We start from the raw sequence: 114,830 nt of genomic DNA on the forward strand, positions 1-114,830 counted from the left end.
ACCTCACACGTTTTGATAAGGCGTCGCACGTCTGCATTTAACCCTGGCCAGTACCAGTTTAGTAGGATCCTCTTCGCCGTCTTGTGCACCCCTGCATGGGCCAGTGTGTGCGTCTCTCAAATCACCCGGTTCCGGTCTGCCCGGGGGCATTGGGTACACCATCGAGGGCGGCTGTTCGCTGCTATCCTGACTTCCAGGACTCCGTTAGCCGACAACCTCATGGCTTCCCGTCTTCTGTGTAGAATCCGGAGCTCATTACTCCCCAGAGTTAACTCTTCCTCTGGTAATTTCTGGTCATTTTGTATGGCCCAGTACATTCTAGCCACGGCTTGGGTTCCTTCCACTTGGCTCTGCACCAACTGGCAAAAGTTTCGCTCACCGGGTAGCTTGATGGCCGCCACCGTGTTGGATTCTCCCTTCAGCATAACTTGCTTGCTCGGACCCCATCCCTTTTTTCTATCCTGGTGCACTGCCGGCAGTCTTCTGAGCAGGCTTGCCGGCTCAGTCCGTCAGCATTCCCGTGTTTGATTTCTGGTCGGTGTTCCAACTGATATGTGAACTCCGACAGGACCTCCAACCACCGGGCCACCTGAGCCGATGGTTCCCTTCTTCGACACAGCCATCTCAGGGAAGCATGGTACGTCCGGAGTATGAAGTGCTGCCCGTACAGGTAAGGCCGGAAGTGCTTGACGGCCTTTACCACCGTCAGGAGTTCCTTACGGGTCACACAATAGTTTTGCTCTGCTGGGCTAAGTGTTTTACTGTAGTAGGCTACTACCGTCTCCCTACCATTCTGGTTCTGAGACAACACAGCCCCCACCCCCACATTGCTGGCGTCGGTATCTAGGATATACTCATTCTTAGGATTGGGATAGCCCAAGACGGGCGCCGTGATCAAGCCACGTTGGAGTGCCTCGAACGCTGCTTGTTCTACGTTGCCCCACTGCCATGATTTCCCTTTTTCTGTCAAAACAATGAGTGGCTTGGCGTTACTGGCGTAGTCCTTTAAATATTGCCGATAATATCCGGTGGTTTCCAAGAATGCTTGTAATTCCTTCACATTTTGTGGGACTCACCATTCTGCCACTACCTTGACCTTATCCAGATCTGCAGACACCCCTTCCGGGCTCACTACATGGCCGAGGTATCTCACCTTCTCCTGGAGGAGCTCGCACTTGGAGGGTTTTAGTTTCAGCCTGGCAGTTGTCAGTCTCTGGAAGACTTCCTCCAAGCGGGCTTCGTGTAGGTGAGTCTCGAAGTCGGGGGCGATGACGATAATGTCATCCAGGTAGAGCAAGAGAGTTTTCCAGTGGAGTCCTTGCAGTACCGATTCCATCATTCTCTGAAAAGTAGCGGGGGCCGACGTCAGTCCGAACGGCAACACTTTCCACTTCCATAGTCCACTCCGCATTGCGAAAGCAGATCTTTCCTGGGCCTCCTGGTCCAAAGGCACTTGCCAGTACCCACTGGTCAGGTCTAGCGTGCTAAAGAATCGACTTCCTGCCAGGGCATCCAAGCTCTCGTCGATTCTTGGGATCGGAAAGGCATCCTGTTGTGTTATGGCATTCAGTTGCCTGTAGTCAATGCAGAACCTCCACCCGCCATCCTTTTTCCGTACCATCACCACTGGAGAGCTCCACGCCCCACTGGCAGGCTCGATCAGGCCCTTTTCTAACAATTCAGTCACCTGTCTGTCTGCCTCTGCGAGGGGTCCAAACCTGTGAGGAGGTTGTGTAATGGGTCTGGCTCCTTCTATCAGTGGTATACTATGTTTCACCAGATTAGTTCGCCCTTCATCACCCTCGTATTTACTGAATACGTTCTGGTATTTAGCCAGCAGGGCGGCTAATTTCAGTCTTTCCTGGTCGTGTGAACAACCTCGGATGGCCTGATTGTAGAGTTTGACCAGATGCTCAGGCACTGTTCTCCCGGCGTGTACAGCCGCACACCCTACTCCGGCCACCTCGGTGCCAAAGTTTTCCTGGTCCGACCAGAGCTCAGCCTGCACATCCTCTGCCCTGATGGCGGTGTACGAGCCTATTACCTGCCCAGCCGCCAACTCGATGGGTTGATTACCCGGGTTCAGGCATTGTACGGCCACATCACCCTGGTCTCCGGGTTGATTCAGGCTACGCGCCACGGGAAGGTGCGGGTCGGAGCCCTTTATTATGCCTACGGGTACATAATTTCTGGCCGAGATTCTCCCCGCCACCCTTATCTCAGACAATGGTAGAATAGTGACCTTTGGACACCATTAACCTGCCGTATTTATCGGTGCAGGTGAGCTTTCTGTCCCCGATGGAGATGACTGGTTGGTCGAATTTCATATTGCATCAGTGCGAGATCAAAAAGGGCATTCTCAGAATAGCATCCTCGCTGATCTGACTCACAATGGAATTCTCCTCAATCGGCACATCGCGGATTCTCCCGGTTAGTTGGATTAGCCCGTAGAATTAGAGCTTACTTCCGTCCGCCATAAGTCCATACCGGTCATTTTCCTCCAGTTGTGCTTTTACCCTCTCCGGCATCCTGTCAAATATTTTCTTAGACATCAGGTTTGTGTTGCAGCCAATGTCTATGAGAAAAAGCAGGTCTTGTCTCTCCATCTTCCCTGGCAGGAAGTAACTGGACTTATGGGGCTTTTTCAAGGCCCCAATCCTTGGTAACTTCCCCATTCCGCAGGCGTCGTTATATGCTTCTTCGGAATATCTTTCTCGTGGCAGACCCCGAGACCTGTCCGCTGGTGGACTCTCTTCGAGCTGGTCTGCCAGGCTTTCCTCGAGAGTAGCTGGCCTTGTGCTCTCCCCGTACCGGCCTGTCGGACCCGACACCGGACTTAGGCGTTGGCCTGGGTCTCCACTCCAAAGAGGGCCGACTTGGTTTGGCTCTCGTCCTTCCTCCAACACCGATCCCTGGGGGTGGTAGGCTCGATCCCAGCCCCCCATTCTTGGATCTGCGACCCCCTGGTCTCTGGAAGTGCTCCACCATGGCTGGTTCCTCTTCCGCTCCCGATCTGGAGAGTATGGATCTCTGGAGAAGCTCAGCTCCGGGTGAGCTGGCTCTCGCTCTCGATCTACCCTGTCCAAATCTCTAAGAAGGATCAGCGCCGGCTGGGCCTTCTTGCCCCGACCTAGGTTGTTCTAGTTCCTGGAAGTGTTCAACCGAGGCTAAATTCCCTCTCCTTCCCGATCTGCGCTTAGGTCTCCCAAGAGCTCCAGTCGATGCTGGATCGGCTCCCTGTCCCGACCTTCGTGGCCCAGATCTCTTGGAGTAGTTAATTCCGGTTGCACTCTTCTCTGGACTTCCGACATTTTCCGAAGTCTCTCTTAGTCTAGCCCGCCTTTGGATTTGGTGGACATAACACCTCTGGGCCTGTCGGGTCGCCTGTGGCGACTCCCGAGGATCCACCTCCGTATCTCCTTCGTCTTTGTCTAGACCTTCTAGGCTCTGGTACGGGTTATAGGTGTGAACCATCCCCACCGGAGGCCTCCGGGCGAGAGCCATCGAGTTTGCGAAGTGGAGCCAGCTTTCTGGGTCCACCTCCGCCTTCCTTCAGCCTGTCTCCCTCAGTTTTCTGCGATTATGAATTCTTGGCGCCCTATTGCAGCCAGAAGGTTGCCCTACTGTTGCGGGCGGTAGGCGTTTCCCTGGTTCGGTTCCTGGGTGGCGGGGCTACTGGTCTGTGTCTTGAGGCAGTTCCTCCTCCAGTGACCTGCCTGATTACACCCCCAGCACTTCATCACTTTTTTCTCCCGTATCACCTGCTGTGGAAAACTCCGTGGCTGGTCGATTTATTTTTTCAAATCAGCCATCTCTCTCTTTAGGTCTTCCATCGTTGTCAGGAGTGCTCCTAGTGGGTCAGGGGCAGTTCGGGCCACTACGGCCTGCTCTACAAACGCCTGCTCTTTCGTGGCTTGCTCGAATCTTTCTGGCTGAACTACCCTTATTCCGGATCTCATCGGATGGTTCTGCCGAGTGGTCATATCGGGCCGTATCTGCAAGTACTCATTTCCCGCTCTCACGGCTGTCTCCAGGTTGGGGGTGGGTACTGCCAAGAGGTGTCTTTGTAGGTATATGTACCTAATGACCCACAGAAAGTGTCCACCGCCATCTCCTTTTTCATGCGATCGGATAGCTCCTCGAACGCAATACTCGTGAGCCTTTCTATTCGAGTAGCATGCTCAAACAGCGTAGTGTGAGGTTCTTTCCTCAGGCTTTGTAGCTCAGATCTCGCTTCCTTGGGGGTCATGCCGAACCTTGCTCGGAGGGTGTTAAATACCGCCTGCAGTGTCTGCCCATGTCCACATTCCTTGGCCTGCTCTTTCAGCCTTCCTCGAATGTGTAGTAGGGCGGATCTGGCTCCCCAGTCATTTGCGATAGCCACATCATTGAACTGCTTTATAAAGGCCTCTACATCACTGTTCCCATCATATTCAGGAGCCTTGAATGTCTCCCTGGGTACCAGGGGTTCCTGATTCCTCTGCATCTCTTGGTTAATAATCATTCTCTCCAACGCATTCGTCAGTCACTCTAGACCATCTAGTCCTTCCCTTTGGGGGACTCCCGGTCGTTCCGCGCTGCGAGTGCGTCTGGCCATGATTGTGCCTTGTTAGTCCTCTTTGTGGGTTTATTCAATCCCACTGCTGCCACCAGTGTAAAGGTCTGGCCCCGGTAGCTGAGCCAGCCTTACTTTCCTAACAAGCCGGTGCAGCCTGAACTCTGGGCCTTCCCCTCGTCGGCCTGCCTGACACACCTAGTGGTCTGATCAGGCCGCGGCTGGTTGCCCCAATTTCAGGCTCACTTGGAACGCTAACACAGCCTGCTTTCTGAGACCCTATCTTGGCTATTCTAGGTCCCGGGCTAGCTTACTGTAGGGCCTGATCTCTAATGCTATCGCATTTCTGATCAGGTCCAGTTGTAGCGTAGCCAACCCCTAGCCTTCCTTAGGTATCTCCCAAGCAGTCCTTACTTGAAGCTAGATCAGTTCTGGTAGAATGGTCCTGACTAAGCCACCCAGGCAGGCATAAACGTGATCAGTCTGTGTGAGTGAATTTAGTCTATTTATTATATATAATCATGAATACATGTAACACAGTGTCAAACAGCATCAAGCTCGCAATAATTATCCCAATGAGGTGGCTTGCGCCTCCTCCTTATATATGGGTCTTACTCCGCCCACTTACATAATGATTACATAACACCTAATTGTGTTGCGGCAGGCCTGTGAGGCAGGCCTAGATATGCAGTGTTACATAATAGGGTATAATAGAAAAGCACACATAAGGTTGTAATAAAGAACATTGATATCTAAGGATAAGAGCATAGTTAATACGTTTGTCCAGTCCTCCACAATATCATACATTCATAAGCTATTATCACTTGAATCTTGAAAACGGTTTCTGTTTTGGCAGCATATGTTTTGTTTTTATCGAAATACTTCATGTGCCAAGTTTCTCCATTATGATTTATGCATATGTAATATAATTTTTAATATAATGGAACAGTTGTTATTTGCCCAAATATATCATTTGCTGGGTTTATGCATCTGTAATACAATAGTTTTTATGACTAACATGGTCCATGAAAATCTATTTTACATCTACTTATCACTTATTATATCCAATGATATACAGCCGATGGGGGCTGTATGATGTGCGCAGTTATCCTATTGCAGTGCAATAGGATAACTGCAATGGTAGCTGTAATGTACTGGATGTGGGTGTTATTATATACAACAAGCAGCAATAATGAATGGAAAAGATGTTTATATTTTCCCCCTGCAATAGGAGAAATGCAATATTGGCCAATATTAGAAGTAAAATGCACTGATATTCTTAGAATAATCAATGTTATTAATATAGTAATAATAGAAAACCGATGCACAATTTTGTTTACATTTCAAAACGTCATAGGTAGCAATATCGAGAAATTGTGGTATTTATATAGATTTTTAGAAAATTTATTTAAAAAGTGTTTGGTCATGACAAACAGCAATAATGAAAGAAAAATATTATACGTTGATATCTCTCCCTTGCAATAGGAGAAATGCAATGTTGGCCAATATCAGAAGTAAAGTGCACTGATATTATTAGAATAACCAATATTGTTAATATAGTAATACAGCAATAATAGAAAACCTATGAGCGTTCACGCGTCTGGAAGATTTCTGCAAACTGCAGCAAAATAAAAGCTGCTATAAAAGTGTTATAAAGCTGTAGGCCTAATTTACTGTAATGTATGTAATTCAACAACAATAAAGAAATATGTTTATTATAACTTTGTAATATACTATTATAATAAATGCAAAATTAAAAGTAAAATGGCAAGCTACTGTGTACTATACACAATTTGAAAGTTGGTTGCGTTGAATGTAGAATGGTTTTGATAAGCGATCTTTAACAGAAAGCGAGTATGAGCATTCACACGTCTAAAACTGTAGCAAAATAAAAAATGTTCTCGTCATAAAGGGGCGTTGTAGTTCGACCCTAGCTTGTACATAAAGTGTAAAGAATTTTGGTTAACGCTTTAAATAATGAAACCTTCGGTGATTGGAAAAAAAACACAGGCTGGTAAACTGTGTACCACAATTTTGTACCTGTAAATCGGTCTACGCCTCAAACGGTCTACATTTATTACAGAAACCTTCGAATAAATTCGATTACAAGTAAAAAATGCCATAGACTGATAAAATGAGCACAGGTTTCTCGTGAAATGCGCACTGCTAAATAGTTCTACTATCTGTCGCACGGCTTTATTGGCGTTTCAATTTTCGGTCCTAACTTTTATTAAACCGAGCTTTTCAAGCGTTTTGTGGCAATTTTCGTCCAAATTAACCTGTCTATTTGTGTATAATCCGATCAGATGGGTAAGTTTTAAGATAATACCGACGGTTTACAAAAACTTGGTAACATATTTAAATATGTTTAAATGTGTTTTGTATTGTTATTATACTTTAACGACTTTACAAAACGATGCTTAAATTTGTTGATGACATTTCTAGACAAGGGTTCGTCTCATTGTTGATGAATAATTTTCGTAAGTTGTGTGCACATGCATTTATCATAAAAACTCCCACACTTCGCTTCGCTCATTTGGTCGTGGGATTAATTCAGTTCGCTTCGTATGACCGAATCGACAAAAGGTAAGACCGCTCTATAAGGTAGACAAATACACACACAAACAAATATACAGACAGATTTTTTGCCGTTTATATAGTAGATTTAGATTTAATACAACAACCAAGATATCAGGTCTTGTAAAACGTGTGATGCCAAATCATGCCAGATCATTATAAAACTGCTCCCACTGGCTTACCAAATGCATTTTAAGTAATATCTCAACAAACTAGGAATTTTCTTTCCGAATTTAAATTATTTTCAAGCTAATACAGGTCGAAGTCTTTTTTACGCATTTGTGAATATGACTCCTGACTATCTTTAATAGATTTTTAAGTGCTTTAGCTAGTTTTAATACATTTTGGACCAGTTTTGTTCTAGTTTTGTTTTAGTTTTTTGAGATTTTTCTCAAACTAGAAAAATATGTGAGGGTCAAAATTGGTCCAAAATGTTTAAAACTAGCTAAAATTGTCAGGAGTCATATTCAAACATGCTTGAAAAAACTTCAACTTGTATTAGTTTGAAACTAATGTAAATTTACAAAAAATTATCCTGGTTTGTTGAGATATTACTTTAAATGCATCTGGTGAGCCATTGGAAGCAATTTTATGACTATCTGGCATGATTTTAGCCATCATGCAGCCTCACGCAATTCTTCACATGTCACGCGTTTTACTAAACCCGCCAAAATATGAAAGAAGGAGAGATATTCACAAAATATTTATATTTACAGTAAAGAATCCATACAACGTAGTAGTGGTACTGGTAACAAGTACAAGTGGTATTGATGCAAGCACAGACCTGCCAACCCAAGAGTGGGGCAGTGCGTGAGAATTGGTTTTGGGGCAATTGATGTATCAATGATAGTATATATAAAATTGTGGAAATTGGGGCAAAAATCTCACGCATTTCTCACACATTTTCATTTTTTCTTTGGGGTGATTGTGTGAGTCTCACGCGCAATGCATGAGAGTAGGCAGGTCTGTGCAAGCAATGATATACAACCCCCCCCCTTTAATCAGTGGTGGGTTATGTCATTGATGTAAGGGAGAATCGCCTACTGCCCATTGTGCAGCTGTAGATGCGACAAGATTGTTGCTAGTGCACATTGACTCAACACAGTTTTAATGAGTCACAACCCTGATAATCGTATCAACTAGCAACTACAAAAATCAAAAGATGGCAGTACTGTAACTGCAATCGGCTTATTTGTACTCAGAGTTGTGCTCTCTTGAAAAAATAACATTTTTCGCGAAAGTTTTTCGACCAAAATAGTCTTCAATTTTGACTAATACATGTAGTATGCGAATTTGACAAATAGCATGTCGACAACAACGGTTTCAAACCTTAGTTTTTCGACTAAATTTCATTTTCCGTTTCCAGATACTCCAACAATAACTTACATGCTACTGTCAAGAGAGAAATTTGTTTCAAATAAAAGAATATTTAAAATTGAATTAATATATGAATATAATAATAGTTTTGTTTCTTTGTTATAATAATTGTTGTAATGATTATTTCATACTTAAATAGTAATATAAAATGATTTTAGGTCATTTACCCCCTGGTCACATACCCCCTAGGCTATGTACCACCCAGGTCAATTACCCCCAGGTCAATTACCCCCCCCCATAACACACAATACAGTTTAACTTAAATCAGTCAAGTTTGGGTTTAAATCACATGAACGACTTGCTAATTTGTCATGGTTTAATTAGTAGTTAATAATTAATAATTAAAAGGACACTTAAAAATAAATGCATTTATTTACAAACTAATCACGAAATTGTATTTTAATACAAATAGACCATTATTTACATGTATTTGCAAAACATGTACATGAATGGACATTTAGTTTTAAATCTTAATTTACATAACATTTACATTTAAATCTTCTCCACATGATGTTACTTTGTATTCTTCAGAAATGACAATTTCCTCAGAGGTCTGGGGAACTGGGTGTGGGTTGCTTGCATGCTGGCGATATCTGCGTATTCCTCTGCGTATAGTGCGAATGGCTGGGATATGTGTAGAAGCTTCTGTAGAAGACGTGTAGTGCACGTCTTTTAACTGACTGACACAGTTCCAGAGTCTCTGAACGACCAGTAGAAACGATGTGTGTGTGTTCGTTAGTCATCCCAATAACTTCTTCACCCTTCAGTTTCAATTTAGCTTTGCAAAGTTTTAGCATTCCGTCTCATTTCACACTCATATGACACAAATCCATTTGCTAAATATTTCTGCTTCACATATACGAATCCTTCATACACTAACTTCGAACCACCTTTAGTACTAGTAATGAGCTCCATGATAAATTTTATGATACTAGTGGTACAATACATTTTTCAACTTGTATATCCATGCTTTAACTGTTTTAGTTCTTTGCAAGTTCTGCTTCAAAGAATCCAACCAAGGATCAAGGGTATTGAGCACCTTTGATATGTACTTTGAGCAGCTCTATTATGCAACCCATTCTTGGTTGACATCTGTACTCATGGAATCAAAAAACAATTGTCTAAATATCTTACAAGTTAAATTTCAACATACCTAATTTATGATCAAGGGTATTGCACTTAAAATTAGTGCTTAGTGGAAACTCTTCAAAGATATCATGGGAAGGGGGTAATTGGCCTGGGGGTAATTGACCTGGGGGTATATAGCCTAGGGGGGTATGTGACCAGGGGGTAAATGACCGGGGGTATATGGCCGGAGGGGGGGGGGGGTAAGTGACCAGGGGGTAAGTGTCCTGATACCATATAAAATGTATTGTTTTTGAGAGTTTCCTTTGAGTGAAATACTACAATGGTTCTATGGTTCTATGTGTAATAGTTAGCCTCTGGACCTTGAGTTCAACTTCTCCCAAGACAAATTTTGACCGCAGACAAAGTGGCACTTCTGCCCCCACAAAAATCAAACCGTTGCAATAAAGCAAAATTGAGCCAACAAATCAATCAATGGGGATGGGTACTGCTATAATTTTCCTTGAAATCAGTTTGACAGTATCACACTGTTGCCGATAATGAACCCAAGTATCAATGCTCACAACAAGTAGTGTTAGGATTGTGAGATCTACAATTGTCTGCAGATAATTATCTTATAATCGACAATAACACACCAGTAGTTTGTTTCTACGGATCTGTGAACTCTATTTTCGTTAAAGGTCAAAATAACAATTATACTGTCAAGACTCATTACCTCAAGCAAAAATAACAATATGCTGTGTATCCTATCTTGTTATGGCCCTTTTCTAGGTTAAATGAGTACGTATCTGTTAGGCGTGTAGCAGTAGCTCTTTCTGTAAACAGGGGTGGCTTTATGGCTTCCTGGCTTGCCACATCTTTTTTGGGTGAATCGTGTTTGTTGAGTCTATCCTCGGCAAGCTGGTTGCTGCTGGCTCCTTGGCTATCTTGGGCTTATGTTAATCCTCCTATCTTGGCTCTTCTTTGCGGCACCCCTTTGCCGTCTGGCTCGCTGCCAGCTTCTCCTCGCTCCTGCCTGGCTCGCTGCCAGCTTCTCCTCGCTCCTGCCTGGCTCGCTGCCAGCTTCTCCTCGCTCCTGCCTGGCTCGCTGCCAGCTTCTCCTCGCTCCTGCCTGGCTCGCTGCCAGCTTCTCCTCGCTCCTGCCTGGCTCGCTGCCAGCTTCTCCTGCTCTTCTCTTGATTTTGCCCCTCTTTTATACTTGACCTTGAGCCATTGTCGCATGTCATTGGTTGGTTGTGTTTTACTTGCGGTCTTTACGTAAGCTTTTGTGTAATTTCTATTTCAGATTCCTTGCGGTGAGCTAAAATTCCTTACTGTGGTTGGGATTCCATGATGACAAGCGAACGAGAAGTGAAAAATATTCTAAGTCCGGTAACAAATTGTACAAAACTGGCCATAACTCAAAAACGAACAGTGGCAGCATTATAAAATTAATTTTACAGTAATTCTCGTCCTAAGACGCTACTAGCTAGTTAATTTATATGAAGTAAGAGAAACTATTATCATATTATGCCATTCTTTTTACAATCATTTCGTCAATATTTTCTCATAAAATACAATATCTGCGTTAATGAATAATTATGCTATAGTTTTCTACTGCTCTACAATACAACATTTTCTAGACTATAATGATGTTATAAACTATAACTAAATGTACTAAATAAAGTGTTGTAAATGATTCTTTCACTGATGGCTGGTTGCTGATCTGGTGCACGCCGGCTGCTTCTTCGCTCCAACAAGTCATAAATTTGGCTGGCTCCTGTAATATTGGCGATATACCTCCATTTTTGCCTGATACTCTGTAGAGTTGTTTGCTTCACTGAATATCCATTAATAATTGTTGTAGCCAGTTAGTCTTTTTCATATTAAGTGGTGTTGATCAATAATAATCGTGATTTAGTAACAATTTTATGCTGTTTTTCATTCATTATTCAAGCTCTTCATTATAATGGTCAGACAACTCCCAATCCAACTGATGTCCCTTATAATTGCTTTGCATAGGCTGTAATGGTTGGACAACTCCCATGCTTGATAGCTCCAGCAGCATAGCAATTGCCATAAATTTCATGTCTGCTTATTGATGCATCACAGTGCTTGCTGCAATGTTTTGCAGCAGTTGTGGTATTAAGTGATCCCACAATTTACTATTTCTTTTGACTTTTGGTCATCTATTGCTTCAAACCCTGACACTACCTATACTGTACTATTCTAGTCATCATTATCTCCCCTGCCATTGGCAAATACCGGCAAATGGCGCACCAGTCTGTAATAGTAAACACCAATTAAGGTCGCTAGATGTCAGAGACGTGATCGATCGTGTTATTTGACGGAGCTTATGCCCGAAACGCTAGTATTCATCGCTACTACTAAGGTTCAATTGCTAGCTGTTTCAGTGTTTTGTGAAGTTGATCATATAACGCGAATCTGATCTTTGAAGAAATTTACATTTCGGATAGTCAATCAGGCATGTACTAAATCATTAACAATTTAACGTAATTGATACAACCGTACAAAGTTGTTGTCGTAAGTACTTTTGTCGACTACTGGCTTTACGCTTTGGTTGAATCAGTTCGAGACATTAGTTTTGCGTCGCCTGAATTTACTTACTGTTGTATTATCAATACAAAGAAGTAGTCTTTTAAAAGCGCTTATAAGACAATAAACTGAATGGGTGTATACTGTATATATTTGATTATATTGTATTGGGGACGAGCTTCTTAGCGTAAATGCTCTATCAGCATACCTGCCAACTCTCACGCTTTGGGCGTGAGACTCACGCAATCACCCCAAAGAAAAAATGAAAATGCGTGAGATTTTTGCCCCAATTTCCATAATTTTATATATACTATCATTGATACATCAATTGCCCCAAAACCAATTCTCACGCATTGCCCCACTCTTGGGTTGGCAGGTCTGTCTATCAGTCTATCTTTTAAGCTTTTAATAAAATATGCAAAACGGATAGTTTAGTGGATAATTTCAACGTGTATGTAAAATATTGGTTTAATTGGCTCACAGCATAAAATAACTTGACTCACAAGTATAGACCCGTAGATTTGGTTGTTTGTCGATTGCGCCTTTTAGCGAGCATCGCTCTTGCGCAATCAAAAACTTTTATGAATCCCCAAAATTTTGGTAATAGTGTGGTTTACTGGTCGGAGTAAAAAACAATAACATTACATTTATTTGGTTTGATTGTTAACTATTATTTACGTTTACTCCAGACTGTTTAAGTTTAATGGTTGACAGACCTGCCAATCCAAGAGTGGGGCAATGCGTGAGATTTGGTTTTGGGGCAATTGATGTATCAATGATAGTATATATAAAATTATGGAAATTGGGGCAAAAATCTCACGCATGTTTATTTTTTCTTTGGGTGATTGCGTGAGTCTCACGCCCAATGCGTGAGAGTTGGCAGGTATGATGGTTGAGGACATTCAGGCCTGCCAACACAACACTGGGGCAATGCTTCAGATTTGGTTTTGGGGCAATTGATGTATCAATGATAGTATATATAAAGTTGTGGAAATTGGGGCAAAAATCTCACCCATTTCTCATTATTTTTTTCTTTGGTATGATTGCTGTTGAGTTATACTTTGGTGTTGTCATCTGTAATTTCTTATAGTTAGATGTCAATAAAATATGCAGGTTCTGCGAGATAATATTTGGTGTTTAAATCTACATGTACAATATTGGCTGTATATCGAGTTGAACAGAAAAACAAGAAGTTGATGATAATAATGATTGTAACAATGAATATGATTGGCCGAAGCCGAAACTATTAGCAAGTAAAATGTAATGTAAGAATAGTACATGCATACAAAAATGTAGTAGATAGAATATAGTTAATTACTAATTTAGTTACGTGACATCGGTCCAGATTGATACCTAACAATTGCGTGAGTCTCACGCCCAATGCGCGAGCAGGCCTGCCAACCCAAGAGTGGGGCAATGCTTGAGATTTGATTTTGGGGCAATTGATGTATCAATAATAGCATATAGGAAATTGGAACAAAAATCTCACACATTTTCATTTTTTCTTTGGGGTGATTGCGTGAGTCTCGTGTCCAATGCGTGAGAGTTGGCAGGCCTGAGGACAATACTATTTATGTCAAAGTGTTGAATTTATAAATTTTCTGTACCTTGTAATTGCCAGCAAAAAACAAAGTTGCAAAATGTTGAACATGTCACAAATCATAACATTACACTGGCAGTAACACAAAAGCATTTTTGCCAACATATCAAACTATGAAAGCCAATGAGTTGGCCAATTGTTTAGGATTTTTTTGCTTTTCAGTCAAATCAGTTCTATTTCTTTAAGCTTTGTTAAAGTGCATTTTTTAAATGTATTGGAAATGAGCCGATACCCTTTTTTAATAATGTAAATACGAATCCTTGAAGTTTTACGGTCTTTTCTATTACTATTATTGCACAAACTAGCATGGATAGTTTAATCTAAAACATTTTAAGAGAGTGCTGAATAAATTCTGACAAGCCAACATATTGTACAGTTGAATCAAATAGATTATACTAAATAACCTCAGTTTTTTGGGTTCTGCATCATAGGTAATCATGAAGCATAATGATGTGTGTACTGGAAATACAGCATTTTCTTTTTGGAGATGCAATAAACACCAATAGGATCAAACCTCAAGTTACGAGTATAACCTGTTCTGTGATCAAGCTCGAATATTAATCAACTCGTCAGTCATTTGAGTTAATTCGATTTAAAATAATCGAAACTGAATTAATACATTCCGGACCTGAAAATATCTTGTTAATACTATAATTTGTCAAATAAAAATGTTTTTATTCCAGGAAATATTAATGTTTGTTCAACTGGTGTGACCTTTTATTCTCACTGATAATTATTTTAGCTTCTCACTCATGCAACCTGTTTCATTCAGGGGTCTTCAGTGATCAACCTAAATATTTGGATGTGACAGCTAGATTCTTATTTCCCAACTATGTATACAAAACATTCAACGATTATATTAATGTTAATTGCGCATGACAAGGCAATGGTCCGAATTATCTGAAAGCTTTATACCCATATATGAGATTTTTGAAATAACCCATAAGTTTAGTTTGACGAGTTGACATAAATCACCCCAGATTGTTTATAATGCAGTAATTCTTATGCTGTATTTTATAGCTAAGCATTAGCTAACTAAAATGACAAGATGAGTCACTTTAGATTGTGAAAAAGAATTTCTTTCGTGATAATTAAATGTTTTTGTAGTAGAAGGAGGCCATGTTCGTTGTTATTCACTTGAGATTCATAGCTCACTTGCTGTATGCTACAATTTCCAAAAATAATTGCTCAATATAAGTACCATTTTAAACAGTAGATTAAACCAAGCTAATAACATAGTGACCTTTCCGTAATAAATGTTAAGGAGAAGGTGAAAGAGCTAATTTTTTTGCCACAGGTTTAACCCTTTGGCTGGGGAAACGACCAAAATGTTGTTTATCGGTTCCGTGGGAAACGACTTTTCTGTCGCTTTCGGTAGACATTTATAAAGCTGTCGCCTAGTAACAATAAACAAAGGATATGAAGGCTAGTAAATCTTAAATATTATCGACAAGATGTTAGTCGATGAATTACAATGTGAAACGGTTATCTGAGAGGCGTTGCTTTGTGCTAAAAGCTGAATAAATCGCGACTCTTTTGAAAAAATGGAAGTTGGAAAAACCAGTCAATTTACGACTCGACATTCAAAATGAAAAAAGAATAATTTATTTGATCCTGGATCATTAGTGATCTTTTGTCTTATCAGTATGATAGTAATTCAGATGATGTTAGCGATGTAAACTCTGAAGACTTCGAATATACAGAGAAAAGTGATTGTTATGGTAGCTCGGACGATGACGATTGCTATTTGCGTTAGCTGCGCTGTGGCGTTGAACTCTGCCAAAATGAATGCTTCTAAGCATTTCATACGTAAACAATTGTACATAGTCGTAGCTTTTTTGTAGTAGTACATAAATAAACAAATATTTATGTACAAAAGATTTTGTTAATAAAAATAAATTTCAGTTTGAGCTATGTATGTTCATAGAATACCGATTTTATTGAATTTTCGAAAATATGTTACACAGTTTTTCCAATGTTTTTGTGGAGCTTTTACCTAGCCAAATGGTTAATAGACTGGAAAACAGCTTTGGTAGCTGTTTTAGATGATATTTATTTTCAGATGGATTAATCTTCACTTGCGGAAGCAAAGCTATGGTTGAGTAGTTTTAGAATGAGTTTTATTAAAAGCTTTCTGGCATGTAATACTTGTTAGGAGTTTCTTTTGGTTTTAAACTTGAAGTCTTGTTAGAAATATTCATAATATTTAGTTTTTGGGACTCTGTTGAGTCTTTGTAATTCTCTTATTATTATTAAATACCATTATTATTATTACTATTACCCTTATTATTATTACTATTACCCTTATTATTATTACTATTACCCTCGTTATTATTATTACTATTACCCTCATTATTATTACTATTACCCTTATTATTATTACTATTACCCTCATTATTATTATTATTACCCTCATTATTATTATTATTATTACCCTCATTATTATTATTACTATTACCCTTATTATTATTACTATTACCCTCATTTGCAGCAAATTGAAAAGTAATAACATACATGGTTACAAAATTTTGTCTTGTTGAAGTTGTTAAGTCGTACTGTTCAGGACTTGTTGAAGTTGTTAAGTAGTACTGTTCAGGACTTGTTGAAATTGTTAAGCAGTACTGTTCAGGACTTGTTGAAATTGTCAAGCAGTACTGTTCAGGACTTGTTGAAATTGTCAAGTAGTACTGTTCAGGACTTGTTGAAGTTGTTAAGTAATACTGTTCTGGACTTGTTGAAATTGTTAAGTAGTACTCTTCTGGACTTGTTGAAGTTTAGATTCTCTCATCATATTTGGTACACTTTTCAGTAGCCTACCATTGCTAATGTCTTCTCACATTGGTTCAACCAGATTAATGTACAGCCATCTCCAAAAGTATAAGACTGCTTACTATTACCTGAGGCATTTCTGAGGAATATATAACCGGTTGCAGTTTGTTGTAAAAAAAGGATACAGAAACTTGGTATGATTTAATGTTCTATCAATTTTTTTAGTACAACTCTTTGAAAAAATTACTCTGTTTCATTCCTAAGTGCTGTTACATATATTTTACTAAATGCTATTTTGAGAAGTGAGGGCTAAAGCTGTCAAAACTGACTGAGTTTATACTGCTAGGATAAGGAAGTTTCAAACATTTGAGAAAACCTCAAAGAAGTTACCGCAGTGACTTAAAAGAAATATTACTCTTTATTAACTAATAATAATATCTAAATAATTGTGTACTAGCTGGGCTGTTTGACAAAACTAGAAGGTCAGACATCTGATATAAGCGAGCTTCAGTCTTTTAGATATGCAGACATTATTCACTTAGGAAAAACAACTGTCAGGACAATTTACAATCATCTAACCACTGAAACTGGCTTGGATCATTTGTCAGTTTACAGATTGACTCTGTTCATGTTTGTGGCCGCTGTGTGCAATTAAACTAGTCTTCCTGTCATTACCGGCTAAAACATTTCCATCGAATTGTCAGCTGCTTGTGAGACTGTCCACCTGTTTAGTATATAGTTGCTGACTTTGGTACAGGCCCATCACAGAAGCATTTGGAGCCCCAAAAATCGATGACCTTTTATTGATTAGCTAGACAAGTCATAAATTGCTGCCACTTTTGCTTTGCTTGCTGGCACAAGCTTAGCTGTTTCCTGCTTCGATCGTTCTCCTGGGACCAAGTCTCTTATCACAAATCGGTTTTGAATTGATTTTTTTCTCGTTTACTTGGCTGAGTTTCCAGTCTTGTAAGCCCGTTATGTTCTGTCAGTAAATGATGTGTACTTCTGCGTAAAATTCATTAATCAACTAGTAAAGAAAGAGTGGGTCTTTGGGATAATGAGTATAAAGTAATTACATGTATATCAGCTGACTGACTACTGACTTCAGCTGCAGGCAATATGCTACACATCCGCTCAATATGTACGATGCTTTAGGGTTAATGTCCAACTTTCAGCTGTGAGCTGGCTCACAATGATGGCTAGATGTCATGGTCAGTCATTCACTTGCGAATTAAGTAGGTTTGATCACAATCTTAAAGCTGCAGTTAAGCTGTTAGCAGCTGTAGGTACTCTAAGCTGTAAAATGATCATCTGTCTGTGTACTCTATTATTTGATTAGAAATGTCTTTCTGGATGTTGGAAGAATTTTTAGCGGCATGATATTCAGCGCTCCTTGGTAGAGCAAGTTTATTTTTGTCGATGTTTTTCAATATATGATACATCATCTTTACTTTGAAAAACTATCACAAACCCATCCTTTTACAGTTTTAAATTTTTAAACGGCCTCAAACCATTTCCATTATAGTTTTAAACTCGTAAAGTGTCGATGTTTTGATCTAAAAACTTTTACCTAAAAAGGATCTAAACTATGGTGCTCGCAGTGTTTTTCGTTATCACCAATTTATCACCAATGTATGCCTGTCGTAATCGAAGTCTGAAATGTCACCGAAGTCACGAAATGAACGAAAAACACAGAGGTATTTGGCCGGAATTACCAGAATTTTCAAAGCTGTGCATGCACACCGAAATCGGCGACAAAACACTTTTAATTGGCTAAACAAATTATAAGCGAGCACAATTCTAGCAGCTTTCGCAATTTATATAGTCCGAGGCACAACGCAGCACGCAAGAAAAATCTTATCGCGATTCGTCATAGTAAATTCGATGCAATTGACTTGGTCGCGCTAAAGATAGCAACTCTTTCTACAACGGAACTTTCGTTGCTAAATAAAAATTGTTATTATTAAAAAAGAAACGATTCGTAGCCATTGTGTCCGAACGATAAAAAGCCAACAATAGCGCAATCTAATCAATTGCATCGTATGTACTATGTTGAATTGCACTGGTACTTTTATTGTTGTAATACGTGTCTTGAAATATACCAATAGCGAAGGCTGCTAAAATCGCACTCGCTAATAATTTGTTTAGCCAATTAAAAGTGTTTTGTCGACGATTTCATTGTACATGCGCAGCTCTGATGATTCTGTGAATTTCGGCCGAATAATTTTGTGTTTTTCGTTCGCTTCGTGATTTCGGTCAGAACAAATGAAAAAATTGGCATGTATGGCTGTCATGGCCTGTACTTTTACATGGAGACAAATTTAGCTTCAACAGAGCTCTGCCAAACATTGTAAACCTTTTGCATCAAAACAAGTATTCAATATTTTTTATATTCTCCAGCCGTGACGATTCTCTTATATTCCAGTCGTTAGTTAAAGTTTAGAGATTGTTTGTTAGAAGGTAGCTATTTATAGAAAGAATGGCAGCCATAAGAGCGACTTATGCGATAACAGATGTCTATCTAATCATCTAATCCGGTAAATAGACCTGCAGGCAGGTATGTTAAATACATGCTCTAAATACTGCTAGTGTGAGGCTATGCATTAATGCTGTCCTTGTGGGCTGTCAAATTAAAAGTCATCTAACAGGATGTTTTGTTCGGGTGTAAGGTGTTTGAGGAAATGGCACACTGATATTCTATCTAGGCCAGGGGTCTGCAACCTTTTCCACTCAAAGAGCTATTTGGACCCGTTTTTGACAGGAAAGAACGCAGCGGGAGCCACAAACCCTCTTTGATATTTTAAGTTAAAAAACAACTTCATGTAAAGTTTTTGTTTAGCTTTAATGCTTTTTTCCAATGTTTAGGCCATAAAACAAAAGTGTGGCATGTATAATGATTTAACTGCTGAGAAAACAAAGTTACACTTTTGCAAAGAACAATAAAATAGCTAATAATGACTTGAACGTAATGTGAAAATACTACTTTGTTTTTAAGGTTATTTTCAAAAAATTGCATCTTCTTGGTTGATTCAGTCCTTCTTTTAACAAAACGCCGAACTTAAATTCTAACTGCAGCCGACTGAGAATCATATCAGTATAAAAGAATCATTCTTAACGAATGATTCTTTTATATATTCTCTGCCAGTGAACGGCTTTACTTGTTTGATTATTTCTTGAGCGGCCACAAAACTAGCATATGTAGTTTAATTTCCGGACTTGCGCCACTTCTTGAAATGATTTGTGCTCAAATTAGCCTTAGGCATCAGTTAGCCTTAGGCATCAGTTAGCCTTAGGCATCAGTTAGCCTTAGGCATCAGTTAGCCTTAGGCATCAGTTAGCCTTAGGCATCAGTTAGCCTTAGGCATCAGTTAGCCTTAGGCATCAGTTAGCCTTAGGCATCAGTTAGCCTTAGGCATCAGTTAGCCTTAGGCATCAGTTAGCCTTAGGCATCAATTAGCCTTAGGCATCAGTTAGCCTTAGGCATCAGTTAGCCTTAGGCATCAGTTAGCCTTAGGCATCAGTTAGCCTTAGGCATCAGTTAGCCTTAGGCATCAGTTAGCCTTAGGCATCAGTTAGCCTTAGGCATCAGTTAGCCTTAGGAATCAGTTAGCCTTAGGCATCAGTTAGCCTTAGGCATCAGTTAGCCTTAGGCATCAATTAGCCTTAGGCATCAGTTAGCCTTAGGCATCAGTTAGCCTTAGGCATCAGTTAGCCTTAGGCATCAGTTAGCCTTAGGCATCAGTTAGCCTTAGGCATCAGTTCTGAAACTGCCTTTTTCTCTCATCTAGATATCTTTTTGCAGAGCCTGCGTGTTTATTCTGAAAGTGTCTTGTGACATTTGTTGTTCGCAAATTTATCCTTACATATTGAGCAAACTGGTCTCAGCAGTGAAAGGAAATGAATCAGCCCACGTTGGATTAAATGTTCTATTTTCTTCTTTCACTTCTTTTATTAGTATTCGCCATAGTTTGCCTACCCGCGGTAAAAAAATCAAAAAGTGTTGGGCCGGCTGGTGTAATTTTGGTGGTTTTATTGGTGCACAAATAATGGGGCATAACAAGCGACAATGTTTGATTTATCACCATAATTACAATTTTTTAAATTATATTACAAAATCTAGTGATAAAACTTCTATATTTTTATGAATTACTTGGCATATGGTGAAATAAGGAAAACATTCCAAAGTCAAAGGGAGCCTCAGCGAGGCGATGAAAGAGCCGCATGCGGCTCCGAAGCCGCGGGTTGCTGACCCCGATCTAGGATATAATTCTAGAGAGACGTTAGTTATTTGCAGTTAATAAGCTGTACTGTCGAGTTATCAGTTTTAAACCATAACTGTCACGTACAACTTTAATTGTATATTTTAGGGTAAATCTGCCACGCTGATTCCGATTTTGTACTCAAAATAAAGATTGGTCCAGTAACCTTCAAAGTCATTTAGGCTTTTAAGCGGTTCAATACCCGTTTCGAAAACAACACAATCGGCATTACAAGCTTCGCCCATAAATATGTGATGAAACCTAGCTTTTTCCGGAACGGAAGTTAGGAATGTTTAGTCCGATTTAGAATATTAGAGATGGGTGTCTTAAAACCCATTATTATTTAAATCCAGCCTTTAAAATAATTTCAGTTTTTTATGAAAGGTATATATATATATGAACTATTTAAAATTGCTCGTAGCTTGTTACATGATATTTAAATGGTATTACCTTTAAAGCGTATTTACCTTTCAGAAAAGGCTGAGACTATTTTGAAGGCTTAATTTAGAGAATAATGGGTTTTAAGACGCCCATCACTATCATTCTAGATCGGACTAAACATCCCCAACTTCCAGTTGTAAAAAGCTAGGCTACGTCGCATATTTATGAGCAGGGCTTCTTGTGGCGATTGTTTCATTTGCAGCAATGATATTGAATCGCTGTAAAAAGCCTTTAAAAACAAAAGTTTAGTGGACCAATCTTTATTTTGAGTACAAAATCGGAATCGGTGTGTCTGATTACCTATGAACAAACAATGAAAGCTGTTCATGAGTGGCAGTTATGCTTAAAGTTTGTTTTGCTACGATTACAGTAAAAGCTGATTCGGTAATGATACAATTAATAGGAACTGAGAAAATAAAATAAAAATTCCTGAAGATGTTGAATTGATAATAACAATTCATCCATAGAAGTGTGTGTGTGCGTGTGTGTGTATTAAAAAAGTTACTGTTCCAACGGAAGCCATCCATAAAAACTTTGAATACGATGATACTGGTACCTCTCGATACTGGTACCTCTTGATACTGGTACCTCTTGATGATACTGGTACCTCTTGATGATACTGGTACCTCTTGACGATACTGGTACCTCTCCATGTAGCCTGTCTTGACAAGCTGTTGTTTTTGCGTAGTTGTCCCCCGTCGAGCGGCGAGCAACAACAGCTTGTCACAAGACGTACTGCACCTGATGCATCAGCTGCACTTATAGGGAGTTGTTCTCTTCCGTCTACGCGGCTTGGCCGCGATGTTATGTCGGTCGCTCCATTAGTAATCATAACGGATTTCACGCAAAAATTTATGTAGAAAAAAAAACAAGATTACAACGTTTAACCAAAGACCAGTTTCTGTGATAAACCTTAGTAGAACTTGACAATAAAATAAACTCAAAATAAAATCCATAAGAACAAATAAAACTGACTGATGCAAAAATAGAAATAAAACTGACTGAGCGCACAAATAACAACATGTTTAGTCGCTGTTGTTGCCTAAGTTCTCCAAGTCTAATAAAGTTTACTGCAGATAGGGGTCACCAGTTAAACGTTCTTATCTTAATTTTTCTACATAAATTTTTGCGTGAAATCCGTTATGATTACCAATGGAGCGACCGACATAACATCGCGGCCAAGCCGCGTAGACGGAAGAGAACAACTCCTTATAAGTGCAGCTGATGCATCAGGTGCAGTACGTCTTGTGACAAGCTGATGTTGCTCGCCGCTCGACGGGGGGACAACTACGCAAAACAACAGCTTGTCAAGACAGGCTACTCTCCATGTAAAGATGGGATATCAGACTGTTTTTGTCTGACCGAATGAAGAGAGAATGTAGAGGCTATTCCTACTCAATAATACAATTGTTCGCATGGAAAGTGTTGACCTTGACCGGGATTTAGCAATGGAACCTTATGAAAAACTGATTTTGTGATTTGTGATTTATTTTCATCAACGAATATAGTTGAGCAAAATAAAAAAGCTGGAGGAGTGATGAAGCCCATAATACGCAATAGCATAGCTAGTCGGTGCGTTGGGCTTGTCGTCATCGGTTTTATTCGCATGTTAAAAAGATACAACCTGAGTTCTCTAGTGTTATCTAGATGAAATTATTTTGGTGGTTTTTTAGTAACATGAAATTAGTCTTATCAACATTTAAGGTGAGTTTGTTAGAAGTGCACCAGTTTTGAATAGCGAGAAGTTCGTTATTTAAACAATCTATGTGCTCGTTGATGTTAGAGGATTCGAAAAAGAGATTAGTGTCAGCTGCATAGAGCAAAGGTGTGAAAAAGTTGGTGACATGTGTTAAATCATTTATATATATTAAAAAAAGAGTTGGACCAAAGATGGAACCTTGAGGTATACCACATGTTAAATCTAGTATGGAAGATATAGTGTTACCAATGATAGTGTGTTGTTTACAGTCAGGTAGATAGCTTTTAATCCAGTTAATTGCGGTGATGTCAAAATTAAGATTGTGGAGTTTGGAGTACAATATCTATTGTGTCAAAGGCTTCACTAAAATCTAGAACGATGCCAAGAACACATTTACCATCGTTTAAGGATTTTAAAACATTAGTCAATTTAATTAGTGCATCCTTGGTGCTGCGCTTTTTCCTAAAACCATATTGCCCATCATTATGCAGTAAATTACCCTCAAGGTATTCCATAATCTGTTTACAGCTTTTTCAATCATCTTACTTAGCACTGGTAGCAAACTAATGGGTCTGTAATTAGAACAAATTTTGTTTGAGCTTTTTTTAAATAAGGGTTTTACTTTAGCGACTTTTATTTTACTTGATACTTGAGAAGTTGTTAAGCAGGTGTTTAAAATTTCAGCTATTACAGGAGCAATAGCCTCTGCCGCCGCTTCATTAACTAATTTTGATGGAATGTTATCAAATCCGGTTGCTTTGGCTGGATTAACCTTTTTTAGAAGTTTGGTTACATCATTTATGCTGACTTGCGATAATTTGAAAGTTAAACTTTTTGTTGCTATCCTTTGTGTTAGCTCTACTGGATTATGGTTAAACTTTTCAAAATTTTGTGCCAGGGACGGACCAATAGAAGTAAAATAGTTGTTAAAGGTGTTGGCTATATCAATCTCTGTAGTCAGTTCTTTTTCATTATGTATTATGTTTTTTGGGGCTGATGATGATGATTTAGTTTTGCCAATCCCATTGTTTAAAATTTGCCAGAGGTGTTTGGGCCCAGAAGCATTTTTTATTAGGGATTCAAAATAGTTAGATTTGGCATTGCGCAGTTCCATGGTTATTTGATTCCTTAACATTTTATATCCAGTTTTTAACTTTGAGTTAAGTGGTCAGTTGAGTGTTCAAGAGGAGAGGTAGTCTCGCTTTAAAATAAGCTTGTATATACGAGTCGAGATCTAAGGTTTTCTGTTAGTTTTGTGATTAGGTGATGAAAGGTTATTAATGAAAGGAACATGCTTGTTGCAAATTGTTTCAAAGATGTCTAAGAAAGTGTTATACTTTGTTTCAGTAGAGTTTGTTTCATATATTGAGCGCCAGTTGGTGTTAAAAAGATCAGAAATAAAAGCTTGTTTGTCATAGGTTTTGAAAGAGCGATGATACGAATGATTGTGATGATACGGAGAATTGTGGTCTGAAGTTGGTGGGGTGCAGAGCAATAAAAGTTGGCAAATGGTAGCTTATGTCAGTATGAATGATACCACTCTGTATGGAAAAATTGTCAAAGTTTATGATAATGTGGTCAAGACAGGCTTTTATGCGAGTAGGAATAGTGCATGACAGTATGGAGATAGTTGGACTGTGCTAAAATGTTATTATACAATCTACTCACCTGAGTAGAATTTAAAATGTCAATATTGATATCTCCTACCCTAGGACACTTATATTTCGCTAGTATTTAGTTTCGTGAGTAGCACACATAGTAAAATTTCGCTGCAACTTAATTTCGCGGCTCTGATGAGTGCGAAAATATAGTGGTGTGAAAATAAATTCAGTGGAAAAAACATTACATTCCTCAGGTTCAGTTCACTAATAAGAAAAAAATTCAATTTGGGAATAGTTCGTATTTGTAAACCACAGGTTGAAATGTGTGGGTGAGATCGACAATTCAATTTGATCACTTGCTGCCATTTGTTTCTTAGACTATCAATGACGTCTAGGTCCCTCCTGTCGTGACTTTCACACTCGAATCCCTAGAAGAAGAAAATAGATAGGTAACAACCAACTTCACAACCAAAACTGTATAACCCTTACGCTGCCATAAACGCATTTATGCGTATTCTAGGGGCCACTGACATAAACCCATTTTTGGACTTTCTCAGCAATTGTCTGGTAACCTGATTTTATTATTTGTTGACCACATAACCCACAGTCTTTAAGTGTTTTATGAAATTGGCTGTGTTGTCCGAAGAGTTCTCTATAAAATCAGCCTAAAACAACTAAGCAATTTTAAACTTTTGTTTGAGAATTTCTAATCTAAAAACGAACATTTTTCTGTGAGTTCATTAATTACCCCGCGCGAGTTATAAAACAGGTAATTAGTTGTTGATGACATAATAGCCAATTTAGATTTTAGTGATTATACAGATAATTAAAGTAGAACTTGAAAAATACTGCAGACATTTCATGAAGCAATATCGGCAATTTCGGTAAAATGGCTGGCACTAGGCCGGTAACAAATTTGTACATGGTTGGCAGTGAAAGAGATAATGTGGTTGAACCTAATGAGGGTTGATATTGTTTTTGGATGGTAATAAAATTCATCACTGCAATAATTATTCTTCAATTTTACGACTTCACCTACCAGACTTTCATCCTCATCAGTTACAAATTCGGTGGCTAAACTGATATTGCTTTGCCATGCTGCTCAGTTGGTGTATTAGCTATAATGAGTTTACCAGAAATTTCCCATTTATCCTAACCACAGACGAAAGTTGCCTGCATTTCTAATATTACGATTTTATTGTGGATATCAATGAACAAAGCTATTTAACTTCGCGTTTTCGCTCGTTGTTATGATAGTTTAGTTTCGCTCATTAAATTTTCGCGAGAGGATTACACCGCGAAAATGCGAAAGTTAGATGCCGCGAATACATAAGTGTCCTAGGGTAGTACAATCTGTTTTGTTCCGCCTTCATTTTCAAGAAATTTATGTAGCTCATCTAAGAATTCTAATTTGCTTGGGGATGGTTGTCGATAGATGATTAAGAGGGTGAGGCCAGTTTCAAGTTGAGGGAACATACCGCCGTTTAACGTTATCTGTAAGGCTTCCGAGCCTGTAAATTTTATTTCGCGGCGTTCAATGTTGTCAGCTATGCCATTGCGTATGAAGGCTCCAACTCCTCCAGCTCGGTTTGATCTCCGAACACTTGTAAAAGAATAGTTAGGTAGGTGAAAGTAAGGTGTTTCATTATCATAAATAAAAGTTTCAGTTAGACAAAACATCAAAGGGTTTAGGAATTAAAGAATTCATAGTGTCCGATTTCTGAAATTTCTTTCCTAGACTTTGTACATTAGCATTAAGGACGCAAATTGAGTCCAACATAATAGGGTCCAATTAGTGTTGGACCGGTATCTAATTTAGTGCCGGATCGGATATCCTTGCACATTTTTATCGGTTTTCCCGGTATCGGTATCCTCGGTATTTATCATCTTCGGTATCCTTTGCCAACTAAGAAAGTACGGTATTGTCGGTACTATTGTTCGGTATGTGGTTCTCAGTGTGTCTTTAAATGGTTTAAAGTTTAATGGTTTAAACTTTAATTCATAACTGTCTCGAACAACTTTCATCGTTGTGCAAAAAGTAGCCTGTGCAAAAAGCATTCTTTAGTCAGCAGTATATTGTTACGGCAAAGAGACCCCTTGTTTTAGAAAGCCAAAAAAGAAAAGAAAAATGGAAATATAATTTTCATGATAGATGTTTTTATTGTTTATTCTATTAAAAAATATAGTTATTGATACAAATGTTATGTATAATAAATAACAGATAGATAATGGCAAGGAGCTCTCTTTGTTAAATATACTGAAACAGTTTACAGAAATCTTGCTATCACATATTGTAATCAGGTAATGTAATCACATAATTATACGCAGTCCAATTAGAGTCCAGTCCCGTTAGAGTATTTATACATCCTCCCATCTGTGGAGAACTCCCAAACCTTCGAGGCTGGTGGCATTATCAATGTAACGTAATATAATAATAGATACAGTAAGCGTGGAAATTTTCGTTGAATTTGTTCGCCAATGCGTGCTGAGATTAGCATGTTCGTGACGAAGCGTTTTAAAAATCTCTCCGGATATCCGTATAACCATTTACCGGTAGCCTTTTACGGATAAATACCGATCATATCAAACCGGCCGCGGATACCTAGCTGTCACCGAAAATGATTGGTTTCCTCGGATACCGAGAATCCCTCGGTATCGGTAAGAGCGGATAACCCAATACCTGCCCAACACTAGGTCCAATTGATCAATCATGTAGTTTGCACATGTGATACTTGGATTCATAATATCTAGAGAGTTATCTAATCAATGACTTTCAAGGCATTGATTATTCTAGATGCTTAAGATCGTATTCACATTTGATGTGAATCAAGGGAGAATCACTAGTCTTTCTTAGGTATATATTCAGGTTGGTAGTCCAGGCAAACTTGTAGTTATGTTCTTTCTTGAATTTGCTGGTTTTGTAGAATAACTTGGCTTGGGCAGGGGTCAGGTAGTCGGTTGCATAGAGTTATCTCCCCCTAGAGTGAAAACTACACGAGCGTTTCCGGTGCCAACAAGGAGCGTTTAGGCCACGCCTCTTTTTTGTGCTAGTCAGTCGTCGTGATTGACTAGATCAATAACATCAGCCATGAGAAGGGTTAAACAAGGATCATGAATTCCAGTTGAGATAGTAATTAATGCTCATATTAAAGAAATGATGATTATAGTTTAAATTACTCTAATATATGCTTATTATTTAAAGCAATTCAATACCTACCAGGGATTGCTAAACATATTATGGAAATGTTTACTTTTTCATTTCCATAAACATAAATATTTCCATAATTTTAGGGAAATGGATATGGAAATTTTATTTTACAAGTATGGAAATGGTATGAAAATGGAAATAATATGGAAATGAATTATGGAAATGGAAATAATATGGAAATGAATTATGGAAATGGAATTAATATGGAAATGAATTATGGAACTTTTATGGAAATGGAAATAATATGGAAATGAATTATGGTAATGGAAATAATATGGAAATGGAAATAAAGTAGGGAAATGGAATTAATATGGAAATGAATTATGGAAATGGAAATAATATGGAAATGGAAATAATATGGAAATGAATTATGGAAATGGGATTAATATGGAAATGAATTATGGAAATGGAAATAATATGGAAATGGAAATAATATGGAAATGAATTATGGAAATGGAATTAATATGAAAATGAATTATGGAAATGGAAATAACATGGAAATGGAAATAACATGGAAATGGAAATAATATGGAAATGAATTATGGAAATGGAATTAATATGGAAATGAATTATGGAAATGGGATTAATATGGAAATGAATTATTGAAATGGAAATAATATGGAAATGAATTATGGAAATGGAATTAATATGGAAATGAATTATGGAAATGGAAATAACATGGAAATGGAAATAACATGGAAATGGAAATAATATGGAAATGAATTATGGAAATGGAATTAATATGGAAATGAATTATGGAAATGGAATTAATATAGAAATGAATTATGGAAATGGGATTAATATGGAAATGAATTATGGAAATGGGAATAATATAGAAATGGAAATGAATTATGGAAATGGAATTAATATGGAAATGAATTATGGAAATGGAAATAACATGGAAATGGAAATAACATGGAAATGGAAATAACATGGAAATGGAAATAATATGGAAATGAATTATGGAAATGGAATTAATATGGAAATGAATTATGGAAATGGAAATGATATGGAAACGGAAATAATATGGAAATGAATTATGGAAATGGAATTAATATGGAAATGAATTATGGAACTTTTATGGAAATGGAAATAATATGGAAATGAATTATGGAAATGTTATGGAAATAATATGGAAATGTAGAGAAATGTTATGGAAATAGAAATAATATGGAAATGAATTATGAAAATGGAAATTGTGACATACACGTAATCCCTGATACCTACATGACTTGCCAAGGCACTGAATAGATAGTGAGTGAAAGTGAAGGTAATGCAAGCAGTTACTCATAGATAAGATAGATAGTCATTCTGGGGTTGTATTACATAGGTGTGATGGGAAGCTAATCAAATGCCATCAACTATGAGCTGTACTACCCGGTGTTGCCCGAGTAATAAAAAAGTATGTGGACAGAAAATTTATTTTTATATAACATTTACTATTCTAACTTTTAAACTTCATATCATGAGAAAATATTTTTAAGCAGTTTAAATGAATTAAGAGGAAAAAGAAACAACTCTAAAGGTTTGCAAGCTCTTTCAAACAACTACAACTTTTAAATTTCATATCATGAAAGAAGTGTTTTATTGAAATAAAATAGGAAAAAAAACTGTAAATGTGTTTAAATGTAAAATAATTAGCAAGTAATGGCTAAATATAATCTGTTTAGCTATGATTACAATGGAAAATTATTTAATAAATAAGGTAATAAAAAGTCTATTTTATTTTTATATAATTATAGTTAGTAGAATTAAGTATAATTTATTTTTATTTAACATATAACAACATTTACTATTTTAACTTTCAAACTACATATTATGAAAAGTGTTTTGTGTAATTGAAATAAATGAAGAGAAGAGAGAAAATAAAAACAACTGTAAATGTTTTCAAGCTTTTTCAAACAACTACCACTTTTAAACTTCATATCATGAAAGAAGTTTTTTGTTAAAATAAATTAAGAAGAAAAATGAAACTGCAAACGTGTTTAAATGTAAAATAATTAGCAAGTAATGCTAAATATAATCTGTTTAGCTATGATTACAATAAAAAATTATTGTAATCATAGCTAATTTTTATTACTTTATTTAATAAATAAAGTAATAAAAAGTCTATTTTATTTTTAACTAATTATAATTTAGTATAATTAAGTATAATTTATTTTTATCTAACATATAACAACATTTGCCACTCTAACTTTCAAACTTTTTGCTTGCTTACATCAAGCAAAGATGTCCACTAACTAGTGGACATCTTTGCTTCAAGCTAGTCTATGTATTTGATTGATATGTATTGAAATCTAATATTACATGCAAGGGCTGTTTGTGAACTGAGGTGACAATGAATCACTCTATCACCATACAATGTCAATACTTTCAGTTGATGGCAGTCAATTAGCTTCCCATCACACCAATGTAATACAACCCCAGTATGACTATCTATCTTATCTATGAATAACCAATGATATACAGCCCCTCATGTGTGGGGGCTGTATATCATTGGAGTAACTGATTGCATTAAACTCACTTACTTAACACCATCTATTCAGTGCCTTTGCAATGCATGTAGGTATTGAATTGCTTTAAATAATAAGCATATATTAGAGTAATAAACTATAATCATCATTTCTTTAATATGAGCAATAATTACTATCTTAACTGGAAATTCCTGATCATTCTCATGACTGACGTTATTGTTCAGTCGATCACTACGATTGACTAGCACAAAAAAGGGGCGTGGCCTAAACGCTCCTTGTTGGCACCGGAAACGCTCGTGTTGTTGAATGCACAGTTATCACTCTAGGGGGAGATAACTCTATGGTTGGTTGATATAAATTAGTTGAATGTGTGGAACCAAGGCATGAAGTTGATTGATGGTTTTCTTTAAAAGCTTTCATGAATGAATTTCGTTTGTGTACATGGATAAATTTGACTGGAAAAAGAACTTCGCGGAAACGCGAAAAAGCATTGTGTTTCATAGAGTTAATAGGATTCATAAAGTTTCAATTAATACGACATTTAGCATGTGCTATCGAGAAAAGAGTATATACAGTGTATACAGTGTACACAGTGTACACTGTATATAGTAAGAGCTGTGAATTGTAAGAGCCGTAGACTGGTGTTTAGGCAACTGGATTACTAGACCGGCGGTTGCAATCTTCATGAGTTCAAATCCAGCAAATAGTGAAATTTTAGTTCCAAGATTTGAATAGCTATAGCTAGACATACCGTAGGACAGATAGACGACAAACTTTGAAAAACATGTACCGAGATGACTGAAGAACTGTACCGTAACTTTAGTATTATTGGTTTGTATCGACCAGTTTTTCTTTTATTTCTCATCACATTCACTCAATTCATGGTGAATAAATTTACCTAGATTTTTTCTCTTATTTTAGACAGCAAGGTCCATTTTGCAAAGGGAAAACAATAAAAATGTTTTATGCATAAAATAGAGTACAGTGAACCCTCGCCATACGATTTTAATTCGTTCCAGTCTTGGCATCGTAAGGCGAAAATTTCGTAGAGTGGTGTAGAAACTCATAGTAAATATCTAATGCAAACACCCCTGCTGAAGATCATCAAAATTTTATATACTTACTCTACATAATAAAATTTAGTAGCAAAATGATATGTTAACCTTAGTAACTATAGTTACCTACAGTTACTTTTGTGAATTTAGTGGTTTTGATCTGCGATAAAATGTAATATTACAATGTATTATGTGCAATACGTATCGTAGGGGGTTCTCATCTCCGAGACAAGTATGTAGCATAAACGTTGAATTTAACTTTAATGAATTCAGCTTACCAAAGATACTTAAAGCTACATGTATATATAGCTTTATAGCTATATATACATGTAGCTTATAGCTACATGTATATATAGTTTATATTAATATTTAGCTTTAGCATATATTTTACTAAACTTCAATGTTTTCATCGGCTAAAATTTTATTACCTATCTGCTTCCAGTTTCGCTTTTACAACAACTAATAACAAATAACGCTAAACTGAGAAAGAGCAAGCCTCGATTTTTTTTCACGCATTTTGGGAGGGGTTTCGGCGAATAGCATATTGGCATCTTCGTTATTGCGACATAGCACACCGACTGCTAAATTTAGATTTCAAGAGAACTTTTTGTTGATATCGAATGGCGACAAATGTTGTACGGCAAGGGCACAAAAATATAGTGTTTTATATTGAAGACGAAAAAATCGTATAACAAGGTCATCGTAACTCGAGGGCACACTGTAAAGCAAAAATGTAACTACCATAATAAGGGTAGTGTCTATTGGGCTGTCTGCATATCTGTCGAACAGGTTCAAGGTTATAATAAAAGTATAGCTTTTGATGATACTGCAACTCATGACATTCAGATCAGTAGACAGATCAGTAAAAGATCAATAGATAGACACTAACACCCACACTGAATACTGAACACTGAATAATTTCACAGCTACTATTTGTCTGCACTTTATCGCCACACCTGACTATTCTCATGGAAAAATAGACTGCTAGAGTACTAGTACACATATACATGTATATATATATATATATATATACATGTATATATATATACATGTATATATATACATGTATATATATACATGTATATATATATATATACATGTATATATATATACATAGTGGAGATAACCCTGTACAGCGTTTTCTCTCTCAAGCGCAACATGAGGGAAAGCGATACTTTGAAAGTTCAATACTTCAATAGATAGACACTAACACCCACACTGAATACTGAACACTGAATAATTTCACAGCTACTATTTGTCTGCACTTTATCGCCACACCTGACTATTCTCATGGAAAAATAGACTGCTAGAGTACTAGTACACATATACATATATATATATATATATATATATATATATATATATATATATATATATACATGTATATATATATACATGTATATATATACATGTATATATATATACATGTATATATATATACATATATATATATGTATATATATATATATACATGTATATATATATACATAGTGGAGATAACCCTGTACAGCGTTTTCTCTCTCAAGCGCAACATGAGGGAAAGCGATACTTTGAAAGTTAAACACGAGATACGTGCTATTTAATTTGAATTTAGTAACTCGCTCTGACGAGTTATTAAATTTGATTCAAAGTTCACACTGTATGTTATATGGAATTGTTTACGAGTACGAAGCAAAAGCTTTACAGAAATTGTTTTAAGTTATGTTACATTTATGTTATAGAAGATATACGTTTAAAGAGAGTCTAGTGTAGTTAGGTTTTAAAAGCGTCTACTGTAGTTGCTGTAGGTTTTAAAAGCGTCCACTGTAGTTAGGTTTTAAGAGCGTCTTCTGTAGTTACTGTAGGTTTTAAAAGCGTCTACTGTAATTAGGTTTCAAGAGCGTCTACTGTTGTTACTGTAGGTTTTAAGAGCGTCTACTGTAGTTAGGTTTTAAGAGCGTCTACTGTAGTTAGGTTTTAAGAGCGTCTACTGTAGTTAGGTTTTAAGAGCGTCTACTGTAGTTAGGTTTTAAGAGTGTCTACTGTAGTTAGGTTTTGAGAGCATCTACTGTAGTTAGGTTTTAAGAGCGTCTACTGTAGTTAGGTTTTAAGAGCGTCTACTGTAGTTAGGTTTTAAGAGCGTCTACTGTAGTTAGGTTTTAAGAGCGTCTACTGTAGTTAGGTTTTAAGAGTGTCTACTGTAGTTAGGTTTTGAGAGCATCTACTGTAGTTAGGTTTTAAGAGCGTCTACTGTAGTTAGGTTTTAAGAGCGTCTACTGTAGTTAGGTTTTAAGAGCGTCTACTGTAGTTAGGTTTTAAGAGCGTCTACTGTAATTACTGTAGGTTTAAAGAGCGTCTAGTGTAGTTACTGTAAGTTTTAATTAATTAGTCTCAGTCGTCACCCTTAACATCACATTAAAAATAAAGAGCTAGTGCATAATATCATCGGGAAAATATAGTATGGTTCTTGGAGTCTGAGGTACTTATCATAGAAATAATATATACATGGAGAACTAATGACACTGTTTCCTTTGTCATCTTCATTCGTTCTCTGGAGTTGTCCTACCTTCGCCTGCCACTAGCATCATTATCGTCACTTTCATAGTTGATAAATAAGCGGTAAGAGCACACAACAACGAATATGAGAATTGTGACGTCACAATTTTCGAAACTATGCCAGTAAACCTTTTCGCGATAGAGCTCTGGGGAAATCCTATAAACACCAACCAATGTCTGCCTCACCATGGCAAACAATAGCTCATTCGAAAGCCAAGACTCTGATGTATTGAAATATACAATAAAAAAATTATGTAATTTATGTGCTTTAAATAGCTCTTTAAATAGCTATGGCAAAATACTACAAGAAGAACAAGGTAACGTGAAAATAAAAATCCTGCTTGATTGCACTTGTGAAATGCTTAACCAGTAATTTCCTAGGCGGCCATGTTTGCCTGTCAAAGGGTGTAAATGATGATTCAGCAATACACACTGTCTTCGAATTTTTTATTAATTCTGCATTGCTATGTTGCTAAAAGTGACAGCATTACAATGACGATAAAATAGACTCGTAAGAACAATAGACATAGTTTTATTGAATGCGTGAAGTATATTTGTGAAAATATTTCGACGAATAAGGTTGCAGGAAAGTGTAAACAGACACCATCTCTCACAACTACATCACATTTGAGCCGTTTTGGAAAGGGAATCCAAACTACGGCGGTCTCGTGTGGCTGCGATTTTCTGTTCGTTTTTGAGCTTTTAAGAGCTTGTAATCACCTTTCCACATATTTTGCACCTACAACACAACAGAGTAAGACATGGTGAATCTTTTCATATCAAATAACGGTAATGTGAATTTTGTTGCAAGTCAACCTTTAACTCTGTATTGCTATGTTAAATCTGTATCGCTATGTTAACTCTGTATTGCTATGTTAACTTTGTATTGCTATGTTAACTCTGTATTGCTATGTTAACTCTGTATTGCTATGTTTATTCTGTATTGCTATGTTAACTCTGTATTGCTATGTTAACTCTGTATTGCTATGTTAACTTTGTATTGCTATGTTAACTCTGTATTGCTATGTTTATTCTGTATTGCTATGTTAACTCTGTATTGCTATGTTAACTCTGTATTGCTATGTTTATTCTGTATTGCTATGTTAACTCTGTATTGCTATGTTAACTCTGTATTGCTATGTTAACTCTGTATTGCTATGTTAACTCAGTATTGCTATGTTAATTCTGTATTGCTATGTTAATTCTGTATCGCTATGTTAATTCTGTATTGCTATGTTAGTAGTAATTACTATCATCTAGCGATTGCTATCTAGTGATTACTCTACCAACTGCCAGCTACTGTATCTATTGTAATGCAACCTGCAGTTTCCTTTTTTAAACTTGAATGCTTCGCACATAGTAGAACTTTTAATGTTTTGTATTCATATTGAAATATTCTTCCTTAACACGAAGTCATGGAGTTAAAATTCAGTAGATAGTTTTATTTACACCGGTCAATTGTACCAATTTAGTAAATTGTGTATTTAAAGAAGAAGCTCTTTTGCCTAACACTTCTATAATGTAAATTGGCGTCTGGTGTTGGTATCTGGTATGAGGTGTAATGGTTTTTATATGCTTTGTGTTTGAAATTTGATTCTTAGCTATTAGCTGAATTTTTTGGTGTGTAAGTCCACAATTAGAAACAAACTCTCGGTTTGATTGTCTCTACACTGACAATCAGCAGTTTTACCAACTTGTACTTGAACTGGTGAAAGGCATATAAAACGAGTGTTTTACAGTTTATATTTCTCAAAGTTTGTGTATGTCCAGCTATAGCTATTAAAATCTTGGATTGAAAGCTTGCTGCTTGCTGTGTTTGAACTCACGGTAATTAGAACTTCAATCTTTCAATCTACACGCTTAACCACTGAACTATATAGACCTTAAAAATGTGTTGCACTTATCATATAGTGTATACCGTATGCATATAGTGTATACCGTATGCATGTAGTGTATACCGTATGCATATAGTGTATACCGTATGCATATAGTGTATACCGTATGCATATAGTGTATACCGTATGCATATAGTGTATACCGTATGCATATAGTGTATACCGTATGCATATAGTGTATGCCGTATGCATATAGTGTATACCGTATGCATATAGTGTATACCGTATGCATATAGTGTATACCGTATGCATATAGTGTATACCGTATGCATACAATTAAATTGTTGCCAAACTAATTTTTTGCTACCATCACTTATTTGACAAAATTTGAAAACCTTTACAGTTGTTTTATTTTTTCTCTTAATTTATTTAAACTGCACAAAAGACTTTTCTCATGGTATGCAGTTTGAAAGTTGGAATGGTAACTTTTGTTATATGTTAAATAAAAACAAAGTTTCCGTGCAAAGACCTTTATTACCAGGGCAACGCCGGGCATTCAGCCAGTTGTCAATAAAGTGCAATTTTTTTATTTAAGTTTAAACTATATCTGAGGTGCTTCTTGTTATACACTTTGTAGCTTAAACAAATCTGCATTCATATCACTGCCAAAGCTACAGTTTGTAAAATATTCTACAGTTACAATTTAGAACTACATGTAGGCGTTTGTCACGATTTTTGTTGGACTGAAACTGGCAATTCTGCTCTTTGCTTGTACAATATATGAACAGGCTTAATTGAATAAATAACATAACTGAACGATAAGCTCTGCTGACTTGAGAAGTTTTTTTTATTTTTTTATTGTTGGCATGGTGTTATCGGCAGCCATATTTTAACAATGCTGAGCTATAGGGATTCACATATGTGCATCAGTTGTGATGTTTTAAACTATTTAAACGTTCTTTTAGCTGTCTGTATTTAAGAGTTAACAAAATAATATGAACTTGAATACATTTGATGCAAAATAGTAATTACTGCTTTCAGCAGTCTCTGTGTGTTTCCATTAGAATTCTTGTTGGGTTAAAATTTATAGTTGCGCTTTATAACATCTACCTATTGATGATATATGAGGTTAGAATATATATATCTTGAATATATATAAAAACTTGAAGCGATGAAATGTTTTACATAAACAATAGAAGTATAGTTTGCTTTCTGATAAGGAGTTAGCAGCGCTCTATTGTGACTGTCATATCATTAATTGAATAGGCAGTTCCATTAGCCATGAGAGAGTAGTTACCGTAAAACCTTTAATTGACCGCCACCTCTATTTGAACTCCACCTCTATTGGAACGCCACCTCTATTTGACCGCCACTATAATAGCAGAGAATCAATAAAAAAGTGTCCACAAAATCGTATTAGTAATTAATCGTTTACACCCATAACAATTAATTATCTCATCCAACTTCAAGGTTTTTTTTAAATTAAGACTTGCAACACCATGAAACTAATTAATAACTGTATCAGGTTATTAGTAGTTCCTTGTTTAACACGATCTTGATATTTTGAAGTGTGTGAAAAACATTTACAATTTACATTTCCATTTACAATGGTATACGAATGATTAGTTTTATGCTAAAAGTTGTGCTTAACGCTCATGCCACTGAAAGCTTATGATAGCATGTATTTGTTTAAAATGCAACGCGTAAAGTTTTCCTCTGTTAAAAAATTGTTTCCACGCTAATATCGACTAGTTCAGCAGTGCAGAAAAAGAGTTGAGGTCCAAAGACATTGTGGAAGGTATTGAACAACCAGACGATGTTCGTTCCATTGAAAGCAGCAATCAGAATGCAACTGACCGAGCAAACGATGCAAATATTTTTTTTAAACGCTAATTTTTATTTTTGCATGTACCATACAGGATGAAAATATTCTATGGTTTTAATAATTCGTGATTTCGTGAATTATTAAATTTCGTGAATTTTCAATTAGTTATATTTTTAAACACAAGGTAAAATAACTACTGCCTCAAATTAAAAACTAGTCGCTCAGCAGAAGTAGTAAACATTGCCGAGTTCCAATTTTTTTTTAAAATCATCGCCGAAGCTTTGAGTTAACCCCATTGACAATGCATCACACTTCTTTACAAAATTATTCAAGGTTGTCACAAGTTATTCTAAATTCGGCACTGCATCATCATCGAGAAAAATCTCCTGCAGTTCTTTACATTGAGAAAACTCATAACTTACCACATGCTGTTGGTTCAAAAAAGCCTCCAAATCGATGAACATTCATGAAAACCTCGGGATGAAGCCAAAGATCTATAGCTTAACATGAATTATGCTTAGCTTATGAATTAGCTTATGTATAAATATATTATAATTAAATACAAACTTGAGTTGTACATATACAATGTTTCAAATACAAATCAAATTTTACAACAATGAATGGAGTAAATAAAAACAGTTTGACCCATATGGCGATTGTCTGGCAATAAAATAAAACTGATACTCTTGATGAGTAAATACTAGCGTGTAATGGTGCTCTCTGACTAGTTATTTTGGTAATAGCAGCGCTATATCGCTGTCACTGTTTTGGGTAGATGTTAAAGGCGATTCTCTCGCTACTACATAGCTGGTAAGGTAGTTATCATCAGAAACTTCCTTGTGGCTTACTATTGCAACACTCTGCCGATTGGTTAAAATTTGTGATCATAAAGCCGTTCTTGTTCCTTTTTTAAAACATATTCTCCTCGTTAGCAGCTGCGGTCACTGCTACCTCAATTTCAAGACCCCCCTGAATGATTGGTGATTTTCTAGGAATGACATCCACCACCCTTGCAGTCATTGTGCCTCCGTGTATGATGAAAAAGCTGCTTACTCTACTTATTTCAGGGGGTAGATGACCAACCGTTGCGCAGTCTGCGTTTATTAGCTTTACTGCAAATGGGTTGTGCAGATTATTGGGCTCCTCTGTCACACTAAAACAAATAACCGACCGGTAGGGATGGGAAAAATAAATGTTCTGTTTTACCAAAGAACCAAAGTAAAGTTCAATGATTAATTTAGTAAATGGTTTTGAAAAAAAACTCATTTCTTACCACAAGTTGTTGGTTCATCAAACGCCTCCAAAGCAATGAATATTCGAGGAAACCTCTGGACGCAGCGAGAAATTTATAGCTTAGTATTTATAGCTTTAGAATTTATAGCTTAGATCGACTCGTAGTTGTAAGCTAAATAGAAACCTAACTGCGTGGTGTACGCATGTGAAAGGTTAACTCTATTGCTAGCTGCAATAGAGTTGAAGATGTGGTTGCGTCAAATTTGAATTGACTTGAAAAATGTGTTTTTTTTGTCTATCAGTTGATATGTTGTTTATTGTGTTGGGCGATCTCATTGTCAAGATATTTGAAGATTAAAATCGAAAAAAATTGATCGCGGTAAAAACGCTCAGGCCAAAAAACCATGCCCAGACTTGCCCAAAATGTTGTAACGCGTGATACAACCTGTCTCTATTTCTCGTATTCACATCGGCTATTGCGAGAAAAGTCTAGTTTTGCGCGGCTCTATTGGTGTATATTTTATTTTGCATTTGCTCGTGTTGGCTAGAATAAAATTTCAAGTCCAGCTACAGATACATAATTATCAATGTCTCAAACACCTCAAATAAGGAAAATTAAAAACTTGTCATATTAGCTTCCTCTAAATGCTGTGTAAACATCTTAATACCGACTCCCAATTCTACCGGTCCACGGTAATTATGTCAAGCAAACTAAGTAGAATAAGGTCTTTGTATCGGCACAGTTCCGTCTCTACCCACAATGGAAACTAGTTACTAAGTAAAATAAGCAAGCTACGTCTTTGAAAAGAATATGTGGCGAAACCAACTGCATCCTTAAAAGTCATGTACCTTGTATAGTCAACGTTATCAAGTCATTATTGGTATCAATTTGTAGAAAAAAATTCACTGGTCACATTTGATTAGTTGATTCAAGTACTCCACAAATGGTCGAGCTATGCAAAAGTACCTGTCAATACAGCTCTGATTACACTTCATAAATCCACTATCTATCAGACAAGATTTTAGCATAGGTGTCAACAGACTATGATGTATTCAATGTTCTGCAAATCATGTTTTGCACTATCTTCAACAATATTATTTTATTATATAATTTTTATGAGCAAAAAAATTTCATTTTGGCATAAAGCATTTATTAAAAATATCCATCCAAGTCGTTGCCACTCACATAGTTTCAGCTCATACAATAGGACAAATTCCTCTACTGCAGCAAACTCAAACAACATAGTTTATGCAGCACTTCAAGTCTCTCCCATTTGTGGCGATTTCCGCACTGACAAAGCTGCTCCGGCTGGAGAGACCACATAAAACATCCTGTAATAAATAAAACAAATGCAATAAATATATGCCATTCATAGATATGTCATTTTAACGCGTATCTACTGAAATCTTTCAAATTGGGATTTGGATAGATTGCGAGTGTAATTTTAAAAATGAATAAATGTTTAACAAAAACATAAGTACCCCAAGCCATTGATTCGAAGCTTTGGTTCTGGAAGTTGAAGATGTGTATTGATCAAACGATTTTCCTCACTTTCTACAAGTGAGAAGTGAACATCTAAATTCTAATCATAAATCTAATTTACTAGCAAAAACTGCCAAAGCAAATATAGCTAGGTGAAACGATAAAAAATTAAAAACCCATGGTTGGTGATAGCAAAAAGTTATAATTCTATTAATTAGTAAATGTATTCATTACTAAAAGTTTTCCTTTATGGTTTCTACCAGAGTTTCCAGTTCTATGGTTCTTCACTGATGCAGTTTTTTCCCATTTTTTGATGATATTGAAAACTGTAGACTTTGGGATATCTAACTTTGTTGAAATTTCTCAAACAGGAATGTTATTTTGGGTCTACCAAATTTGGAGAGGGATTCCAACCTACGGCGTTTTTGTGATGGCTGCGATTAACTGTTCGTTTTTGAGCTTTTAAGAGCTTGTAATCACATATCCACATATTTTGCATCTACGACACAGCAGAGTAAGACATGGTGAACCTTTTGATACCAAATAACTGTAATGTGAATGTTGTTGCAAGTCAACCTTTAAGAATGACCAATTATCTGTGTTTTCGCAGACGATGCACCTCCTTGCTACTTTCTGCAAAGAACACTACAGTCCTGGAGCCATACCTGGTTAATTTTAACCTGATGTTCCCACTGAAGACTCACTAGTTTAGGATTTACCGAGGACATTTAATCATCCAACATTTCAAATTAAACACGTCTAACTCTACACGCACCGCTACCATATAGACCTGGTACACTACAACATAGGCATCTAGCTTGTATCAGCCATCAGCATCGGTCATCATGACTCGCTTAGATATCGGAAAAATGAACAAAGATTATGTAGATCCCGACCAAATGGAAAACTCATTGGAGCGGTTGATCGGAGCACCCATTACAATAAAGACAAGGTCCTCCAAGTGAGTTTCTTTTTACTATTACTACAAATCCTAAGTTTGGCACATAGCTGTCAGACTTGGAGTTATCCTCTGCTGTCTTCATCAAACTTATCAGCTACTAACACTTGAATTGCTCTAATTAAAAGCACATTTTCAATCATTCATTCAATAAGTCAGTTATATAGCGAATGGTTGTCTATCATAGCCTGTGGTCTATCATAGCCTACTAATCAGAAGGCTTTTAATTTATTATTACTGACATCATAGGCTTTTAATTTATTATCACTGACATCATAGACTTTTAATTTACTATCACTGACATCATAGACTTTTAATTTATTATCACTGACATCATAGGCTTTTAATTTATTATCACTGACATCATAGACTTTTAATCTATTATCACTGACATCATAGGCTTTTAATTTACTATCACTGACATCATAGACTTTTAATTTACTATCACTGACATCATAGACTTTTAATTTACTTTCACTGACAGGCTTCTAATTATTTCAAGTCTGGGATGTTGTTGTAGTTTCTGGGATGTTGTAGTAGTCTCTGGGATGCTGTAGTAATCTGTGGGATTCTGTAGTATTCTCTGGGATGCTGTAGTAGTCTCTGGGATGTTGTAGTAGGCTATTGGATGTTGTAGTAATCTGTGGGAGGTTGTAAAAGTCTCTGGGATGTTGTAGTAGTCTCTGGGATGCTGTAGTAGTCTCTGGGATGCTGTAGTAGTCTTTGGGATGCTGTAGTAGTCTCTGGGATGTTGTAGTAGTCTCTGGAATGTTGTAGTAGTCTCTGGAATGTTGTAGTAGTCTCTGTGATGTTGTAGTAGGCTCTTGGATGTTGTAGTAATCTCTGGGATGTTGTAGTAGTCTCTGGGATGTTGTAGTAGTCTCTGGGATGTTGTAGTAGTCTCTGGGATGTTGTAATAGTCTCTGGGATGTTGTAGTAGTCTCTGGGATGTTGTAGTAGTCTCTGGGATGCTGTAGTAGTTAACACTGAAATAGGATTTGCTAGAATATCAGCTGTTTAGAAACTATTGTTTTTGTGTCTACTAGAGCTGTCTCGCTTCACGCTGGTTTGCTCATAGCATTAACAATTACGAAAAACAATACACAGTGTATTTGCTTAGCTTATCTATCCCACCCTCATGCCATCATCATTAAGAGCTCTTTGTATCTAATCAACTGTTTCTGGCTGTGGATTGGCCATTTCCTTTGTTGATCTGCAGTTTTGATAACAGAGCTTTGACCCAGCTCACTGATATTCTCTGATTGGTCAAAAAAATTTGACAAACTTGTTTATGCCCTGTTCAATTGTGGCAGTCTCTTTCTTGCGGTCATTCGCTCACGTGACTATTAGCCGTGCCTACAAAGCTGCGCGTGTTGTGATAAAGGGAAGGCAGATAGCTAACGCAGTGAGCCGAGGGTGAGAAATAATAGCCGTTTACTCTTTGCTCAATGCCTGAAGCTGAAAGAGGTTGTAACAACATGAAACAAGTGGTGTTCATATGCGAGTCTAAATGGAACCAGCAATACGAGCGTTGGGATATATTTCAGTCGAGTCAGGGTGTCACTGGTTCTTCCAGGTATTTCGCATACAAGTGAATGCAATTCTGTCAGTTGCAGTTATACATAGGCCTTTTAGGTGTAGGAGTCACTAGATTCTTGCTTGTTCTTTTCCCCATACACTAGGCTTAGTAATCATATCTCAGTACAATAACACAGAGAACTTGAGCTGCAAGCCGGTATACGTTGAAGAGATCAAATTTAGGTTCAGATAACTTTAGGACTTTGTTACGAGTGACATTGTTCTTTGTAGTGTCACGCTGACGGCAATACAAGATGTAATATTGACACATGATGTAGCCAAGGTGAAATCTCTGCTGAGAAATAACCAGCTTCCGGTAGATCACGAATCGCGTACTCGCCTCTGGGCACTGCTCTGCTGTGGTACGACTGACGATATCACAGATGAAACCTTTCAGGCTTATGCCAGCAAGTTTGCCCATGGTAAGATAGCTAGGGCAGAGGCCCATGATCGCATGATCATATTACTGGTGCACCATATCATATTAATGTCCAGTGACACAGCACAAACTCATTCTAGACTCATTTGTCTCCATTCTGTATGATGCAGGCAGAGCTGCAATCCACATTAGATGTAAGGAGTTTTTTAGCGGTGTTGTTTCGCTTGCTTGAGATACTTGAATGTTGCATGCTTAGTAGAAGTGTGCCTGTCATTCTTTGTAGATGTCACGAATATGGGATAGTGGTTGCAGAGTTTGTTTGTAGATGTCACGAATATGGGATATATGGGATATATGGGGTAGTGGTTGCAGAGTTTGTTTGTAGATGTCACGAATATGGGATATATGGGGTAGTGGTTGCAGAGTTTGTTTGTAGATGTCACGAGTATGGGATATATGGAATAGTGGTTGCAGAGTTTGTTTGTAGATGTCACGAATATGGGATATATGGGATATATGGGATATATGGGATATATGGGATATATGGGATATATGGGATAGTGGTTGCAGAGTTGTTTTTTTATCAGTTTTATTATGTTTATTATCTATTCCTTCTATTCCATCAATTACAAATTGGAAGCCAACTAAGAAAATGAAAGTTACATAAAAGTGACAATTCTGAAGAGTTTGAAGAGTGCATCTGAAGTTTGATATGATTTTGAATCTGAATGTTTTCAGCGACCAAACTGTGCTAGTGCGATGAGAGGGAAAATTACATTCTGCCAATTGCAAATTCTTCAATCGAACTTATCAAGTGCTGTCATATCATAAATTTCTAGCTTCATAATTGGCTGTTTTATTTTCATGTGATCTTATCTTCGACTGGCAAACAACATGAATAAATTGGTTTGATAAAAATCGATGAAATCATTTTATGTTATTGTATATTATCTACCGTACTTTTCGGACTATTAGCCGCTACTTTTTTTTTGACGATTTGAGCCATGCGGCTTATATAAGGGTGTGGCTATTCTGTGGCTTTTTCTTTCATCGCTAGGGTTCATTAACCAGAATCTCCGGTTAGTGCGCCTCGAGCGGTGAAAGAAAATACGAAACAATGCCTAACGGTACTGTTCCGTTAGGCATTAGGTTAAAAAGCGTCGGTTATTACGAGACACTGCCGTTAGGCTCTGTTCCGTTTTAAACAGCAAAGTTGCTGCCGCGTTACAAATCACCGTCCTGAGTTCTGCGGCTTATACAAAGGTGCGGCTTATGTATTGTTTTATTATCGTTTTTTGGAAAATAAAGCAGATGCGGCTTATATAGGGGTGCGGTTTATAGTTCGAAAAGTACGGTAATCAAATGGGAGGTTTTGTTATTTCTGACTAAACCAAGTTGTAGTTGCAGTTAGTGTGGTCACTTGTGTTGCAGTTAGTGCGGTCACTTGTGTAGCAGTTAGTGCGGTCACTTGTGTAGCAGTTAGTGCGGTCACTTGTGTAACAGTTAGTGCAGTCACTTGTGTAGCAGTTAGTGCAGTCACTTGTGTAGCAGTTAGTGCGGTCACTTGTGTAGCAGTTAGTGCGGTCACTTGTGTAGCAGTTAGTGCGGTCACTTGTGTAGTAATTTGTGCGGTCACTTGTGTAGTAATTAGTGCGGTCACTTGTGTAGTAATTAGTGCGGTCACTAAGAAACATTGCACAAGAAAGACTAAACTACTGGACTTAGGTATACATCTTATCTCTTTTGACAAACTCTAATCAAGTCAGCTAAGGGAAGGAGATCTACATCAGCCATTGTTTTCCTGTTGTTGCTCAATCAGTTGCTCGCGTTGGTAAGTTTTGTTTTAGGTATTATCTAGTAGATTCCTATATTGGGCAGCCAACCGCAATCAAGCATTGCTATTTACCATGTCTCTTTTCATTTATAAATTAGTTGTTAATGAGCCAAAATTCTTAGTGATGAAAACGCAGGCTTGGTGATGCTAATATCTAATAACTTGTAATTTATGAAAGTGTTGAAAGATGTGCTATTAGTGCTTGAGTCGTGGCAACCGATAGCGAGTGGTGGCAACTGATGGCGAGTGGTGGCAACTGATGGCGCGTGGTGGCAACTGATAGCGAGTGGTGGCAACTGATGGCGAGGGGTGGCAACTGATGGCGAGGGGTGGCAACTGATGGCGAGGGGTGGCAACTGATGGCTAATGGTGGCAACTGATGGCGAGGGGTGGCAACTGATGGCGAGGGGTGGCAACTGATAGCGAGTGGTGGCAACTGATAGCGAGTGGTGGCAACTGATGGCGAGTGGTGGCAACTGATGGCGAGTGATGGCAACTGATGGCGAGTGGTGGCAACTGATGGCGAGTGGTGGCAACTGATGGCGAGTGGTGGCAACTGATGGCGAGTGGTGGCAACTGATGGCGAGGGGTGGCAACTGATGGCGAGGGGTGGCAACTGATGGCGAGTGGTGGCAACTTATGGCGAAGGGTGGCAACTGATGGCGAGGGGTGGCAACTGATGGCGAGTGGTGGCAACTTATGGCGAAGGGTGGCAACTGATGGCGAGGGGTGGCAACTGATGGCGAGGGGTGGCAACTGATGGCGAGGGGTGGCAACTGATGGCGAGGGGTGGCAACTGATGGCGAGGGGTGGCAACTGATAGCGAGTGGTGGCAACTGATAGCGAGTGGTGGCAACTGATAGTGAGTACTGTCAAATACATGGAGTATAAAATCTGGGCATTGAAAAAGCTGGCACACAGTTTTTCATGTTTCTCCAAAAGTGATAATAATTTTAGCATAAGTTAAACCATAACTGTCATGAACAACTTTTATCGTATTTTTTAGGTAAATCAGACACGCTGATTCCGATTTTGTACTCAAAATAAAGATTAGTCCACTAACCTTCAAAGTCATTTAGGCTTTTTTAAAGCGTTTCAATATCCATTTCGAAAACAACGCAATCGGCATTACAAGCTCCGCCCATAAATATGTGACGAAACCTAGCTTTTTCAGGAACGGGGAATGTTTAGTCCGATTTAGAAGAATAGAGATGTGTGTCTTAAAACCCATTATTATCTAAATCCAGCCTGTAAAATAATTTCAGTTTTTTATGAAAGGTGTATAAACTATTTAAAATTGCTCGTAGTTTGTTACATGACGTTTAAATGGGCTGAATGCCGAGAAAAATGAGCTCAAAAAGTGCGGTTTTATCACAGGCTAGCGTCGTTATCGCGCGTTTTTAAATATGCAATGCTAAATAGCTTATCTACCTTTCAGAAGAACTGATATTATTTTTAAGGCTGAATTTAGATATTATTGGATTTTAAAACACCCTCTCTATTATTCTAAATCGGTCTAAACATCCCTACGTAACTTCTGTTCCTAAAAAGCTAGGTTATGTCACGTATTTATGGGCGGAGCTTGTTACGCCGATCGTGTTGTTTTCGAGACCGATATTAAAACGCTATAAAAAAGCCTTCATTACTCTAAAGGTTAGTGGACTAATCTTTATTTTAAGTACAAAATCGGAATCAGCGTGTCTGATTTACCTAGCATATACGATAAAAGTTGTTCATGACAGTTATGGTTTAAAGGTAGAACCAAGTTTATGTTGGCCTTGCTAGGCTTATAAGATATGTTATAAGAGTAGGTGCTGAGAACTAGGTGTTGTTACACCTTCCTATGCTTTGATCTATGTCAGCGGATATGGCAAAAACTGTTGGAATGAGTAGCTGGAGAGGGTAGAGTAGCTGGAGAGAGTAAAGTAGCTGGAGAGAGTAGAGTAGCTGGAGTGAATAGAGTAGCTGGAGAGAGTAGAGTAGCTGGAGAGAGTAGAGTAGCTGGAGAGAGTAGAGTAGCTGGAGAGAGTAGAGTAGCTGGAGAGAGTAGAGTAGCTGGAGAGAGTAGAGTAGCTGGAGAGAGTAGAGTAGCTGGAGAGAGTAGAGTAGCTGGAGAGAGTAGAGTAGCTGGAGAGAGTAGAGTAGCTGGAGAGAGTAGAGTAGCTGGAGAGAGTAGAGTAGCTGGAGAGAGTAGAGTAGCTGGAGAGAGTAGAGTAGCTGGAGAGAGTAGAGTAGCTAGAGAGAGTAGAGTAGCTAGAGTGAGTAGAGTAGCTGGAGAGAGTAGAGTGCAATGAACATGCAATGAACCTGAATTACATAGCAGCTGCTACTAGAGAAATATAACTAAACGGCAGTGTTCCTCTATTTCAATCAGTCTGCGGTCAGTTTACAATATCAACTCGCTTAACCATTCTTGTATGGATTGCTTTCCACTCAGAGCCCCTGATTGGAGGTCTCCTCTAGAAACTTCGTTGGAGAGTAATTTTTTTTTACTGTCTGAATTGTGTCTCAGGTTCATCTTCTGAATGTGAGTCTGTTACATACCCTGCTATCTATGAACAGGGGACGGTCTCAAGTACGCTGATCAGCGAATTCAGCCATGTCAATTGTTTTTTTACTGATCGATTAAAGAGTTCCTATTTGTTGAACTGGTACAACTATTGCGTATGCCAAATTACTAAAGAAGCATATTCCGAACACGTTGCTCGAAAGTAATCAATGCGGTATCTCTTTAATTATTTTTGCAAAGTCTAAACTTGACCACTATCATAGCAACAAATTCGCAGCTTTCTTTCTCTTCAAGTCTTTTTGTTAAGTGGTTGTTCTTATTGGTTGCTGGCATGGTGCTTGATGGGTTTTGACCTATACTACAATTCATATTCTCAGAATTTGGAAGAGAAGCGAGATAGGTGTGTTATAAAATTTATTTTAAGTTTGACCAGGGAAAATTTAAATTTAGCAAGCGTTTAGTGTTTTTATTTATGGAGCTGCAATGCTCTGCTAAACTGAATTTTATGTTCAAAAATTCTGTCAATTTTTGAAACTAATTTGCATGTTTAGGCAAGTTTTCGGTTGAGGCGATCGTCGGTTGAGGCGATCGTCGGTTGAGGCGATCGTCGGTTGAGGCGATCGTCGGTTGAGGCGATCGTCGGTTGAGGCGATCGTCGGTTGAGGCGATCGTCGGTTGAGGCGATCGTCGGTTGAGGCGATCGTCGGTTGAGGCGATCGTCGGTTGAGGCGATCGTCGGTTGAGGCGATCGTCGGCTGAGACGATCGTCGGCTGAGACGATCGTCGGCTGAGACGATCGTCGGCTGAGACGATCGTCGGCTGAGACAATCGTCGGTTGAGATTGGTTTACTGTCGGTGTTGTATTCAAATGGGTAGCAGTGCGTCTCAAGTTTGACTACCAAACATAAGGCGAGGCATCCAGTCATAATTTGCTTTCTGTTGCTTCTCAATGATTACTCTACGATTACGATGTCCCTTCTGCATCACCAACAGCCTTCGGTATTGTAAATGCTTCTTACTCTGCAGCTAAAATGTATTTATCCAGCTTGGCTTGCTCCAGCTTTGTTGCAGTTATGTGTTTCTGTTGTTTGTTTCTGCCAAGGAAATGCCATCTGAAGAACGGTTTACACAAGGCTTCTTGTCTTAGTACAAATTTTTGGAAGAAATTTCCGAAGCAAATCACAGTTGAAGGCTTTTTTTACATGTGCTGTTTTTTTTCTTTTCAGTTTATCCACTTGATACACGCAGTCGTAATCAATAAGCTTGGCATATAAATTTGAACAGCCATTCATAGGACTTTTCATATAAATTTCTCCTAATATGCAGTTATAATTTTAATACTGTTGTAGGGAGTCACAATACTCACGTAACAGAAATGGTTTACAAACACAAATAATGGAGGATTGTTGAATCGCTACAAAACAAAAGATCTATGGTTTATTAGTTTAAAGCAAACTGTTCAATCCATAAGTTACATGTTATAATTTCTACCGTTCATCATCCATAACGCTAGTTGACTTCTACTCTAGTTGCACCAGAGAAGATGCTGCCGATAGAAGATATGACAGAGGAAATGAGAGTCCACCACATGTTGAGTACAGAAGGTGTCAAAGCGTGCCATCGTGTCCTTTACGTCATTTCTGAAACACATCCCCAAATACAGCAGGTAGACGTAGCCACATCCTCTTCTTTTCTATTTCTACCCTCCAACCCTTTATTTTTTATTGCATGGTTTGCCTCCCGCCCATTGTTTTTAGCTCCTCGTCGGTTTTAACTCCTCACCGGTTTTAACTCCCCTCCGGTTTTAACTCCTCGCCGGTTTTAACTTCCTGCTGGTTTTAACTCTCCACCGGTTTTAGCTCCGCCATTGTGACCTAGCTTTAAATAATTGCCAAATCGTTTTAAATGATGCATTTGGTCAGATAGGAACTGTCAGGACCTCTGCCAAGATTTGATAATTCCTACTGTTTTATTTGCTTGTTTTATGAATTGCTGGTTCACATGTCAACAAATGTTCAGGGATATTTATTCTACATCGTTTATTGTAATGTCTGGCATTTGTAACGTTTGCAACGCTGCTAGTTGTCTCCAAGTTGTCTGCGTGGCAAAGTTTTCTTATCTGCATTTCACCCACTCACCAAGCTGCTATATCTATGTAACATCCACTATTTGATTCCCTGTAGTTTTCGCCACTTCTCTACGCTTTCACCAGCGTTATGCTGCATTACTCGGGAGAGCAGGCGACTTTCCGCTGCATTTGCGAGTTGCTCAAGAAGAAAGACATCAACTATTTCCTTGCTCCTACTGAGCTGAACCTGGTTGCTGCCTGTTTTGTCCTCCGTGACCTTGCCAACAGATATGCGGTGAGTATTTTTGGACTCTTTCATTGTTATGACTTGTGCAATGTTTGATGCCGTGTGTAATTGTAGAGAGGACTGCATCTTTATTGCTCAATTCTAACCTGTTAATATGAATGAAATGCCTCTCAATGACTTTTACCATAAGGGCATTGCTTCAGGTTCGTATAGAATTCCTACTACTCAATTAAATTATTTTGAGCACACCACACCAAATACCACACCAATCACTGAAATATATTCTCCTGAGGAAATTTGCTCTCGATTATAGAAGTGTGTTTGAGTTCTAAATGTGGTCACAATGCGGTTTGAGTTCTAGCTAGTACGAGACTAGTACTAGTACTTGCTAGTACGAGCTTTCTATTGTTAGTCGTTATTTTCATTGTGCCGCTATTTTTGTTGTTTTTTGGCAACTCAAAATTTGGTTTTTCTTTCATCATCAAGAATGACGATGACATTCTGTCATCGTCATTCTTGATCAAAACTATCTGAAAAACTATGGCGTAGTGGGCTACTAAATCTACAATATTTTTGGGTGTCAGTCTCCATATCATGGTTTTATCTAATGTCAATGATAATGATAATTAAGGATAGTTGAAGGTCGACTTGCAACAAGATTCACATTACAGTTTATTTGGTATCAAAATAATCACCATGTCTTACTCTGTTGTGTTGTAGATGCAAAATATGTGGAAATATGATTACAAGCTCTTGAAAGCTCAAAAATGAACAATTAATCTCCGCCATCACGAAACCGCCGTAGCTTGGTATCAATTTATTTCTCTGACGTACTCAAACGATTTGGTTATTGTTTTGACACGTGATGTTCTCACGTGAATTGAAAGGCCAATAAAAGGCTCAATATAAAACTTCTCGTAGCACTAGTTTATGACAAACACTTCGGGTTTTACTGAAAAGCCCGTATCAAATATAGATGCTCGCTACTTTACAGTTTTGTTTCGACTTGGTCTAATCATCTAGTTGTAATCTGATCATGTGACCCATACTTGCTGCCAAACAGCGCGAATAATTTCTGCAGCTTTTTTCGACTAACGCAGGTGACCAACAGGCTCGTCATGTTTATCAGAAAATGATATGCACTCTTTCCAGCATAGGTTAGAAAATTGAACAATTTTTTACGGTAGGTTTTAAAATATCAGTGCTTCAAGTTACAGCATTACAATGATGATGAAACAGAGGCGTAAGGACAGTAGACATGGTTTTATTGAATGCGTGAAGTATATTTGTGAAAATATTTCGATGAATGAGGTTGCATGAAAGTGTAAACAGAAGCCATCTTGCTCAATTACGTCCCATTTGAGCTGTTTTGGAAAGGGATTCTAATCTACGGCAGTTTCGTGATGGCGGCGATTAACTGCTCATTTTTGAGCTTTGAGAGCTTGTAATCACATTTCCACATATTTGGCACCTACAACACAGCAAAGTAAGACATGGTGAATCTTTTGATACCAAATAACTGAGTGTGGATTTTGTTGCAGGTCAACCTTTACGGTTTGTAATTTTTACAGGTACATGTACATCACGTTGTTTCAGGTTAGTTACCTTCAAATAATGTGCTTATTCAGGTCTGTTGAAGTCGACTTGAAATTAAATTCGAATGGATTTTATTGTCAGGAAACTCACCATTTTTTTAATCGTGTTTCCCGTAACGAAACAAGATCGGTATATTTGCAGTTGAGCGGTTTAGGAACATCGTACATTGTAGTAAATTGACATGCAATTTGAGGTTGCCGATGATTATATGGTTTTACCTCGCTTTGATATTGCTAGGTCTCGGCACCTGGCCCTCCGCTTCCTATTGGTCTCCTCGTTCGCTCATCTCACCACTTCGCCTCACCTCGTTTGCAATGCCCTCGTTTCCTTTTGCCATGGTATGCAACACTACGCTACAACAATACTTCATTGTACAGTAAAGCCAATCCCACATCCTGTCCTGCCCACAGCGCGGCATCTTTCATTTTTACTGTTTTCGTCGCTCTTCAAGTTACCAAGGGCTAGTTATATTAGCCTATGAATCTACTTTCACAATGCCCTACATTTTCCTATTAATTCGTCAAACTCTGTATGGAGAGCCCTGTCCTTCTAGCTGTCATAGATGCTAGTGACGAGCTCTTCAGCCTTATTTTTGGAGGCCTGGGATTTCAACTGCTCAATAAATGATGTTAACATAATCTCCGATGCTTGCGAGCTAGCATTCTCTTGCAAAGCCATAGGGTAGCTTTTGTTCCATTTGTTTGCCCACTAGGGTGATCTCTAGGGTGTTGGATGACTTTATGACCTCTTAAACTAACATACAGTACCGACTAGTACCCACACTTGTGCCTGGCAGCACTAGGGATCTCCCTCATATGATGATGGTTATGCAATAACATTTCAATTGTACACATGTCAGCTGCATTCTATATTTAGTCTTGCCTTTCTTTTTCTCCTGACTTTCCTGGTTATTTTCTCTCTGCACTTGCATCTTATCAGATGATAGGACAGCGAAGTCACTCTGTGGTAATAAGGCTGGTACAATGATAGTGCATAGAGATGGGAGATGGTCATAGCCTACCACCTAATTGTTGGTGTTGCGATGTCAGTCACGCCAATACTTGCCGACTAAGCATGTGTGCAACATCGAGTTCATTGCCAAGCATTCTGGATTAAAAACGCCTGTCGCTTTATTACTTTTGCTTTTTTTGTTCAAATCAACATATTCTGTTCATTTTGAAGATTTTTCTAAGAAAACTTGGAAGCTTCTAACAGCTTCATATTGTGACTGGAAAGCGTTGACTCTGTCACAAGCCTTGACTCTGTCACAAGCCTTGACTCTGTCACAAGCTTTGACTCTGTCACAAGCGTTGACTCTGTCAAAAGCCTTGACTCTGTAAAAAGCGTTGACTCTGTCACAAGCCTTGACTCTGTCACAAGCCTTGACTCTGTCACAAGCCTTGACTCTGTCACAAGCCTGGACTCTGTCACAAGCTTTGACTCTGTCACAAGCTTTGACTCTGTCACAAGCCTTGACTCTGTCACAAGCCTTGACTCTGTCACAAGCCTTGACTCTGTCACAAGCCTTGACTCTGTCACAAGCCTTGACTCTGTCACAAGCGTTGACTCTGTCACAAGCCTTGACTCTGTCACAAGCCTTGACTCTGTCACAAGCCTTGACTCTGTCACAAGCCTTGTGTCTGTTACAAGCCTTGTGTCTGTTACAAGCCTTGACTCTGTCACAAGCCTTGACTCTGTCACAAGCCTTGTGTCTGTTACAAGCCTTGACTCTGTCACAAGCCTTGACTCTGTCACAAGCCTTGACTCTGTCACAAGCCTTGTGTCTGTTACAAGCCTTGACTCTGTCACAAGCCTTGACTCTGTCACAAGCCTTGACTCTGTCACAAGCCTTGACTCTGTCACAAGCCTTGACTCTGTCACAAGCCTTGACTCTGTCACAAGCCTTGACTCTGTCACAAGCCTTGACTCTGTCACAAGCCTTGTCTGTTACAAGCACTACTTAGTATACTTAGTAAATTATGTCATTCATTTTTGTGTGTATTTGTGTGTTGTGTATAGTTAATTGTTTAATTACTGGATTACTAGTATGAGTATATAAAACTACTATTACTAGTATGAGTATATAGAACTACTATTACTAGTATGAGTATATAGAACTACTATTACTAGTATGAGTATATAGAACTCTTTACTACCCCATATTTATCATAACAAGTTGATGTTATAGTGCTTACAGAGTGTTATACACTCCTGTTTGACTCATATTAGTTTATTACTGCTGTTAAGTTTTAATCTTATATGCTTTTAGAAGCCGGCAGCAAGCTATATTGAGAAACACTGTCCTGATGAAGACTTCATCGAGTTCCTCAATGACTGGGTCTTGTGGATATTTAAACACCTTCCATTCCACTATCTCGTGAGTATTCACAGAAGTTCTTAAACCACTCTTTAGAAATAACCAATTATTATTGCTGCCAGGTTTAGGCAGCAATAGGCAGCCTAGTCGTGTCTCAAGTTAAGTTCAAGAACTCTAAATAATAACTGTTTTTATTTAAGGCTGGTTCACGCAATATTGTTGTACGTCGGTGTGAATCTCACAATACTTGGGCAATCCTCTGTGATATCAATATTCAAACTCACAAACCCTTGTTATACAATCCTCTGTGATATCAATATTCACACTCACAAACCATTGTTATACAATCCTCTGTGATATTAATATTCACACTCACAAACCCTTGTTATACAATCCTCTGTGATATTAATATTCACACTAACAAACCCTTGTTATACAATCCTCTGTGATATCAATATTCACACTCACAAACCCTTGTTATACAATCCTCTGTGATATTACACTCACAAACCCTTGTTATACAATCCTCTGTGATATTAATATTCACACTCACAAACCCTTGTTATACAATCCTCTGTGATATCAATATTCACACTCACAAACCCTTGTTATACAATCCTCTGTGATATCAATATTCACACTCACAAACCCTTGTTATACAATCCTCTGTGATATCAATATTCACACTTACAAACCCTTGCTATACAATCCTCTGTGATATCAATATTCACACTCACAAACCCTTGTTATACAATCCTCTGTGATATCACACTCACAAACCCTTGTTATACAATCCTCTGTGATATTAATATTCACACTAACAAACCCTTGTTATACAATCCTCTGTGATATCAATATTCACACTCACAAACCCTTGTTATACAATCCTCTGTGATATCAATATTCACACTCACAAACCCTTGTTATACAATCCTCTGTGATATTACACTCACAAACCCTTGTTATACAATCCTCTGTGATATCAATATTCACACTCACAAACCCTTGTTATACAATCCTCTGTGATATCAATATTCACACTCACAAACCCTTGTTATACAATCCTCTGTGATATTAATATTCACACTCACAAACCCTTGTTATACAATCCTCTGTGATATTACACTCACAAACCCTTGTTATACAATCCTCTGTGATATCAATATTCACACTCACAAACCCTTGTTATACAATCCTCTGTGATATCAATATTCACACTCACAAACCCTTGTTATACAATCCTCTGTGATATTAATATTCACACTCACAAACCCTTGTTATACAATCCTCTGTGATATCAATATTCACACTCACAAACCCTTGTTATACAATCCTCTGTGATATTACACTCACAAACCCTTGTTATACAATCCTCTGTGATATCAATATTCACACTCACAAACCCTTGCTATACAATCCTCTGTGATATTACACTCACAAACCCTTGTTATACAATCCTCTGTGATATCAATATTCACACTCACAAACCCTTGCTATACAATCCTCTGTGATATTACACTCACAAACCCTTGTTATACAATCCTCTGTGATATTAATATTCACACTCACAAACCCTTGTTATACAATCCTCTGTGATATTAATATTCACACTCACAAACCCTTGTTATACAATCCTCTGTGATATCAATATTCAAACTCACAAACCCTTGTTATACAATCCTCTGTGATATCAATATTCACACTCACAAACCCTTGTTATACAATCCTCTGTGATATTAATATTCACACTCACAAACCCTTGTTATACAATCCTCTGTGATATTACACTCACAAACCCTTGTTATACAATCCTCTGTGATATTAATATTCACACTCACAAACCCTTGTTATACAATCCTCTGTGATATTAATATTCACACTAACAAACCCTTGTTATACAATCCTCTGTGATATCAATATTCACACTCACAAACCCTTGTTATACAATCCTCTGTGATATCAATATTCACACTCACAAACCCTTGTTATACAATCCTCTGTGATATTAATATTAACACTCACAAACCCTTGTTATACAATCCTCTGTGATATCAATATTCACACTCACAAACCCTTGTTATACAATCCTCTGTGATATCAATATTCACACTAACAAACCCTTGTTATACAATCCTCTGTGATATCAATATTCACACTCACAAACCCTTGTTATACAATCCTCTGTGATATTACACTCACAAACCCTTGTTATACAATCCTCTGTGATATTACACTCACAAACCCTTGTTATACAATCCTCTGTGATATCAATATTCACACTCACAAACCCTTGTTATACAATCCTCTGTGATATTAATATTCACACTCACAAACCCTTGTTATACAATCCTCTGTGATATCAATATTCACACTCACAAACCCTTGTTATACAATCCTCTGTGATATTACACTCACAAACCCTTGTTATACAATCCTCTGTGATATCAATATTCACACTCACAAACCCTTGTTATACAATCCTCTGTGATATCAATATTCACACTCACAAACCCTTGTTATACAATCCTCTGTGATATCAATATTCACACTCACAAACCCTTGTTATACAATCCTCTGTGATATTAATATTCACACTAACAAACCCTTGTTATACAATCCTCTGTGATATCAATATTCACACTAACAAACCCTTGCTATACAATCCTCTGTGATATCAATATTCACACTCACAAACCCTTGCTATACAATCCTCTGTGATATTACACTCACAAACCCTTGTTATACAATCCTCTGTGATATCAATATTCACACTCACAAACCCTTGTTATACAATCCTCTGTGATATCAATATTCACACTCACAAACCCTTGTTATACAATCCTCTGTGATATTAATATTCACACTCACAAACCCTTGTTATACAATCCTCTGTGATATCAATATTCACACTCACAAACCCTTGTTATACAATCCTCTGTGATATCAATATTCAAACTCACAAACCCTTGTTATACAATCCTCTGTGATATTAATATTCACACTCACAAACCCTTGTTATACAATCCTCTGTGATATCAATATTCACACTCACAAACCCTTGTTATACAATCCTCTGTGATATTACACTCACAAACCCTTGTTATACAATCCTCTGTGATATCAATATTCACACTCACAAACCCTTGTTATACAATCCTCTGTGATATTAAACTCACAAACCCTTGTTATACAATCCTCTGTGATATTAATATTCACACTCACAAACCCTTGTTATACAATCCTCTGTGATATTAATATTCACACTCACAAACCCTTGTTATACAATCCTCTGTGATATCAATATTCACACTCACAAACCCTTGTTATACAATCCTCTGTGATATCAATATTAACCGCCTCTTATATAAGCTGCATCTGCGTTATTTTCCAAAACCGATAATAAAACAATACGTAGGCCGCACCTTTGTATAGGCCGCAGAACTCATGACGTCGATTTTTAACATGGCAGCAACTTTGCTTATTAAAACGGAACAGTGCTGTTATACACTGTTCCGTATTAACTGATGCTTTCAACCTAGTGCCTAAAGGAACAGTACCGTTAGGCATTGTTTCAATTTTTCCTTCACTGCTATAGGCGCACTAACCGGAGATTCCGGTTGATGAGCCCTAGCTGTGAAAGAAAGAAACCACAGAATAGCTGTACCCTTAAATAAGCCGCATGGCTCAAAACATCAGAAAAAAAGTAGCGGCTAATAGTCCGAAAAGTACGGTACTCATTTGCTGTTCATAAAGCTTGGTCTCCATATCGATTGCGAGACCCCGGCCAACAACTTGCACAGCAAAACGCTTGCAACGCTAGGCTTGGCAGCTTCTGTTCACATAAAGCTGCATCATTAATGACTGCATCAAAAACGTTCGCTCGCCATGCCATTTTGACAATGCTGACCTTCACCTGTGCAATTTGAACAGCGCCAAACTGTTCCGTTGACCGTCGGTACTCGGCGGTACCCGGCGCGTAAGTTCACATTTCACCGCTGATAGTCTGCGTTGCTGTCGTCGGTGCTTTGCAGTGTATATGGGAACCAAGCTTAAGTTCAGTGAGCTACAATGTGCCCTTTCTCTCACCTCTAACTTGACTGTTTAATATATGTCAAAACCATGAGTAGCTCCTCACTTCTACAGCAATCTCATGAGAATAACTTGACATAATTAATTTCTCAATACATTCGCCTTGACAAATATTTTTCTAACTAGCCGTGCTACCTGGCGTTGCCCGGGTAATAAAAAATTCTTTGGTCAGAAAATTGATTTGTATTTAACATATAACAACATTTGCCATTCTAACTTTTAAACTACATATCATGAGAAAAGTTTTTGTGTAATGGAAATAAATTAGGAGAGAAAATAAAAACAACTGTAAAGGTTTTTAAACTTTGTCACACAACTTTTAAACTTCATATCTTTAGGAAAATGTATCGTGCAGGTCAAATAAATTTAAAAAAAATAAAATGACTATAAAAAGGTGTAGATGTAAATGTGAAATAATTAGCAAGTAATAGTTAAATTAAGGCTGTTTTGCTACGATTACAATAGAAGATGATTTGGTAATGACACAGATTTACGAACTGTAAAAACAAAATAAAACTTCTACATTATTTGGATTATTAATACCAATTTTTGCATAGAAGTGTGTGTATAAAAAAGATTACTATTTCAGCAGAACCTATCGATCGAAAACCTTGAATACAACGATATTGGTACCCCCGATACTGATACAAATGTAAAACTGAAACATCGAACTGTCTTTGTCTGACCGAATGGAGAGATAGCGTCGAGGCTATTCCTACTCAAGTTAATATAATAGCTTGCATGAGAAGAATCGGCTTCGGCCCCAGATATAGTAATTGAACCTTACGAAAAGTATTTCTTGACGGGCGTCGTAACGTGTGGGTAAAATAATCAGAGTGCGCTATAGCCGGAATGACATATAGACACACATACTTTGAGAAATATACATGTATGTATATATATAGAATATAGATTGAGCGGCTCTATCAGCTTGCTGATGTTTCTTGTAAGAATAGTATTGTATATCCCTTCAGCGAGTTGCTATCTAATGAGAATGGGAGCATGTAGTCCAGATTACAGAAGGCTATTTCAGTCCTATTCGCTGTCCACATCGTACAATTATTATACTGTATAGTCGAAATACTTGTCAACATTTTACCTGGAGTTTTTATGCAAGTCAAAAGCTTCCATTACTAGGTTTGAAAATGGCTCCTGATAGCTCGAATTGTAGATACACAATGCCGGCGACCATAATAGTCGATGTTCCGACAAGCTAAAAAAAATATTTAGAGCATGCAAGGCCAAAGCTCGAACCAGAGGATTAAAAAAGGCAGTAGAATAAAAAGTCACTGTAGAATAGTTTTTGAAATAGGCTCATCGATCACGCGTCATGAATTGCGTCGACGTCATAGATCGCGCGTACGTTGTAGATGGATGGCTCATTCGTCACCGATAGCTCGTTCATCATAAATAGCTCAAACGTCCTAGATCGCGGGTCAGCCGTTGATTGCTCGTATGTTATACATATAGATCACTCGTATGTCATACATATAGATCACTCGTATGTCATACATATAGATCACTCGTATGTCATACATATAGATCACTCTATGGCTGAATAGGTGTGCAAAAACACTTTTTTTAAATTTCAAGCGCGCATGTTTACCATGAAAATAAGTAATTTTCATGATAATGACGAGGATAAACCTTGTTTATTGTGGCTGAATGCATCTTTATTTTTTCCATTAAAAGTGCGTTGATTATTTTACACAATCTATTCTAACGACCTTAAAGATGTGGTTGCGTCAAATTTGAGTTGATCTTAAAAAAAGCATTTTTTTTCTCTATCAGTTGATATGCTGTTTGTTGTGTTACGCGATCTCATTGCCAAGATATTTGAAGATTAAAATCGAAAAAATCTGGTCGCGATAAAAACGCTCAGACCAAAAAACATGCCCAGACTTGCCCAAAATGATGTCACGCGTGATTTATCTGTCAATATATCTCAGATTCACATTGGCTATTTGCGATAAAAGTCTAGTCCTACGCGGCTCTATTGGCATATATTTTATTTTGTATTTGCTCATGTCGGTTGGAATAAAATTTTAAACCCCGCTACAGATACATTATTATGAATGTTTCAAAGGCCTCAAATAACGAAAATTGAAAATTTGTCTTACTCACTTTCTCCAAATGCTGCGTAAACATTTGAGTACCGACTACCAATTCTACCGACTACCAATTCTTTCGGTCTACGGTAATTCTGTCAAGCAAACTATGTAGAATAAGGTCTTTGTATCAGTCCTGTCGCTACCCACACTAACGATATACAGCCTCCCAAAAGCCCCGCCCACATTATGTCCGTCGCCTATCCTTTGGGACGGGCTGTATATCATTGCCCACACTGAAAACTAGTTTCTTACTACCGTAAGTAAAATAAGCAAGCTGCGTCTTTGAAAAGAATATACATAGCGATAGAGTTTTAAGGATGAGAAGTCTGCTGCAAACTGGATTTGAACTCACATTCTCCAGTTCTGCGGACATCCATATACCGTATCCAATTCACTACAATATTCTGCAAATCATGTTTTTCATTATCTTCAACAATATAATTTTATTATATAATTTTTACAAGCTAAAAGATTTTCATCTCGGCATAAAGCTTTTATTAAAAATATTCAAGTCGTGGCCACTCACATAGTTTTAGCTGATACAATAAGACAAATTCATCTACTGCAACAAACTCAAACAAAACATCATGGTTTATGCAGCACACATTTAAGTCTCTCTTTCCCCTTTATGGCAGTTTCCACACTGACAAAGCTGCTTCGGCTGGTGGGACGACATAAACATCCTGTAATCAGTAAAACAAATGCAATAAATATATTTCATTCATAGATATGTCATTCTAAAGGGTATCTACTGAAAGCTTTCAAATTGGGAGTTTGATAGATTGGGAGTGTAATTTTAAAAACGAATAAATGTCTAATAAAGGCACAATACGCCAAGCCAATGATTCGAAGCTTTGGTTCTGGAAGTTAAAGATTTGCATTGATCAATCGATTTTCTTCACTTTCTACAAGTGAAAAGTGAACATCTAATGTCAAATCATACATCTAATTTACTAGATAAAACTGCCACAGAAAATTTGAAGCAAATGTAGCTAGGGGAACCGATAAAAAAATATAAAACGATGATTAGTGATAGCAAAAAGTTATAATTTTATTAATTAGTACATGTATTAATGAGTACTAAAATATTGCCTTTAGTATATTCATCAATCTAAGCCATTGTATTGCTAGATGCTATGGATTAAAAAGAAGCCGTCAAGAACTCACTGTACATACATATCTCGCACGCGCAGGACATTACATTTTAGCCTCAAACAGGGAATTATAATCTGAATGTAAACTCAACAGGAAACTCTATAGGAGACTCAAAGTAAAAGATAAACTTACCTCCATTCTCCGATCTTCCTTTGAAGAACTTGAACTACCCGATGCCAAGAAAACTCGGGAGTCACCTTCGCAGTAACGTTACAGCAATTTTACAATTACATGTATGTTGTTCGCCAATAAATCGTGTCGATTGAGTAATTCATTAAAGTAACGATGTTAATTAATTTAATATCGATGTCCATGCGATTTAATAATAGAGTAAAATCCCTAAATTTGAGATCACAGACAACGCGTTTTACGAGTGATAACATTATTTCGGCCTATATAAAAATTTCGCGCTCTTGATTGGTTAAGAGGCTAAGGAAGCGACCTCATATTTATCGCTCATGGTTTCTTTCCAGATATATTGCTTGTGACGTCACGAAAGAAGCACCCGCTGGAACGTGAGCTTTTTAAAAGAGGGCCGCATTCAAACACATATATCTCTAGACAGGGCTAGTCTACACAGACAAAAATGGCATCAAATTGTAGCTGATGTTTTAGCCTTTTATGGGTCTTAATTTCATTAAATCGAATTTTTTGACGCAACCACATCTTTAACAGTCTACCTTGGCCTCGCTCAATCATTTTATGTTACAACTGCAAGCATGCTTACGGAGTATAATACTGACATCTAGTGCTTGTTAGCCATCGTTCACGATTGAAATATTGCTGGGCTAAAAAGCTGTGGTATCTGTGAGTTTGTTCAGGAGACTTGAAAAGATCGAATGTTTTTAATCAAATTGATGTCTCCTCTTTACACTGATGAATGTATAAGCATAAACTGTGGTGGTCATTACTTAGTGTGTCAAGGTCATTACTTAGTCTGTCAAGGTCATTTCTTAGTTGGTCAAGATCATTACTTAGTGTGTCAAGGGCAGTAGCAACAATAGATGATTTAGCCCTATGTTTCTGCTAATTTTCTCCCATAGTTATTGCATGGCGAAGTCGCTATTACTTGCTGGCACTATTTGGTCTATTTCTATGACAGACTTTATTTCTTAGACAATATTTTTTCGACAGGATCTCATATTTCATGTTTCATATTGTCTTGATTTAGTTTCTGTCACCCTTTGCTGGAACAACTTCAGTTCACCGCTCTATTTTTATCAATCAACCTTTTGTCGATCAAATTTGTGTCATAGGTTTTATGATGCTGAAGTTTGGTGTCTACGGTGTCTCGTTTGCACAGACAGTTTTAGATCGTTCATGTTGCAGGTGAGAATAGTCGACTGCTATCTGGTCGAAGGCTACAAGGTTTTATTCCGAGTCGCACTCATACTGATTAAACACTTCCACAAGCTTTCTGGTAAGAATATCTCTGCTTCCACAGCCAATGACAGCCACTCAACTATGGCTCAACTTTCCTAACCTTTTTACATACAGCCAGTAACATCTTCCACCAACACTTACATTATTATTAGCATTGTTATCATTACTGTTGCTTGTGGTGACTATCATGGTTGACCTTGAAAGGAAATAGTACATTTAATCAATGAACGTCTTGAAAACGTCTTGATAATGTCATATTACAATTCTGATGCAAATCTGTTTATAAGCAATGAGAGTCGACAGCAGGCATGATAATGAACAGGATTGTTTCAATATAGCCCAAGTTCTTATCCTTGCCAGAATAAGAACAAAAACGCTAGAGTAATCGCTAAATTTGGTAAAACTTCGATGTGCGCCCAAAACAACAAGTATTGAAGCCTGCTGTACATGGCAGATTTTATAATCATTATTGCCATTACATGAAGGTAAATGAAGGTAAAATAGATTGATTTATTAAGATGAACTTGGAATCGAACTACAACATGGTTTTTAAGCTTGTTGCTAGAGTTGCCCTGATTTTGGTATCGGTGCCGATATGGTGACCTTTAGCGAGCATAGCGATATTTTTGTCGTTTTACGATACTGACGCTAGTGGGCAGAGCGACTATTATGTCGCCACACGAACGGTTTTTATAAATTGATTTATGGTTAGCTAATTGCCTTTTTTTGTTTAATTTCTTACGAATAGCAAACTACAATAGATTGGTCTCTGTTAGCAACAAAAATAAGCCTTTTGAGAAAAAAATGATCATTTCTGCAATACTAAACAAACGAAAAATCCGAAATAGAAACATATTTAAATAAAACAGGGAATTTTGTTTGTAGCTTGTTTCTGCTTTTGTTTCTGCTTTCTGAATGTTTTCCCAGAGTGCAACACCTCTCTTGTACTGTCATGGCGTCCTCCAAAAGCTATAGACAAAGGCAAGGCTATAGACTATAGAGGAACAAGAATAAGCACATGGTGTCAAAACTGCGATGTAGGCCTCTGCAAGGTCAAATGCTTATAAAAGTACCATAGCTAGAGAAACAGTTATATGAAAATTTGACTTGAAACATGTTTATTCGTATTTACCTGTATCATAGAAACATAATACTCGTATATAATATCATAAATAAGAGTGTATGAATGATTTTTTTTAACCGATTTGTGAAAAATTAATAGGTCTAGGGGTCTCAGATAGCCCAAAAAGGTCGCCTGCGGAAGGGTTCAGTATCCGAATCGGTATTGGCCAATCTTTTCTTGAAAAATTTGAAACTTGAGATAATTGTTAGATCAACTATTTAGCAGAGAATGGTATTTACTAACGACATACGACACTCAGATCATCAGATGCAAGTTGCTGACTCTACCTTTACTCTTTACCTAATGAATTCCGGGGCTGCCACACTATTTATTTCATGCCTACAGTTTGCGCAACATCAAGACAGCTGAGGAACCTTTGTTCTTTAGTCAGGACGTGATCACGCGGTGTACTATTTCCCAATTACAGCGATGGGATTTATTGCAGCCAATCACGAACAAGATAACAAAGAGGGGAAACAAGAATGCAGTGGAATATTTTTATGTACTAGCATTACGAAAGTAATTTGAGCAGCTGATGCATAAAGTTATCTATCTCTCTTTTGATCTTGATGATACATAGCTTGTGTGTTGGGTTGTTCTCGTTTCGGTTGGACTGTGTTGGTAATATAATTTGTTTCTCTTTAAGTATCTTTATTTTGTGTAAATAAATAAATATGGTTGTACAGATGATTTGATGAGCTAGTTCTTGCGAGTAGACTAGTCAACGGTATGTCAACATGCAAATATATATTATAATTATATATATATCTTCTTTTTCCAGAAATAAATACAAACAAATAAATACATTAATATTTATATTTTCTACAATAAAACAAACAATTATCCATGCAACACAAAATATCTTAATCGATTTATTTTTCAATAAGAATCGATAAATTGGATCGGTATCTGAATCGGCTGGTGAATTTATAATCAGGGCATCTCTACTTGTTGCTATATCTATATGTTCACACTGTCCCAAACCTATTCGCGTGTACATTAGCAAATAGTCCTCGGCATAACGCTCTCAATATTTTCTTTCTCGCGAAAATCATTGAATATTAGTCTCGCAGCAATTGTCATAAAGAAAAATATAAGTCAAGCAATCCGTGACAGTCACTCACCATCATTGGAAGTGACGCACATCGCACAGGCTACCGTTGATGATCGGCGAACTATCAGTAAATTTGACAGCTGCAATCATTGCTGACATCATCCGTGTTGCATCGACAACCCCAGCGGCTTACGGCGCACATAGTTGATGAGTAACCACTGCAAAAAAACGCCCGCGATATAGCGTAATTGCGACACTGGCATAGCGGTGCAAGCTTACTGATAATAGAAGTGGTGACATTGCTACCGGTAGACGTTCTGCGTGTTCCCTTGCCAGCTGAGGCAGTGGAGATACACGAGTGTTACCCATAGTAGTATTTCATGGAACACTCTACACGCTGTACATGAAACCTGTCTCTATAACAGCCAGGTAAAGAGTCCCACTGCTTGGCAAGTTCTTATGATGCTCAAGACAAAGTTGCCGCCGCTGCCAAGTTTTCCTTGTTTCTATTTCTTGTGATTAAATCTGTCATTAGCTCTGGCCACCCATGTGTAACAGGTCCCATTTCATGTGTAATGGGAATATAGCTTTCCCCTAGCTGAGTCCTCCATCATTTGAGTAACATTCTGGGGAAAGAAGTTCAGCCAGCGCAGGTAATATTGTCTCTCTGATATAATATCCTATCTTTTGCAGTTGAAAACACTGACTACTTGGACTCTGGCAAACCAGATGCTGGAATGAAAAAGATGTGTTCAGAGATACATCAGCATATGTCATGCGATCGACTTCTCAAGGTAATCTCATCATATTTCACGCGATCATCTTCTCAATGTAATCTCATCATATGTCATGTGATCGACTTCTCAAGGCAATCTTAGCATATGCCATGTGATCGACTCCTCAAGATAATCTTAGCATCTATCATGTGATCGACTTCTCAAGGTAATCTCATCTTATGTCACGTGATCGACTTCTCAAGATAATCTTAGCATATATCATGTGATCGACTTCTCAAGGTAATGTCATCATATGATGATCACATGAAATATGTCGTGTGATCGACTTCTCAAGGCAATCTTAGCATATGTCATGTGATTGACTTCTCAAGATAATCTTAGCATCTATCATGTGATCGACTTCTCAAGGTAATGTCATCATATGTCATGTGATCGACTTCCCAAGGCAATCATAGCATATGCCATGTGATCGACTCCTCAAGATAATCTTAGCATCCATCATGTGATCGACTTCCCAAAGTAATCTTATCATATGTCATGCGATTGACTTCTCAAGGTGCTCCCACCATCTGTCATGCCATTGACTTCTCAAGATGCTCCTACCATCTGTCATGCGATTGACTTCTCGAGGTGCTCCCACCATCTGTCAAGCGATTAACTTCTCGAGGTGCTCCTACCATCTGTCATATGGTCGACTTCTCAAGGTGCTCCCACCATCCGTCATGCCATCGGCTTCTCAAGGTGCTCTCACCATCTGTAATGTGATCAGCTTCTCAAGGTGTTTCTGCCATATGTCATGTGATCGACTTCTCAATATGCTCCTGCCATCTGTCATGTGATCAGTAATTTTCAATTATAATCCTGTACCTGTATTATTGCTAAGCTCTGCAACGTCAGTTAGATTCTTAGCCTCCACGTAACATCTGCTAGCAAACAGAGAAAGGGGAGACCATTTTATTACCAAGTCGAATTATCTACTTTGCATGTTTTCTTGGCATTTGGCTCATTTAATTATTTTTTCGGGACTGTTGTTTGAAACTCACATTTATCAGCAGATGTTTTTATTCATTCAACTAGATCAGCCACATTTTCTTGCCCAGATTGTTTTGCTAGATAGCTACAGGTCACCTCTTATGGTTGTTATGTGTGTAAAAGTACCTTTATTCACCAAGGGCATGCTGTGATTAACTTTATGGCATTGGCTTAAAAACTTTGACTTATTCAAGTTTTTTTGACGATTTGAAGTGATGTTTAATTATAAACGCATGCTTGTGCTAATTACTGGCATGCAGTCAATTCTCTATATAGAAAATTAATCTATTCCAAGAATTCTTTTCCGTGTTAAAGCTGAAACAGATTATTGTATGTGATAACAACATATTCGCCCTTTCACAGCCTCACAACTTATCATGCTGATTACTACTGATTATTATTGTAGGTGATTGCGCATAGCATTATAACAAATACATTACATACATACAAATACATTACAAACTATGCAAAACACTAAATATAAAAACCTGAATTGGTATGTAAGAAACTGATGAATAAATCAACAACAGGATATTTCTATTGTCACTTTGTTCAGTGATACGGTGCATAGGTATAGATATGGAGCCAGTACCCTTGGTGATACAGCGTGTAGGTATAAATATGGAGCTAGTAGCCTTGGTGATACAGTGTGTTGGTATAGATATGGAGCCAGTAGCCTTGGTGATACAGCGTGTAGGTATAGATATGGAGCTAGTAGCCTTGGTGATACAGCGTGTAGATAAAGATGGTGATAGAGATAAGGAGCCAGTCTAATCTCAGCAATGCAAAATCTATATAATGCTTATTTATGTATTTGATTTTTTATTTCTTTCCTAATTTTCATGGTGACCCTCCTAAATTTGCCTGTCCATCACTCTAAATACTAGACGGCTGCAAGAATTGGTTCCTCCTAAATTTGCCTGTCCGTCATTCTAAATACTAGACGGCAGCATGAATTGGTTTCTCCTAAATTTGCCTGTCCATCATTCTAAATACTAGATGGCAGCATGAATTGGTTTCTACAGATTACAGTGATCCAAAGATGTTGCTCATCATGATTTATTCCGAAGAAATGCATTGAGTTCCTTTTTTACCATGACCATTGTCTATTCATGTTTTCCCAGGTTTTAAAGCTACCAAATGAGTATAAAGCATTAGTTACTGTTACTTGTGTATTTTAGAACCAAACTATATAAAAGAGAACTGCATATATACGTACTAAATTACGAAGCTGCAATGTTGCTCTAAACTTTGACACTCTGTTGGCTATTACGAAAATTTCACCTTATGTTAGAGAGTTTGTATAGTTGAAGTGATTGTGGAGAGTTTCACCTTATGTTAGAGAGTGTGTATAGTTGTAGTGATTGTGGAGAGTTTCACCTTATGTTAGAGAGTGTGTATAGGTGAAGTGATTGTGGAGAGTTTCACCTTATGTTAGAGAGTGTGTATAGTTGAAGTGATTGTGGAGAGTTTCACCTTATGTTAGAGAGTGTGTATAGGTGAAGTGATTGTGGAGAGTTTCACCTTATGTTAGAGAGTGTGTATAGTTGTAGTGATTGTGGAGAGTTTCATCTTATGTTAGAGAGTGTGTATAGTTGAAGTGATTGTGGAGAGTTTCATCTTATGTTAGAGAGTGTGTATAGTTGAAGTGATTGTGGAGAGTTTCACCTTATGTTAGAGAGTGTGTATAGTTGAAGTGATTGTGGAGAGTTTCACCTTATGTTAGAGAGTGTGTATAGTTGAAGTGATTGTGGAGAGTTTCACCTTATGTTAGAGAGTGTGTATAGTTGAAGTGATTGTGGAGAGTTTCACCTTATGTTAGAGAGTGTGTATAGGTGAAGTGATTGTGGAGAGTTTCACCTTATGTTAGAGAGTGTGTATAGTTGAAGTGATTGTGGAGAGTTTCACCTTATGTTAGAGAGTTTGTATAGTTGAAGTGATTGTGGAGAGTTTCACCTTATGTTAGAGAGTGTGTATAGTTGAAGTGATTGTGGAGAGTTTCACCTTATGTTAGAGAGTGTGTATAGGTGAAGTGATTGTGGAGAGTTTCACCTTATGTTAGAGAGTGTGTATAGTTGAAGTGATTGTGGAGAGTTTCACCTCATGTTAGAGAGTTTGTATAGTTGAAGTGATTGTGGAGAGTTTCACCTTATGTTAGAGAGTGTGTATAGTTGAAGTGATTGTGGAGAGTTTCACCTTATGTTAGAGAGTGTGTATAGTTGTAGTGATTGTGGAGAGTTTCACCTTATGTTAGAGAGTGTGTATAGTTGAAGTGATTGTGGAGAGTTTCACCTCATGTTAGAGAGTTTGTACAGTTGAAGTGATTGTGGAGAGTTTCACCTCATGTTAGAGAGTTTGTATAGTTGAAGTGATTGTGGAGAGTTTCACCTTATGTTAGAGAGTGTGTATAGTTGAAGTGATTGTGGAGAGTTTCACCTTATGTTAGAGAGTGTGTATAGTTGTAGTGATTGTGGAGAGTTTCACCTTATGTTAGAGAGTTTGTATAGGTGAAGTGATTGTGGAGAGTTTCACCTTATGTTAGAGAGTGTGTATAGTTGAAGTGATTGTGGAGAGTTTCACCTTATGTTAGAGAGTGTGTATAGTTGTAGTGATTGTGGAGAGTTTCACCTTATGTTAGAGAGTTTGTATAGGTGAAGTGATTGTGGAGAGTTTCACCTTATGTTAGAGAGTGTGTATAGTTGAAGTGATTGTGGAGAGTTTCACCTTATGTTAGAGAGTGTGTATAGTTGTAGTGATTGTGGAGAGTTTCACCTTATGTTAGAGAGTTTGTATAGGTGAAGTGATTGTGGAGAGTTTCACCTTATGTTAGAGAGTGTGTATAGTTGAAGTGATTGTGGAGAGTTTCACCTCATGTTAGAGAGTTTGTACAGTTGAAGTGATTGTGGAGAGTTTCACCTCATGTTAGAGAGTTTGTACAGTTGAAGTGATTGTGGAGAGTTTCACCTTATGTTAGAGAGTGTGTATAGTTGAAGTGATTGTGGAGAGTTTCACCTTATGTTAGAGAGTGTGTATAGTTGAAGTGATTGTGGAGAGTTTCACCTTATGTTAGAGAGTGTGTATAGTTGAAGTGATTGTGGAGAGTTTCACCTTATGTTAGAGAGTGTGTATAGTTGTAGTGATTGTGGAGAGTTTCACCTCATGTTAGAGAGTTTGTACAGTTGAAGTGATTGTGGAGAGTTTCACCTTATGTTAGAGAGTGTGTATAGTTGAAGTGATTGTGGAGAGTTTCACCTTATGTTAGAGAGTGTGTATAGTTGAAGTGATTGTGGAGAGTTTCACCTTATGTTAGAGAGTGTGTATAGTTGTAGTGATTGTGGAGAGTTTCACCTTATGTTAGAGAGTTTGTATAGGTGAAGTGATTGTGGAGAGTTTCACCTTATGTTAGAGAGTGTGTATAGTTGAAGTGATTGTGGAGTTTCACCTTATGTTAAAGAGTTTGTATAGGTGAAGTGATTGTGGAGTTTCACCTTATGTTAGAGAGTGTGTATAGTTGAAGTGATTGTGGAGAGTTTCACCTTATGTTAGAGAGTGTGTATAGTTGAAGTGATTGTGGAGAGTTTCACCTTATGTTAGAGAGTGTGTATAGTTGAAGTGATTGTGGAGAGTTTCACCTTATGTTAGAGAGTGTGTATAGTTGAAGTGATTGTGGAGAGTTTTAGCTGCATTCACATTACCCTACTTGAACTTATAGTCGCTAGTTCATATTATCATTAAGAAGAGCCAGTCCGTGTTTAAATGACCAACTGACGGCTCAATCTGCATTAATTTGCTTTTTCTCATAGTTTGTACTTTGGTCCAGCATTCATTTCAATCATCGCCAAACACAGAAGGTGATGCATCGAGTTTTACAAATAAAAGTCAATGGAATTACTGATGTTATAGTCTTCAACGCTGTTTTGGGAGCTTCAAACAAATTAGTCGATAACAAATAAGACAAAGTTCACTTTCTAGTTTGAGCAATGTATATTTTTCGCGTTTAACATAGTCCCATGATATAAAAATAGATATGTATAACAAAGTCCCCTTGCGATATAAAAATATTTACGTATAAGGTATAACATAGTCTTTTTGTGATATAAAAATTTATAGATACATATAACATAGTCCCCTTGTGATATAAAAATAGTTACGTATAACATAGTCTCCTTGCGATATAAAAATAGATACGTATAACATATACCCCTTGATATAACAATACATATGTATAACAAAGTCCCCTTGCAATATAAAAATCGATGCGTATAACACAGTCCTTTTGCAATATTAAAATATATACGTATAACATATTCCCCTTGCGATTTAAAAATAGATATGTATAACAAAGTTCCTTTCCGATATAAAAATAGATACGTATAATGCAGTCCCTTTGCGATATGAAAATATATACGTATAATGCAGTCCCTTTGCGATATGAAAATATATATGTATAATGCAGTCCCTTTGCGATATGAAAATATATACATATAACATATTCCCCTTGCGATATAAATAAAAATAGATACATATAACATAGTCACCTTGCGATATAAAAATATAATTTTCGACTGATCATCAAGCAAGTTGCAATACTTCTCCAAATAAGTCAGTGCAGAGCTAATCATAATGGCTTGAAGTCAGCGCTTGTCGATCATAAACAGATCGTGAAACATTAAAAATGTTTTGCTAGTTCTTTGGAAGTCGGCTACAGATAAATTAGTGAGTTTGAAATGCATTCATAGGTGAATAATGTGAAGAGAATATCTGCATCTATAAGAAATGACCAACAAGCACGTTTGAGAATTCCTTATCATTAGGAAACAGATACACCCATTAACATGATTGTGTTGAATGGGTTGGGAGAAAATACTTGGTTTCTTTCATCCCTGTGTTTTTAGTTTTTACGCTAACGCTCGCTCAAAAATTGTTCCAAATGATTAAAACTGCCTTTAACTCTTTCACTGCCAACCATGTAACAATTCGGGTATCTGCCTAGGGCCAGCCATTTTACCGAAAGTTGCCGATATTGCTTCATAATATGTAAACAGTATTTTTCCAATTTCAATCTCTATCTAGAACATTTTTTGTTACATGTATACTTTATTTTGCCAATGTTTTAACCAACATTGCTATGCAAAAGTTCAATGGATCTATACTTTGTACGATGATAAAGCTATGTGAAGCTACGACCGATGCGAAGCTAAAACGATCCTCTATAATGTTCCATACTCTTACAAAAATATTACTTTCACCACTATCAAAGACAGTGCTGCTGCTTTAATTATTTGTATAATCACGAAAATCTTAATCTGGATTGGCTATAATGTCATTAACATAACTAATCACCTGTTTCTGAGTCGCGCGCGGTAATTAATGAACTCACACAAAAAACGTTCGTTTTTAATTTAGAAATTCTCAAACAAAAGTTTAAAATTGCTTCATTATTTTAACCTTATTTTAAAATACAAATCTTCGGACAACACTGTCAATTTCATAAAAGTCTTAATGACCGTGGGTTATCAACCAATAATAAAATTAGGTAACTACGCAATTGCTGGAAAGTCGCAATAATGCGTCTACAGCAGTCGTCCCACGAAAACGCATTTATGCGTCTATGGCAGTGAAAGGGTTAAATGGAGCTTTTAAAATTTTTATTTAATATGAACATGTTTGTATTAATTTTATACAGTATGACTATGTTTGTATTAATTTTATACAGTATGAACATGGTTGTATTAATTTTATACAGTATGACTATGTTTGTATCAATTTTATACAGTATGAACATGGTTGTATTAATTTTATACAGTACAAATATGTTTGTATTAATTTTATACAGTATGAACATGTTTGTATTAATTTTATACAATACGAACATATTTTTGCTAATTTTTTGTGGTATGAACATGTTTATATCAATTTTATACATTATGAACATGTTTGTATTAAGTTTATACCATCTAACATGGACCAACTTATGGCTGGTACAAGAAGTGATTTAAATTTGATTTGGGAATGTGATTAGTGACAAAAGAGTCAAAGTTGAGAAGGCGTTGCATGCTGCTTATCATGGTGTTTCATTAAGGTTTCTTTGTACAGGTTTACTGATGAAGGCAAGAGAATAATCAGTTTAGTCTGTATGTTTCTCAACTTATCCTTTCATATGCTGAATACTCTCCTGCAAATCGTTTGGTCTTTTGGCACTTAAATAGCCCCTGTGGTTGCCAATGGCACGAGTACGATGAAGAACAGAAGGCATGCTGCCTAACTGTGGTGCTGATGACCGACGCTAGCGCTGGCTGGGTATATCGATAAGCATGGCTGTTATATCCATTACATAGCATGACAGGGTAGTGCTATAAATGGATATGTAATGGTTCTCAAACTATTTTAGCAAACATTTGAGCGGGTGTCTCAATTCAATGTTGTTGTTAAGACATTTCTTTCGGTCATGTTTTCTAGATGTCATTATGATTTTGTCTTGCCATTTTTGCCTATGCGTCTAGGAATAGATATTGCTGCCATTTATTGCCGTGTTGTATTGCTGTAGGAAGCTTTTGGTATTCGTGGCATTTCCAAGAAAGAAATAAATGCTTTTTTCAAAAAAACTGAGCTGACTCTAAGGGCTGGTGGCCGCGCTATTTCTGCACCTCGACCAAAGCGACAGATAAGTCAGCACAGTGAATACGGACTTCCTCGACCATCCTCTCGCTCTTCCAAGTAGGTAGCAACCCGTAAGGTGTTCTCACTCTAGTAAGTATGGAGTAACCACTGTGTTTGTCTCCACCACTAAGAGCCTCTGACTGTGCATTGTGTTTATTAATTCATTTCCTAAAGCCTGGTTTCCATATAACAGCGCAAGGCGCGCAACAAGGCGCACGACGCCGTGCGTAGGCCAGCTGTGATATGGAAACGTCAGCGCGCGACGTGCGTACGCTGATCGCAAGGATCCGACAGAATGGATCCTTGCGATGGGTGCGCGCGATGATGTATCCCACAATACATCGCTAGACCTTTACAACCTATCCCACAATTCAAACGGAGGGCTGTGGCTCCGAAGAAATCGGTCTCCCGTACGAAAGCGTACGCCTGGTTTTCATATGACATCGCAATTTCGCAATGTAGTGCTGTTTTTTTCCGAAGAAATATGTCTCTCCGACGAAAAAGTAAGGAAATTATCCTGTCCAATGCAAGCATGGCGCCTACGCGCGATATGGAAACACTGCATCGCGGCCCAAGAAATGCATTGCGCACGATCACTGGGCCGCACACGATCATTGCGCTGTTATATGGAAACCAGGCTTTATCGAGCTACGTAGAGCCAACTAATGGTTCTACAAAGTCATCAGTGATTGCCTTGTAAACAAATGCTGACTTTGTGTTCATCCAGGCTCGGCTCAGCGCACGCTAATGAGCGAACCAAGCGCCTTCTAGCCATGAAGACAAAGAAGAGTTTTAAACTTGATAAGGACATTCACACGCAACTCGTGATCGATGATATCGACTCAGACATCCTCAGTAAGTTTCTGCTTTTGTGTCAGAAGAATTTAGGGGTGTCGGAAAACTGTAAAGGGTGTCTGAATACTGTAGGGAGTGTCTGAATATTATATGGGTATCAGAAAACTAGGGTTGTCAGAAGACTAGGGGTGTCGGAATACCGAAAGGGGTGTCTGAATTCTGTAGGCGGTGTCCGAATACTGTAAGGGGTGTCAGTTGACCAGGGACGTCGGAAGACTAGGGGTGTCAGAAAACTGTAGGGGGTGTTGGAAAACTGTAGGGGTGTCGGAAAACTGTAGCGGTTTCAGCATTCTGTAGGAGTGTCCAAATACTGTAGGGGGTGTCCGAATACTGAGGGAGTGTCCAAATACTGTGGGGGTGTCCAAATACTGTAGGGGGTGTTGAAAAACTGTAGGGGGTGTCGAAAAACTGTAGGGGGTGTCGGAAAACTGTAGGGGGTGTCGGAATACGGTAGGGGGTGTCGGAATAGGGTGTCTGAATACTGTAGGGCGTGTCCCAATACTGTAGGAAGTGTCCGAATACTGTAGGGGGTGTCGAAAAACGGCAGAGGATGTCAGAAAACTTAGGGAGTGTTGGAAAACTGTAGGTGTCAGAAAGCTGTAGGGGGTGTCGCAAAATTGTAGGGGGTGTAGGAATACTGTAGGGGTGTAGGAATACTGTAGGGTGTAGGAATACTGTAGGGTGTAGGAATACTGTAAGGGTATCGGAATACTGTAGGGGTGTAGAAATACTTTAGGAGTGCCGGAATACTGTAGGGGTATCGGAATACTGTAGGGGTGTCCGAATACTGTAGGGGTGTCCGAATACTGGAGGGGTGTAGCTTTTGTATGTCATGGATCCGTATTTGAGGCGACTTTTTGTAACTTCCTAATTTAATTCTTAAAAAAGCCCTTGTTTACTGTTTGCTGTTTTTTTATTGGTTAATCTGTAGATCATCTTTGTTCACCTCCCACTGCCGCACTCATACCTGTGATTCGTGCCTTCATCATCATCTTATTTGGAAGAGAACTGTGTCCTAGCATCATCTTAATCACATGGTGGTGATATTATAGATAAGTTGCAGCAGTTGAAGGTTTGGAGCTGGTTGCCACCTGCCGAAGCTGTCAAAGAACCAGAACTGGCTTTCACGACTAATGAGGATGGTTATAGTCTGAAGACTTTGTATGACAAGGTGGAAAACTGTGGACCAACTCTTCTCGTCATTAGAACTATCGGCAATGATGTGAGTGCTCGAGCTACATGTCTTCGTAGAGCTGTCATTCAGTTTTTGTTTGACAAGCTAACGAAAGTGCAAACGTTTGTGTTGGCTTTAGTTAATTATTTTCATTTTCTCTTGAACCGGCTGCTGGACAACACTCTAAGGTACAATCGTGCTTTTTAGTTAGCAGCCATCATTAGAAGTCCTGTCTTAGTACACTAGCTGATTACTAGCCTGTCTTGACAAGCTGTTGTTTTTGCGTAGTTGTCCCCCGTCGAGCGGCGAGCAACAACAGCTTGTCACAAGACGTACTGCACCTGATGCATCAGCTGCACTTATAGGGAGTTGTTCTCTTCCGTTTACGCGGCTTGGCCGCGATGTTATGTCGGTCGCTCCATTGGTAATCATAACGGATTTCACGCAAAAGTTTATGTAGAAAAAAAACAAGATTACCAAAGACCAGTTTCTGTGATAAACCTTAGTAGAACTTAAGAATAAAATAAACTTAAAATAAAATCCATTAGAACAAATAAAACTGTCTGATACAAAAATAGAAATAAAACTGACTGAGCGCACAAATAACGACATGCTTAGTCGCTGTTGTTGCCTAAGTTCTCAAGTTCTACTAAAGTTTACCGCAGAGACTGGTCGCTGGTTAAACGTTATAATCTTATTTTTTCTAAATAAATTTTTGCGCAAAATTCGTTATGATTACCAATGGAGCGACCGACATAATATCGCAACCAAGCCGCATAGACGGAAGAGAATAACTCCTTATAAGTGCAGCTGATGCATCAGGTGCAGTACGTCTTGTGACAAGCTGTTGTTGCTCGACGGGGGGACAACTACGCAAAAACAACAGCTCGTCAAGACAGGCTAGCTGATTACTGGTGAGACTAATAAAAAATATGCTTCTCCGATTATTCATGAGAAATTTTGAACTGACTAAAAGTTGTATTATTTGTGTAATTAACTTGAGTGTTTAATTACAGATAAGCTGTTTTTGTTACAGGTTTTTGGCGCTTACTGCGCTACTGACTGGGTTGAGAGACACAAGCAGGTAGATGCCGGTGCTCAAATCTGCTTCTTCGGCTGTGGTTTATCGTTTGTCTTTAAGATCCACCCAGAGATGGTCTACTACTGGGTGGGTAAGGAGGTTCCAGTTACGCTGCCCGGTGCCTCCATGTTCCAGGCTGGTGACAAAAACATTTTGATGGTTGGCGGTGGAGGAGGCTGTGCGTTGCAGGTATAAATATATAAATGTTTACAGCCCTTTAATTGTCCCTGTCATTTATAGACATTTTTGTGGACTCACAAGCTTATCGGCAAGATGTGTGATGGTTTGATTTCTCAAATGTCTCATTCATGGTGTCGGTACTTCTTGATAAGCTCTTGGTGTATCACAGTCTATATATATATATATATATATATATATATATATATACTAGCTGTGCCACCCGGCGTTGCCCGTGTAATAGAAGAGTCTTTGGACAGAAAATTGATTTGTATTTAACATATAACAACATTTGCCATTCTAACTTTCAAACTACATATCATGAGAGAAGTGTGTCCGTGTAGTTGAAATAAACTAAGGAGAAATAAAAACAACTGTAAAGGTTTTAAAACTTTGTCGAACAACTGTACCTTTCAAGCTAGTGGCCTGGCATATTGCCAATGGAAACTCCACTAAGCTAGTTAATAAGGTTAGGCTTCCAATGACAGTAAGAATTCCATGAAATTCCATGAATTTGAGTCTTTATTGTTGTCAAGCTCAGCTGTTCTAATAATAGCTATAGCCGGATTTCCAACAGACATACGGACTTTGAGAAATATATATATAGATATATATGTATTTATATATATTTACGTAGATATATATATATATTTAGGTAGGTAGATATATACATTATATATATCTACCTACCTAAATATGTGTATATATATATATATAAATATAGTCAGACTTCAGCACTAGTGTATCACAGGATAGTCAGACTTCAGCGCTGGTGTATCACAAGATAGTCAGACTTCAGCGCTGGTGTATCACAGGATAGTCAGACTTCAGCGCTAGTGTATCACAGGATAGTCAGACTTCAGCGCTGGTGTATCACAAGATAGTCAGACTTCATCGCTGGTGTATCACAAGATAGTCAGACTTCAGCGTTGGTGTATCACAGGAAAGTCAGACTTCAGCGTTGGTGTATCACAGGATAGTCAGACTTCAGCACTGGTGTATCACAGGATAGTCCGACTTCAGCGCTGGTGTATCACAGGATAGTCAGACTTCAGCGCTGGTGTATCACAGGATAGTCAGACTTCAGTGCTAGTGTATCACAGGATAGTCAGACTTCAGCACTAGTGTATCACAGGATAGTCAGACTTCAGCACTAGTGTATCACAGGATAGTCAGACTTCAGCACTGGTGTATCACAGGATAGTCAGACTTCAGCACTGGTGTATCACAGGATAGTCAGACTTCAGCGCTAGTGTATCACAAGATAGTCAGACTTCAGCACTAGTGTATCACAGGATAGTCAGACTTCAGCACTAGTGTATCACAGCATAGTCAGACTTCAGCACTGGTGTATCACAGGATAGTCCGACTTCAGCGCTGGTGTATCACATGATAGTCAGACTTCAGTGCTAGTGTATCACAGGATAGTCAGACTTCAGTGCTAGTGTATCACAGGATAGTCAGACTTCAGCACTGGTGTATCACAGGATAGTCAGACTTCAGCACTAGTGTATCACAGGATAGTCAGACTTCAGCACTAGTGTATCACAGGATAGTCAGACTTCAGTGCTAGTGTATCACAGGATAGTCAGATTTCAGTGCTAGTGTATCACAGGATAGTCAGACTTCAGCACTGGTGTATCACAGGATAGTCAGACTTCAGCACTAGTGTATCACAGGATAGTCAGACTTCAGCACTAGTGTATCACAGGATAGTCAGACTTCAGCACTAGTGTATCACAGGATAGTCAGACTTCAGTGCTAGTGTATCACAGGATAGTCAGACGTCAGCGCTAGTGTATCACAGGATAGTCAGACGTCAGCACTAGTGTATCACAGGATAGTCAGACTTCAGCACTAGTGTATCACAGGATAGTCAGACTTCAGCACTAGTGTATCACAGGATAGTCAGACTTCAGTGCTAGTGTATCACAGGATAGTCAGACTTCAGCACTGGTGTATCACAGGATAGTCAGACTTCAGCACTAGTGTATCACAGGATAGTCAGACTTCAGCACTAGTGTATCACAGGATAGTCAGACTTCAGTGCTAGTGTATCACAGGATAGTCAGACTTCAGTGCTAGTGTATCACAGGATAGTCAGACGTCAGCGCTAGTGTATCACAGGATAGTCAGACGTCAGCACTAGTGTATCACAGGATAGTCAGACTTCAGCACTAGTGTATCACAGGATAGTCAGACTTCAGCACTAGTGTATCACAGGATAGTCAGACTTCAGTGCTAGTGTATCACAGGATAGTCAGATTTCAGTGCTAGTGTATCACAGGATAGTCAGACTTCAGCACTGGTGTATCACAGGATAGTCAGACTTCAGCACTAGTGTATCACAGGATAGTCAGACTTCAGCGCTAGTGTATCACAGGATAGTCAGACTTCAGCACTAGTGTATCACAGGATAGTCAGACTTCAGTGCTAGTGTATCACAGGATAGTCAGACGTCAGCGCTAGTGTATCACAGGATAGTCAGACTTCAGCACTGGTGTATCACAGGATAGTCAGACTTCAGCACTAGTGTATCACAGGATAGTCAGACTTCAGTGCTAGTGTATCACAGGATAGTCAGACACCAGCGTTGGTGTATCACAGGATAGTCAGACTTCAGCACTGGTGTATCACAGGATAGTCAGACACCAGCGTTGGTGTATCACAGGATAGTCAGACTTCAGCACTGGTGTATCACAGGATAGTCCGACTTCAGCGCTGGTGTATCACAGGATAGTCAGACTTCAGCACTAGTGTATCACAGGATAGTCAGACTTCAGCACTAGTGTATCACAGGATAGTCAGACTTCAGTGCTAGTGTATCACAGGATAGTCAGACACCAGCGTTGGTGTATCACAGGATAGTCAGACTTCAGCACTAGTGTATCACAGGATAGTCCGACTTCAGCGCTGGTGTATCACAGGATAGTCAGACTTCAGCACTAGTGTATCACAGGATAGTCAGATTTCAGTGCTAGTGTATCACAGGATAGTCCGACTTCAGCGCTGGTGTATTACAGGATAGTCAGACTTCAGCACTAGTGTATCACAGGATAGTCAGACTTCAGCGCTGGTGTATCACAGGATAGTCCGACTTCAGCACTAGTGTATCACAGGATAGTCAGACTTCAGCACTAGTGTATCACAGGATAGTCAGACTTCAGTGCTAGTGTATCACAGGATAGTCGGACTTCAGCACTAGTGTATCACAGGATAGTCAGACTTCAGCACTAGTGTATCACAGGATAGTCAGACTTCAGCACTGGTGTATCACAGGATAGTCAGACACCAGCGTTGGTGTATCACAGGATAGTCAGACTTCAGCACTGGTGTATCACAGGATAGTCAGACACCAGCGTTGGTGTATCACAGGATAGTCAGACTTCAGCACTGGTGTATCACAGGATAGTCCGACTTCAGCGCTGGTGTATCACAGGATAGTCAGACTTCAGCACTAGTGTATCACAGGATAGTCAGACTTCAGCACTGGTGTATCACAGGATAGTCCGACTTCAGCGCTGGTGTATCACAGGATAGTCAGACTTCAGCACTAGTGTATCACAGGATAGTCAGACTTCAGCACTAGTGTATCACAGGATAGTCAGACTTCAGTGCTAGTGTATCACAGGATAGTCAGACACCAGCGTTGGTGTATCACAGGATAGTCAGACTTCAGCACTAGTGTATCACAGGATAGTCCGACTTCAGCGCTGGTGTATCACAGGATAGTCAGACTTCAGCACTAGTGTATCACAGGATAGTCAGACTTCAGCACTAGTGTATCACAGGATAGTCAGACTTCAGTGCTAGTGTATCACAGGATAGTCAGACTTCAGTGCTAGTGTATCACAGGATAGTCAGACTTCAGCACTAGTGTATCACAGGATAGTCAGACTTCAGCACTGGTGTATCACAGGATAGTCCGACTTCAGCGCTGGTGTATCACAGGATAGTCAGACTTCAGCACTAGTGTATCACAGGATAGTCAGACTTCAGCACTAGTGTATCACAGGATAGTCAGACTTCAGTGCTAGTGTATCACAGGATAGTCAGACACCAGCGTTGGTGTATCACAGGATAGTCAGACTTCAGCACTGGTGTATCACAGGATAGTCCGACTTCAGCGCTGGTGTATCACAGGATAGTCAGACTTCAGCACTAGTGTATCACAGGATAGTCAGACTTCAGCACTAGTGTATCACAGGATAGTCAGACTTCAGTGCTAGTGTATCACAGGATAGTCAGACTTCAGTGCTAGTGTATCACAGGATAGTCAGACTTCAGCACTAGTGTATCACAGGATAGTCAGACTTCAGCACTGGTGTATCACAGGATAGTCCGACTTCAGCGCTGGTGTATCACAGGATAGTCAGACTTCAGCACTAGTGTATCACAGGATAGTCAGACTTCAGCACTAGTGTATCACAGGATAGTCAGACTTCAGTGCTAGTGTATCACAGGATAGTCAGACACCAGCGTCAGATGTCAGCTGTCCATTCATTAGCAGTCACTCTTATTGTTTATGGTTTATATGGTATTTCATTCTGACCGTTGTCTGATGTCACTGATAGTACATGACCAGGTGATGCATTACCTATAGGTATATGAAGCTTAGAAGTTGAGGGGCTAGTCATTTGATATAATTGCTATTTTGCTATTTTAATGGATTTATTCCCAGCAATGACGAATGTCATTTCCTCTTTGTTGCACTAGCATAACAAATACGACATTTTTGTGTAACAAGGCAGTCAGGTGTGTACAAGAGATAGATCACGTATGCACAGCTTTTACAAATATCTATCCGCTACTCTCAATTAGATTGACTTAGATTAGATTGAATTTGATTGGATTAGATTCAATTAGATTGAACTTGGCTCAATTAGATTACTAGTTTAGTTCACTGATTTGCGAGTTTACAAATGCTGGTAATTATTGTAGTAATTAAATCAAATCGCATTTTTGTCTAAATCTCATCAATGTTTTTGAAGTTATAATCTTTTTCTGTCTTTTGAAGTTTGACAAAGATCTTGACCATGGAAGGACAGAGAATTGTGAGACCTTTGAGAACATGCCACTTTGTGATGACATAGAGTTTCGTATACAGTGTCTTGAAGCTTTCGTTTTTCGATCCTGAGTGCGAAAGATCAGTCATCTCGCTGAGGTGCTGTGTATGATGTACGATTGAAGGAGGTGTAGTCAAGCGTCACGAAGAGCTCCAACGATTGGAGAAGCTCGTAGTGACAGATGTCAGCTTGCGCAGGGCCGTTAAGTTTGAAATGTTGGCATGCGGACATTCTACTATTATTTAGTAAAATATTTAACCTATAGGGCAGCATTTCTGTGATCGTTCTGGAGATGATTGATGCTGATCTGCAGCAACCTTCCTGCCTTATTATTGTTGTCCTCAATGCACAAGGCTTTTCTCTCAACCAGTAGTTGTGCTGATCAAGTCTATTATCAGTATTATTATTATTTCATTAAATAGTGCAATTACCTATTACCATTAAGTGTCAACCAAAGAGCTAACGGGAAGAAGTACATCAGAAGTACATCAGAAGGCATGTTCACTTATCGTATTACTTCTCTGTTCATGCCTATTTTCTTCTTAAACTCACTTTGGTCAGTTCATTTTGGTTGATATCATAACAGAACATATTTTATCATTAACGATATTCAGATAGCCTATAATTACTCTAGGAATAGCTGATTATAGAAAAGCCTTGACAATGAAAATAATATAAATGTTCAATAAGAGTCTAGTATGTGTTTTACGGATGAATTTAGTTAGGAGGCTCGTTGGGTAGAGCGATGCCCAGTTGATTTGACCTGACTGTTTCCACCTTCCCTTTCTTGTTGGTATTCAGCTTCTATCTTCTGCTGCACAGTATGCCAATCGATCTTCACCTGTCAACGAGGTTGACAATGTTCGCTATTTCACAGTTCAAGCGCTATTTCACAGTTCAAGCATTCTGTGACACCCACACTCAGATTAAAAGCGACAGAAAACCTTGTAGCAGCTTAATCCATATCTTAGTATGAAATTGGAACAACTAAGCACATTTTTGAAGCAGCAACAGGAGAGCTGAATGTCATGAGTTAGATGGTCGGGTATACTACTATATACTACTATATACCAGTTGATTGATCCACTCTGATAAGTTAGATGGTCTAGTATGACTATATACTACTATATACCAGTTGATTGATCCACTCTGATAAGTTAGATGGTCTAGTATGACTATATACTACTATATACCAGTTGATTGATCCACTCCTGATAAGTTAGATGGTCTAGTATGACTATATACTACTATATACCAGTTGATTGATCCACTCCTGATAAGTTAGATGGTCTAGTTTGACTGTATACTACTATATACCAGTTGATTGATCCACTCCTGATACAAGTTAGATGGTCTAGTATGACTGTATACTACTATATACCAGTTGATTGATCCACTCCTAATAAATTAGATGGTCTAGTACTTGAATCTGACAAGTTACTCACTCCTTCCATATACTGCAAGAATCTCTGACTTGTTTCTTCTCGTTCAAACCTTTTCAAATATTTTTGCCGATAAGCAAGAACTGTGTCCACGTGTGTCTTGTGCTTCACAGCTAGCTCCAGAGCCCTGTGATATGATCAGATCATACACGCTGATTGACCTAGCAAATAAGTTCCTATAACTAAAATGCAATTATTATACCCAGTTATCAGCGAGTGTCTAGCTATGTAGCGATGCTCACCTATCCCAGTTATACAACTCTATGTTCATCATTATTGCTCTGAAATACAGTCCAGCAGCGAGAAGTATACCTTCGGCATCTTGGGAGTTACCGCAAAACAGGGCCATGGCAGCACTGCGTGTTTCTTTGCCTGGCAACTCCTTTATAGAATTTATATATTCAACTTTGTCAGCCTGAAACAAGCATGAGCAATTAACAAGATATTTGGCAACTGTGGAGTTTCATTAAATATACTGCTTTGACCCAACGCACTAAGCAGCCAGCCTGCTGGTAGCCAGCAGCCAGCAGCCAGCCATAGTGCATTTGTGCGGTTCTGAATCGGTTCTAAAATGTCTGACTGGACTCATCAGTAAAATAAATGGCCACTTAAGGATTTTCACCACTCTATGGCCATTTTATTGTTATTATTTCATTGTAAGGATAAGATTATAATCTTCTGTCATATTTGTGCTGTTAGCCTGAGCTTTTATCGAACATCGAACAACTTTTATTGGTTTGGCATGATTACTTGCAACTATGGGTATGGAAACTAAACCAAACATCCAGACTTCAGAATGATTATTTACAGTTAAAAACATTTAATGAGGATAACAGAAAATTAATCCATCTGCCAAGAAAATCCATCAAGGATTAGAATGCAATTAGTAGATCTTGATGTTAACCTACCTCATCGATGGCGGCATAGGCCACCTCGGCTGTTGCGAGATCTTTAGCGTACGCTGACATGGCTGCCAGACAGCACCAGAGAGTAGTGTCCTTTACAAACCTGCATAGCCTCACAGCATCATCCCATCGGCCGCTGTCAATTAAAAACTAACACTTCGAGAATATCGCTTTCACTCATCCACCACTTTATATAAAATACAATCTAGTAAATTAAAATAAATATATAATAAATAAAACACAATGTGAAGTATCAAATCTAGTATATACTAGAAATTCCCCCATCATACAGTGGCACTGCAGTGCAATAGGAGAACTGCAATGGTAGCTGCAATGGTAGCTGTAATGTACTGGGTGTTATGTACAACAAACAGCAATAATGAAAGGAAAAGATTACGTTTATATCTCTTCCCTGAAGTAGGAGAAATGCAATATTAGAAGTACATGTAAAATGGCAAGCTGCTGTGTAATATACACAGTTTGAAAGTTGGTTGTGTTGAATGTAGAATGGTTTTGACAGCGATCTGTAACTGAAGTGAAGAAATGGGTCATGATCACAAAAACCATGGTTAAGTCGGGTGTGTGTGATTTAGAGTTATCTACACTAGCAAAAGGAGAAAATTTTCAGTTATTTTGCAAAAACAAATTTGATTCCAGCTTAATCCCAGCAGATTTTATGGTCAATAAACTGAATGCATGTTTACCATTCAAGCGAAAACATAGTTCTGAGAAAACTGGTGTTAAAGTTTGAGAAACGAAAACCAATGCACAACTTTGTTTATATTTCAAAACGTCATAGCAACCAATATAAAGAAGTTGTGATATTTATGTAGATTTCTGTATTTATATCCAAAAACTTAGGCTGAATTTAAGTCTAAACAGATTTTAGCTGGTTGTCATAGAAATAGCTGTATATCTATAAGAAAATTTAGGCCTATTACTTAACTTTGCAGATATTAAAAACAGCTTGGCAGTACCGCGATATTGGGCAGTCATAGAATCATCAACAAAGTCTTTAGAAAAATAATAACAGTAACATATTGCACACCATCGGTCACTATATACTTCGATCTTGTAAATTCGAATAATTATTCTTATAACTAAATCTTATAATAATCTTATAAAATCGAACAATTATTCTTATAATTAAATATTGTAATAATCTTATAAAAATCGTTAGAAAAATATCATCGTCATTTCCTTTACTTTTACTGCTTTGGACATCAGTTGGAATACCAAAGTACTCATTATAAGTGCCTAAAGTGTCAGTGTTATCTTCAAAATCGGCAAAAATGAAATGATTACTTTTCAGCACTTCTAGATTTATTACAGAAACCTTCGGCAATTGGACAATGCCATAGACTGGTGAAATGTGCAAGGCTTTATGGTTCTACCATCTGTCGCACGGCTTTATGGGCGTTTTGTTAGCCGGTCTTAACTTTGATTAAAAAAGGCTTGTCAGATTTTAATGGCGATTTTAGGCCAAATTAACCTTTCTACTTATGTATAATCCAATCAGATGGGTAAGTTTTAGGATATTGTCTACACTTTTCAAAAACTTGGTAACATATTTAAATAGGTTTATATGTGTTTTGTATCATTATTATACTTAAACGACTCCACACAAGAAAAGTTAAATTTTTGGAAGAGATTTCGGTACAAGGGTTTGGGTACGGAGTGCATGAATTATTCGACAGCCAAACGCTCGCTTCACTCGAGTTTGGTCGCGGGATAATTCATGCACTCGCTATAAAGCGAGTTGTTCGCTAACGTAACAGAGACAGGCATAGTGCAGCTAGCTGAACAAAGCAAACAAAAACTACTGGCCCAATAGGCGTAAGCATTGTTAAAGCAAAAAGCACCCACCCAAGGGTATATCCGTGGAGCAGAGCTGGGTAGGGTGATATTGCTGTAGAAATTACGGCTCCATCTGCGCGACGAATTCCAACATGTCTGCCAACAAAACTACTCACAAAGGGGCTCTTGCCGAACTCACTTGAGTCTGTTCAAGTAAAACAGGTAATAAACAGGTAACAAGGTCTGCGAGCAAAGATCAAGGAAATGCTGTGTCGGTAAAAGAGTGAGAGCATTGATCGCAAGAAAAGTCTCAAAATATTCTATGATTTTATGGCAATAAAAAGGCTTTTGTACAGAATGTGTATGTAGTTTAGGTATGAAAAAGAAGATGCATATATGTTACGGTAAGAGGGTGAGGTAACTAGCAAATTCCACAAAAATGACAGACAAATCAACCTGCCCTGGCTATAGGAACAGCGAGATAAGACAACTACCAGTATAAATGGAAGTACGAGATAAGACAACTACCATTATAAAGAGAAGTACGCAATAAAACAACTAATCATAATGCAATAATTACTACCTGTCCATGAGAATGGACAGGTAGTAATTGGGAGCGCTAAAGAACCTATAACAAATACCTTTTTCAAAAAGCACCTCAGAAAGAAGTGCCTTGTCGACAAAGACCGCATTCGGATAGTACCAGACAGTGAGGCGGCCATCAGCGAGAGCTGCTATCATGTTACACGAATCATGGCAGACAGCGGACAAGACCATTGCACCTAGAACACATGCTATTCTGGCTATTATTCTATGTTATTATCGGTTGTTATGTCATTAAAACATTCAAAATTTAAAAGCAGACAAATCAGTTTTTACTATATGCAATCCATATGCAAATACAGTACATCAATCAGCAAGCATTCCTACAACTTCCTTAATATGTAACATCAATCAGCAGGCATTCCTACAACTCCCTTAACATGTAACATCAATCAGCAGGCATTCCTACAACTTCCTTAACATGTAACATCAATCAGCAGGCATTCTTACAACTCCCTTAACATGTAACATCAATCAGCAAGCATTCCTACAACATCCTTAACATGTAACATCAATCAGCAGGCATTCATACAACTTCCTTAACATGTAACATCAATAAGCAGGCATTCTTACAACTTCCTTAACATGTAACATCAGCAGGCATTCCTACAACTTCCTTAACATGTAACATCAATCAGCAGGCATTCATACAACTCCCTTAACATGTAATATCAATCAGCAGGCATTCCTACAACTTCCTTAACATGTAACATCAATCAGCAGGCATTCCTACAACTCCCTTAACATGTAACATCAATCAGCAAGCATTCCTACAACTTCCTTAACATGTAACATCAATCAGCAAGCATTCCTACAACTCCCTTAACATGTAACATCAATCAGCAGGCATTCCTACAACTTCCTTAACATGTAACATCAATCAGCAGGCATTCTTACAACTCCCTTAACATGTAACATCAATCAGCAAGCATTCCTACAACATCCTTAACATGTAACATCAATCAGCAGGCATTCATACAACTTCCTTAACATGTAACATCAATCAGCAGGCATTCCTACAACTTCCTTAACATGTAACATCAATCAGCAGGCATTCCTACAACTTCCTTAACATGTAACATCAATCAGCAGGCATTCTTACAACTCCCTTAACATGTAACATCAATCAGCAAGCATTCCTACAACATCCTTAACATGTAACATCAATCAGCAGGCATTCCTACAACTTCCTTAACATGTAACATCAATCAGCAAGCATTCATACAACTTCCTTAACATGTAACATCAATCAGCAGGCATTCCTACAACTTCCTTAACATGTAACATCAATCAGCAGGCATTCCTACAACTTCCTTAACATGTAACATCAATCAGCAGGCATTCCTACAACTCCCTTAACATGTAACATCAATCAGCAGGCATTCCTACAACTCCCTTAACATGTAACATCAATCAGCAGGCATTCCTACAACTTCCTTAACATGTAACATCAATCAGCAGGCATTCTTACAACTCCCTTAACATGTAACATCAATCAGCAAGCATTCCTACAACATCCTTAACATGTAACATCAATCAGCAGGCATTCTTACAACTTCCTTAACATGTAATATCAATCAGCAGGCATTCTTACAACTCCCTTAACATGTAACATCAATCAGCAGGCATTCCTACAACTCCCTTAACATATAACATCAATCAGCAAGCATTCCTACAACTCCCTTAACATGTAATATCAATCAGCAGGCATTCCTACAACTTCCTTATCATGTAACATCAATCAGCAAGCATTCATAGAACTTCCTTAACATGTAACATCAATCAGCAAGCATTCATACAACTTCCTTAACATGTAACATCAATCAGCAGGCATTCCTAGAACTTCCTTAACATGTAACATCAATCAGCAAGCATTCCTACAACTCCCTTAACATGTAACATCAATCAGCAGGCATTCCTACAACTCCCTTAACATGTAACATCAATCAGCAAGCATTCCTACAACATCCTTAACATGTAACATCAATCAGCAGGCATTCCTACAACTTCCTTAACATGTAACATCAATCAGCAGGCATGCCTACAACTTCCTTAACATGTAACAACAATCAGCAGGCATTCCTACAACATCCTTAACATGTAACATCAATCAGCAGGCATTCCTACAACTTCCTTAACATGTAACATCAATCAGCAGGCATTCCTACAACTTCCTTAACATGTAACATCAATCAGCAGGCATTCTTGCAACTCCCTTAACATGTAACATCAATCAGCAAGCATTCCTACAACATCCTTAACATGTAACATCAATCAGCAGGCATTCTTACAACTTCCTTAACATGTAATATCAATCAGCAGGCATTCTTACAACTCCCTTAACATGTAACATCAATCAGCAGGCATTCCTACAACTCCCTTAACAAGTAACATCAATCAGCAAGCATTCCTACAACTCCCTTAACATGTAATATCAATCAGCAGGCATTCCTACAACTTCCTTATCATGTAACATCAATCAGCAAGCATTCATAGAACTTCCTTAACATGTAACATCAATCAGCAAGCATTCATGCAACTTCCTTAACATGTAACATCAATCAGCAGGCATTCCTACAACTTCCTTAACATGTAACATCAATCAGCAAGCATTCCTACAACTCCCTTAACATGTAACATCAATCAGCAGGCATTCCTACAACTCCCTTAACATGTAACATCAATCAGCAAGCATTCCTACAACATCCTTAACATGTAACATCAATCAGCAGGCATTCCTACAACTCCCTTAACATGTAACATCAATCAGCAAGCATTCCTACAACTTCCTTAACATGTAACATCAATCAGCAGCATTCCTACAACTCCCTTAACATGTAACATCAATCAGCAAGCATTCCTACAACTTCCTTAACATGTAACATCAATCAGCAAGCATTCCTACAACTCCCTTAACATGTAACATCAATCAGCAGGCATTCCTACAACTTCCTTAACATGTAACATCAATCAGCAGGCATTCTTACAACTCCCTTAACATGTAACATCAATCAGCAGGCATTCCTACAACATCCTTAACATGTAACATCAATCAGCAAGCATTCCTACAACTCCCTTAACATGTAACATCAATCAGCAAGCATTACTACAACTTCCTTAACATGTAACATCAATCAGCAAGCATTCCTACAACATCCTTAACATGTAACATCAATCAGCAGGCATGCCTACAACTCCCTTAACATGTAACATCAATCAGCAAGCATTCCTACAACTCCCTTAACATGTAACATCAATCAACAAGCATTCCTACAACTCCCTTAACATGTAACATCAATCAGCAAGCATTCCTACAACTTCCTTAACATGTAACATCAATCAGCAAGCATTCCTACAACATCCTTAACATGTAACATCAATCAGCAAGCATTCCTACAACTCCCTTAACATGTAACATCAATCAGCAGGCATTCCTACAACATCCTTAACATGTAACATCAATCAGCAGGCATTCCTACAACTTCCTTAACATGTAACATCAATCAGCAAGCATTCCTACAGCTTCCTTAACATGTAACATCAATCAGCAAGCATTCCTACAACTCCCTTAACATGTAACATCAATCAGCAAGCATTCCTACAACTTCCTTAACATGTAACATCAATCAGCAAGCATTCCTACAACTCCCTTAACATGTAACATCAATCAGCAGGCATTCCTACAACATCCTTAACATGTAACATCAATCAGCAGGCATTCCTACAACTTCCTTAACATGTAACATCAATCAGCAAGCATTCCTACAACTTCCTTAACATGTAACATCAATCAGCAAGCATTCCTACAACTCCCTGAACATGTAACATCAATCAGCAAGCATTCCTACAACTCCCTTAACATGTAACATCAATCAGCAGGCATTCCTACAACTTCCTTAACATGTAACATCAATCAGCAGGCATTCTTACAACTCCCTTAACATGTAACATCCATCAGCAAGCATTCCTACAACATCCTTAATATGTAACATCAATCAGCAGGCATTCTTACAACTTCCTTAACATGTAACATCAATCAGCAGGCATTCCTACAACATCCTTAACATGTAACATCAATCAGCAGGCATTCTTACAACTCCTTTAACATGTAACATCAATCAGCAAGCATTCCTACAACTCCCTTAACATGTAACATCAATCAGCAGGCATTCCTACAACTTCCTTAACATGTAACATCAATCAGCAAGCATTCCTACAACTCCCTTAACATGTAACATCAATCAGCAAGCATTCCTACAACTCCCTTAACAAGTAATATCAATCAGCAGGCATTTCTACAACTTCCTTAACATGTAACATCAATCAGCAAGCATTCATACAACTTCCTTAACATGTAACATCAATCAGCAAGCATTCCTACAACTCCCTTAACATGTAACATCAATCAGCAGGCATTCCTACAACTCCCTTAACATGTAACATCAATCAGCAGGCATTCTTACAACTCCCTTAACATGTAACATCAATCAGCAAGCATTCCTACAACTCCCTTAACATGTAACATCAATCAGCAGGCATTCCTACAACATCCTTAACATGTAACATCAATCAGCAGGCATTCTTACAACTCCCTTAACATGTAACATCAATCAGCAAGCATTCCTACAACTTCCTTAATATGTAACATCAATCAGCAGGCATTCTTACAACCTCCTTAACATGTAACATCAATCAGCAGGCATTCCTACAACATCCTTAACATGTAACATCAATCAGCAGGCATTCTTACAACATCCTTAACATGTAACATCAATCAGCAAGCATTCCTACAACTCCCTTAACATGTAACATCAATCAGCAGGCATTCCTACAACTCCCTTAACATGTAACATCAATCAGCAAGCATTCCTACAACTCCCTTAACATGTAACATCAATCAGCAGGCATTCCTACAACTCCTTTAACATGTAACATCAATCAGCAAGCATTCCTACAACTCCCTTAACATGTAACATCAATCAGCAGGCATTCCTACAACTCCCTTAACATGTAACATCAATCAGCAAGCATTCCTACAACTTCCTTAACATGTAACATCAATCAGCAAGCATTCCTACAACTTCCTTAATATGTAACATCAATCAGCAGGCATTCTTACAACTTCCTTAACATGTAACATCAATCAGCAAGCATTCCTACAACTCCCTTAACATGTAACATCAATCAGCAGGCATTCATACAACTTCCTTAACATGTAACATCAATCAGCAAGCATTCCTCTAACTTCCTTAACATGTAACATCAATCAGCAGCCATTCCTACAACATCTTTAACATGTAACATCAATCAGCAGGCATTCCTACAACTCCCTTAACATGTAACATCAATCAGCAGGCATTCTTACAACTCCCTTAACATGTAACATCAATCAGCAAGCATTCCTACAACTCCCTTAACATGTAACATCAATCAGCAGGCATTCCTACAACATCCTTAACATGTAACATCAATCAGCAGGCATTCTTACAACTCCCTTAACATGTAACATCAATCAGCAAGCATTCCTACAACTTCCTTAATATGTAACATCAATCAGCAGGCATTCTTACAACCTCCTTAACATGTAACATCAATCAGCAAGCATTCCTACAACTCCCTTAACATGTAACATCAATCAGCAGGCATTCATACAACTTCCTTAACATGTAACATCAATCAGCAGGCATTCCTACAACTTCCTTAACATGTAACATCAATCAGCAGGCATTCTTACAACTTCCTTAACATGTAACATCAATCAGCAGGCATTCCTACAACTTCCTTAACATGTAACATCAATCAGCAAGCATTCCTACAACTTCCTTAACATGTAACATCAATCAGCAAGCATTCCTACAACTCCCTTAACATGTAACATCAATCAGCAAGCATTCTTACAACTTCCTTAACATGTAACATCAATCAGCAAGCATTCCTACCACTTCCTTAACATGTAACATCAATCAGCAAGCATTCCTACAACTTCCTTAACATGTAACATCAATCAGCAAGCATTCCTACAACATCCTTAACATGTAACATCAATCAGCAAGCATTCCTACAACTCCCTTAACATGTAATATCAATCAGCAGGCATTCCTACAACTTCCTTAACATGTAACATCAATCAGCAGGCATTCCTACAACATCCTTAACATGTAACATCAATCAGCAAGCATTCCTACAACTTCCTTAACATGTAACATAAATCAGCAAGCATTCCTACAACTTCCTTAACATGTAACATCAATCAGCAAGCATTCCTACAACTTGCTTAACATGTAACATCAATCAGCAGGCATTCCTACAACATCCTTAACATGTAACATCAATCAGCAAGCATTCCTACAACTCCCTTAACATGTAACATCAATCAGCAGGCATTCATACAACTCCCTTAACATGTAACATCAACTTCATACCAAGTTTCTGAATATTGGGCTCTGATCCAAAGGTTCTCGTACTTGTCAGATATAAGTTTCGATTCTTATCTATAATTGCAAGCTTTCTCTCATGAGCTGGGCCAGCTTGATCAAGAACAACTTGAAGTATGTCATGCTAAAAATAAAAGTAAGCCAACAGCTAGCCATGGTGTTAGTATGCAAGCTCTAGACTTCAAAACCAGTTCACAATTTTCAGCATTCCGTGCTGTCTACAACTGCTACGATTGAATGCTTGTCAAACTGGCTTATTAGAGTCGGACCCCTCAAATAGTTTGTCATAAAAATAGCTTGATGAAACATAGCTGATGATGAAACATAGCTTATGCATGAAACATAGCTTATGCATGAAACATGGCTTATGCATGAAACATAGCTTATGATGAAACATAGCTTATGCATGAAACATAGCTTACGCATGAAACATAGCTTACGCATGAAACATAGCTTACGCATGAAACATAGCTTACGCATGAAAAATAGCTTATGATGAAACACAGCTTATGCATGAAACATAGCTTATGCATGAAACATAGCTTACGCATGAAACATAGCTTACGCATGAAACATAGCTTATGCATGAAACATAGCTTATGATGACACATAGCTTATGATGACACATAGCTTATGCATGAAACATAGCTTATGCATGAAACATAGCTTATGATGAAACATAGCTTATGCATGAAACATAGCTTTGCATGAAACATAGCTTATGCATGAAACATAGCTTATGCATGAAACATAGCTTATGATGAAACATAGCTTATGCATGAAACATAGCTTATGCATGAAACATAGCTTATGCATGAAACATAGCTTATGATGAAACATAGCTTATGCATGAAACATAGTTTATGATGAAACATAGCTTATGATGAAACATAGCTTATGATGAAACAAAGCTTATGATGACACACAGCTTATGCATAAAACATAGCTTATGCTGAAACAAAGCTTATGATGAAACATAGCTTATGCATGAAACATAGCTTATGATGAAACATAGCTTATGATGAAACACAGCTTATGATGAAACATAGCTTATGATGAAACATAGCTTATGCATGAAACATAGCTTATGATGAAACATAGCTTATGATGAAACAAAGCTTATGATGACACACAGCTTATGCATGAAACATAGCTTATGCATGAAACATAGCTTATGCATGAAACATAGCTTATGATGAAACATAGCTTATGCATGAAACATAGTTTATGATGAAACATAGCTTATGATGAAACATAGCTTATGATGAAACAAAGCTTATGATGACACACAGCTTATGCATAAAACATAGCTTATGCTGAAACAAAGCTTATGATGAAACATAGCTTATGCATGAAACATAGCTTATGATGAAACATAGCTTATGATGAAACACAGCTTATGATGAAACATAGCTTATGATGAAACATAGCTTATGCATGAAACATAGCTTATGATGAAACATAGCTTATGATGAAACAAAGCTTATGATGACACACAGCTTATGCATGAAACATAGCTTATGCATGAAACATAGCTTATGCATGAAACATAGCTTATGCATGAAACATAGCTTATGCATGAAACATAGCTTATGCATGAAACATAGCTTATGATGAAACATAGCTTATGATGAAACATAGCTTATGCATGAAACATAGCTTATGATGAAACATAGCTTATGATGAAACATAGCTTATGCATGAAACATAGCTTATGCATGAAACATAGCTTATGCATGAAACAGCTTATGCATGAAACATAGCTTATGATGAAACACAGCTTATGATGAAACATAGCTTATGCATGAAACATAGCTTATGCTGAAACATAGCTTATGATGAAACATAGCTTATGCATGAAACATAGCTTATGCATGAAACATAGCTTATGATGAAACACAGCTTATGATGAAACATAGCTTATGCATGAAACATAGCTTATGCATGAAACATAGCTTATGCATGAAACATAGCTTATGCATGAAACATAGCTTATGATGACACATAGCTTATGCATGAAACATAGCTTATGCTGAAACATAGCTTATGCATGAAACATAGCTTATGCATGAAACATAGCTTATGATGAAACATAGCTTATGATGAAACATAGCTTACGCATGAAACATAGCTTATGCATGAAACATAGCTTATGCATGAATCATAGCTTATGCATGAAACATAGCTTATGATGAAACATAGCTTATGCATGAAACATAGCTTATGCTGAAACATAGCTTATGCATGAAACATAGCTTGTGATGAAACATAGCTTATGCATGAAACATAGCTTATGATGAAACATAGCTTATGCATGAAACATAGCTTATGATGAAACATAGCTTATGATGACACATAGCTTATGCATGAAACATAGCTTATGATGAAACATAGCTTATGATGACACATAGCTTATGCATGAAACATAGCTTGTGATGAAACATAGCTTATGCATGAAACATAGCTTATGCTGAAACATAGCTTATGCATGATTTATCCATTAGTCCCTATAGAGGCCTATATTTTTTTGTATTGTTCTCATAGGTTCGTTACAACTACTGTTATTGTTTTGGTGACTTTCTGGTTGGCGTAATTTGTGGATTTTTGTGATTTTTAGATGTTTTAATGGCTATTAGTAGGATATCACATTACTGAAGTTGGTATGATACATCTGGGTAACTACAAAATTTATAATCCCACGACCAAACATGAGTGAAACGATTGATTGGGAGAATTATCCCACGACCAAACAAGAGTGAAACGATTGATTGGGAGAATTATGATAAATGCACATGTACACACAACTCCCGAAAAACTATCCGTTAATGGCCGTCACCAAACCCTTGCAACGAAATCCTATCAACAAATTTAACTATTTTTCAGTAAAGTCGTTTAAGTATAATAATGATACAAACGCATATAAACCTATTTAAATATGTTACCAAGCCTTTGAAAGGTTACCGCAAATTCTTAAAACTAACCCATCTAATCGGATTCTACACAAATAGACAGATTTTTTTGGACGAAAGTCGCCACAAAACGCTTGAAAAGCTTGGATTAATAAAAGTTAAGACCGGAAATTGAAACGCCGGGCGACAGAGAATAGAACGATAAAGTCTTGCGCGTTTCACCAAAAAAAACGTGCACTTTTCACCAGTCTATAGCATTGTCGAATTGCCGAAGGTTTCGGCAATTAACATAGGAGTACAGAAATCGTTTCATTCTTGCCGATTTCAATTTTTTCATTTTCAATTTCATTTGCCGACACATTTGAATACTTTCGCATTCTAACTGATGTCCAACGCAGTGTCAGTAAAGCAAATAACGACGATATTTTTGTAACATTTCATATGAGATTATTACAATTAATTATAAGTTTGGATGACTACGGAACAATGACTACGTAGTAGAGATTTTCTAAAAATCTATATAAATATCACAACTTCGTGATATTGTTAGCTATGCCGTTTTGAAATGTAAAAAAAATTGTGCTTTGGTTTTATATTATTACTATATAAATAATATTGGTTATTCCAATAATATCAGTGCATTTTACTTCTAATATTGGCCAGTATTGCATTTCTCTTTTTGCAGGAGAGATATAAACATATAATCTTTTCCTTTCATTATTGCTATTTGTTGTATATAATAACACCCATACCCAGTACATTACAGCTACCATTGCAGTTATCCTATTTGACTGCTAATTGTGCATTTCTCAACCATCAGTACCCTTTCTTTTTCCGATATCACTTTGGTCGTGGGCTGTATGACAGGGGAATTTCTAGTGGCTAAAATATATCATCTAGCATTTCCTTTGTAACTTTGCTAAGTTAGGCAAAGGTATGACTATAAAAGCACCTAGAACGGCACAATTCCTTTTCAACTGAATACCATTTTGAAGCTACAAGTTTAAAGGTTGACCTGCAACAAAATTCACATTACAGTTATTTAGTGGTAAAATATTCACCATGTTTTAGTCTGTTGTGTTGTAGGTGCCAAATTTTGTGAAATGTGATTACAAGCTCTTAAAAGCTCAAAAATGAACAGTTAATCGCCGCCATCACAAAATCGCCGTAGATTGGAATATCTTTCCAAAATGGCTCAAATGGGATGTAGTTGTACAAGATGGCTTCCGTTTACACTTTCACGCAACCTCATTCGTCAAAATATTTTTACAAATATACTTCACGCATTCAATAAAACCATGTCTATTGTTCTTACGCGTCCATTTTATCGTCATTGTAATGCTGTCACTTACAGCACTGATATCCTATAATCTACCGTAAAAATTTGTTTAATGTTTAACCTTAGCTCAAAAGAGTACATATCATTGTCTGATAAACATGACGAGCCTGTTGGTCACCTGTGATAATCGGAAAATGCTGCAGAAATTTTTCGTGAAGTATTGGTCACATGATCAGATTACGACTAGACGATTAAACCAAGTCGAAGCAAAACTGTAAAGTAGCGAGCATCTATATTTGATACGGGATCTTCGGTAAAACCCATTGTGTTTGTCATAAACTAGAGCTACGAGAAGTTTTATATTGAGCCTTTCTATTGGCCTTTCAATTTACGTGAGAACATCACGTGACAAAACAATAACCAAATGTAATGACTACGTCAGAAAAATAACATCTACAGCGGTTTTGTGATGACTGCAATCAACTGTTCGTTTTTGACCTTTTAAGAGCTTGTAATCACATTTCTACATATTTTGCACCTACAACACAACAGAGTAAGACATGGTGAATCTTTTAATACTAAATAACTGTAATGTGAATTTTGTTGCAAGTCAACCTTTAAAGAAATCAATGAAAAGAACAGAAATCAAATATAGTAAATAATTCTTTTGCATTCTTTTAAAGATGTGATGCTTTAGAGGTAACTAAAGGCTGATGTAGACCTGATAGTGTCTGTACGCTTTTAGAGGTAACTAAAGGCTGATGTAGACCTGATAGTGTCCGTACGCTTTTAGAGGTAACTAAAGGCTGATGTAGACCTGATAGTGTCCGTACGCTTTTAGAGGTAACCAAAGGCTGATGTAGACCTGATAGTGTCTGTACGCTTTTAGAGGTAACTAAAGGCTGATGTAGACCTGATAGTGTCCGTACGCTTTTAGAGGTAACTAAAGGCTGATGTAGACCTGATAGTGTCTGTACGCTTTTAGAGGTAACTAAAGGCTGATGTAGACCTGATAGTGTCCGTACGCTTTTAGAGGTAACCAAAGGCTGATGTAGACCTGATAGTGTCCGTACGCTTTTAGAGGTAACTAAAGGCTGATGTAGACCTGACGCTTTTAGAGTAAAAAATAAATAGTTTTAGCGTAAGGCTCTCATTGCTGAGAAAAAGAAGCTTTCTAGTTTTGCTCATTATACAATGTATATTATATATATTGGTATATATATATACATGTATATATATATATTGGTATATATATATACACATGTATATATATATATACATGTGTATATATATATTGGTATATATATATACATGTATATATATATATATATATATATATATATATATATATATATATATATATATATATATATATACATATACATATATATAAATGTGAATGTATGTCTGTCCTTCCAGTTATAGCTATTATTAGAATAGCGTTGCTGGACAACAACGCTGTGACACACCTCATGCCTACCGGCATTATTAACTAGCTTACCGGAATTTCTCATTGGCAATGTGCCAGGCTAACAGCAAGCAACTTTCACTACTTTTCATTAAGACAAAACACTTGTCTCATGATATGTAGTTTAAAAAATAGAATGGCAAATGTTGTTATATGTTAAATAAAAATCAATTTTCTGTCAAAAAAGGCTTTTCTTTTACCCGGGCATCGGCTAGTATAATAATAATAATGGCATGCTTCTGTCCTGTGGTGACAATGCTTGGTAGTGTTCTCTAGTAGAGAAACACACCACCAGGACTAGGTTTTTATAAGCTACCTTGGGTGGTCCTAACACTTATCAAGGGCTTCTTCTGGAACTTCAGATTGTCATGAAGGGATACATTTTTGCAACACGTCCAGTCTGATAGAGCCAGATAGCCATTTCACTTGTTCAATGTGCGAAGGACAGAGGTGGATCTTTAACATGCCCACATTGTCAGTGTGGTACACGGTGCCTCCAAGTTAAGGTCTAGATCCAAAAGATCCAGCAATTTGGGGCTGAAAGCTTGCTGAGAGCTTTTTGTCAGATTGGCATTAAGCAGGGCTTGAACCACCAACCCCATGGTTGATAGTCAAAGATAATACCACTAAGCCACACTGACACCCTGCAACGCTGAGTAGCACAGCTAGTATATTATACCTATATATATATATATACCTATATATATATATATATATACCTATATATATATATACCTATATATATATATATACCTATATATATATATATTTGATCTTCATTCCTAAGAATTTCAATCAGCATGTCATGAGAAACTAATGTTCTGATGGCAGCCATATTTCAGTTCTTGGTCAGCTAGAAGGGCCATGAGTATCTCAGTGATATCTCCAGAGCTAATAGTGTATTCGACTTGAAACTTTGGATATATACTGAAAATTTATACCACATCGAGCAACAAAACTTCTGCAATCCTACATAAGCCCGAGGTCCAGAAAAAACAAAGTAAAACTACACACCGAGTTTACCAGGTGTAGGATCAGGTGGGAAAACCTTTCCCCAAATTCTATCAGGCCCAGGCTTCCAAGTGTTTACAAGTAGAGACTAAATATACTGTAAGTAAAAGTACAATAAAAGTGTAGTGTCTGAATAAAGCACCTGCTCCCAACTGATTTTCGAAAATTTTTACATTAATGGTTTGTGAATAGTTCACAGATAGGCCTAAAATATTTGTCCATTTCAAGCTCTTCAACTCGAAATCAAGAATTTTCCTTTCTTTCGCTCAATACTGACAACGAAACGAACACAATTGAATTTTATCTAGATTCATCGAAGCCAATTCTATAAAAACAATTGGTGAACAATCACATATTTTTCTTATGATTGGCCACGATTGGCCAATCATAAGCTGACATGAATGGTGGTCAATCATAGTGGATTAATTATACCAGCAAAAAACTATGCCTAGTGGGTTGCTGCAACTGTGACCATGCATAGGAGCGGTTGCTTTGATGAGGGAGTACAGTGTGCTGTACCATAAACACAGAAGATCTTATAAGGCTATCTACCAGCCATTGTTAGCATAAGACATAAGCCCTCTATCCTGTGAAGATGTGCCAACCTTACCTTGTGAGTGATAGGTTTACCATCTCCAAGGGGCTTTCCAGTTGTAGAATCGAACAAATGAACCACTGCAAATAAAACAAATTCCAGTATTGGGGCATCGCTACCATTTGTAGCCAGACTTGCGCAAAACAAGCCATGAGATAATAGGATATGTACATACATGGCTTACACGAAGATCAACAGAAGAATATCACATGGTACATAGCACTAAATACGTAGATGCTACCATTATAGGTGCTGGAGAGTCTATGCTCCGAGTCTCGCCCCAAAGTCTGTGTAACTATAGCTTGATATGAAAAGTAAGAATTATAGTACAACAATACTTGCAATAATTGCCACCTTAAAGATAGGTCGGGCGCAAATGATAGACAGCATGCCTTGAGTAAGGCCGATACACCTTTAGGCTAAAGGAAATGCCTTGGGGTTAGATGACATGACTTGAAGATAGATGACAATACTTGAGGATAGATGACACTACTTGAGGATAGATGACATTACTTGAGGATAGATGACATGACTTGAGGATAGATGACATGACTTGAGGATAGATGACATTACTTGAGGATAGATGACATTACTTGAGGATAGATGACATGACTTGAGGATAGATGACATGACTTGAAGATAGATGACATTACTTGAGGATAGATGACACTACTTGAGGATAGATGACATGACTTGAGGATAGATGACATGACTTGAAGATAGATGACATTACTTGAGGATAGATGACATTACTTGAGGATAGATGACACTACTTGAGGATAGATGACATGACTTGAGGATAGATGACATGACTTGAAGATAGATGACATTACTTGAGGATAGATGACATTACTTGAGGATAGATGACGACTTGAAGATAGATGACATTACTTGAGGATAGATGACATGACTTGAGGATAGATGACATGACTTGAAGATAGATGACATGACTTGAGGATAGATGACATGACTTGAAGATAGATGACATGACTTGAGGATAGATGACATTACTTGAAGATAGATGACATTACTTGAGGATAGATGACATGACTTGAGGATAGATGACATGACTTGAAGATAGATGACATGACTTGAGGATAGATGACATGACTTGAGAATAGATGACATTACTTGAGGATAGATGACATGACTTGAGGATAGATGACATTACTTGAGGATAGATGATATGACTTGAGAATAGATGACATTACTTGAGGATAGATGACATGACTTGAGGATAGATGACATTACTTGAGGATAGATGACATGACTTGAGGATAGATGACATTACTTGAGGATAGATGACATGACTTGAGGATAGATGACATGACTTGAGGATAGATGACATTACTTGAGGATAGATGACATTACTTGAGGATAGATGACATGACTTGAGGATAGATGACATTACTTGAGGATAGATGACATGACTTGAATAGTTCATAGACAATAGTTCATAGACATAAAACACCTTATATAAAGCAAGAACCGCAATAAGGCTGCCTTACTTTTTTCATTGCCTTTATCTCTGACAGCAAGAGTGTCAACACTGAGAGAGACGGTCATCTCGTTGAGGATGTCAGTTCTCATTCCTGTAAAATACATAGCATATATACAATAGGCAATGTATAGGGCTAGTAGCACAACATGCAATGTATAGGGCTAGTAGCAAAACATTCAATGTATAGGGCTAGTAGCACAACATGCAATGTATAGGGCTACTAGCAAAACATTCAATGTATAGGGCTAGTAGCACAACATGCAATGTATAGGGCTAGTAGCACAACATGCAATGTATAGGGCTAGTAGTACAACATGCAATGTATAGGGCTAGTAGCATAACACGCAATGTATAGGGCTAGTAGCAAAACATTCAATGTATAGGGCTAGTAGCACAACATGCCATGTATAGGGCTAGTAGCACAACATGCAATGTATAGGGCTAGTAGCACAACATGCAAAGAGCTGAACACTTCTCTCTTCCTATCCTTCAGTTTACAAATCTATCATATCATGATCATATCGACGAAACATATGCTGACCTGGAAATTTGGGAGAACATCGCAGTCTTCCGTCATATGAGTAAATGTATATGCTCGTGTTGTCTACTACAAGAAAGTCTTTTTCACATAAGGCTATCATGGAAACACTGCCTTCCTTGAGGTCAAATATGGTTGGTGTGTTCCAGTTCGTAACACTAAAGAACACATACCAGAAGCAAAGTAAGTGTTTGTCATATTTTCAATATTTAAACTACATGACAGTAACTGCGTGACACACTAGTGATGCATGAAACAGGTGCATTTATTAATACCTAAGCATCCCTCTTCACCTGATGCAGACCTAATGTAGTGAAGCAAATATGCAACATATTTAAGCGGACAATGCATTGCATTCAAGGGAAACAGCAATACACAGAAAGTCCCTGACTTACATCCTTGGTCCGCTCTTACGCTACAGTGTATGTCAAATTTCAGTGTAAGTCAAATTTCAGTGTAAGTCAAATTTCAGTGTAAGTCGGAACACTATAAATAAAGTAATCTAAACACCTTTAAAGTATTGTACTGTAGTAAGACAACTCCTCACCCCAAGAATTGAAGCAAATATTATTTAAAAAAGAGAAGCATTTCTTACCCTATTTCTATGGTTGGAGTCTATGGTTGGAGTCATAGCGAAGGGCAAACAGTGCACACAAACAATCAAACATGTGAGAGAAAGAATTGCCAAACACAACCAAAATGGTGTAAGACTGAATATAAGTAACCTAGTTGGCACCATAAGTCCTCACTTGGCACCACTGCACAGCTTATTCATCTGCTGCGCTCTGCAAACTAGTTCACAAATGGTAACATTTTCTACGACACTAAACAGTGTGAGACGGAAACGCGCTTTAATGTTATTTTGTGTTTCTTATTGGGTACGTCGTAACCACAAAATGCCGTAAGTCGCAACTGCCATAAACCGACAATCTGCTTTATTCAAGAGATGATGCGATGTATTCAAGAAACGATGCAATATATGTATTCAAGAGATGATTCAATGTACTTAATCTAGCAGATGATCCAATGTATTTAAGTAGACGACGCGATATATTCAAGAAATGATTCGATGCACTTCAATGTACGATTCAATGTACGATTCAAACAGTTGATGGAATGTATTGAAGCAGACGATGCAATGCACTGAAGCAGACTACGCAATGAATTCAAGCAGACAATGCAATGTACTCAAGGGGATGATGCAATGTACTCAGGGGATGATGCAATGTACTCAGGAGATGATGCAATGTACGCAAGGGGATGATGCAATGTACTCAAGGACATGATGCAATGTACTCAAGGGAATGATGCAATGTACTCAAGGGGATGATGCAATGTACCTAAGGGAATGATGCAATGTACTCAAGGGAATGATGCAATGTACTCAAGGGAATGATGCGATGTACTAAAGGGGATGATGCAATGTACTCTAGGAGATGATGCAATGTACCCAAAGGGATGATGCAATGTACTCAAGGACATGATGCAATGTACTCAAGGGAATGATGCAGTGTACTCAAGGGGATGATGCAATGTACCCAAGGGAATGATGCAATGTACTCAAGGGAATGATGCATTGTACTCAAGGGAATGATGCGATGTACTAAAGGGGATGATGCAATGTACTCTAGGAGATGATGCAATGTACCCAAAGGGATGATGCAAAGTATTGAAGAGGGTGATGCAGTGTATTCAAGTAAATGATGAGACATATTCAAGAAGATGATGTTGTGTATTCAAAAGACGATGCAATATATGTATTCAAGAGACAATTCAATGTGCTCAAGCAGATGACGTGATGTGTTGGAGTAAGTGATGTGATTGTAACCAAGCAAAATATATTTAAGAAACCGATGCAATGTATTCAAGCAGACGGATTCAATGCATTCAAGCAGACCGATGCAATGTATTCAAGCAGACCGATGCAATGTATTCAAGCAGACCGATGCAATGTATTCAAGCAGACCGATGCAATGTATTCAAGCAGGCCGATGCAATGTATTCAAGCAGACCGATGCAATGTATTCAAGCAGACCGATGCAATGTATTCAAGCAGACCGATGCAATGTATTCAAGCAGACCGATGCAATGTATTCAAGCAGACCGATGCAATGTATTCAAGCAGACCGATGCAATGTATTCAAGCAGACCGATGCAATGCATTCAAGCAGACGGATGCAATGTATTCAAGCAGACCGATGCAATGTATTCAAGCAGACCGATGCAATGTATTCAAGCAAACCGATGCAATGTATTCAAGCAAACCGATGCAATGTATTCAAGCAGACGGATGCAATGTATTCAAGCAGACCGATGCAATGTATTCAAGCAGACGGATGCAATGTATTGAAGCACGGAAAGCAATGTGCTCAAGCAGACAATGCACTCAGCAGGCGATGAAATGTATTGAAGCACATGATGTCATGTATTGAAGTATATAATGCAATATATTGAAGCAGATGATGTCATGTATTGAAGCAGATAATGTCATGTATTGAAGTAGATAATACAACGTATTGAAGTAGATAATGCAATGAAGTAGATAATGCAATGTATTGAAACAGATGATGAAATGTATTGAAGAAGATAATGTCATGTATTGAAGTAGATAATGGCATGTATTCAAGTAAGCAATGCAAAGTTAGATGGTAGAATGTCCTCTTCACTACTGTATACCGAATGAGCCACAGAACAAAGTTTAATGGAAAAAGTAGATATAGTTACAGCATTGCATAGACATCTAACCTGTACACATAACACTGGGACGGAGTAGTGACAACAAGATGTTTGTAGCCAAGTGACGCCTTGATCACCCGATCTCTAAACTCAAGCTTTTCTTTGCTGTCATTGGTCACATTACGCACAGTGACAGTCTTTTGGTCAGCCACGGTTACTTCAAACTCTTGCCACTCAAGACGTCTGTAAAGGCAGCAGAGTGCATTCATTGGTCCAACATAAAGTACTAATCTATTTGAGAGTTGAGTGGTCTAACATACAAGCTACATATAGTGTGAATAAGGTACATATATTGTGAATAAGGTACATATAGTGTGAATAAGGTACATATAGTGTGAATAAAGTACATATAGTGTGAATAAGGTACATATAGTGTGAATAAGGTACATATAGTGTGAATAAGGTACATATAGTGTGAATAAGGTACATATAGTGTGAATAAAGTACATATAGTGTGAATAAGGTACATATAGTGTGAATAAGGTACATATAGTGTGAATAAGGTACATATAGTGTGAATAAGGTACATATAGTGTGAATAAGGTACATATAGTGTGAATAAAGTACATATAGTGTGAATAAGGTACATAGAGTGTGAATAAGGTACATATAGTGTGAATAAGGTACATATATTGTGAGCAAGGTACATATATTGTGAATAGGGTATATATAAGGTGTATAACGTACAAATAAGGTGTATAAGGTACATTCCCTACACGATGAAAAATTTATATTTAATAATTCGCGAAGAGAGGATTCCACGAATTATCACCCCTACAGGATGAAAATATTCGATGGATTTAATGATTCATGATTTCGCGAACAGTTAATTCCGTAAATTATTAAACTCCGCGAATAATTAGTTTTATTTGTAAACACAAGGGATAATAACTACCTCCTCAAATTAAAAACTAGCCGCCAGGCAGAAGTACTAAACGTAGCGGAGTTCCAAACTTTTGTTAAAATCATCGCCAGGGCTTTGAGTTAACCCCATTGCCAATGCATTACGCTTCTTTACAAAATTATTCAAGGTTTTCACAAGTTATCTGGCATGGCGTTGCCATCGCAAAAATCTCTCCTATAGTTTTTACATTGAAATCAACTCCATCTACCTCTAATACTGAAGTTTATGACGATAATGATTCTGATCTGGACATTATGGTATGAGTTTGATCTGCAGTGCAGATACGTTTTTTTCCGCAATTAGCTCATTATCTTGTTTATAAACTGATTGCTTTCATTCGATAATTCAGCTATTGTTTTTGTACTTTTTTACACTTGTTGATATTTTTCTTTTGTGTTTACTGCAGAATGTGAATGAAACAGAACCTATTCCGATTACGAAAACTAGAGACAAGTAGTAATATTCACCAAGGAAGGAATATTGGCAGAGAATCAACCAGTTAACCCCTTCATCAACAACAACTCTTTATAACGCTGCAGCAAACATGATTATATTATATATACATTCATATGAAAATATATATATATATATATATATATATATATACATATTTTATATATAAACACTTTTTAAGGGTTTTTAAAGATATTTATATAGATATATATTTATGTATGGATATATTACCGTATAATTTATTACAAACTTGTGTACAAATAAAATCTTCCAAATACAAATAAAATTTTACAAATAATGAATGGAGTAAATAAAAACAGTTTGGCCCATATAGCAGATGTCTGGCAATAAAACTAAACTGATACTCTTACATAAATACTACCGTGTAATAGTGCTTTCTGACTAGTCATTTTGGTAATAACAGCTCTATATCGCTGTCACTGTCTTGGGTAGATGTTAAAGACGATTCTCGGGCTACTACATGGTTGGTAAGGCAGTTATCATCAGAACTCTCCTCGTGGCTTACTATCGCAACGTTTTGCCAGTTGGCCAAAAATTTGTGATCGTAAAGGCATTCTTGTTCCTTTTTTAAAACAGATATATTTTCCTCGTTAGCAGCTGCGGTCACTTTTACTTCAATTTCAGGACCTCCCTGAATGATTGGTGATCTTCTAGGAATGACATCCACTACCCTTGCAGTCATTGTGCCTCTGTGTATGATGACAAAGCTCCTTACTCTACTTATTTCAGGGGGTAGATGACCAACCGTTGCGCAGTCTGCGTTTATTAGCTTTAGTGCAAATGGGTTGAGCAGATTATTGGGCTCCTCTCTCACACTAAAACAAATAACCGACCGGTAGGGATAGAAAAATAAATATTGTGTTTTACCAAATAACCAAAGTAAAGTTCAATTAATTATTTAGCAAATGGTTTTGAAAAAAAACTCATTACTTACCACAAGTTGTTGGTTCATCAAACGCGTCCAAAGCGATGAATATTCGTGGAAACCTCTGGACGCAGCAAGAAATTTATAGCTTAGCATGATCGACTCGTAGTCGTAAGCTAAATAGAAACCTAAACGCGTGGTGTACGCATGTGAAAGGTTAACTCTATTGCTAGCCGCCATAGAGTTAACCCTTAATAGAGAGTGATTGTGTTCATCCGTGAATAAATCAGTCCGCGAATGTGCATGAAAAAGGCAATTTGCGTGAAACTTAACTCCACGAATAAATTCATCCTGTAGAGTATGATGCGAGTAAGGTACATATAGATTGTATAAGGCTAGTTGGTATGAATGAGTGAAAGACAGTAAATCACACAGTGTACCAGCTCGGCTTACAATACATTCGCCTTGTACAAACTACCAACCAATCATAAAGTGTAAGTCTAGCAAATAGTGCATTCGTAAAAAATACATGGTCTAGGTCTCTAAGACACCCTCGTGCAAACTTTCTACCACTGCAACTTTTATCCAAAAGAAATCATTTATGTGTATATATAGTAAAAATATAATACAATGGTAATAATATAAAAAACAACCAGAACGAAAAAAAGAACAATATTTTATTCATGAAACTTCACACAACACTTTTTTCTTCGAAATACATGTTCATATAAAAAACCTCGTGAACTCGTGGATCTCGTAAACTAAACCTGCAGCTGTAAATGCAGACGTTATGTACAAATATTTATCTTCCAACTTTACTTAAAATTTGTTGAGCAATAAGTAACAACGATAAGGGTGGATAAGTTCTGGATTTGTATCATCCGCCAAAAAAGCTTGTGCCAGAATGTCTGCACCAAAAAGTCCCATTCCAAGATATGCAGTATGCTGCCAGACCACAGTGAATCTTGATGTAACCTATATAGTGCGTTACTTGAAGGGGTTTGCTTGCCTTTTGCTCAGGTAGTAAAAAACTGGCAAGTTTATAGGCATAAGAGCACCTCATGTTCAACCGTATGCTATGAATGGTGTTCCTGTAAACAAATTTGCCAGCCTTTACTTGGCACAATCTAGACTATTACATGAGGAAAAGAGAATGCATGTAGTTTCGTTCCGTTTTTGTTACCGAAGGTAATTCCACTAGCCGAGGAGCGTACGGCTATCTGCTCTGCCCAACTGAGTGAGCGCGCTCCTTTATATACAACAAACACACCCGTTCTGGCTAACGAAACCGAGTAAAAACCGTATAACATTAGTAATAAACAGAATTTCTAATCCGTTGGCATGGTTATAATACAGCGATAAACGAAAACATAATAGCGATATAGTTTATGGACAAATTAATAACAAATGGATATAATAAAAAAGAACAACACAGCATGCAAGATATAATACTCATAAATATTTACACGAATTACGGAGTCATGGCCCGGCGTCCACCTACCAACTCCGACCTAGGAGTTGACAATATAAACTCTTTCCGGCAAACTAGCGGACAGAGCAGAAGCAGGTAACCCTGACAGGGGTTAACTATGTATATAATGAACCTGCTAGGAAGCAGGTTCATTATATACATTGTGTAGATTAAGCTCTGCATCCCACTTTATCAGTAGCCTCAGTTTCATTGCCACTGTTATACATCAGGGCCGATTTACTGTCCGAGTTAGTCAGGACATGATTGGCTAACATTTCGCACAGTTGATAGGTGTTGTGGCAAGCAGACTGTCACGGTAGGGGACAACTCCTTCTATGTTATAGGTATGAGAATAGTTACTACTTAGAGTTACAAGACTAAGTTCAAGGCCACCGATGTATGACCAGACCTATCTGTCCTTATTACAATAGACAGAACACCTCACCCCCACACGACAGCCTACACCGCAGGTCGCTGCTAGCCTAAACCATATGTTAGGATTGTCTTTCACTGTGCAAAAGTTAAGTCTATTTTATGTGTTCTAAAACATTCGCCTGAGCTCTAAATTTTTCAGCTGAGTTTATACAGGTTTTATTGAATTTACGAAAACTTGTTTCATAAAAGTGTTTTCCAACACTCCATCCTCCACATATGTTGACTCCAATTAACATGAGATGATAATTGGAGTTTGCCAACCTTGTGCAGTCCATTAAGAACAGTAAGATTCTGACCCCACCTCTCAATGACGCTTCCAAAGACAATTTGGCCGCTGCCACAAGCACCTGCTATCTGCGTGCCGTCAGCTGACCAGGCTATGCTAAATACACTTCCAGTAGAAATTTTGTCCAGACTGTGCGACCACTACAAACAGACAGTTTGAAAATGTTGAAAATGCTTTGGGATCCCTAGACATGGGGGATATACAATTGAGATATATATGAGGTGCTCGCATTCCAATTAAGTACCTCAGACATTTTAAAAATAACTTAGGGTATTCTTTGCCTTGATTGGAATACCTGAGAGTATATGATTACTGAGTCCATTGATGGTAGACAAGTGCAATAGCCTGAGATCTTTTACAAACATTTTGGGCTTTCATAACGAAACACTTGCGTCATAGCGAAAATGTTCAGTGTGTTTGAATCAATCAATGAATGATTGATTCAATTCATATGTGGGTCATTAATACAGCAATAACTGTGTCATTCATATATTGATGAGAGCAGAATAGGATAACTCCAAGAATGTTATCACACTCTTCAACCCGATGCACATATTTTATCAAGCGTAATCCTCTGAAGTACGGAAGTAGAATAAGGAAGCCTGAAATGTGTTGTGTTATAACTAATGACCTGTAGTGTTATAGCTAGTGACCTGTAGATGTTGTGTTATAACTAGTGACCTGTAGTGTTATAGCTAGTGACCTGTAGATGTTGTGTTATAGCTAGTGACCTGTAGATGTTGTGTTATAACTAGTGACCTGTAGATGTTGTGTTATAACTAGTGACCTGTAGATGTTGTGTTATAACTAGTGACCTGTAGATGTTGTGTTATAACTAGTGACCTGTAAATGTTGTGTTATAACTAGTGACCTGTAGATGTTGTGTTATAACTAGTGGCCTGTAGATGTTGTGTTATAACTAGTGACCTGTAGATGTTGTGTTATAACTAGTGACCTGTAGATGTTGTGTTATAACTAGTGACCTGTAGAAAACTGGAGCTTATGGACTCATCATTAAACCCTAAGGCATGACAAGGAAACGATAGGTTTGTCGGTCGATTGCAGATGAACAGACAGATGAACAGACAGGCAGAATACATGCCATATAAGCTGTTTGTTATTAGTAACTACTAGATAACAGGCGCACTAATCTTGATAAAGCGATGTAAAGTATTATTTAACTTCTTTATGTTTCACCTATGACCTCTACCTAATCATGGACGAAGAGCAAAACTTACGCCAGTTTTATCGCATAAGCGGAGGGTGTTGAAAGATCCAACCGCAAAAAGTTGGCCATCTGGAGCCCAAGCTACAGCAGTAATTGGGTAATCGTGAGTGACACTGTTGTACATTTGTCTCCCATAGGAATCCCAAACCTGTTCAGAGAATCAGAAACAATAACAGAATTGACTAGATGAACAAGGTTACTATATAAATGCCATCTTCACTCTCGGACACTATATACCTGTAATTTTATACCTGCAGTCCTCTCCCCCAGACACTATATATCCTATTACTTACTTTATACCTGCAGTCCACTCCTCCAGACACTATATATCCTGCTATTTACTTTATACCTGCAGTCCTCTCTCCCAGACACTATATATCCTGTTACTTACTTTATACCTGCAGTCCTCTCCCCCAGACACTATATATCCTATTACTTACTTTATACCTGCAGTCCACTCCTCCAGACACTATATATCCTGCTATTTACTTTATACCTGCAGTCCTCTCTCCCAGACACTATATATCCTGTTACTTACTTTATACCTGCAGTCCTCTCCTCCAGACACTATATATCCTGTTACTTACTTTATACCTGCAGTCCTCTCCCCCAGACACTATATATCCTGTTATTTACTTTATACCTGCAGTCCACTCCTCCAGACACTATATATCCTGTTATTTACTTTATACCTGCAGTCCTCTCCCCCAGACACTATATATCCTGTTACTTACTTTATACCTGCAGTCCTCTCCCCCAGATACAATATATCCTGTTATTGGGTTCCAATCAATCTTCAAGATGACTCCATCGTGTGCTTTCCACTAAATTTGTAACAACAAAACACCTTGAATCAATAAATACAATTACTTTAAGAATTGTATCAAGCATCCTGCCTGACTAGAATCATTCTTTTATTAACAAAAGTTACAAAAATCAATTTGCTACAAATGAAGATTTGAAATTTGCTTTGCTGGTAAAACTGATGTATAAATATTGCAGGTAATTACACGGAGTATTAAAAACAATATGTTATTATAAAATCATATAATAAATGTAAAAATCTCAACTATATGCTCAAAACTATATTCATAAAGTAATACTGTAATCAATATAAAGTAGGTTTCATGATAAGGTGATAGTTGGGGATACACCGGTAGAGTTAGAGTTGCTGATAAGGTGATAGTTGGGGATACACTGGTAGAGTTAGAGTTGCTGATAGGGTGATAGTTGGGGATACACTGGTAGAGTTAGAGTTGCTGATAGGGTGATAGTTGGGGATACACTGGTAGAGTTAGAGTTGCTGATAGGGTGATAGTTGGGGATACACTGGTAGAGTTAGAGTTGGTGATAGGGTGATAGTTGGGGATACACTGGTAGAGTTAGAGTTGGTGATAGGGTGATAGTTGGGGATACACTGGTAGAGTTAGAGTTGGTGATAGGGGGATAGTTGGGGATGCACTGGTAGAGTTAGAGTTGCTGATAGGGGGATAGTTGGGGATACACTGGTAGAGTTAGAGTTGGGGATAGGGGGATAGTTGGGGATACACTGGTAGAGTTAGAGTTGCTGATAGGGTGATAGTTGGGGATGCACTGGTAGAGTTAGAGTTGCTGATAGGGTGATAGTTGGGGATACACTGGTAGAGTTAGAGTTGGTGATAGGGTGATAGTTGGGGATACACTCGTATGTTCCTTATGGAATTTTATCCGACTTACATTTAATTTAAAATTTTTCCCAGCCTTTCCAACATAATTTACAAAATGGTGTGTCAAGAGATTTTATCTGTCATATGTTGGAAAATATTTGAAAGTGTAAGGTAAAAGATTCGCTCAAATTGTGCGTCATTTGCTAGAAAATTCATATGGTAAAGTGGTCATAAGTTGGGTCGAAGTTTAATGCCATGTGTTGGCTGTTTGTTTCACATGACAAAACAAGTTGCAAAGAATTAAAGCCTTATTGTAATTGGCAAAATCTAAAACGATTTGCTGAATAAAATACATCCCATGAATTACCATTTGCGCTTTTGCATTGGCCTGCAGAGACTTGATGACTAGCTGTCCGGAGTTCGTATAAAGAACTGCGTCAGAGTCTGGGCTCCAGGCTACGCCATAGACGGGTGATGCATTAGTAGCTAGAGTTGAGCGCAACATGCCGCTGCGAGACCAGATCTTTACCTGTAAGCACATCGTATTCAGCTAATCTAATAGATCAAACTAGAATCTTTTTGCAGACATCTGGCTTTTTCAACTGTAATGCTAAAGTAGCAAAAAGTATGGCAGGCTTCACACGACAAAATCAAATGATTTAAGTCATTGATTAGAAGCTTGATTTTTCTTGAAAAAATTCATAATCTTTTTGTGTCTTCTAGAATTTGCAAAATCAGTGTTTCGTTACAAACAATCTTGTTTTGGGTAACAAATCCATAGACATTCTTCTATCATGTATTCGTCAGTGTGATGGAGATAATTGACTGCACGCTACGGACTGCATGTGTAGTGCAATGCTACAGATGAGCCTTTGAAGTTGGAAACTGTGAGCTCATTTAGCAAACCTCAAACATTAATTACGATTTAGAAAGTGTAAATTGTACAGTTTTCAGTCACAAGTCTGTTTAATAGATAACATTATGGCATCAAACTCTTTACTCCAATCAACTCAAGTGCAAACATTCTCTGCTTTTCCTTTCACTCAATCAAAAATATAAAATCTGGTATGTAAAGAAAATGCGAAAAAACTGGTATCTACATGTATGTGTAATTTTCGATTCTATATTTTCGTATATTTTCACATTAAGGAGGAATGCGCTTAAATATGTCATAGTGCCTTCATGTCTTTGGCTTTTATCCGTACTTTGTGTAAAACTGCTAGTAGCTCTACTCCACTAACTAATATGTAGTCTGCACATTATTGATCCAAAATGTCATAAAAATTAATTTAAATAAAAAACATTCGATTGTTTAAAACAATCATGATTTTTTCCGATTCTGCAAAAGTTACTCAGAGCTAAAAAAAATTGCTGAAAAGAGTCGACTGACCTGTCCATCCTCACCAGAAGTGATAAGAGCGCTGCCATCGTAGCTCCATCTAACGGACAGCACAGCCCCTCTGTGCGCCTCAACTGACTTCTCAACCCTTCCAGCTCTGGATACAAGATAGAACTTGCCTGCGAACAGTGCATGTGCATGGATGTTATGTACATGTAAGTGCGCATTACAAAGTCAGCCGTAAGACTATTTAGTTAGCAACCTTAAGCCTATCATCGTCAGCCATTGTAATTTAGCATTTCTGGAAATGTGAACAAGTTATTAATTCATAAACTCAGCTGTCCATAAGTACGTGTTCTTTCTGTCGATCAGATTAGTTTCATGAAATCTCTTTCTACTGTTGGAAGAGCACAACTCAAAGTCTCAAAATGTAGACCTGTAAACACGCTGATAAACCGATGATCTATTACCGATTCTTGGCCAAGCAGCTAAGAGAAAAATACAATTCTCTAACACCATTTCCTAAAACCTTTGGAAATACACCAAGCTTCTCATTAATATCACCACCTCTAATCTAAACCATCAGCATTAAATAACCTTCAGAGATTTCCACTAAATTGAGCTAGTTGGTACCTGAAAGTTTGTTATAAACAAACTTTCAGTTACCAAGAACTCTCCTAAGGGAGGCGTGTTCCTCTGCCTCTTGAGCCTCCCTCTCTTTTTCCTCTGAAGCCTCCTTCTCCACCATCAGTTGATTCTCTTCTACTTCCCTGTCTCAATTACTGAGCCTCTATATATAAAGTCTGCCAACTTTCACATATTGGGCGTGAGACTCACGCAATCACCCCAAAGAAAAGATGGAAATGCGTGAGATTTTTGCCCCAATTTCCACAATTTTATATATACTATCATTGATACATCAATTGCCCCAAAACCAAATCTCAAGCATTTTAGGTTGGCAGGCCTGGCCACGACTCTCATATCTAACTGTCAAAACCCGCAGTTGTGCGGAATTGAACAAACATGAACGACCGTTCAAGTAAGGTGTAACTTTTATTAGATATTTAACCTTTTTGTCATTAGGCTATTACATTGTCTGAAATTGCATCTTGCACTTTGCTGTGTTAACCACTAACCATCTGTAGCAGCCAATGCAAACACGTCAGATCCAGCCTGTTTCTTTGAGCCACTAAGCTTAGGCAACCAGTGCATATCGGTAGGATAAACATCGTCCGGCAAGTTACAGACTTTGCTCGTCTCCTGGCTGAGCAAGCTTGACTTCAGTATTTGATGATCATCGGAGCTAGAGTAAACTTCGTCTGAAGTGTTCCAGCCAACACAACTTGCTAACTCAGTGTGTTCTGTTTTCTTTTTTAAATTTACTTTGAGTCGCATTCTTCTAGTTAAAATTCTAAACAGCAATTATGAATGTTCAAACAAGTCAGAGGAAATTTTCAATGAATAGTTTGCTCGTTGCCAAAGGAATTTCTACGTCGCGCTTGCGCGTTGAAAATATGTGCCCATAAATTAATCAAGCTACGTTTATAAAACTAAAACAAATTAAAAAAAATTATGTCTAAAATATTTTTAATTATATAATTATACATACACCTAAAATTAATAGAAACAGCTAT

The 114,830-nt window shown here is 37.8% G+C and overlaps 2 protein-coding genes across 4 annotated transcripts; one reads left to right on the plus strand and one right to left on the minus strand.

Annotated features, from left to right (window-relative positions):
• The first annotated feature begins 11,923 nt into the window (after positions 1-11,923).
• LOC137407360 (GTPase-activating protein skywalker-like) lies at positions 11,924-82,026 on the plus strand. Of its 2 annotated transcripts, XM_068093991.1 has the most exons (13): positions 11,924-12,059; positions 40,758-41,108; positions 42,915-43,105; positions 48,935-49,071; positions 49,589-49,768; positions 53,586-53,693; positions 62,318-62,408; positions 65,242-65,342; positions 72,865-73,034; positions 73,705-73,832; positions 74,885-75,054; positions 76,043-76,276; positions 81,282-82,026. In XM_068093991.1, the coding sequence occupies exons 2-13, from the start codon at positions 40,993-40,995 to the stop codon at positions 81,399-81,401; spliced, it is 1,746 nt and encodes a 581-aa protein (XP_067950092.1). In that variant the 5' UTR covers positions 11,924-12,059; positions 40,758-40,992; the 3' UTR covers positions 81,402-82,026. The 2 variants fall into 2 exon arrangements, with proteins under 2 accessions (XP_067950092.1, XP_067950091.1); XM_068093990.1 differs by lacking the exons at positions 11,924-12,059; positions 40,758-41,108 and adding an exon at positions 42,495-42,681.
• On the minus strand, positions 81,911-114,591 carry LOC137407359 (intraflagellar transport protein 80 homolog). 2 transcript variants are annotated; one of them, XM_068093987.1, is made up of 17 exons: positions 114,333-114,591; positions 113,248-113,375; positions 112,225-112,386; positions 110,946-111,035; positions 110,222-110,359; positions 108,999-109,123; positions 104,558-104,731; positions 101,816-101,970; positions 101,282-101,365; positions 99,789-99,853; positions 92,500-92,635; positions 86,116-86,256; positions 85,544-85,679; positions 83,681-83,813; positions 83,015-83,187; positions 82,776-82,899; positions 81,911-82,171 (listed from the first exon to the last, which is right to left on the minus strand). In XM_068093987.1, exons 1-17 carry the CDS (start codon positions 114,589-114,591, stop codon positions 82,052-82,054), a joined length of 2,343 nt encoding a protein of 780 aa, XP_067950088.1. In that variant the 3' UTR covers positions 81,911-82,051. The 2 variants fall into 2 exon arrangements, with proteins under 2 accessions (XP_067950088.1, XP_067950090.1); XM_068093989.1 differs by lacking the exon at positions 104,558-104,731 and having other exon boundaries at positions 114,333-114,513.
• Positions 114,592-114,830: the final 239 nt, after the last annotated feature.

The sequence above is a fragment of the Watersipora subatra genome, chromosome 10, assembly GCF_963576615.1.
Source record: "Watersipora subatra chromosome 10, tzWatSuba1.1, whole genome shotgun sequence".
Taxonomy (NCBI): Eukaryota; Metazoa; Bryozoa; class Gymnolaemata; order Cheilostomatida; family Watersiporidae; genus Watersipora; species Watersipora subatra.

Bases quoted from the DNA above. Each gene is read 5' to 3' on its own strand.
- LOC137407359 (XM_068093987.1), bottom strand. From the start codon at position 114,591: ATGCGACTCAAAGTAAATTTAAAAAAGAAAACAGAACACACTGAGTTA. The intron at 99,854-101,281 runs GTAAGGCAGCCT...TTTTATTTGCAG, and splicing joins AGATAAAGGCAATGAAAAAA to TGGTTCATTTGTTCGATTCT. The intron at 82,172-82,775 runs GTGAGTAACTTG...CCTCGTTGACAG, and splicing joins TCTTGCAGTATATGGAAGGA to GTGAAGATCGATTGGCATAC.
- LOC137407360 (XM_068093990.1), top strand. From the start codon at position 42,554: ATGCCTGAAGCTGAAAGAGGTTGTAACAACATGAAACAAGTGGTGTTC. The intron at 49,072-49,588 runs GTAGACGTAGCC...GATTCCCTGTAG, and splicing joins CACATCCCCAAATACAGCAG to TTTTCGCCACTTCTCTACGC. The intron at 76,277-81,281 runs GTATAAATATAT...TGTCTTTTGAAG, and splicing joins GAGGAGGCTGTGCGTTGCAG to TTTGACAAAGATCTTGACCA.